Genomic DNA, 144,179 nt, shown 5'->3' with positions numbered 1-144,179 from the left:
TGCATTCTCCATAGAAAAACCCCATGGAAGGAAATGCACACGGCAAACCAAACCCCTAATAGCCTACTCAGAAAATAGATACTCCAAAATATAATTGTTAATGAGAACATTTGATGATCAAATGGGAAAATGGTTTGTCAATTGAAATTAATGAACAAGTTTATTTAGTATGTTCAATTTCTACTTTGTATTATAATCTTAGTAGTAAACTCCAAGTTACTTAAAAGCAGGAAATTTATGCTTTTAATTTTGAAAACTGTGCATATTTAATATATTTTTAGATAAATGAACAGATAAGGTATTTACATACTGGGTGGGGGTCTTAATGCTGTCTTTGCTGTCTTATTTTTTATATATTATTTCATGTTCCCTTCTTTCCTCCATTTTATACCTACCTAGATGCCTGTTCCTCCAAGTTATCCCATCCTAACACCCTTGCACTCTTATAATATGATATGCAATGGCAAGTATACACACCACAGATTTTACAAATATGGGATATCATCCACGCGTCATAAACCCACATTTACACATTGCCCTATGGCTGGACATCCACTTTCCTCTTGCTCTTTGCCATTTCCAGCACATTCATAACAAATACCCCATTCCTATATCATAGGCACCGATCTTTTTATTTCTTTTATTTCTATGAGCTTGATGCACAGGAGTAAAATTGAGGAAATGAAGAGTATGTGTGCTTCTAATTTTAAGAGATCCCTGGCCAGGGAGATTGTCCTTTATGCTGTAATAATTCAGACACCTATCAGCATTTCCTGAGACTACCCATTTCTCTCCATCCCAAGTAGCAGATTTTCCTTTTTCACATTTGTCAGTCTACTGAATGTGAAGTAATATCTCATTGTTAATTTGTATTTTCCTTACTAGCAAACAAGGTGAGCCTTTTGAATACGTATCTTGGTGATGGAATTTACTCACCTAGGAAATTTCTCTTTATATTCCTCGCCTTTTTTTTCTATTAGATAGTATTTTTTTCTAATTGTCAATTTGTTTGGTTATGATATTGTCTTTCCATCCAAGAATATGGTGTTTCTTTCCATTTATTTATTTTACGTCCTTCATAAAGCAATACTATTTAATTGTTTTCATCCATATCTTGTGTTTTCTTGTGAATTTTATTATAAATATTTTAATTTTTCTCAATATTTTAATGGAATTCTTTTTATTATTCCACTTCTAGGTGTTTACTGCTAGAAGAGAACATACTGACTTTTGTATACTTCTATTGCACCCTTGCCCCTTCTCAATTTTTTGTGGAAGTTCTAAAGTTTTTAAATGTAATATCTTGGCTTTTTGATCATCAGCAAATTTTTTATCACTTTCTTCTCTATACTTAAATCACATATTTATATTTTTGTCATCAATGTCTTGACATTAAATTTATTAGGGAAATTTCCAACTTCTTCCATGGCCTGGAGGAGTTTAAGTAACCCTGGAAATAAATGGTTTTTAAATTTAATTTTACAGATAAAATTCAGTGTTAAAACTATCTGATATTGGTAAAATTTTTGATGATATTTAGTCATCTTTCCCATGTCTTCTACGGCAATTGCCTTATTTGATTCTTTTATTATTTTCTTAGATCAATTTTTGATCATTTGTATTTTGATAGAAGTCATCTGTTAAGTCCAGATTTTAAAATTTGTGGTTACAGAGTTGTACATATCCCCTTAGGCTTTTAAATTTTTCTTTTATCTCACAGCAAATGATTTACAGATAAAATAATGTGATGTCTGGAATCAGCTACAAAATAATCCCCAAAGTGGGTAAGGCCTAGATGAAACAAGGTTGGCTTTGTATTCCTAATTGTTGAAGCTAAGTGATGGATTAGTGGAGGTTAATCATTCTGTTCTCTCTAATTTTATATCTTCCTGAAAACTCTCATAATAAAAACTTAAAAACTGGGGGCAATGAGTTCTACTTTTGTGCATAGTAATAAAGTTATTGTCCAGACATGCATATCACTTAATCTCTTTCTTTGCTACTGTCAGGATGAAAATCACAATCAAATGCTTTGGTAATGACCTGTGAAAAAAAATTAATACCATCAACTGAATTTCCCATGCCTCTTACCCCCCCAACCCCCCCTCCCGCCTAGCACTACCAGCGCTAATGTTCTTTAAATATTTAGTCTAAGTGAATCCTCTTTGCTTTCTGTTTCAGATGAAGAGGAGTCTCTCCCTCCTTTCCAAACCAACCCCCCTATTTCCAAGAGCGTACCTAATTATCCTTTTAGCATTTTACATGCATTCCATACTTCTCAGCCCCATGCAAGTAAGCAAAGGCTAACATAGCTGTGAAAATAACTGCACAACGTAGCTGCCTAGCTGGCACGGAAGCACAATTACAAGAGGTAATTTGTATTTCTCTTTTCTGAATCAAAAGACGTATCAGAACAGCAATGTGAGATGACTGAAGGTGGTCTCTATCTCCTAAGAATGTGTGTGTATGTTACACTCACTTAGGGAATCCCTCTCAGGAGGGGAGGAGAAAGCATGTGAAGTTACTGAGAGAACTCTCCTTTAGAAAGTGGGGCAAACGGGCACCTGGATGGCTCAGTTGTTTGAGCGTCCAACCCTCGATTTCCGCTCAGGTCATGATCTCAGGGATCTAGCCCCATGTAGGGCTCTGTGCTCAGCAGGGAGTCCACTTGAGATTCTTTCCCTCTGCCTCTCCCTCTGCCCTTCTCCCTGCTTGCACACGCGCTCTCTCTGTCTCTAAAATGAATAAATAAATCTTTAAAAAAAATAAAGAAAGAAAGTGGGGCGAATAGTCGTCCTGTCCAGGGCAAGTGTGGTATTCTATACGCATTGAGCTGCACCTTCCTTTATTTCAGCACCAGTATGTCTTAGTGGTCTTTCCATGCGGTCAGTTTGCTCATTCTAGCTTTCTTTGCATGTGCAAGCATTTCCTCTGGATGACTGAATCATGATTTATTTAACCATATACTTTGTATTCTGAAGCTTTAAAGTAGAAAACTGTTTTATCTTCAGGAAAAGAGGAAGACAGAGGAACAGAAATGGACCAGCAAAGGACCACCCACCAGCAAGCCTGCTCTGAGAGTCCCACTGTGCAAGACTCAGATTCTCTCCTGCACCCCGTAGGTCAGAGAGAACCCTGGCGGTGGAGAGGGATGCCAGTAGCCGGATGCTGTGCCCTGCACTGTGTACACCTTGAGATTTCTGTATGATTAAAGTGGAAGGCTAAGCCTTGGGAAGGAGAGACCAGTGTCTGCTCCAAAGACAGGTAGATGTTTGAATAACTCATTGGAAAGGCCAAAAGATGCAGCCATATTAAACCTAAGGCTTGAAGAATGTTTTCAAAGCATTACTCCTTCCCCAGCCAAATTTAATAAATAATACGTCTAAATCTGCTGCTTACCTTTTATTGGTGTTATCTCTTTAAGCCTGCTTCATTCTATCTACTGTAAGATAGAACAAAACATCTTTAATAAATACACAACTATCAGATCTAATAATGTTTCATAATCTCTATTTGCCTTCATGTCTCTGTGGTGCCTGACACGTGCCTCTGCTAAAATAGTAGCAGAGAAGTCTGAATTTTCCATTCTGCTTGAAATTCATCTTAGTTTTGCTAATCCCTTGCTGGCCTTATTCTCCTCCTACATGTCTGATCATCCCCCTATTTCCTAGCCCTGCTTGTTCCTCATCCTTAAACTTTGGCTTCCATAATATGACTACGATACATAAAACACATGTCTAAAATATACCAATAAAGGTCCTTCTGAATAAAGATATAGAAAGATTGAAAATAAAGGAATAGATAAAAACTAATGCAAATATAGCAAAAAATAAAATAAAATGATAGAGCCATAATGTTACTAAACAAAGGAGACTATGGGGCGTCTGGGTGGCTCAGTGGGTTAAGCATCCGACTCTCGGTTTCGGCTCAGGTCATGATCTCAGGGCCGTGGGATCAAGCCTTGTGTCAGGCTCTGTGCTCAGTGAGGAGTCCGCTGGGAGGTTCTTTCCCTCTGCCCCTCCGCCCGCTCAAGCACTTTCTCTCTCACTCTCTCTCTCTCTCTGTCTCTCTCACTAGAGTGAATAAATAAATCTGTAAGTAGACTTTAAGACAAGAAATGGTAGTAGAGATAAGGAGATACATTTCAGAGTGATAAAATCTCCTTTTAACAGAAGGATATAACAAGTCTAAATCCATCTGTACCTAATAAGAAAGCTTCAAGATCTATAAAGAAAAAGAGACAGAAGAACAGAACGAATTTATGACAATAATGGGAAAATGTAACATACTTCCCTCAGTAATTGAGAGAACAAGCAGACAAAAAGCATTAAAATGTAGATGACTAACAAACATAACTTAATTGACATTTATAGGACACTGTACTCAACATTTCATAGTACACGTTCTTTTACGTATTCTTTTTTAATGTGATGGAACATTTACGAAAATAGAAAATTTGCTGGACCATAAAGCAAGTCTTAACAAATTTCAAAGGACTGAAATAATACCAAGAATGTTTACTGACTTCAGTGGGATTAAGCTAAAATCAGTAACAGAAAGAAAACTAGCATCTTCCAGATTTGTTAAAATTAAGCAATACATTTCTGAATAGCCCATGGGTCAAATTTACAAAGATACATCTCGCAACTATAATGTTAAGCAAAAGCAGCCAAACACAAGGGTACATACCATATTGTATGGTTTCAATTACTCAGGTTCTAAAATATCCCTATTGATAGAGATCAGAATAACATCCATTTTTTTGGAAGAGGATTATTATGAAAGAGGCTTCTAGGACAGTGCTAATATTCTAGATCATGATCTTTGTGTGTTACATGGGTTCGCCACTTTGCAAAATTTCGGTCAAGTGTACAATTAAAATTTGTACATCTTATTCTTTATACTTCGATACAAGTGTTTATCAAAAAGAAGCAGTTCTTTTGTTTGTTTGAAGGGAGCTTCTCTCAAACATCAATCCTGGTTTCTCCTCATCTACTAGGGTGGTTTCAATTATTTCCTACAAGCCTTTGTTCCCCAACTCTAGTCTATTCCCTACCCCTAACTGTAGTATCAGTTCTAAATGTTTATATTCCTTCCCGCGGAAACATGTCGTTCATGATCTCAATTGTAACAGGCTTAAAACTGAAGTGCACTAAAATCATTATTACCCCGTCTTGCCAAGGGGACCATCATTTGACCGATTACACAGGCCCACAATACAGTTGTTTTTAAATTTGCACTCTTTTTAAGTGCCCTTACCTTATAATGAATACCTGAAGATACCTCCTTTAGATTATCTCTTTCGTACACGTGTCTTCCGTTTCCACTGATCTAACACAGGACCCATATCCATAGCGGGGAACTTGTGTATCTGTCACACCTTGCTAGAGCTTTGGAAGAGTCTTGCCATTGACCTTAACTCTTGGGCTCTCCTTCCCAAACTTCCTTTGCACAGCTATTGTGTGAATTTTCTTAAAGCACTGCTTTGATCTTTGTTTCTCGTATTAAAAAAGTTTTGTAATTTTCCACAGACTGAAAGAAAAGTGAAAAAATCTGAGCGTGATATATAAAGTTTTACAGACTCTGGCCCCAACCTGTTCTTCCAGCTTGCCCGTTAACTACCATAGCTAAATGAGCCTATTCGTTAAGCCCGCATTCTCTCCCTCATGCTTATGTTCCAAGCTGTCATGTCCTTCTGGTTTCTCTCCAGCTCTTTAAATCAGATCCACTGCTGAAGAGCATTATACCACAGCTGACCTCAGCCTTTGCCATCAAATAGAAAAGTCCAAATCCCAGCTTTGCCACTTCGGGGCACTGGGAGTTTGGGCAAATTACTTAACCTTGAATTCTCAGTTTTCTCATCTGTAGTCCACAAATAATTACTGGATACTTTTTCAAGTGCCAGACACTGTACTAAGCCTAAGGATAGGAAGATGAACAAAAGCAGCTAAGTCCATCCCTGTCCTCATGGAGCTTCATATCATACCCATTTGGCACACTTGTTAGGACTAGATGGAGTATATGCAAAGGTGTAACACAGAGGAGGTAGACAATACTAGTGATCAATAGTAATAATCCTTAACAACCCAGTCATATATCCACCTTACGTGATACATTCTTATACTCCTCTAATTCCCTCTGGAAACACAGAGGACCCTCATGTTACCCCTCTCTCTCTCACCTCTTCTTTTCCTGTCTTCATCATACATCTGGAAACTGAGTGTATATTTTTTTGAGTTATGTGTATTATGTTGCCGTTAAACACCGCAAACATTTTATCTCCACAACTGTATCTAAGCTTTTGAAGAGTATTGCCTAAGTTTTTAAAGTTCTATGTTGGCTTAAGCTCCCAGCACATGCTAAGTATTTGTTGATTTAACGAGTCCAGCCCTATTTGTCTGAATCTCTGTGGAGTACTTGAAATGATTCCAGAGTTTTCTCCTCCCACACAGAAAATCAATCTGGCCAAGAATATTAGGAAGTGAAAACATCATTTCTCACCCTCTTTGTGAGCTTCTCCCACCCATTCTCTTCTTTAGCCTGCCAAAATGTTTCAAATCCCTAAGAGCCCAGGAAAAGGCTGGGTTTTGGCAGCTGACAAGAGAGGGAAGAAATGTTGATTAAGATGGGGGAAAAATCAAAAAAGGGTCAGAGCCAGAATTCCTTTAAAAAAATATTTTAAAATTGAATTTCTAAAAGGAGCCTTGATTCTTGAAGTATGTTTATTTCCCCTCCAGCTTGGGAGTTTTCCAAAGGAAGTTAAAACCAAAATACTTCCCACTAGGAATAGCAGAGATTGGCTTGCCAAGTTTAGAATCCACTAACTCACTGGGTATGAGATCTTGAAAAGCAGTCACAGAGAATACCAGTTCATTTTTCCCCTGGGAAATCATTTCCAGTTTCAAAGCCTTAAAGTGTCCTAAGATATTAAGTTATATTCAGTAATATTTTACAAATGTTAATATTTAAGAATTAAAAACACAAGGACTTTGTTTCCTGTCAATACGTTTATGTTTGAAAACTGATGAGAAGTCTATTTGGTAAGAATCTGAAATTTTTTTCAAATCCGTAGCATGTGGAAAAAAAGAGAGCGGGTAATGTTAAATCTTAAAACCATGTGCCTAGGTTATAAGCAGCAATATTCACAGAAGTCTTTCCACTAGACTACGCTCAAAACATCTGAAACCAATATTCTAAAATATCATTAGAAAACAGCCCCCCTTACCTATCCACGTCCCACTGTTTGCCAAATAATGAATGTCTGTTAACATCAATCATCAAATTTCACTGATCAGGCTTAATTTGTTCCTTGTATCTACTAAATTGTAGAGATATTTTCTGAATGATGGTGGCCCAGAAAGCACCATGTTAGGTTCTATGGGAATATAAACATGAATGACAGCCTCAGCCTTTCAGAATCATAACTTGTTCAGGAAAACAGATATCTATAAGCATAATGCAAGCAGAAAAGTGATAAAAAGCAGCATTTCAGAAAACTTGATTAATAGAGATACAAACACTGTGCAATGGGGGAAGAAATTCATGGGTGGGTGGGTAGGTAAATAGAAAGTCTAAAGAGAATCTAAGAAGGCTTCATGGTGGAATGGCCTTTGATCAGTCAATAAGTAGAAGTGTTTAGGGGGTGGGGGCTTCAGAGAAGATTTCCAGACAAAAAGAATATATATTTTTAAATGGGTATAGGTGCATAGTTGGGGGCAGGGCACAAAGGAGACTAGAAAGGTCAGTGGAAGGCTTACACGAAGTGTGAAATAATCAGGAATTCTAACAGCAGGAATATATTGTCAACCCAACAGTCTTACAAGCTCAGGCTGAACCTAGCTGCAATGACAGAATCTAAAGGGGCAAGTACAGATTCTGACACAGGAGAAAATGAGACGCTGTTCTAGAAGAGTAATGGCAGCTGCCGAATTCGAGAGACAAGTCTATGAAAAGGGCGAGAGAGGCCAGGACCACAGACCCAGAGTGCATCCGTGGGGACAGGTAGATGGATTAAGATGTCGATCCTGGGAAATGTCCAGCATCAGCCATGTCCTTGTGTAGGAAGGGACCTACCTTCTTTGACCAGAGGGGTGATGATGCAGCTGGTTTTATGATTCAAGGCCAAGATATAATGACTTTATTGTCACTTATGCCACTCTTTGGAAAAGCAGATGGTTTTCTTGTCTACATAATGCAAAACAACTGGTTGCTTTAATTTTTTGGCTGCGATGGATTCTTTCAGAATTTTATGGAACAGGCCTTCCTTTTATACGGATTCAGGAATGACTTAGATATCAAAGCACATTTTGGTTATAACAGCATACTTTCTTCATAGGAATGGGTCACTATCACATATTTTAGATTCCACAATTGTATCGCAAGGCTTTATGTTTTATGTGTTTTTTGAAAGTTGAAAATACTTGAAAGTTCCACAGTTAATAAGCCATTCAATAATTTTTATGTGCATACTTGAAAAAATAGAAGTCACTACTGTTCTTAAATATAGTAAGAGACTGGAGGTAGGGAAATAAGTTGCAAAACCAACACTTCTATTGTATTCTACCCAATTTCCTTCTTATCTATCTTATAAAAGAATTTTCTCTGGTAGCTCACTTTAGAGAGATGTTGACAGAAAATTTCTGCTAATGCCTAACTCCGAGTACCCCTTTACCACTTCCCAACCCTCTCTCATCCTGCATCCAAACTTCCAGTTCATTTCTACCATTTCTTTTCCTCCAAAAGCTCAACTGTATTTTCTGGCATGATTTCATGACGCAATCAGCAATGTATTCCCGTACACCAAGTGGTCTATCCCCTCTTTGGGAAGATACTCCAACAGAGGACAGGAGCAGGGAGTATTTTATGAAGAGTAGTTTCCTTGTAATAACCACCCCAAACACGCACTTCTTTCTCTGCATGAATTCCCCAATGAAGAAAAAGAAAAAGTTCACAGAAAAGAGTAGGGATGAGAGAGCGAGAGAAGAATCAGGAAGACTAACAATGATGTTACGGAAAGACCAGCCGACAAAACACAGTCAGATAGGAGCGAGGTAGGTCCAAGAAACAGCAACAGATTTGAACCACAGGCCTTAAGACAACAAATAGGAAGAGTAGTGAAAATCGAGACTGTGGTAACTGACTGATTGCTAGGATAAAGTGTTTGGCTTTGCCCAAAGACCACCAGCTGCTTGCTGCTAAAAGATTTCCAGCCTGTTTCCCCCCAGGTTTATGGAGTTAACCTGACACATAATACTGCGTGAGTGTAGGTGGACAACCTCATGATCGGCTCGAAGTCTGTGCCGTGGGATAGCCACGGTGGGGTTAGAAAACAGATAATAAATAAGGGTATATTCACCAACTGTACATCATTGAGTCTTAAAAATCAATTTTATCAAAGAGTTTGTTAACATTCAAATGTGTTAAGAGTATCAAAATAATTGAGTAAAGTGGGTTACAAAATTGAAGGAAAAAACAAAAGATGTTCAGCCAGGCGGTGAGAACTGTGGTGTGTCTAATGTGAACTTTGTGTTCCTGACTGCAGCAACCCCTGAGATAAGGAACTCTGGGAGAGCTCACAATCTGAGGAATAGGAGTGTGGAACGGCAAACATCTGGAGAGGAATCAACGGAAATGTGCGAGGTCATGAAGTTCTAATTCCTCGCCTTGTTAAAATGTCCCTCCTCTATGATTCCCTAATTCTCTACCACAGCATAGATCACACCACATTGGATTTTTGTTTGTTTGCTTGCTTGCTTGATTTTATTTTACTTATAGAAGTTACCTTTTAAATTAAGAACAGAGTAATAACCAGCATTTATGAGCACTTGAAATGTCCCAGTTAAGTTTGTTCCAGATACTTTACATGCATACATTCATCTAAGGGCCAACAGTGAGATAGGTGTCATGTTTACCCTCGTTTTACTCAGAAATAAAAGGCAGAGAAGTTGCCAGAGGCAGCCAAGCTTGGAAGGGATGGAGCCAAGACTTTAACCCAAGCAAGTGTAGTTCCAAAATCCACATATTTAATCTCTTCCCTGGGATAGGCTTCCAGATAGCATTGATTATATATACCCAGAGGCAAACAGTCTTTCTAGTCTCTTGACTTCTTGATTGTCTTTTACTTTACTGAAGGAAAACATTTATTAGAGTACATTCACTAACTCTAGGAAATTGGCCCCAAAGGTGCAACAAACTCTTGTTTCCAAATTGATGCAAAACAATACGGGTGTTTCACATCTTTCTGGTCATCTTTGCCTCCTTTTACAAAATCAACTGTGTAGTTTAGGAGAGATAAGAACTTGAGTTTTATCAAGCAGAGAAAGACAATTATCATACAATTTCTCTCATCTATGGAACATAAGAACTAGGATGATAGGTAGGGGAAGAAAGGGATAAAGAAAGGGGGGGTAATCAGAAGGGGGAATGAAACATGAGAGACTATGGACTCTGAGAAACAAATTGAGGGCCTCAGAGGGTAGGGGGGTGGGGGAATGGGATAGGCTGGTGATGGGTAGTAAGGAGGGCACGTATTTCATGGTGCACTGGGTGTTATATGCAACTAATGAATCATTGAACTTTACATCAAAAACCAGGGATGTACTGTATGGTGACTAACATAATATAATAAAAAAATATTTAAAAAAATAAGATAAAAAAAAAAAAAGATGAAGAACTTGAGTTTCAGCCCCAGCTCTGCTATTTGCAAAATGACCTTGGTATTCTAGGCTTGATGTGGACTGAGGGATTTGTACCAGAATCTCTAACATCCTTCAGCTCTATAATTCTGATATTTTGTCTTGTTCATATTACTTTAATCCTCATAAAATGTCTTTATATTACAGGAAACATTTCATCTAAATTTCTTGGGTGGAAAAACTTAAGAATGCACACATTAAAATGTCACCCTTTCAAAAGGAAAACTAAGTGCTAGCCCATTAAATTCTTATTGTTCCAGGAAAAAAACAAAAAAAACAAAAAATAGACCCAGCTAGCCCCTCTTCCATCCACTAGTTCCTGTTAATTCCAAGTCTATGATTTCAACTGCCTTTATTGGTCATCCAAAAGCCTATGATTCACTACATAGTTTAGCATTTACATTCTAGACTCAAAATAGAACTCTGCCAGACCCCTCTCCACAGCTTTCATGTGCCCTAAATTCAGCCCATCCCCAGGATAGCTATTAGGACGGCCATCTGTTTCTTAAGCACTGATGCTAACCCCTCCCTCCGCCATATCTCCGGAGTGAGACAAATGTTTGTAAAAAGGCAGAAACAACTGCTCACATTTCACTTCTTCTAAGTACTGCCTGCCACACTTTTTTTCTCCCACGTAGTAGCGCTTCCTCAAAATACCTTTCCGTGCCACAGTTGTAAGATCTTTAAGAAGCATATTTTCTAAGTCTTTCTACTTCCTAGAGGAAAACATTCCTTAAATTCAGATTTAGGATGCTCCCGACCCCCATGCCAAGCAGAACACATGGTTAAAATTTAGTTTCTTATGATTTAAAATAAGAAGCATGAGATTTTATAAAAATATTACGGCAAGCATTTTCAATTACGTGGTTAATATTCAATCCCCAAGACTCTAAATGTTTTTATTTTTATGTAAAAGTGTATATGTTTACAACGTAAAAGCTTCCAGTTATTAAAATTTTATAACAAAGCTGAGGGTTTCTGGCCAATTTAATCCCATCATTTTAACTTAGAAACAAGAGTAATGAGAAGCTGGTGACAAGGTTCAAAGAATAAACAGAAATGTCACACTGTAAAAGGAGGTAGAGATGATTCTGTCATCATGTTCTTTTCCTAGATGGGGATCTTAGACCCCCCAGAAGGAATATTAAATAAATAGGTGTAATACTTAAGAAAATAATATGTAAATACAAAAATATAAGCACAACATAAATAAATGTGAAAATTATTTAAAAATCGAGGAACACTCGGGGCGCCTGGGTGGCACAGCGGTTAAGCGCCTGCCTTCGGCTCAGGGCATGATCCCGGCATTACGGGATCGAGCCCCACATCAGGCTCCTCCACTATGAGCCTGCTTCTTCCTCTCCCACTCCCTCTGCTTGTGTTCCCTCTCTCACTGGCTGTCTCTATCTCTGTCGAATAAATAAATTAAATAAATAAATAAATAAATAAATAAAATAAAAATCGAGGAACACTAAAATAAGTTTAAAAATGTTCATTTTTATGTAATTAGAGCAACCATTTTATAGATAAGGCACATGATAAAAATAATTACTTCTAAATAAATTTTAGAGAACATAAAATAATGGGTTACAAACCACGTTATCCCAGAAAGCCTCGAAAACAAGAGTCCAATGGTATAATTTTATAAGAGTTCAAACACAAAGAGACAGACAGACATAAAGTGAGACAAAAGAAATCTATTACCAAATTTAAAATTAAATCAAGGATAAGATTCCCTCTAATACTTAAATTCTAGAGCAGTCAATGAACCAAAATAGTGGACCACATCTACCGAACTGGGTGTGCAAGTGTAACCTCGATAAATCTATGGGTCAAAGTCAAGTGTATTGAATGTTTGAGGGACAAGTCTAAGAAAGAAAGCAGTAGTCACCTCCCAGTGTCCTACTTGAGTCTGATTTGGAATTCAGAAACTGGGCACCTCACATCAGCAGACGAGCGAAGCCTTCATAAGGCCACTTGCAGTGTGCCTAGGAAACTGGGAGGAAACTCAAGTTTTGTCTGCTGTTGGGTTTCAGAGAGACTTGATGCAACAGAAATCTGTTTTCGGGAAAACATATGAAACCTTTTCAGAGTAGCCTTTGCAAAATGAAAAACAGCAGTGAGCTAGGCACCATTTTCATGTGACCAAACCTTAGTGTCAAAAGGGGTGAAGTGATTTTGAGTATCACAGTGATACCTGTTACTTCGACCAATACTTAGCTAAGCCTAGACATGTATTTGGTCCTAATTTAAAAGAAGGTTTTAATAAGGACATGAAAACCAGCTTTATATCCTCCGAGTCCAAGGAGCTCCTGCACCATATAAATCTGACAGAAACAGGCCTTTCTTCCTCATTTCCCCACAGCCTACCAGGACATTTTGGTACCTGTCGAACAAAGGACACCAAAGGAAATTCTGCCCAAAAAAGCAGGAAAAGCCAATGTAGCGCCTCTCTGAGCAGCAAGATAGAGTGGAAAGCTGCTTACAGGCAGACTGCACACATGATTCGGCTGCTTCCAGAAGTACCTAGAGATAATTTTCAGGAAAATGGAGTTTCTGCATGAACAGGTATGAGTATGAAACCAACAAAACTCAGGTCGATGGTCTGTGACCTTGTTTTTACCGATAGGCTAATGAGTCTGGAGAAACTTTAGTTACAGTCGATGCTTTAGTGTAGCGTAACTAATAACTACTGATAAATAATAAAAGGAAAGCTACAATCTATATCCTTCCCATCTCTGCCCACCTCCCTCCTCACAATCCTCCACAAAATAGAAAAAATTGCCAATCAGATTGGTCAGAAATGGAGGTACCAGCTGGCCGTGGTGACTCTGGAGCAGGACCACTATACCTTCCAAGAACATGCGAGCCGTCCCCTCTAAAATAGCCCTTGCCCTCCCTCGCAGAATTAATTACTTGAATTGGAGCAGCCATTTGGAGATGCATTCCCATTCCCATTCTCACTCCCAGATTTCATACAGTCCCATTTAGGGCTGTCCATCCCTCTCTGCACTCAAAAACATACTAGTCCTGAGTTTGAGCAGAAGGTGGGAGAAGGGGCGATGGAGGAGGAAATTTAACTCAGGCTTCTAGTCTAAGTCATCTACTCCAACTTGACCTGCAGCCAGAGCTCTCCTTTCCAACAATGGACTTTTTTGCAACTATTGATAAAGTCATCACTACAGAGCCCGTTTAGCCCACGTGGAAGAAAAGTGATAGGAGGATTCATTTATATTCATCAAACATATCAGGACCTGCCACGCTCATCCCTAACAATGCCATAATAATTCCATTAATTCTGAAGAACGCAAAAATCTACATGAGGGGGGCGCCTGGGTGGCACAGCGGTTAAGCATCTGCCTTCAGCTCAGGGCGTGATGCCGGCGTTATGGGATCGAGCCCCACATCAGGCTCTTCTGCTATGAGCCTGCTTCTTCCTCTCCCACTCCCCCTGCTTGTGTTCCCTCTCTCGCTGGCTGTCTCTATCTCTGTTGAATAAATAAATAAAATCTTTAAAAAAAAAAAAAAAATCTACATGAGGATAAATTTAAATAAGGACCTCAGGACTATGTGATCACAGAGCACTTTTTTATATCATCAATCTGTGTCAAAATCTTTTTCTATTCTTCCCCCATACAATACTGTGAATGCTAATATGACCTCTTGATGCCCTCTGCCAAGAGAAATTCCCCCGTGACAATCTCTTTATATCCACACCTCTGCTGAAAGGAATCCATTAACATCATTTCCTCACACTGCTCAGGGGCCAGGCTCCCACCTGCCACTATGTACCCAGTACACATCTCAAATGCAAGTGCTTTACGTAAATCTACCCACGGTATATATATTTTTTGACCATGTAATATTAAAACAGTCATCCGTTGGATTTGCTGTTTTCCACATGCCAAAAATAGGTCTCTACCCCTGTATTTTATAAACATGAACAGTTAAGCGGTATTTCATGAAATGCTTCAATGTACCTACCCACGAACGCTCAAATTCTAAGTGCTGTCCTGTTTCTCCTCACCATTGAATTAAGCAAAAAGGTATTAAGTACCTGCTGTGCACCTCACAGACACTCTGCTCAATGCTGGAGAGATACAAATGTGCTGCCTACAAAGCTTTTCAACAGCATTTTCAGGACTTGCTTAGAAAAGATGGGGATTCCACCAAGCTGAGTCATGGGGAGCCCTGCTGTGATTGGTTGGCAATTGATATGCATGAGGACACCAGGCTTTGTACTCCTGTCTCCACTGTGGTTTCTGGAGGTTACTCCTTAACCATTCGGATGTTGGAAGTGTGCCTACAGCAGATCCAAGGCCAGGTGCTACTCGGTATGTATGCCACCACAATTTATCACAAAACTTGGGCTCCGTCTGGAAAAGTTGATTCCATTTGGGAATGTTGGCACTTAAATAGGAGTAATGAGAAACACACGAAACTTCCCTTTGTTGTATGTTAGACTCTTCTATCTTGTCACCTTGTGCCACTAAGTCATCCCAACTCTAACCGCCCTGTCATAGGATCCACCATGGGCTTCAGGAGGTCCCCAACTCAACTCTATACAACTCAGACAATTAGCCCAATAATCACCCCCAAAACACATTATGAATATATTCTGTCCTTCCAGAAGAATATGACATAGTAAACCTAAAAAGACGTACAGTGTAGTGTTTAAAATAAATACAGTAATATAAAATATCTATGGTTGAAATGAAATAATGTCTTGGATTTGTTTCCAAATAATCTGACTACATGAGGGGAGACTGGGCAGGGGGATAGATGACACACGATTGCTCATGTATGGATAATTATTGAAGCTCACTGATGGGTAAATCCGGCTCATTATCAAGCTTACTTTCTTTCTACTTTTGTCTGTGTCTAACTTTCTATAATAAAATGTCTTCAAAAAACTCAGGTACTACTGAGATGTCTAATCTCTATCTCTACAGTTGTTCAATCAAATTTACTCAAAGAATCAGTTGTTAATTTATCATAAATAGTCCCCCGGGGCTTGTCTAAATGTTGCTGTGAGAAGCATCTATTAATCAACAAATGTTTGAGTTGCTATTATGTGTAAGCATTGATGGGAATTAAAGATGAATCAGACATAGATCTAGTTCCCTCATAGCTTTTAGCCTAGTAAAGAAGGCAAAGCTTGAATGTGTGCAAGAGTAAAACAATTGAGTGGTAAGTACCACAGACAAATCTTTATGAGAGAGAGTTCCATGATTTTAATAACATGTCCAAGATGGAGGACATGACATGCGCGCACGCACACACACACACACACAGACACACACAGAATAGATAAAGACATCCAAAATCTAAAGTAGAGGATTTGACCCGAAAATATGTGAAACTCCTAGCTGTGGCAAGTTTGTTAGACTGTAGAAACAAAGTGTTCCTTTAGGCTGAAGATGGGTCTAAGACCACCTGCCTCTACCTGCCTCACTCTGGAGAGAGGTGCTGTAACTGTCTCTGACTCATTTCCCTCAACTTATACCCTAACCTAGGCCTACTAGATTGTAGGACTTGGAAAGAAAGAAGAACCCAAAAAAGGTGATTGTAAGCAAAAGGATGTTGAGGAAAAAAAGCATTTTTCCTTCAGGCCATGAACAATAGTCAAAACAATTCAATGCAGGTCTTTCTGCTGGGCTTTCCCTGAGCTCCTCGGCTGTATGGGTGGGGTGGAGGTTAAGGGGGAAACGGGGTAAGTTGTCTCCTCCCAGACAGAAGCAAGGCCCAGAGTCCTCTTTGGCTTCATGAGAAAAAAAACAAAGCAAATCCAAAATAAGAGTTAATCACAAGGAAGAAGCCCGCACTCCAAAAAGACAAAAATCTAATTAACAAGTCATGTATAAACACTTGCACTTTTAACCTTCTCCATTTTTACATTAAAATGCCTATGCCCAGTGCTGTTACCCTATAATGACTCTGAAGAATCCGTTTTGTCCCTGACCCAGGTCACTATCACTCCCCTCCTCTTCCTGACTTAGGAATGAGAGAAAGAACAGATGAAAAGAGTCTTGATTTCCCATTTCAGGAACACACAGAGCATTGAAAGAGATACTTATCCCCTGTTGGAATCCCTCATGACTTACAATTGTTTCCTTTGTGCATTTTTATCCTTCTTACAGGAAATTAAAAAGAAAATTCTTAAAGGCAACCACTATTTCTGACCTGATTCAGAATCTTAACAATTCAGTTTTATACACTTTTCATTTTAACACACACACACATACATACGCACACACATGCAATTATTTTCTGGTAACAATGAACCAATCTCAACATTCAATGATCCATGACTATATCTGAAAGGCTTATAGCCATCCTAGTATATTTACTGTACAGACTCAGTACATTACCGTAAATGTATGAAATGAGATCATATATTTTCAATTACTTCATTCATGAAAATGCCTTTTCAATCACAGCTTCTCATTGTAAGCCCAGCTGTTTGTTTCATATTACAGCTCAAGAGCCAAGTTTCAAGGGCAATGAAAGTTTTGCTATGCATCACTGTCTAAAAGACAATAACAGGTCAACTAAGCAAAAAGCTGGGGTTTTAGAGGCTTCACATAGTGTAAAATCTCCCACATGTCAAGGGTAACATTTTCAACATTGACGAAGACTACTGGAAAAAAAAGGCCCATCCATAAGAAAATTTCCAAATGTTGGCTGAAGGTGTTTTTGTTTTGTTTTGGCTATAAAACCATGCCATCAGGAAGACATAAATACCTGTCTAAAAAGCAGAATGAAGTATAGTGGATCTTGTTTTAGGTGTTGGCCAGTTCAGACATTTGAATCTCATGCTGGTTGAGCCAAAAACTTTAAAAAGAATAATTCATGTCACTGTTGAAGAATATAAAAAGATGAGGAATCCATTTCTGTTTTAAGCTTAATGCATCCAATTTTACCTGTCATTTGTATTTTGGAATGGAAACAATGACAGTGAGTGGCAACCTATTCAGTCATAGGGCTGCTATCATTGCAGAGACCACTCCTACTCCTGCTAGAGAAAATCACCTCAAGTCATGTTTACTGAGCTCAAAGTACGGTGTTCATGAAACCAAAGTAGATGGAGAGAAGCAGGAGATAAACAGAACTTCCATAACCTGAATTGAACGCAGGTTACACAGAGCGAGCAATCGAGTCGGCCATAGGAACTCACAGGTTCTCCCCCACACATGTACTCAATGTGGTGACCCTGAGTATGATGAACGTGCTTAGGGAACGCATTTGGAAGGCTCCCCAGCAGAAAAAGAATTCCTAATTCCTTCCTTCATAACTTCCTGAGAAGCACATATACAACATGCACTGGCACCAAGGTTACAGGTAAAATGTCGAGTGTAACCGACGAGCACTTCATTGAGAAAACAGCTGTTATGTAGCCACAGTCAGTATCTCTGATTTTATACACTAACATTGGAATAGAGTACCATAATGCTGTTCATTTTATCAAGGTAAGTAATACCTAGAAAAATCATTATTCAGTATCAGAAATGAAGTTTTGTAATAATCCCTCCCCATGAACAAACTCTCTTAAGTCAGTAACACTAATTTTGATGTTACATACACAAATGAGCAATTAACCACAGCTATGCTAGTCAGTTTATTATCACTATAGCCTTAGATTTAAAACTTGCTTAAAGTTTAAAAACTACTAAAAGTAGGGGTGCCTGGGTGGCTCAGTCGGTTAAATGTCCGACTCTTGATTTCAGCTCAGGACATGATCTCAGGGTCGTGAGATCAAACCCACAGATCAAGCCCTGCATGGGGCTCCATGCTGAGTGTGGAGCCTGCTTAAGATTCTCTCTCTCCCTCTACCTCTGCCCCTCTCCCCTAAAAAAAGATTGATTAATTAATTAATTAACTAAATACTACAAAAAGTAAAATGACGGTGCTTACCATAGCTAACCAGTCTGGTGAATTTTTCACTGTCTTTATTCCTGCCCCATACAGGCAATCTTTTTATAGTTGTTTGCTTTAGCAGGATGAAAGGGCAGTTTTGTCTTCTCGACTTCTTGTCTCTGGAAATACGTATTCAAATTCTACTCTACACCTGCTGTTTAAAAGGATATTTTTCAGCAATGTAGTTGTTCAGTTTTGATCTCCTTGCACAGTCAAAGAGAAAAACTGAGAAAAATAAAACCACAGGATTTTTCTGGAAAATACACAAAATCCAATGGTGTCTTCTTTTACAATCTAAGACTATAATTCATTAGCAGATCTAACCCTTGTTCCAGCTAAACCTCCTTTGAATCTTCCTGTTTATATACAAATTAATATGTTTAGAATGCTAAGGATTTCACTTTACCTAATCTTAGCTAAGGAACTAAAACTACATAAACAGGAAGACCAGAAAAAAATCCTATTAAGTAGACCCGGGTTAGGGGCGCCTGGCTGGCTCGGTCAGTGGAGCGTGTGACTCTTGATCTCGAGGTTGAAAGTTCGAGCCTCACACTGGGTGTAAAGATCACTTAAAAAAATAAAAATCTTAAAAAAAAAAAAGTAGACCTAGGTTAGATGTGCCAATAAAGTAAGCTTCCGATTTGGAAAAGACAGTGACTAGCTATTGTGTATATATGTATATTCATTTTTTTCTTTATAGACCATTTTAAAACAATATGTGTATAATTGAACCATTTGTAAAGAGTAGTGTAGTGATTTCTCACATGAATATTATAATACACAAAGTCTAAACATCATCCATCCCTTTAAAAAAAATTAACTATAGAATTAAAATGTCTGATCAGACTCTATGATTATGTTTATGCTAAAACTGTATCAAATTCACGCTAAAAATGATGAGAGCTTTTGCAAGGATAAGTTCCTTTAGACATGCCCATGACTTTGTCATTGTTTTCTCTGTTACTCATTTCTTGTAATGCTGATACAGCCTGTAATGCTGGACAAGTTCAAATAATATCTGATATATTTTTGACAGTCGCAATCTACCAAACCATTCCAAAAACTAAATTCCAGGAATCACAGAGTGTGAACATAGCTCACATTTGAATTATGTGAAGGATGACTTGTATTTATAATGCTATTTCATATTTTGATGAGATCATTTAAAATCCACTATGTAATATCTATGATTGTTGGAGTAGACAAAGAGATACATATTCTAAATTCTTTTATAGAATAGTGATCATATCTCAAAGAGTAGGATCTTTTTACATTTTCTTTAACCAAGTTGTTTTGTTTTTTTAACGCACAAATAGCGATGCCGTACCACCAGCATGAAATTCTGGTGGCTCTTGAGAATTTCAGAAAAATAGTGAATTTAAAAAATAAAAGTAAATCATAAATATATTCCTATTATATCCTGTCAATTCCAAATATAGTTGTAGCACAGAAACTTAATTCATTCATGCGAAGTTTATAATTTTTCAGTTTCCAAAAATTATACTGTCTTATTTTAACTGAAATAACTTGATCAGAATTGATAATGGAATAGCATTAGTCTCCTAATACAAATAAATGTGATATCTCTCCACTTATGTAAATCTTTTATTCTCCTCAGTGAAGATTTGTAGCATAAACTTCTTAGGATTATTCATAGTCATTTAATATTTGTTAATTTTTTTAACCCACCATATTTCTCATATATTGCTTGTAAACTGAAGAGATTTCTATTGCTATTTATTGTCTTAAGTAGCAAACTTGTCTCTTTACCTGTTTGTTAGTTTCAGCTGATTTTCTTGGCCTTTCAGAGAAGAAAAATATGGGTGCAAATACTGATACTTTTTCTTCTGGATCCATTTTAGTTATAGTTCTTATCGCACTGATTAGAATTTCTCAAATGACATTAAATGATAGTGATGATAAAAATAATACCTTGTGTGTTTCACTAGAAAGTATGTTGTTTCTCATTTTAAGCTAAATATTCCTTACCATATCCAAAAGCTCTCTTCCTAGTCCTAATTTACTGAGACTTTTCATCCAGATTTGATGTTGAACTTAATTCAATCTTTTTATTATCTACTGAGATGATTACCTTTCTCAGTGTGAATTTTTAATGTGATTGATTTTTGGCATACTCTCCTAATGTTGAATTATCCTTGAGTTAATGGACTTTGCAATATCTGGCTCAGAAAGGAACCAGCTTTTGCATAACTTTCTTAGGTTGGGGGATATTTACACATGATTCAATTTTTGAATCTCAAAGTTAGACAACAGAAACTCTTCTTCAGTCTCCCTTATAAGAAGTCCCAATATATAACTAAGATCAGCCAATCTGATATACACATGAAATTAGCAAATGCCATGGAAAGCAGATATTGTATAAGTTCACGTCTGGCAATGAGGGTTGCTGGAAGACCGGCGGGAAAAGCAGCAGTGGCCAGGCTCCTGCATCATTCCTATCAGTAGCACAGCCATGGAACCCATGTCCAGCAGCAAGACCAGAAAATCTTACCCTGTGGCTGGGCCAAGGTATCAGCTGCAGCTACAGAGCCTCTGTTCCTTATGAAATTCTATAAGCTACATTTAGAAACCATTTCTGCTAAAGTCAGAGTGGATTCTGTCGTTGAAATTAAGATCCGATTGAATTAACTTATTGAGGACTTCAGTTTGCTAACATTTTATTAAGGATTTTTTTTTTAAATACTTATAAGAAGAATTTATCTCTGATTTTCTTTGCTGAGGGGAAATAGAGATTCTTTTTGTTGAAAATTGATATTAAACTTTGGTAAAATTAATTGATATGTGACTGGTAAATTCAAGACAGTTACCATTTTTTTCTGCCCTTGAACAGCTTCAATAGCTTGTGGATTATCTATTCCTTAAATATTTAACAGAAATTCCCTTAAATATATCTTTTATTTTTATACCATAGATAGAGGTCTATTCATGTTTTTAAAATTTCTTCTTGAAACATTTTAGACAATTTAATTTTTTTCTTTTCAAAAGTATTTATTTCATTCACTTTTTATATTAGCAAAAAACCCTCATTTTCTATCTTCTCTATATCTGATTATATCCATTATAGAGCATTTATCAATTTACCTCACTTTTTTTTCAAGTAGTCTTTTCTGGAAATTTTTCTATTTTATTGTCCTTCCCATTTTTAAATTGAGTGTCGAAAAAGTAGTGAAATGGTAGAGCATTGTAATGATAATAGTGTCATCACCTTGCAAAATTGCTTCTCACATATATGATGATACTTGATTATTATTCCAAAAGAACAACCACAACCATGACAGACATATATGAGAGAAGGAAGCTCTCAGAAAGGCTGGAACTTGCCAAGGTGACCTCAATAAACATGTCCATTTCTGATACCAACTCTTCTCACTTCTTATTCTTGCATGAAGATTAAAATAACTATCATCAGAGCTACCACTACTGGTTGATATTTCCATATAATAGGCACTGTTATAATGCCTTCTTATTTGGATCCCATTTAATAAAAAATACCCATTATGGAAGTATAATTATTTTTCTCATAATGGAAACACTGAAAATAGTTAATTTACCTCAGGCAAGGGAAGCCTGGAACAAAGGCCTTATTGTTCCAGATGTAAGGAATGGAATCTTTCATGTCTCCATCAGAAAACAAGCCCAGAATTAAGGTCTCAGAAAATTATCCAGAGGAAGGAAAGAAAAGGAAAGAAAAAGAGACTGCATTGCATATACTCTGCTGGAAGTAACATCCCATTCCTTTGTTAAGGACAAAAATTGCACCTGATGCTTACGAAAATTAGCAATAAAGACTTTATTCAAGGCTTTTGCAATCGGGTTATGACTTGTAATAGGGAAGAAAGATTAAACTCAACTTCACTGTAACAAAAGCCAGAAAATTTCTTAAATTCTGGGGTGAGCTTGAGGAGGGAGGTTAGACACTGATATCGGGTCTTCTGTAGTTGCTTATTGGTGCTTATTGAAGTTAGATTCCTACCATCACATAGAAACTTAGAGATAGGAGCCCCCTATGTTGTTTGATGACCACGTTTCAAAGAGCTGGATCTCAGGTTGGAGAAAGACATTCCTGGATTGTAGAAAATTTACATTTCAAAGGGCCAGAGAGGGGCACCTGGGTGGCTCAGTCAGTTAGCTGTTAAACATCTGCCTTAGGCTCAGATCATGATCTCAGGGTCCTGGACTTGAGCCCCAGATTGGGACTCCCTGCTCAGCCGGGAGTCTGCTGCTCCCTCTGCCTCTGCCCCTCTCCCCTGCTCACACTCTCTCCATACTCTCTCTCTCTCAAATAAATAATCAAATAAAATCTTTTTTAAAAAGGGGGCAGAGAAAAAATTTACAAAGGAAAGTTTTCTAACATAAATATTCTAAGAAAAGGTAAGTCAGAGACTAAGAGTCTAGACTAAAACTATCTAACGTTTAGTCAAACTGAGAGGAACACTGAGATTGTGTGGGTGACCTCCATCTCTCCACATCGGAGAAGTCTGCTCCAAACCTCATCTACCTGGCTCTCAAGAAATTCTAAGTTATATGTGGTTCAGGAGAGAGGCTTCCTCTTATCAGTGTTTTTGAAAGAATCTCAAATATTTAATTAAGCTTTGAACATTTGGGGAGGTTCACCTGGTCACTTACCAGAGAGCTCAGAGCTCCCCAGTGTCCTTGCCAATCTGTCATCTGGGAATTCTTCATTGACCTCCCAAGATCACAGCTCTTGGCAATCTCCAGACTATCTGAGAAGTCTCACTATAGTTCATCATCTTCCCTATGACCCATCAACCCCCACAGGAAAAAAAAAAAAATTCCAAGTATCAACCAAGACTACAAGGAACATTTTTTTCTCTGAAGAGCGGCCTGCTTTTGCTTTTTGGAGCCCAGGTTTTTCTAAGAACAAAAGCATACATGAAAATTATTTTCTAGGGAGCTGGCAACTTTTGCTCCTGGTCAGTCAACACAAAAGTCATAAATAAGAACTCTGGAGTACAACTTTTGGCTACTCTGAGATGCAAAAGTGGTATTTCCTCACATTTTTTTCCGGATTCCTATGGCAGAGAGTAAAACCAAAAATACCAGAGTATCCTGTCATGTATATGTGTATGTTTACTTAGAAATAAATAAAATCTGAGAATTAAGTCAGCAAAAGATTAAAAATATTGCCTTTTTCCATCTAGATAGTAACTGGTGGCTAATATTTTAAATTTTTTTTTATGATCCTTTTTTCTGTCTTTTCTATGACAACCCCAAAAATCTTGAATTTCTTTTGAAGTGAAAAAAATTTTTTAAAGTTAAGTAAATCATTAAAGAAAGAAAGTGGGGAAGCTTTATAACAATAATTTTAACACTTCAGAAAATGTATTTTTTAAGGAGAAAACTTGAAATGATGAGCTAATATGAGATTTAGGCATAGCAGATCCATTTTATCTTCCATAATAAGCTTATTTGCAATTGCCTTAGAGAAAATCCAGTGGTGAAAAGTTATACATATTAATAGAAACTTAAGCATACCCTGGGATATACAAGGAGAAGTCTCTACTAATAATCTTGTGTGTGTGTCTGAGAAGAGAATATGTTACAAAGATGTTTCCATCTACTATTGCCCACACTCTGTGCTGAGCCACCACTGCCCTTTCATCTACTGAAATAGTACAGTCGATGTTAACCTAAGAGCCTATGTCTTTTCTTTAAATTTATGCTTTAGATAGTGAAGAATTTGTCAGATAAAAAAGCTGCTGGGAAGAAAACAAAGCTACTATGTTGTGAAGAGGTTTCTCATTTTTATATTTTCATCTTGTGTACATATTATTTCTTTCTGAGGGATTGTCCCTGAATTCTTGCAACAAAGCTTCCAATTAACTCAAAGGAGGTCCTTTCTAGACCTGATAACATCAGATTTTTCTAATCTAAAGGGTAACAGTTCTTTTTATCTCTTGTTAACATCACAGATATATTTGCTTCAGTTTCAGCTCGGTTGTTGCAATTCTTACAATCTTGTTCCTGAAATGTGATTCAAGAAAACAGCTTTGGAATAACTAGCGATACCATAGATAGCTACTTTTTATTTTTACTAATCAAGAAACTTGAAAATATGATCCCACGCTGCATAGTTAACTGGATAGCATTTACTGAGTCAATCTAGAATTTGAAGTCAGTACATTAAAAAAACAAAAAATAAGATGATTGATAGCTCTGGAGGGTATCAGGGCCATGTCCAAGGTGAGGACAAGAGCTGCGTTTCCTCAGGACCTAGGAGGCACCACTGGGACAACTTGGGGCTGTGTTCACCAGGAAGAAAAACTTCCTGTTCATGTCTCCGACCACTGACGAGGGGGCTTTGTGACCGGTTCTCCAGAACATTTTTCTGAATAGGCAATATTTCAAGATGGGGGTATAGGAAAATCCTGAACTCACTTTTTCCCACAGACACACCAAATCTACGGCTACATTTGGATCAATTCTCTCTGAAAAGACCTGAGAACAGCTAAAGAGCTCCTCCACTCAAAAGGGGCCACAATGAGACTGGTAGGAGAGGCAGAGACTTGCAACCCACGATCAGGAGGGATCTCAGAAACACAGCTTCTCCCTGAGGAGTGAGGGCTTCATACCCCCTTTCGGGACCCAAACCCTTGAGATCTGCCCTGGAGAGAAAAGTCCCCAAAATATCTGGCTCCGAAAACCAACAAGACTTACGTCCAAGACAGCCAAAAGGCTGAGAGGAAAGAAAAGTCCAATCTCAGAGGATTCGTGTGCAGACTCAATCACCTTGGGCCCCAGCACAAAAGCAGTGGTGTGAAAAGCACTCAGACCTCAGGCCAGGGAGGTTCATTAGCTGATCCTTCATTATCTGCCTGAGATGTCGGGGTCTGGTCGGACTTTCTCCAGGGTAGGAGGCACTGGCGGGTGCCATTTTTGCACACTCACTTCAGTCTGCCAGCACCTGCACGGATCATTTTTGCACTCCTCTTACCTTGCTAACACTGGCGGCTTGTCCTGCCCCCAGGGGCTCACAGGGCTCCACTGCAACCTACGGGCTTGGCCTGCCTATGCTTTGTCCTGTAGGCCAGAGGCAGCCAGCAGGCCCGCGTCAGCCCCGAGCTCCTCTGCGGCCCTGCTGAAGTCAGCAGAGACACGCAATCCACACACGGGACACCCCTTGAATGCCTGGCTCTGGTGACAAGGGAGACTTGAGTTGTAGGGCCCCTAGGACTGAAACAATCCAAGAGATAGTTCTTGGCAGGCTATCAACCTGAGTTCTTCTCAAGTGCACATGGAACGCTCTCCAGGACAAATCACAGGTCAGGTTATGAAACAAGTCTCAATAAATTTAAGAAGACTGAGATTATACAAGTCTCTTTTATGACCACAATGGTGTGAAACTAGAAATCAGTTGCAAGAAGAAAACTGGAAAAAAAAAATCACAAATACATGGAGAGGAAACATGTTATTGAACAACCCATAAGTCAATGAAGAAATAGAAGGGGAAATCAAAATAATACCTTGAGGAAAATGAAAATGGAAAAGCAACATTCCAAAATTTATGAGATGAAGCAAAAGCAGTTCTAAGAAGGAAGTTCATAGTGGTAGAGGACTACCTCAAGAAGCAAGAAAAATCTCAAATAAACAATCCAAATTTACATCTAAAGCAACTAGAAAAAGAGGAACAAATGAAGTCCAAAGTTAGTAGAAGGAAGGAAATAATTAAGATCAGAGTAGAAATAAATGAAGTAGAGACTTAAATAAAATAGAAAAGATCAGTGAAACTGAGAGCTGTTTCTTTGAGAAGATGAAAAATTAACAAACCTCTAGCTAAACTTACCAAGAAAAAAAAGAGGGCTGAAACAAATAAAATCAGAAATGAAAGAGGAGACATTACAAATAATACCACAGAAATACGAAGGACTATAAAGAGACTAAGATGAACAGTTATACCTCAACAAATTGGACAACCCCCTTGAAGAAATGGATAAATTTTTAGAAACATACAATCATCCAAGACTAAATCATGAAGAGAGAGAAAAACTGAATAGACTAATTACTAGTAAGGAGACTGAATCAGTAATCCAAAAACTTCCCCAAACAAAAGTGCAGAACCAAACAGCTTCACTGATGAATCCCACCAAATATTCAAGTAAGATTTAATACCTATCCTTCTCAGACTCTTCCAAAAAATTGAAGAGGAAGGAATGCTCCCAAACTCATTTTACAAGGCCAGCATTATTTTGATACCAAAACCAGGCAAGGACATCACAAAAAAGAAAGAAAGAAGAAAGAAAGAAAGAAAGAAAGAAAGAAAGAAAGAAAGAAAGAAAGAAAGAAAGAAAGAAAGAGAGAAAGAAAATTACAGGCAAATATCCTGGATGAACATAGATGCAAAAATACTCAGGAAAATATTAGTAAACCAAAATCATTAATGAATGAGGATCATACATCATAATCAAGTAAGATTTTCTCTTTTTTTAGAGATTTATTTTTCTGAGAGAGAGAGTGGGGGGGAGGCACAGAGGGAGAGAATCTCAAGCAGACTCCCTGCTGAGCTTGGAGCCCAATGCAGGGCTCAATCCCATGACCGATGAGATCATGACCTGAGCTAAAACCAAGAGTTGGAGGCTTAACCAACTGAGCCACCCAGGCACCCTGAGATTTTCTTCCAGGGGTACAAGAATGGTTCAACAACACTAATCAAACAACATGATATCCCACATGAACAGAACGAAAAATAAATGATCATCTCAATAGACGCAAATAAAGCATTTGATAAAATTCAATATTTATTTACAATAAAAACTCTCAACAAAGTGGATATAGAGGAAATGTACCTCAATGTAACAAAGGTCATATATTACAAACCTACAGTCAGCATCATACTCAATGGTAAAAAACTAAAAGTGTTTCCTCCAAGACCAGAAAAAAGACAGGGATGGCACTCTCCCCACTTTTATTCAACATAGTATTGAAAATCCTAGCCACAGTAATTTGGTTAGAAAAACAAATAAAAGGTGTTCCAATTGGAAAGGAAGAAGTAAAACTGTCACTATTTGCAGATGACTTGACATTACATATAGAAAAACCTAATGACTCCACCAAAAAAAACTGTCAGAACTAATAAATGAATTTAGTATAGTGACAGGCTACAAAATCAATATAATTATCTGTTGCATTTCTATACACTAAAAACAAACTATCAGCAAGAGAAATTAAGAAAACAATCCCATTTACAACTGCATCAAAAAAAATAAAATACCTAAAAGCGAAGATGTAGAGAAAAACCCTCATACACTGTCCGTGGGAATGTAAATTGGTGTAGCCACTATAGACAACAGTATGGGAGTCCCTCAAAAGATTAAAGCTAAAAATACCATATAATCCAGCTATTCCACTTCTGGGTATTTATACAAAGAAAACGAAAACACTAATTCAAAAAGATATATTCACCCCAATGTTCACTGCATTGTTTATAATAGCCAGGATACGGAAACAACCTACCTGTTTATCCACAGAAGGATAAAGGAGATGTAACACACACACACACACACACACACACACACACACACACAGAGAGAGAGAAAAATACCGCTCAGCCACTAGAAAGAAGAAAGTCTTGCCATTTGTGACACCATGGATGGACATTGAGGATATTATACTAAGTCAAATAAATCAGAGAAAGACCAATATCATATGATTTCAGTTACATGTAGAATTTAAAAAACAGATGGGGGAAAAAAAAAACCTCATAGATTCAGAGAATTGTTGGTACCAGAGGGGAAGTGGGTTTTAGGTAGGTAAAACTGGTGGAAGGGGTCAATTGCATGGTGACAGATGGCAACCAGACTTCTTGTGGTAGTGTATAAAAACATCATATTATTATGCTGTGTACTTGAAACTCATATGTTATATGCCAATTTTACCTCAGTTTAAAACAATGATAGATGATAGGTGGATGGATGGATAGAAAGATTAAACAGATACATTGGACTATTCCCCAACAATCTCAGAATTGTTCAGTTGTTTCCCCAAATAGCAATACCTCTGCCTAAATGTTACCAGATCCTTCTTTACCATTCTTTCTTTTTCCCATAACAGCCTAATTTAAACTCCCAAATTTCAAATCTATGTTTCATAGGATGTTAGTCCTGTAACATAACTGTACTTAGTGAACTAGGATCGGGAATGCCACATGTTTTGTCTCAGATACTCATGATGCATCTTGGAATTGACTGAGAAATTCTGCAGTAAGGACGTTAGGGTGTTTAGGTAGGTTCAACCAGCATTTCCTTAACTTATTTGACCTCGCAACTCTCTTTTGGGTCACACTTTGAAAAAGATGGCTCTTTCTTATTTAACTTAGTTTTGTAGAGGCCAATAGATTCACAAGCTTGGAGAAGGCAGGAATCAATCCAATCTGTCTTAGTTAAAAGGAAAACAGTAGTAAGTGTATCACTATAGCACACTCAGTACTTGTTATTTCTCTCCTCATTATTATTCATTACTATTTTTATAAATTAATACATGCCACTTTAAAACAGTTCAAGGCCACTCATTTCAACTAATGATTCCTGATTACACTCTCTTCCCCAGATACTTTCAGATAATATCTGATCTAATCGGCTACACTTGGATCCTGGTCCTACCCAGGCATGGCACGTGTGCCTTACTGAAAACAAACAGCATGGGAGGCAGAGCCCAGCACGTGCAAATCACTGTCAGTAACACACCTGCTTCAGGTAAGTGCCAAACATGGTGGTGCAAAAAGGAGATAGAGTTAGCTAATTGGAATCGTTTTCAATACTAATGAAAACAAAATCCTGATCATTTTGATCCAAAGAGATCCCAAGGAGTTTTAATAATCCAGCAAATATATGAGTATCATTAAAGGGGCAAAATTTCTTAAATATATTTTTTTTAAATTTCAAGCAGCATCTTTATTTGAGGATGATAATAAGAACAACTTCTTAGGGGCACCTGGGTAGCTCAGTCGGTTAAGCATCAGCCCTTGGCTCAGGTCCTGATCCCAGGGTCCTAGGATCAGCCCCCAGCCTGCTTCGCCTTCCTGCTCAGCAGGGAGTCTGCTTCTCTCTCTCTCTCTCTCTCTCCCTCTCTCTGTCCCCCCACTCCTGCTTGCACACACTAACGCTGTTTTTCTCTCTCAAATAATTTTTTAAAAGAACTTTTATAAATTTTTAATTTTTTATGCAATATATACATATTTTTTTTAAATCAGGCACAATGGAAGGATTTAAAAATGAAAAGCAATAGTCTCAAGGCCCACCCCTACCCACCCAATCCCACATACCACTTCCTACTTGTGTTTCTGTTATTTCTTGTCATGGTTCCCTCTCCCACTCAAAATAAAATGCTCATAGCACATTTTCTAAGCATTTAAGGCATTATCTATTCCTACTCTAAAAAAGAGTTTTAATTTATTTTATTGTTTCTATTAGTTACATTCGTATCTATATTTTCATCTGTTGTATTTGTTACATCTGCTACATCTGTTATATTTTATATTTATCTTACATTTGAATCTGTTAATAGCGTACTTAAATACTGTGTTATTCTGTTTACCTTAAACATTGATAATACTTACGTTGTGTACGATAGCTATTTTTTTACATCTTTCATATTTTGACTATAGGTTGATTCTAAAAATTGAAAATAAATTAACTTCTATTATCCTTAGTGGAGGATTTTGCTTATTGGTAATCCACACATGCCCCCAGTCTGTTTTAAACTCTGCCTTTTATTGTAGGAGTGAGACACCTCAATCCATCTCTCTATGACACTTCCTCACCAGGAGTGTTCTACACTAAATTTAGAGGGGTCCAGTGAGATGTACTTGGAAAAATGTTGGAAGGTGGAAGCCATTCTTTCTCTGGCAGAGGTGGTGGCTGGCATACCCAGTGTTTACAGCAGCTAAGCGAAATTCCATGTTTCCTGCGACCAGCAGCATGCCTAGTAACTTCTGTGATGATTCTGCAGCTTCCTTCCCTCCGGGACAGTTGCAGCTTCCAGACCTCTAGATCCAATTGGTAGAGGTAGTACCAAGGATTCTACTAGTGGTGCCCTTTCACCCTGCCAACCCTTTCAATGATCATGCAATGTCTTAAACATGTCTTAAACCCCATTCTGCGTAAGACTTTTTCAGTGGTTTTTCTTGCAATGAGACCTGACTGGTGCATGTTTATGTATATTTCTTTCAGAGAAGAGCCAAGTGTTGTGTTAGAGGAGTACATTTCCTTCTCCATAGGTCCAATGTCATTATCTCTATGACACTCAAAAGAAAATATTCCCTTACTCATTATTTATTCAATATCACGCCCATTTGAGCCACAGCTTTGTTCATCATGGAATTGGCCTTTGTCTTTTCTTGCTGTGGAAAACTTAACATAGGACTTTTGTCACCATGTCATTACATCATCCACCATCTTAATGACATCCACTTGAATTTTCTCCTTTAAAACAAGGTGACCCACTCTTCAAAACTGTTGTCTTCCAGGCTCACTAATACAATGGCCGTCCTAGGATTAACTCAAAGCCAACTCCTGAATTGTGCTGCTGTTTACCACATCCTTTGAAATCCCTCCATCCTCCCTTCTTCCCTTCCTTCCTTCTTAGCTTCTTTCTTTGAGTAACTTCTTCTGAATAAGGGTACATGACAACTATAATTTCTAAGTTCCTGTGTTTTTGAGACATTTTCATTGGCTTTCCCACATGACAAATAGTTTGCTTGAGCATAAAATTCTAAGTTCATACCATTTTTCCTTGGGCCTTCTACGTCATTAATCTGTTGTTCTCTGGTGTCCATGATTCCTATGTTGTTCTGATGCTTCCTGATCTATGTCAGCATTTTCCTCCTGACTCTCCAGAAGCTTTGAAGATCTTCTCTTCATCTTTAGTATAGGAAATGATGCAGATGTGAATCCAGGTGTGTCTTCTTTCATTCACTCTGGTCATCAGTAGCCCTTTACTCTGAAGACTGGGCTCTCTCTTGAGCTGTGAGAAATTCTTCTCATTTTTTTGCAAATTTCCACCCCACACTTCTCTTTGTTCCTCATTTCTGGACCTGCTGTATTATAAATCTTAGAGTGATTTTTCTCTGTTTCATCTTTTCTTTCAAGTCTCCTTTATTTTTGTCATTGCTTTATTTTCCAGGCAACTTTCTGTGTTATCTTCAAACTCTTGTATGGAAAATTTTACTTTGGTAGAGGTGTGTTTGATTTCTAAAACTTTGTTCTTATTCTCTCATTTTTCATAGATTCTTGATTTTGTTGTTGTTGTTGTTACATTATCCTCTATTCACTGAATTATCTCTGTTTCTACTGAAATCTATTCTCTTTCTTTTTCTTGGTTTTTCTCCTTCACGCCATTGGTCTTCATATATTTTGAATGTTTTACAAATCTGAGAAGCAGGACTAGTTTGTATTTTCCAACGAGTTGTTAAGTTTCCTCTGCCTGGAATGTATGTGTTGACTTTCTTCACTCGGGCCTATCAAAATATGCATTTATATTTTAACTCCAGCTCTTTTTAATGTATAAAAATATATATATACATGAGCAAGACTTGGGACTAGCTACATTTGCTTGGGTGTTTAGTTAGGAAACCAAGCTATGGGGTAGGAAGCTCCTCCCAATGACAGAATGAGGCAAGTTTTAATGGAGAATAGAAGTACCCATGCTGGGAGCCTTACATTTTAGAAAAGGAACTCCTATTTTTTCCCCCTTCTCTGAACAAAATGACAAGAATGGGGATAAAACAAGGAATGTAGGAAGAAGACCAATTTAGAAAATTAAACTTGAGGGGTGCATGGGTGGCTCAGTCGGTTAAGCATCAGACTCCTAATTTTAGCTCAGGTCATGATCTCAGGGTCCTGGGACCGAGCCTCGCATTGGGCTCTGGGCTCAACTCGGAGTCTGCTTGAGACTCTTTCTCTCTCTCTCTCTCTCTCTCTCTCTGCCCCTTCCCCCTACTCATACTCTAATTAAGTAAATAAATAAAATCTTAAAAAAAAAAAAAAAGAAAAGAAAACTGGAGATTTTACCTAGTGAAGATGTTTCAAGGGAGTTTGGGTTGGAGACAAAAACACAACAAGAGAGCCTGGGGTAACATCGGACATCCTCAGTAGATGTGAATGAGAAAAAACAGAAAAAGGAAAGTCATACCCCAGTGGAATGATATACTGATGTGTTCAACCATTTAAATATTTAGTAAATATAACTGAGCACCCTCTCCAGGCTCAGCTTGCACGGTCATCATCTATTCTTCGACTTGATTGTTTCATTTCTGTAGGTAGTTCTTCTTACTCCTGTCTTCACCTATCTAAAGAGTTTTCTTCCTGCTTCCAGCCTCTTAAAAGAATACAGCACAGGTAAGTGTGACCTACCCATGTCCTTAACTGCTGGCATGACCCTGGCTCCTGGGAATCTTGGCATGGTTCACATTTACGTCACCCCAGCATTTAGAAAGCTTAACTCTATGAGGAAGTTGCAAAAATCAAAGCCAGCCTGGGAACTGCTACTGATTTTGATCACATTATGCATAATTCCAATTACATGCATTATTTACATGGAATTGTTTGGAATTGTTCTAACATCATGTAAATGACTTGATTTTTATAAGGCTTTACATACATAAGAGTTCTCCATAGTCTATCTTCTTATAAATATATCTATCTTTATTGGTTTACTTTTTAGACCCTGGAAAATCTGGTGGTCTTTTTTTTTTTTTTTTAACTTTACCCTTTTTTTTTTCTTCCTTAGTCAGGGTTTCATAAAATGTGGTCTGTGACTTCAACCACTAGGGGTGCCTGGTAATGAGGTAATCTTCTGGAAAGTGACTCCAAATCGAGGCCATTAAAAATGGGCCTCCCAGGCATCTGCATTTTAACATGTTCACCCATAGTGATACATTGGTTCTAGAATCTGTGTGCATAATTAAGCACTGTGGGGGGTGGGGAATGCCAAAGAAGAGCCTTAAGCAACCCAGGTGCTGTTGGGATTGGACCCTGACAGAAGAGTCCACAACCGTTCATTGTCTAGTGCGGAGGGAGTGGCAGTAACAGCTGCACACCCCGGTGGCCAAGTGCCCGTAGGCCTTTTGAGTGGAGTTGCCCGTGTGCAACTGCGAGCTTGAGGAAGCCCAGGGGGATTGAGTAAGTGTTCGGATAAGCCTGAACGGGAATGAAAAAAAGTACCGGTCATCACTAGCACCGGCAATTTTTTAATTAGAAAGCCATTGTTTCCCTATAGAACTGTACCTTAGGACGAACTACACATGCAAAAGGGCAAAATCCATGCCTCCCTGCTTCTCAGGTGCACTAGCGTCTTGTGAACATTCTCGAGGAAGGGCATGGGTAATTCCAGACTGCAAGTGGCCATACTTAAGGAACATTCATTCGCCATATATCAGGGTGGCAAAATACTACAGAAGATAGTACATACTTGCATGTTTTTGTGTTTCTATGGAAATGTTGAGTTTTTTCTTTAAAGAGCAGAAAAGAGGTTTGTTTTAAGCTTTTATGACAATTGAAATGTCAATAAGCATGAACGGTTATCATGCGGCCCTCCTTTTCACAGCCAAATGTGTAGTTTTATCTGCTCCCATGTTACAAAAAAAGCGTCAGCAAACGTGGTACGCTATTTTAAGGTAGACTCTAACGTGAGTGAGTGGGCACTTAAGGATCTCGACAACCACCTTATCAGTACCTTAAAGGTTTGGGGGGTTTTTTGGTTTGTTTGTTTTGTTTGTTTGTTTTGAAAGCAGCAGGCTTCCGAGCTAACACGTGTGGATTCAGATGAAACAAAAAAGGTTTTTCAACTGTCCATAAGATAAGAGTCAGGATGCAGTCACAGCATCATGGACAGGGGAGGGGTAAATTAGGACTAGAAGCCAGAAGCAAAGAGGAAGCTGGCGATCAAAAAGGGAAGCAGCTAGTAAGGAATAGAAAGAGTGCAGGAAGAAGTAGCAGAGCAGAGGGGGTAGCTCGGCCGGACCCCAAGCCCTCAGCCGTTTGCTGAGAGACGATCAGCTTTCCAGCCTAGGTGTGGACGTTCGGAGCTACAGGCCGGAAAAGTGCCGCCAGTTCCATGGCAGATTCCGCAACGTCTCCAACAGCTGCTGTTTACCCTTTGGGTTGAAAACCCAAGAAAAATGGCACCATAAAAATGTGTATTATTTTGACAATGTTTAAAGCTACAAGGAAGAGTCCTTAAGTAAAAGATTCAAGGTCGTCTTTGTTGTTGCTCCTTTTTATTGTTGGCAGGACCAGAGCAAATATACGTAATGCGTTCTCTGGCCATGCAGCTGGGGTACTTATTCCAGTCTCATCGCGGGGGTCCTCGAAGTTGGAATCAAGAGAAAAGCCGCATGGAGACAGAAACGAAGAAATGAAAAGCCCCATGGCTCCTGGTCCCGAGGAGTCATTTCTCATGTGGTCTCCCCGTCCTAAGTTTTAGGGTTGTTTTTTCTTCTTCAAATTTCATTAATATGATTTTACAATATCCTAATCTGCTGACGATTCTATTTATGGTTGTTTTTGTTGTTCTCATAAGGTAGAAGCCACATCTCTGTTCTTTTTTCACTTTTGCTTAAAGAGAAACCAACCCACCCGTCCTTTCTGAGAAACACAAGCCACATTCCTCCTGAAACAAGAATAAATGGATTCTTTATTTTTAGCTCCTGTTTCTAAAATAAATCAGAGCAATAAGGACTATTGGCAGAAAGAGATAAAAAGTTATATCAAGCAAAAATTAACTCAAACCAGATGCGATGCAGCTACCTTTTTCCATCAATCTCGTTAACTGTCCCCCCGGGGAGTCTTCACAAATTACTAACAGTGGTAGAGCTCTGGCCTTCAGGTACTCACCCTACTGTGCCTGGGAGCAACCAAAGAAAGTACCCTCCCACTATTAGGAATTAAGCAGCTGCAAAGAAAGCCGGGAGAAATGCAAAGCTTTCCCTAAAACCCAGTATGCCCAAACTGTTCAAAGCAAGCACTCTACGCTGAGTAGTAATACTTATATAAAAAAAGAACCCATATTCTTCATTTTTGTTCCAAGCATTTATAATCATAACCAACTTATAAACTCAGAAATACCTATCATTCCTGATTTTAAAAAAGTAAACTCAACTAAAAAAGAAAATTAATGCATTTGCCATCTCAACCTACACCTAAAAATTGTTAACTATTATTTTAATTTTAGATATACACATTAGAGAAAATGTTATAAAATATTTTGATGCTTTGTAAAAGATTTTTTGCTCCTGTCCTATCACTGTATAGGCTTTTTAAAATTCTATATCCTGCCCTAGGCAAGCATAAAGCATTTTGCATATAATGTTAAAATCAGAAAATTATGACTATTAAATATTGAGATTCCTAAACGAATTGCAAGTATTTTTGGGAAAAGAAAAATAAACTCCAAAAAACCTTTGTCTCTCTTCCTCATGCATCACTTTCACAAGGGGTTCAATGTAATCTCTCTTAACTGACACAGGGTTAGTGGGAAAATAAACGATGGAATCATTTTCTCATGATGTTTCTTCCCAGTAAGGGCAAATGAGTTATGTTTATTAGATCAAATCTTTTAGGAATAAAGAAAGGATGAGACTCACAATAAAACACTTCCAATTAGGAAGGTAGGAGTAAACTCCTATGTAGGACAACAGAGGACTTGGAAACAAGGTGAGAGAGAGCTGGGGAATAAGAAGTCACTGGAAAGATGTTTCTTTGACATCATCAGTTGTGTTGGACCTAGTGAGAAATGAAGAGGAAAACCCATGCTGCGACAGAAGATTCAGAAAAGCAGATAAGGAATTCATGGATAAGATCTCAAACTAGCCTGGATAATCAAAATGCTACACACACCAAAGTTACTAAAAGCATTAATGCTTTTAAGAATTTCACCGCGGATTAGGAAAGTAATAAGATCTCATTTGTAAAAGAAGTTCTGGAACTTGTGGAACCAGACAGCGAACACGAACAGCAGATGCGGGCATTTCTGTGTGACGTTGGCACCTGCAGTCCATAGACTTGGTGGACTGCATCTTTTTCTGAGCCGTAAAGCACCAACTTTCTCTGGCAATTCTTTAGCCCCGTAAGTGTAATGCTGTACATATTTAACTCTCTTTGGACAGCTGTCTGATATCCCACTAAAAGACTTGGAGATTAGGGGGCCAAGAACATGCTATTTCTGGATCTTCAGCCTTTATGTATGAGATGGAGGGGAAAATAGTCTTTGGTGTTAGTGGTATCCCTTAAAATATGAATGAACAACATTATATTTTCCTTGTAAAGACATCTTTAGATTAAGACAAAAATACTTGATGTTCAGTGGACATCCAGTAACCGACTGGATTCAGATTGAATCCAGTGGAGAGATTTTAAAAACTAAAGAAAAAAATAAGGACATAGGTATGTACGTAGCACCAAGTTCTTGGTAAATTGAACACGATTGCTCATATGTTAAGTTCTGTATGCATAGTGTCGTCCCCTCATCCCAAGTGTGTAAAAAAAGAGACAGGAAATGCCTCTTTGTGTATTCAAATGTGACTGAAAGGGTATGTAAGAAAAGAATATTTAGGTGATATGATTTTTTAAATTGTTACAGCTCTTTATGAAACTGCTTTGACCACGAAACAGTACCAGCACCACTACTAAATGAAACGGTGGTAATCACAGATGTGTTTATCGCTAAGATTTCCCACGTCCGTGATTTTAGCCAAGCCTCAAAATCATGTTTTCACATGTTAAAACTCGTGCCTTTAACAAATATTGACAGAGCCTATTTCGCTAGGAACTGATTCCTGCCAGGTACGTACATGTCAGCAAGGCAGACACGATCCGTGTTTACATTTCAGAGAGGGAGACTGGCGATAAGGGTAAATGATTTCCCAGTTATCCACTCGTGCAACAGATCTTCACTGATAGCCTGATACCTGCCTTACATGGACCCTTGACATAGTGCAGTGAACAGAATGAACTCCTTGCTTTCATGGAGCTAAAATTACCGTGATCGAGGGATAGCATCAATAAAAAGACAAATACAGAAAAAGTTTTAAAAGGCTATGGAGATAAACAAAGCCAGGCAAAGGGACAGGAAACAGTTCTGGGTGGCGGCTGGGGGGAGGCAGGTAAAGAAGGAAGACATCCTGAGCAGGGGAGGAATGTTCCAGCACCCAGAGAGGATGGTTATGACAGCACGAATGACGCTTGACACAAAACCAAAGCCTTGTTATATGCCACGTAGTGTCCTACACATTTTGCACGTATGAATGTATTTTTCCTGACAACCCTATGAGGTAAATGTTATGCTCACTTTATAGATGAGGAAACTGAGCTATAGAGAAGTCACCTGCTCTGCCAGTGTCCATGATTCCTAATAGATAGAGACCCAATTGGAACTCCAGGTAGACAGAGATCAAATCCCTTTAAAAAAGAAGTAAACACCAACAAACGTAATTGCAAGCTTTGGTGAGTGGATAAATGTTAAAATAATAGTAATAGTAATAATAATAAAAGTCTGAAAATAACAGGGAAACTGCTTAAGATAATGTCAAAAGGGAAGGTCTCCAAGGAGACATTGCAGCTGAAACCTGAAGGATGCCGATGAGCAACCTGAAGGGAGAAGCGGGGCTGGGGTGCTCCAGGAAGAGAGAGGGGCAGCGCGCGCACCTGTGTCCCTCACCCAGAAGGAGCTGCGCAAACTGGGGCACTGGAGAAAAACCTGTGAGTTTGGAGCCCAAAAAAATGAAGAGAAACATCCTGAGAAATGACGTAGGAGAAACAGGCAGAAACCGTGTCCTATTGGCCTACTAGGGAGTTTGATTCTTATTATACAGCATTGGGAAGCCATTTATTCGGATAGTATCTGGGTTTGCTTTGAAAGAATATCACTTTGCTTCTGTGTAAAGAAGGAATTCGGGTTTCATAGATATTTGATAAGAAAAAAATAGGTGGCAGGGTGTATTAAGGCTCACATTTTCTTTACACAACATAAAAGCAGGTAAGTCAAGGGAAACAGCCTCGATGGGAATGTACAGATGCGTGCATAATATAGGAATCCTGGCGTCCAGGATCTCCTCATAAACACCTCAAAACTCTTCTTAGAAAAACTGTCCTGGTTGTGCTCATTTTGGTTTTTTAAGCAGACATCACACAAGAGGGATATTCTGTGTCCTTGCCATCACTGAATCTACTGTATGAGGAAGGGAATATGTTCCTTGTTCCTTACGAGCTTCATTCTCCAATTTCTTGACCATTTCTCTAACTACAGCAGGCCGGCAGAATGCTGGGACGTGACATGCTGCAGTACCTTTCGTCCACACATTACATTTACAATTCTGTGAGAAGAGGCTGTTGACCAAACACTATTCTGGAAATGTACAAACGCACTCCACCTCAGTCTGTTTTCACAGGAATGTTCGATGTTTTATAGTGCACTGCGGTTTTGAATTCAGGATCAGATTTGGAACTGAACCACTTTCTGTTCACCAAAGCAGAACTAAAATGTCACAGCTGTGAAGAGGTGGGTCTTTTTGGTTTTTTTTTTTTTTTTCCTGAGGAAAGACTTGCCCTGTCATGAGCGCCACCAAGTGGTCTGTGCAGATCCTACATGTCTCCTAAGAGGTCACTTGATTGCAAAGTTCCATGCAAAGACCTAACTGCTCTTTACGGGGAGAGTGTTGATTTCTTAAGCATACGTTTTGAGAAATGAAGTCAATTACTCAGACCATCCATTTGTTAGAATTCCCCACAATTTAACCTAAGAACAAAAATTGCTGATGCAACTGGAGGTTTCAAATGTGGCACTAGAGAGAGGTATGTGATGTACTCACTACATTATCACTAACAGTTACAATGACAAAAGGGGACAAGAAATGAGCCCAGAATTTTGGGACATCTCTCCCCTACTGATGTGGGCTGGCCCCCTTACAACACAGCTGTAGAAACATATTCCTGGGGCATGACCCCCATTTGTTGAACAACTTTAACCAAGGAACAAGAATGAGATGAAATGCCGTAGTCTCAGTTTCACATCATAACCTTTCCCATCTCATATATGTATGAACACAAAATTTCCTGATTTTTCGTGTTGACATCTTGTCTGATTTTTTTTTTTTTTAACTATAAAAGAATCTAGGTTTGGAAACACTAGAAAGTATGGCTCTGCCCTGAAGAGGAGATCCAAAGAACAAAACAACACCATCCTCCCCAGCTCTGACAAAGGCCAGGAATTGTGTCCCAGGCAGAGGAGGAGGGACACGCCAGGTGGTGTTAGGGAGAGGGTGTTAGGGAGAGAGCGTTGACAGAGAGCAGTGCCTCAGCGACTGCATTCTCGAGCCTCACCCCCAGCCCAGCCCATTCAGTTCAAGCCTCACTTCCATTTTGACAAACAAAATTAAAACAAATTTTGATTTTTTCAATATTTTAGGTGTTTTACATCTTAAGGTCAAAGAAAGTTGCGCGGAAATTGTTTCTATAAGTAATAAACAGAAGATTAAGATTTCATGAAGCAATTAAAACCAAATGTAATTATGGTTGAAGAAAACATGTCATAACACACCTGCATAGTACTTAACAGCCTGAAATATTGGTGTTAAGAAACACACACACACACACACACACACAGAGGGATATTAACCATTTCTATACAAACAGTGATAGAAGTTCCAACAAGGCCCGGTTAGAAAGTAGAGGCCTGAAGGTGCCCCACGTGCCTGAGCACTCAGAGCAAGGAAGGGGCAGAATCCTCTGAGGCCGCCTGGGCACTCATGTAATATTTTTCAGTTTACAGAATGCTTCCAGGTCTTTCTGTCCCCTTCATTTGAGCCTCACAAGAGGAGTGACCTACCACCCCGTTTAGAGTTCAGGAGACCGTGATTCTCTCAGAGACCAGAAATGATTTGTGAGAGCTGAAAGCTGCGGTCTAGAACCATGCCAGGCTTGCTGCGCTCTGCAACGATTTGCCATGACTTCAGACTTCTGAAAACACTGGAGCGTTTCCTTTCTTTCTCCCCGGAATGCTGCACGATGGGTAAAGCAGACAGCAGTCATCATGAACAAGTTAAAAACCTGGCTTGAAAGGCGGGGAGTGATCTGCTCAAGGTCAGGCTGTGCTGGAGCCAAGCGTGGAACCCAATCTCGCGCCTGTGAGCTCAGTTTCCTTCCTGCCCTTTTCTCCTGGCGTCTTCTCAATTCCAGCATCATCTGCGGCAGGAGTCAACGCTGAAGGGGCTGGAAGACCCCGAGGACACACGGAAACATAATTTGATGACATTTTTCCCAAGAAAAAATGGGTCCAGGAAAGGAGATCGCCCACATGACAGCTTTTATTTCTATGTAACCATCAGAAGGCGCAAATAAGGCTTGCTTAAAAGGCACGAAAAGTCATACTTCACAGAAAAACGTCTGTGAGGGGCAGGGAGTTAGGAGGAAATAAAGCAGAGGGAAGTAGGGAGGTCTGAAACCACATCAGTGACTTTAGACTTCAATTGCTACATACTTTTTTTTCACGAATACTGACGTGAGAAAAATATTTGGTCTATAAAGAGGCAGCTTACTTGAACCTTTTATACTTAGTAGCACACAGATTCAAAAGAGATGGAAATTTCAGAATCACGTCTTCCAGTCTGGGGAATAGTCAGGTTTGGAAGTTAGCGTTGCACTTTGCGTCAGGCGGAGTGGGATAACGAATGACAGGCAGCTCTGCATGTAGAAAAGACCCTGTCTGAGGCTCAAGGCTGAGACCCAGGACTGCATAGCTCTTTCAGAAACAGGGTCAGCACACCTGGTTCCAGCTTGATTCTGCCGCTGGGGAGTTAACCAAAACGCTCAACCTCAAAATCCTCTGTTGTAAAACAGTGTGAATAATGAGCAGGATAACGGTGAGCCCATTTATGCCAACCAAACACGTGGCATGCATTCTTGCAATCGTTCCACGCATGACCTCGTTAACGTGGTACTAGACTTATTCCCGTTTCACTAAACTAAGGCCTAGCCAAGTTAATGTGCTTAGAGGCACCACTGGTCTGATTCCAAAGGCCATTCCCTTAACTTGCCTTATTGGAAATAATATTTTTTCCTATGGTAAAGTAATACACGGGGGTTCTGGTTTTACCTATTAGTCTTTCATGAGCTTTGTTTATGGGTCAGTCTCCTCAAGGTCAGTTCCAAGAATGATGTCAAATTTTTGACACTTCAAAGCTGAAGATTAGATCCCAAATGATGGTAACAGTGAATTTTATATAACTATTTGGAAAGCCAGGCGTTAGAGGTATCCTTCTAGGCCTATTTCCAGTAGAAATTTTCGCAACTTCCCTCGTACTGCCATCACCTCTTATAAAACTAGACTGGAATGGGGGAAAGCAGTGTGATTTAAGCTGAGCTCCCATGCCTAGGGTGGGTGTATTAGAACCCACATTTACCATACAGAATCTTTAAGAGTAAAGAAATCTAGCGCCTTAAACCTAAGGATCTATGGGGCCTCAGAAGGGGTAGCAGGAAGGATAGATACTAAAAGACTTATTAACCAGAAATGGAAATTTAAACTCAGCTTTGGCATAGACCGATGCTACCATGCTGTACTTTGTGAAAAACTAGCCAAGACAGGGTTGGGGGGTCAAATGGAGGATGGGTTGATGGTATCTCAGAGGGTGAGTTATGTCAGAGAAATGGATCTTAGCTGAAGAAGCAGGAGAAAAGGCTGACTGCACGACAAGTCATGCTCAGATAACTGGCAGACCAAAGATACCAATTCCCATTTGCCTGCAATAGACAGGAATTTAGAGACCAAAACAATACCCCAACTCTGTTGCCTCCTGGAGCAGAGAGAAAACAAAGTTCTGCAGGCACAGGTTTGGGATTAGGCAGGTCAAAGTGTGGAGAGGACGAATGGGAGCGATCTAAAAGAAATGGATGTGTGTGAGTGTGCTACAAAAACATTTGCATTGGACTAGAAGCCCTGTAGTTTCGGAGAGTGGAGGTGGGGTGATATATAAGCACAAACAAAAATTAGTTTTTCACTAGAGAAACATTTTAAACTTAAAAGCAATTTCAGATAAGACACATATCCTGCCTACTCCTTTGGCAAATGTTTTAAACAAACAAAAAAAGGAGGTGATTTAATCTCCCTTGTATAGGTAACACTCCAGTCCATTTCTCCAAGATAGGCTGACTCTAGAAAAGGTCTAATTAGTTGAACACTTACAGATCTCTGTACTACTTGTATAATTTGACCCCATCTCTTCGTGGCCTGAGGCTTTCCCTATATGCTGGAAAAAAAAAACAAACACAACAACCCAGTCATGTGGGAAATGATTTGCTTGAGAAACTATCCCTTAGTAGAAAGGTAACTTGTGACACCCAGGACCACTGAGCTCTTTCAGAAACATAAGGGGGTCTTCTGTTTGTACTCTCATCTAGAGTAAGACTCTGTGTCTCCTGCAGGATCATTTGCTAAATATTAATGAATCCACAAGCTATAAAGAACCCCTGGAGTGGCCTAATTACTTTTAGAACTGCCTAATTCCTGTAAGTAATCCACCTCATTAATCATGCCAAGCAATACTCTGTGTTTGAACTTTTATGGCTCATTTCCAAAATGTTAACATTATGGCAAGACATTGTTTGCAAACCATGGTCTGGCAAATAAAACACGAAGAGAAACACCAGAAATGTTGAGTTACATTCACTTTCCTGAATTGTTCCACTTTGTGTTTTAAAGATCAAACACCCTTGGTCTGAACTGTCCACTTTTTCTTCACTATGACTCCGTGATAGACTAAATGTAACTCCCTCAAAAGATGTCCACCACCTGATCCCCAAGATCTGTGTATGTTACCTCATGTGCCAGTAGGGACTCTGCAGGTATGATTAAGTCAAGGATCTCATGAAAAGGAGATGTCTTGGGCTTTCCAGGTGAGGACATTACAATCACAAGGGTCCTAGTAAGAGGAAAACAGAACAGTCAGGTCAAGGAAAAGCAAGGTGACAATGGATGCAGAGATTGGAGTGATGTAGCCACAAGCCAACGAATATGAAAGCTCTAGAAGCTGGAAAAGCCAAAGAACGGCTCTGCCCTGAAGCCCCCAGAAGGAATCAGCCCTTCCAAAACCTTGATTTTTACTCTTAAAACTCATGTTAGACTTGTGGTCGCCAGAACAGTAAGACCAGAAATCGGTGCTATTTTAAGCCACTTAAACCACTAACCATGTAGCAATTTGTTACAGAGCAACAAGAAGACTAAAACAGATCCACTTGTAAATGTATGCAAAGTCTGAAATATTACAGTAAACAGTCCACGAAACAACACCCTATGTTTGTCTCATCCTCAGGCACCTTCTGAACAACATTCAGTGAGTTCCCCGGGTATAAACTGTCTGTCAGCCTGGCTACCTCTGATAGGACCACCTATAATTACTCTAATGGGAGCGGAGGCTACGAGGAGGCCTGGTGTGAGTAGTTTGCCTGGCAAATGCTCCATTATGGAATGCAACCAACCAAAGACATCAGATCCTCCCCCCAAGAAGCTTCGAGAGCAAGAGACCAAGAAGGCTGTAATAGTACAGGGGAAAAAAAACCACAGGAGTGTAAAAACAGAGAAAAAGAAGATAAAAAAGCCAGGGATAAAGAGGACAGAGTGAGTAAAGGGGAGCAGGAGACACCCAATTCTGGAGACTAGGCTGCCACACTTCCACAATGGCCCCACCAGTGTCCGTAAGATTGAACAGAGAACCAGCGGTAACCTGCATCCAGTTCTCCACAAGACCTGGATGGCTGCCAAGCTTGGTTCTCCTGCTCATTTCCCCATGTAGTCTTACAATAACCACAACCTACCTGAGGTGACCTGAGGAGGTTCAGTTCTTTGACATTTTCAAGAGTCTAATCATGATTCTCTCTGCCCAAGTCTCATCCTTTTAAAAGATTATTCAGGGCAAAGGACTTGACATTCTTCCAAGAGAAATACACAAAGGGCCAACGAGCACCTGAAAAGATGTTTAATGCCATTAGTCATTGGAGAGATGCAAACCAAAACTGCAATGAGATACCACCTCACCCCCTTTAGGACAGCTATATTCACAAATGTGTTGGTGAAAATGTGAAAATGGAGCCCTTGTCCATTGCTAGTGGAATATAAAATGGTGCTCTCACTACAGAAACCAGTACAGCAGTACAGCGGGTCCTCGGTGAGTTAAGAAGTGTTACCCTAGGACTCAGCCTTTCCACTCCTAGATGTATACATAAAATAATCTCAATAATAGGTAGTATTATTCACAATAGCCAAAAGGTAGAAACAATAAAAAACTGTTGATGAATGGATAAACAAATTTGGATAAATACATACAATGGAGCATTATTCATCCATAAAAATGAATGATACATGACATACCATGGATGAATCTAGAAAACACTATGCTAAGTGAAACATGCCAGGCCTGAAAGGCCAGATATTATATGAGTCCATTTGTATGAAATATCCATAGTAGGCACAACCATAGAGACAGAAAGATTAGTGACTGCCAGGGGTTGTGGAGGGATGGGAGTAACTCTTCGATGGATGTGAGAATTATGTTCTGGAACTCAACAGTGGGGATAGTTGCTTAACACTGTGGATGTACTAAACACTACAGAATTGTACCTTTTAGGGGCGCCTGGGTGGCTCAGTCCTTATGACCTGAGCCGAAGGCAGACGCTGATTCCAGGGTTCTGGAATGGAGTCCCACATCAGGTTCCCTGCTCAGCAGGATGCCTGCTTCTGCCTCTCCCACTCCCCCTGCTTGTGTTTCCTTTCTCTGTCAAATAAATTAAATCTTTTTTAAAAAAATTTAAAAGAATTGTACCTTTGAAAATGGTTAAAATGATAAATTTCATGTTATGTGAATTTGAAAGAGGATTTCAACTACCTTCATTTTGACCTCAAACTTTCTAATCGATTAAGTTCTTCTTTCCAGCTGATCTTTTAACTCAGGCAAAAGACCCTTTGAGAGAAGCAACCCTTGGCAGGAACTAAAAATACTCCCTCAAACAATAAGGACTGTCCTAAGCCAGCAAGACCTGTTGTGACTGACCCCAAGACAATGATCAATTTGACCTTCACTGCCCATATGCACATACCCACCGACCTGCACCTCACACTTCCCTAATATAAACCTACAAGCATTTTCGGCACCTTGGAGTCAGTCTATGAGATGCTAGTCTGCTGTCTTCCTGGTGTTGGCCAAACTCCTTTCTGGTTTCATCATGCTGTTCTCTCTGCCTATGGATTTTGTCAGTGCTATGTGTCTGAACCTGGTTTGTTTGGGACCCCAGAGCCAGGTGCTCTCATACCCCTGTGCCCCAGCTACAAATTTTACCCTAATAAACAAGATTAGAAAGGTATTTCATATGGCATATTCCCTATCAAGTGTCCAGTCTAAGATATATAATACAGACGTCTCTCATGATTTCTCAGTGTCAGATATCAGACTCCTTTCATATTGGCTTCTTTAGTCAGCCTACTTGGTTTTGAATGTATAGCTCATTTTGTAAAAAGGAATGGAACACTAGTCAGTGGCATGAGTCCACATTAATCTGATCCTGGACAAGCCTGAGTGAGCAAGAAAAGCTGGAAATTTAGGTTCATGCAGACCTTTTAGTTCGCCATTTTAATAAGATCAAGACACATTAAAATAAAAGGAAATTGGTCCAAGAAGGGAAGGAAAAATATTTTTCCCTGTACCCTTGATGGTTCTTGGCTGAGACCCTTCCCTCTCAACCCCTGCAACTAAAGACAGATTAATAGGAGGAAAACACATTTTTAATAATATGTATACATCCTTTCTTCAGCTAAAGCCAAAAGAATGATACTGAGGGGTGGGGAGGCCAATTTTAGAAGGTTACCAGGAAAAGCACAGTAAACTAGAGTAAGGTTGTAATGCAGATCTAAGTTCCTGCCTTTTCCATTGATAAGAGTTCCTAGAGATTTATTTATTTATTTATTTTAGATTTTTTTTTTTTATTTGACAGAGATAGAGACAGCCAGCTAGAGAGGGAACACAAGCAGGGGGAGTGGGAGAGGAAGAAGCAGGCTCCATAGCAGAAGAGCCTTGTGGGGCTCGATCCCAGAACGCCGGGATCACGCCCTGAGCTGAAGGCAGACACTTAACCGCTGTGCCACCCAGGCGCCCCCCTAGAGATTTAGAGTCAACCTTGTCTTCTGGTTCAGAGAGGTGGACATGCTTACAAATGGAGGTTGCTCTTATATATGTAAGTGTCTCTTACAAAGGCTAACATCTAGTTTTCATAGCTTCTCCCTTGTCTGCTGTTTCTTAAAAATAACCAGCCTAAATTAATCCTTATGCCAAAAAGGCTTATTTCTGGGTGGCAAATTCTGCTTCTGTTTAATCCCATGACAGCAAGAGTCAGTCGCTAAATGGATTAAGAAGGTAAAGGTAACATCATTAGGGAATCATTTCCTTAAAGACAGTGACAGATACTTGAAAAGAATGTTGTATGTCACCAAGCTCTTCAATAAAATTCAATTTCCCAAGTGAAGAAAATGACAGGTTGGCTTCCCTTGGTGAAAAAAATACAGAAAGAAGACTAAATTGCATTTCTTGCTTCTCAACATAGTCCCAAAGGGTTTCTCCAACCAGCAGATGGCGCTGCCAACAAGCTGAAATCAAAAAGATGACAACCACTTTCTTTAATCTCTTATATAGGAAATTTGCAATAATGTATTAATTTTTGTATTAATGTCATACTTAGAACAAAGCTCACTACTCACGGCATTGGCTGGTCACCACCAAATTTCTGAAATCCTCAGAAATTTAATCAATTTAATAGAGAAAAGACCTTTAGAACATTACCATTAATAATATTAACTAACAGGGGCTGGGTATTACCTATGGAGTAAGTACTTTACTGGGTCTTCACAGAAGGTTCTTACTTAAACCTAATGTAGGGGCCAAGGGCAGGCTGCCCCCAAATGCACCACTTTGGCGTACTGATCATTTTAACTAAAAGTTACTCAAGAGACAGCCTGTGCAAGGACACTCAGACTCTTCTCTGTCCCCCTGAAAGCAGGAAATAAATCTCCCATGAGAAAGGTACCCTCCCTGGATCAGGAAGTAGAGACAGTCTTATCACCAGATATAGGAAATTCAGGGCCAAGAAGCTATATAAACAACCCTTGTTACTTTTTACTAATTTACTACCCTGGTCCAAATTCTGTTGGCCACGCCTTACTGATGGATGCTCCCAAAGTTGTGTCTTGTCAGTTTCTCACAGATTTATTGTCTCTTTGTCTAAAAAGCACAAAACTGCCTGCCTTGGTCATTTTTTTGTTTTTTTGTTTTAAGATTTATTTATTTATTTGAGAGAGAGAGCAGAAGCAGGAAGGGCAGAGAGAGTCCCAAGCAGACTCCAAGCTAAACCCAGAGTCCGATATGGGGCTTGATCTCATGACCCTGAGCTCAGGACCAGAGTAGAAACCAAGAGTGGGAGGCTTAACCAACTATGCCATCCAGGTGCCCTATGGTCATTTCTTGAGGTCTCAATTCATTACTGTACCTCTAAGCCCACATAAAACTTTGGGGTTTTTTCTCCTATTTATCCAATTCATATAAATTTAATTCTTAGCCTAGCTGGAATACCTTGAAGAGTAGAAGAAGAATTTTTCCTTCCCTACACTAACTAACTGAGAGCGTCTTATTTCCATTTTTAAAAGGAGAAAACTGAGGCACAGGTAGATTATATCCTTTGCCCAGGGTATACCTCGGTAAGATAGAGTCTGGTTTCAAAATGACATCTGTCCCCCAAAGCCCATGTTGTTACCCACATTACCCTTATGGTACACATTGTGCTATAGTATTCTCTGGAATTTTGAAAAAGACATTTCAAAGACAGACCAAAAGAATGCAGAGATAGATAATGTTAAATCACCAAACAAGCAGATGACCCTAATTCACATCATTAAAAAAGCTAATTGGATTTCACTCCTAAATGCTGCTTGTTTCCGGAATTCATTCAAAGCTCAAAACAAGTTTGACCTTATTTCTGTTTTGAGAAAATTAAGAATGAAAAGTGATATCCTACTGAATCAAATTGTTGGAACAAAGACCTTGAACTACGTTTAAATAGAAGACAACCTGAAACACAGAAATGAGACAAACTTCACTTAGTCTGTGAATGAGAAGCAGCTAAATTAATGAGATGAGCGTCCAGAAGCAAAGAGAGAGAAGTATGTTGTTGGCACACTAAAAATTTGACCTTTTCAGGATCAGATACTTTCCTGAACTGCTAATGGGAAGAATCAGTGGTTTGTGTGATAGTTGTGACACTACTCTGAGTAAAAAGTTAGGTATTTTAGGGGCGCCTGGGTGGCACAGCGGTTAAGCGTCTGCCTTCAGCTCAGGGCGTGATCCCGGCGTTGTGGGATCGAGCCCCCACATCAGGCTCCTCTGCTGTGGGCCTGCTTCTTCCTCTCCCACTCCCCCTGCTTGTGTTCCCTCTCTCGCTGGCTGTCTCTATCTCTGTCGAATAAATAAATAAAAACCTTAAAAAAAAAGTATATTATGTAAAAAAAAAAAAAAAAAAAGAAACGAAAAAGCAAATAAGCACAGGAGTAAGCATTCCAGGTTTTTCTAATAGACAAATCTGTCTAAAAAAAATTGTCAGTCATCTCTGAGGTAAAGATAAATTGGGGACCTACAGTACGCAGCACTCCATATTTCCATCTGGTCATTTAATACCACATCTTTAGGGAGAAGGGACATTCTAGGGTCACGAAGACAGTTTTAGTAAATTTTTAAAAGTTTTCTTTCCAGGCCCCAAAGATGGATCCTAGTGAGCTAGACTGGACCTTGCTGTTTCTCTGGTATAACACAAAAACCCAATATCTCTTCAGCTGACCATTTACCTTTTCAGGAGCAAATCAGGACTCAGGATGAGAGAAACCTCTCTCAGGCTTTCCCAGGACAGCGAGGCTCCTCTATGCATGACAGATCACACAAATCGAATGGGAGGGACAGGAGGACAAAAGCAACCCCAAGAGGCCCCAGCAGACAAAAGCACAGCTTCTAATTTATTCATTCCTCACACTGCCCTCTCCACCCCAGCTCCTCAGTCGTCAGCTTTCTTCTTCATACTATTTCTGGTATGCTGAGCAAGCAGAACTCCTTTTTTTTTTTTTTTTAATTTTATTTTATTATATTGTGTTAATCACCATACAGTACATCCCCAGATTCCGATGTAAAGTTTGATGCTTCATTAGTTGCGTATAACACCCAGTGCACCATGCAATACGTGCCCTCCCTACTACCCATCACCAGGCTATCCCCTTCCCCCACCCCCTCCCCTCTGAAGTCCTCAGTTTGCCTCTCACAGTCCATAGTCTCTCATGTTTCATTCCCCCCTCTGATTACCCCCCTTTTCTTTATCCCTTTCTTCCCCTACCGATCCTCCTAGTTCTTATGTTCCATAGATGAGAGAAATCATATGATAATTGTCTTTCTCTGCTTGACTTATTTCACTTAGCATTATCTCCTCCAGTGCCGTCCATGTTGCAGCAAATGTTGAGAATTCGTTCTTTCTGATAGCTGAGTAATATTCCATTGTATATATGGACCACAGCTTCTTAATCCAGTCATCTGTTGAAGGGCATCTCGGCTCCTTCCATGATTTGGCTATTGTGGACAATGCAGCTATGAACATTGGGGTGCATATGGCCCTTCTCTTTACTACGTCTGTATCTTTGGGGTAAACACCCAGTAGTGCAATGGCTGGGTCATAGGGTAGTTCAATTTTTAACTTTTTAAGGGACCTCCACACTGTTTTCCAGAGTGGCTGTACCAACTTGCATTCCCACCAACAATGTAGGAGGGATCCCCTTTCTCCACATCCTCTCCAACAATTGTTGTTTCTTGCCTTGTCTATCTTTGCCATTCTAACTGGCGTAAGGTGGTATCTCAGTGTGGTTTTGATTTGAATTTCCCTGATGGCTAATGATTTTGAACATTTTTTCATGTGTCTGTTAGCCATTTGTATGTCTTCATTGGAAAAGTGTCTGTTCATATCTTCTGCCCATTTTATGATTTGTTTATTTGTTTCTCGTGTATTGAGTTTGAGAAGTTCTTTGTAGATCTTGGATACCAGTCCTTTATCTGTGGTGTCCTTTGCAAATATATTCTCCCATTCCGTGGGCTGTCTCTTAGTTTTTTTGACTGTTTCCTTGGCTGTGCAGAAGCTCTTTATCCTGATAAAGTCCCATAAGTTCATTTTATCTTTTATTTCTCTTGCCTTTGGCGATGTGTCGTGAAAAAGGTTGCTCTGGCCGATGTCATAGAACTCCTGTCCTATCTAAAGCACCACTTTATTTTGGCTTCCTGTCACACTGTATGATGTCTTTAGGGGGGACAATCCTTGCTCCTGATCAACAAGTCCAGGGCCTTTTCTCTTCACTCTTAGGTAATACATAGTTCAATATATACCGGAAACTGCCAACTGACTAATTTCAAAAATAAAGCTTTCAGTACAGAAAAATGAATCAGAATTGCTTTGATTAACCACCAAAACCTCTCCGTTCCCCTGGTTGAGTCTAGCTTCTGGCAAAGCCTAAGGCGGGCGGTGGGGGTGGGGAGGAAGCACAGATGAATTCTTTATTCCTCCCCTTCGCCCATCTCTTCCTTTTGGCTTCTTTCATGTTTCCTAGCTACTTTCTTCTCCCTTCTGAGGGTGAGGAGGGGCGAGCATGGGGAGGGGAGGGGCCTGGGAGGGAAGGGGACGACTAGGTACAAGACGAACAAGAGCAAAATACAGAAAATAGATGGGAAACCACTTTCCTAGGATGTTGCTGTTTCCATCCAGGCAGCGTTGCTGGATGTAAGCTGTCCGTGACAGTGGAGTCCACACCTAGACCACAGCAAACACCTCTGCATCTCATGTCCTTTCCAGTGAACCCTGAGGCGAAGCTGAGTCTACTGCCACAGCCACTCTCTTGCTACCACCAGCACAGAGACCTCATCCACATATTCTATATTCATGAGATACTAGGGTTCCAAAGTTGCTGACCAGGTTCTAGACCATCATGGACCCTTAGCGTACAGCATGTGTTACGACACACATTTTTAACACTTTCTGATGATGCTTCTGGAAAAGTCTGAACCAGTTCTACAATTCCTCACAGTAAATAGTCATGACTTTCCTCTCTGAGAAAACAACTTCATTGCCATCTTTCCGAAATTGACATCTGAAATACACTAGCTTTCTTTTCAGGTCAGAATTTGCAATGGTAATATCACTGATCCTTATTCATTTCCCAAATTTCCTTCTCAGTACTTAATAACCACTCCAGATATTTTTACATTTTTCCTCTTTTTTCAGTTACACTTTTACTCTCGCATTTCAACCACTTCCAATTCAGCTAACAGCAGATTCTATTCAGGAAACTAGTGTCAAACTCTTACGAGCAGATTACCCCTCTTTTTAACAGATAGGATTCCAAAAAAGAGAGTTAATAGCCCAGTAGACTCCACACAGTCCCTCTCAAGACTCTTTTGTTATGGGCCATGAAAACCAAATTGTCCTTTATAATATGTTCCCTCTCAAAGATGCACATTTCCTCAACAATTCAATTGTGATTATGAGTACTCACCACTTCACTAAGGGACATAACAACTTTAACGAGCCTCCTGGTCCAACAACAGGAAGGTTGGGCTTTTCTTCTGATAGTCCAGTGTTTCCCTCATGTCTTTAGTTGGTTTTAAAAAATATTATAACTTGCTTCTTGTACTGTGTGTTCAGCCTGCGTATCTTCCTCCTCCTTCCTTTTCTTTTTCCCATAGAACCTCTTTTAATTTTTAACTTTAGGTTTACAATCTGTCAGGTTTTCCTTCTACCTCTACTCTAAGTAATATAAACACGCTTGTTATAAATATTCTCGGTCTTTATCTGTTTACCGATCAGCTTCATGATCCATAAGTAGCTGGCCTACATTCTGAGTCCCTGAAATGACAACTATGAGCAAGTCTTCATAAATGTCCACTAAAGACCCCTGATCAGAACTGGAATCCTTGGATATCACATAGTCAAACCATTCAGATCACCACAACTTGGTTAAATTTCTTCTCTTTGCCTCTATTCATCACAATTACAGAAGTCAGAAATATCTAAGAAATAAATCAGAGCTGCGGTGCCTGGTGGCTCAGTTGGTTGGGCATCCACCTTCAGCTCGGGTCATGATCTCAGGGTCCTGGGACCGAGCCCCGTGTTAGGTCTTCCGCTCAACAAGGAGTTGCTTGTTCTTCTCCCTCTGTGTTTTCTCTCAAAAAATAAATAAAAAATCTTAAAAAAAGAAAGAAAGAAAGAAAGAAAGAAAGAAAGAAAGAAAGAAAGAAATCAGAGTTAATTTGATAGCCCATGGAGGAGGGAGAAATAAGAAAATTATTCTTTCTTTGCCTCTTTGGTCCTAGATGTTGGCGGATGGTATCAGTTGCTTTGATATAAAAGAAACTGAGGCTAAAGCTAAAACAGAACACTCTAGGTTAGCAAATCCTGCACAACCTACCAATCATGGTACCATCAATTCAAAGTCCATCAATTCAAACTACCTGTTTTGAGATGAGCTTTTTCTGTTCGCCTCCCCCAAATATTTAACTAGCACCACTTTTCCACTAACAAGAATCAGGAATCAAAACGGTTGTCCCATATTAAGCTTGTTTTTCAACATGGAACTTTGACCTAAGAGTTCAGAATTATTATTTTCATCCATCCAGATCTCACAAACTGTACCCAGCAATTAAACACTTGTAGGTTATGATATTTATAGCAGAAGCTGCTTCTGATGATGGAGTTCTAACCTCTGTGAGGAACTTTGCTTCTCAAATATGTGAATCTTGCCCATACGAATGGCAATCGGTCAATCTATGTCAAAATTAACGCATGACTCTGTGGTGGAAAAAGCTAAGCTAAAGAGATTTCTGTAATGCTAAAACTTTGACAAACCTGTTACCATCTGCACTGCTTTGTGAAGAGATTCACAAAGCAGACATACCTGACAATGTACTTTTCTATGACTGCAAGGCATTGAAGTCAAAGTCTTCTATAGAAAAGCTAGCCCTGGTGAGGTATGTAAATGCATTGGTGCCTTGGCAGTCAGCCTAGACAAGTCTTAACCAACGGGCTCTTGGCATCCAGACTCGCATTCCTATCTTGGTCCTAAGCATTTTGCCACAGTATTAAAAAGAATTTTAAAAAACTTAAAAACAAAAAAAGATAAACCCAAGGAAAAATGCCAAAAGGGGGAGAAAAGTTAAGCTGGTTACCATGACCTTCCTTGATAAGGCTCTCCCAAGAAAGAAGCACCTTGGGCTGTTTTACCCTGTCTGCTTCATGTGAACAGCAGGAGGGTGGTAAGCCAACAGAGTGTGCCACGAGGAAACAAAAACTTATAACCCATTAAGCTTCACTAAGGAATCCCCACACCTTTAGTACAATAGCCCAGTAATAACTTTGACCTTGATCCATATCAGAAATCTACCTTGCCAAGAATAAAGTGAGTAAAAAAAATTTTTTTAAACATCTAGAAGTTTAGGGAGGCTAAGGAGATTGGAATTTGAAAGTTACAATACTGGCAAGAAGGGTATAATATCCTAGCAACAGAGTAATTCAAGCTAAGTTCTGTTCTCACAACTGCATCCAACCAGACCAAAAAGATTTAGCAAATGCATGATAAAGCACCTACAGTAGTTTCTTTTTTCTTAAATGTCAGCCAGCATTAGATAATCACTTCTAGTAGAAAAAAGAATTGATAAATTCAGAACAATTTTATAAAGTAACCTTTGTAATAACCTGAATAACTCTCATAGGAAAAAATCATGTCAGTATTGCTTAGCAAAAAATGAGTGTACCATGAGCATACCATCATAATGCACCATAGTTTTAATCAACTAAAATATTTCAAATATCTTCTTATATATAATAACAAAGCCACATGCTTACATCTGTGTAGAAACTTATCACTCTCTAATAGTTGTCATCACAATTCTGAATATATACATATATACTAGAAAAATATATGCACAAAACACATAGAATTGCTGAAGAGAAGAAAAACAAACGTGATGGAAAAACATGTAAGAGGTATCTAGTATACAGAGCAAGAAACCTGTGAACCATGTTAGATGTAGAACAAATTAGAATAAGCAAGTAGCACATAATGTGTGCGTTTTGACCAAGACTTATAAGAATGGGAAAAAACAAGAGCATTATTTGTGGGTAAGTAGGAATAGGAAAGCAAAGTAAACATTAAATATGCATCAGACACAGAGATTCCACTTCTTTCCATAAAAGAGTAGCTGTTAAAAGATTCAACAACAACACAAGTAGAAATTATAGCAATGAACTATGTGTTGAAAATGTATGTAGAAATAAAACACATGGCCATGATAAAACAAAAGTTAGAAGAGGCAATGGTAGTAAATGGATGTAAGGCTCTTACATTTTACAGGAAGCTGCATAATATATGAAGGTACACGGTGATAGATTAGATAAACATTGTAAATACTAAACCAAATATTAAAAACTAATCTAAAAACCAGATAGGGTTAATAAACCAACAGCAAAGGTAAATTCTCAACTGAAAAAGCAAAAGGAGAAAAAGAAACCTGTAACAGATGGGTCAAATGGATAACAAACAATGAAATGGTAGATTTAAGTCCAGCCATAGCGATAAACACATTAAATATAAGTTGTCTAAACAATCCAATTAAAATGGAGGTTATCAGACTAGATTAAAAGAGCAAACATAACTATTTCTTATCTCCAAGAAAGCCACTTTAACTATAAATACTGGAGGTTTATAGTATAAAGACAGAAATAACATACACCATACAAACACAAATCCTAAGAAAGAGGTGCTGTATTATTATCAGAAATAGTAGACTGCAGGACAAGGATCTTAACACTGATAAAGAGAGGCAATTCATAAAGATAAAGGGCAGATTTGTCATAAAGTTGTAACTATCCTAAATTCGGTATATAACAAAAATGGTGTTTTGTATCCATGAAGCAAAAACTGACAGATTCAAAAGGCAAAGAAATAAATTCATGATTAGGGGGGTATTTCAACATTTCTCTTGTAATGACTGATAGACAAGTAGGAAGAAAATTAATAAGGATATAGAAAATATCTACGACACTATCAACCACCTTGATCTAATTAGTACTTACAGAACACTCACCTGGGAATAACAAATATATATCTTTTCAAATGCACATGGCATATATACCAAAGTAAAGTCAATTACAGACGTTAACCTAACAGCTAAAACTATATAATTTCTAGAACAAACATAGAAAAGAATTTTTTTTGCAATACTGGAATAAGCAAAGATTTTTTAGAACACATACCCACATGCAAGAGCTTGAAATTAATGGGAATTCATAAAAATTAAAACTTCTGTTCTTAGTAAGACATGGGAAAACTAGAAAGCAAGGTACACATTGGAAGACAATAAAAAAAATGGCACTCAGAATATACAACTACATTTAACAACTCAATAACAACCTGATTTTTTAAAAAGGTACATATATTAATGACTTTTTACCAAAGAAGATACATAAATGACCAGTAAGTACACAAAAAAGTGAGCCATATCATTTGTCATTAGAAAAATAAAAAAATAAAACTACAATGAGATATCGTTAAACGTCCATAAAATGTCTAAAGTTCAAGATTCACAGCAGTAAGTGTTGACAAGTGTGTGGAACAACTGATGGCAATGGAAATTAGTACAATTTTGGAAAACAGGTTGGTAGCTTCTTATGACATTACATACACACTTACCATATGACCCTGAAGCAGGTATTTGTCCAAGAGACCTGAAAACATATCCACACAAAGCCTGGTACTTGGATACTAATCAGTAGCTTATTCATAATAATCCAAAGCTAGAAACAACCCTAATGTTCAACAACAGATGAGTAGGTAAACACACGGAAGGATATCCACACAATGCAATAATATTAAGCAATAACAGGGAATGATTTACAGCTAGAGTCAACAAATGGGATGAATCTCAAAAACATCGTGGTTAGCAAAAGAAGCTAAACACAAAAGACTACATCCTATATACTTTTATTTAGAAAAGACAAAAGTAATCTATAATAACAGAAAGTTGACTAGTGGTCACCCTGGGCCAAGTGTGGGAGATTAACTGCAAAACAGCAGAAGGGAATTTGGGAGGTTGGTGAAAATATTCTACATCTTAATTGTGCAGGTGGTTACATGAGTGTACATCTGACCCTTGAACAACCCTTGCACAGTCAAAAATCTGCACTTAACTTTTAATGCCCCCAAAACTTAATTATTCCAGGCCTACTGTTGACTAGAAGCCTTACTGATAACATAGCTATCCTATATCATGTATCATAACATAGTTAACACATGTGTGTATATACAACACGTATACTATGTTCTTAATAATGAATTTGTAATAAATCGAGCTGGAGAAAATGTTATTTTATAATAAAATTATAAGAAAAAAATATATTTAAGTACTATACTGTATTTATTGAGAAAACCTGCATGTAAGTGGACTCCTGAGTTCAAACCTGTGTTGTTCAAGGGTCAGGTGTATACCTTCCTCAAAAGTCATTGAAGTGTTGGTTGCCTGGGTGGCTGAATCTGTTAAATATCCGATTCTTGATTTCAACTCACCACCTCATGATCTCAGGTTGTGAGATCAAGCCCTGTGTTGGGCTCCCCACTAGGCATGGAGCCTGCTTAAGAGTCTCTCTCTCCTTCTTTCTCTGCCCCTCCTCCACTCAAAAAAGAAGCCATTGAAATGTTAAGATGAATTCACTTAACTGTCGTGATAAAGGTGTAAATTTGCTAGGTTCAAATCATGCTACCTTCATTAATGTCATCCTTAAATCAGTCACCTACTGATGACACTCATACTGGACCCTCACATTTTCTACCCCACACAGATAAAAGCCACGGCTATTCATTGAGAGCTACTGGTCAGATGTTTTATAATATGTCTCTGTGATAAAAACAAGATGACTCTGGGTATCTTTCTTCTCCTGGGCCCCTTGCTCATCTTCAACTTCCATTATCACAAACCCACCATTAACAGAGAAGAGTGATATAGTAGAAAGGGGCAGGAAGTACAGATATTATATAGCAGAGGATTTAGGCAATGTGGTCTTCCTTCCCATTTGCATCCCAGCCAAGTCATATTAATCTATACCATCTTTCCCTTGCTTTTCTCTGTGTGTTGATCCAATAAGCCATGTAATCTGGGAACCTTAGTTTGGTCTGTGAGACTTTGCAGACTCTGACCTCTAAAGTAGTTTGCTGGTAGCATGCTGAGATCTACCATAGAATCAAGGTAATTTCATACCATGACAAGAGTACAACCAACTTATACTGTAAAATCCATAAGTGTATGATGGGATCAACCTTAAGAATTGGAATTGTCAAGACTTTGGAACAAAAAAGTTTACCATATCAATGAAATTGAGAGAAACATACTAAGTAAAAATGGGTTAAGAATGCTAAATGGTGAAATTAAAAGAAAGTAATTTTTCGTACAGTGAAAAATACAGTGAATTAGGACATCGATAGGTTCCTGATGTCTGTAGACAAGGTCCCTAAAATGAAGACAATCATTAATTCTTGGAGTCATAGTGTCCAAGAATATGTTCATAGTTTTAAAATTTTATGACACATCTATCTTTTGGCAATGAGCATAATTGTCGAAACAGCTTGGCAGAGGCAGATTGAGACATATATAGATATTTCACTCTTTCCTGTTATAAAAAATTAGCAATTCTAAAGCATGCTAATATACAGATTAATATAACCTGGATAACTTAGTGGTAAGTTTGGTTGTGACTCATCAAGATAATAATGCAGATATGCGGAAGAATAGCTTCAGTAATTATAGCAGTTTCAAAACAATACTAGAATCACTGGTCTGAGTTATGGCATACACCCATGTCTTTTCAGTGAGGACGACTGACAGAAAACAAACTATCAGTAAAATATCAAATAAGACTTGGACAACTACTATGGGTTCATAATCTAAGCACTGCAAATGATGCCGAAATACCTTGAACATGACAAGTGCCTGCTCTCGAGGCCCATACCATCTAGTCTCCTCTCTCTGACAAATATAAATGCAACCGTTTGCATACGATGCAAGTTGGTTTATTCTTTATCTGGTAGAACAAAGAAATCGGTGTTCAAGTCACCTCAAAATAGTGTTTGTCTATAATACTGAGAACCCCACTTGTATCCTCAATATCATATACTTCCTAGGATCACCAAGTAATGTAGTTATGTCAAATGCTAATCTGGCTTTCTTAATCTTCAGCAATGGATTAACCTCATAATGCCCAAACTAATCTTGAGAGGAGAGGAATCAAGGCCTCCATCACAGCTTGAGGAAGAGAGAGATTATAGAAATGCACAGACCAAGCTTCCCTCTGTATCTCTCATCGTTGTTCCCCACGTGCAAGCTTCCTCTCACTCCCACGCAATAGGGACCATAATCAAGAGGGAAGCAAGACTGAACTTTGGTATTTGTTTTTGGAGTCTAAATCAATGATCTTGTGGGCCCTTGGTGAGTCAAGTTACATACCTGTGAAGCTGATATTCAACCAGATACTGCCAGTCCAGTTGTTAACATGTTCAATTACATCACGAGTTTAATAAACAGGTGCTGCAGGAGCTGCTCACCAGCAGCCCCAGCCCACAGACAAATGGAACATTCTTTTTCTCCCCTAGGTGCCCCAGACACCGTGAGAGTCAGCATCCATTTGATCCATCAGTACCTATGGCATATCCCTTGTTAATACTCTGAATCTCTTCCAACAGTGTTTGCCAATGCATACACACAGGAAAATGAATTTAATACACCTCTTGGGAGTACGGACTTTTCAGTTTACTGCGTTGCCTCACAGTAAAGGGAAACGTTCGATGGGCTCCATTCTCTCCAACTGTTGGTAAATACGTTACTTAAATAAACAAATGTACCTGATAACTGTACACGTAACATATAAATGTCAGTGATGTGGATGAAAAAAAAACACTCCCTTCCAAGTTAGAAATACATTTTTAATTAAGGTCATTGAATCTCTTGGTTCATAATATCTTTATCAAGCTGAAGAACTTTTGAAACATCTGATAAGGTACATAATTAAATATATTTAAAGGAAGATTTGAAGTTTAAGCTTTAAGCTCAAGTTGAAGAACTAGACTCATAGCTGGCCTATGAAATTCTTATTCATAAATTAGCGTTACCCTGCTTTGAAAATCCTGAGGAGCCTTATGAGGGGAAGAAATAGAAAGACATGCAAAGTAGTTAGTGTTTCTAATCAGTTTTAGGAAAATGGATGCTGTTACATATATTAAGATGTTCTCTTTTTTTGCCATTGCAATGTGAACATGTAAATCTTGATGTCATAGGTTCTTCTCCAGATACTTCATAGCACGGTTTCAATGTGTATCTTTCTCCCTCCATGTTCAAGCTGCACTTCACGGCTCAGTCACTTGCTCTGCTTTCCCTTGACTGCAGTGACACCTAATGTCAGAACCAGAGAATATCTTCAGCTCAGCCCCTGTGGAGCTTCCCAACTTACTGGGCGGTTCAGGTTATAACCTCACCTTCTCAGCAAACACAGTTCACTAAGATAACTTGTTGGGCCATGAAAAATATGCTTAAAACACAGTAAAATTTGTTTAAAATAGAAATGGAAGTAGTACTTGAAACCCTTTAAATCTAAATTATTTTTCAAAATGGGCTGTTTCTTGAGAGAAGTCTCCCCTTTAAAAATTATACATTTTTGAAAAAATATCTAGTACCTCACATCCATCTGTCCTGTTGATAAAGAGTTTTCTTAGTTTCTGGATTTAGTGGGCTCAATTGAATAATAGTCATAGTAATAAATAAGGCAACTGAGATTGGGAATTCATCAAACATTATTTTTTGTACATTTATCATCTCTTCCAAAAAAGAGAGCAACTTGACCTTTGTATTCCCTGTCTCACCTCCATTAACTGTAAGAGAGCCTGGTTCAGAGTAGAACATATCTGGGAAGGTAGAGTTCACTTCCTGTCACTTTTCAGGTCTTCACTCATTGAATCCTCACAACAAGTTTGTAAGATGAACATTATCATCATTTCTATTTGTATTAATGACTTGCCTTGGGTTGCAGGGACTACTAATGAGGTATTTGAACCTAGACATTCAGGGCTGAGAGAGGACAATGGGAGGGTGAGTGCAGAGGGCTCCATGATCATTGTTTCTCAAGTGACTTTCTATAAGTGATAAGTTGTCGTAAAAACTGTTAAGGTAATGATGAAAATGTTAGATGAAGCATGATGGAATACATGACTGGTCCCACTGTGAAGAATAATGGTAAAAAAGAAAACCCCCTTTCATGTTTTTGCTTTCCCTCCAATCAGCACTGGAGACTCAGGTCCCCAAACTGGCCCAGAATAGGCCTGCTCTTCCAGATGTTAGAACCTATCTATTCTTCTTCCCCAGGGCCTCTACTCTTACGCACTATGTGTGAGGCCTCCCTTAGTGGAGAAAACACAAAATCTGGGTTCAAAAATCTAAGTTTGAGCCACTTACTGTGAGATTTGCCAAATCACTGAACCCATCTAGGATCAATTTAAGGTGGGGTCAATAGCAACTTTCAAATCAAGATGGCAAGTGAAGTCTACATTCTCCCAAACACTCCTCTGAGTATTATAGGGGGAAAAATTGTACCTTCTTGGCAATTAACAATAGCTGTAGTTAGCCAAACCAAAAAATCAAGTACAGGCAAGACCAGAGTGAGAGAAGGACTGATATGCTCAGAATCTAATACATATCGAGGTGTACCTTCAAGGATGAAAATGAAAGAAATCCCCATCCAGCAGGTTTGTGGTGGGTCCTGAAAATAAGGCTTAGTTATGGAATGGTAGGTGGTAGTAAATTGAAATTCTGTGGGAGTTTCCAGCAAGTGCAGTAAAACTTGGAATCTTTATAGAGTGGGGGACTGCAAAGATACCCACAGTATAAATCTGGCAAAGATCCTGGCTTGAAAACCTGAGGTCACTCTGAAGGTTTAAGATCTGGCTCGATACACCTCTACAAAGGTGTATATATATGAAAACAAGATCTGCAGTCATAAAGGGAACAATTTCAAAACAGTTAAAAGGCTTATAATTGAAAAGTGGGACAGCTAACTTTTTTTACTGTAATGGAAACAGTGAATGATACATTCAATACTACAAAAGTCACATCAGAAGATAAATGAGAAATTCTCTGAGTAAAAGGCTACAGAGATAATAATTATAAAGGACACATAGATAATAGTGTCAGAAATCCAATATATATAAAACAAGTTTTCAAGAAAGAAATAGTTTAACGGAATGAAAATCAATAACCAGCTACATAGTACAAAAAAAAAACCGTCTATAGATAAGAACATAGCCTTGGGTATTTACAATAGACAAATTCTTAACCTTTCAGACAAAATTATACTTGATAATATCTTAATTAAGTATTTTTTTATCATGAGAGTCAGATTTGGGGCGCCGGGGTGACTGAGTCAGTTAAGTGCCTGCCTTCCACTCAGGTCATGATCCCGGGGTCCTGGGATCAAGCCCCCGTATCAGGATCCCTGCTCAGTGGGGAGTATGCTTCTCCCTCTCCCCCTGCTCTTGTGCTCTTGTCACTCTCTGTCTCTCCCTCCTTCCCTCTCAAATAAATAAAATCTTTAAAAAATAAAATAAAAAACAGAGCCAGATTCATCTCAAGTCTTCCTTCCACACTAAACAGATGATACTGTACACGAACAAGTACAACTGGAAATCACGGAACCAGGAATAATTCAACATCCAAGCAAGCTCTCATTTTCATGAAAGGACCAGAAAGACATTTTAGACTTAAACAGATCAAGAAATATAACACAAGTACTTTTGCTCTAAAATTTCACAAAACAAAACAAAATTCCAATGGAAAGAATATGACATAGTGAAATAACAATGAGAAATGAAACCAATGAAACTAAATGTCAAAAAATGTTGAAAAATTTATTATGAAACAAGCAAACACTAAATTTTTTTTAGATTTATTTATTTATTTACATGACACAGAGAGAGAGAGCACAAGCAGGGAGAGCTGCAGGGGTAGAGGGAGAAGCGGGCTCCCTGCTCAGCTGGGAGCCTAAAGCGGCGTTCGATCCCAGGACCCTGAGATTATGACCTGAGCCGAAGACAGACGGCTTAACCAACTGAGCCACCCAGGCATCCTGCAAATAGTACATTTTATCAATTAGAACGTTATTGACTGAAAGTGACAGAAAACTGACCCTATTGGTTTAAACAAATGGTTTTGGTTTTTGTTTTTTTTTAATAGAGCAATCCCTAAGTCATGATGGTTCTAAGACTGGTCAAAGCAATGACTCTGATATTTAAACACACACAGACACACACATATACATACACACACAGATTCTTTTCATCTTTCTACCAAGCTCTTTAAAGTACATCAACTTTGTGTTTCTTAACCATCCTCATGCTGTCAAGGTGGCCATCATAGTTAGATGCATTACATCTAAACATGATCACAAATGATGGCAAAGAGGGACATTTTTTTCGTATTTACTGATTTTTATTAATAAGGAAAAAAAACCAACTTTACTTAGATTCCGTCTCCTATTCATTGGCCAGAATCAATCACATGTGCATACTTACACCAGTGTTGACTGGTTTGGAGTGGCATCACCATGACCGGGTTAAAACAGACCAGGGGTTCTCAGCCTCAGCACCACCGACATTTGGGGCTGGATAATTCTTTGCTGAGGGAGATGTCCTGTACATGGTAGGACATTTAAAATCAACTCTGGCCTCTACATCTGGGCACCAGTCGCACCCTCTCCAGTTGTGACAGTTTCGAGTGTCTCTAGATATCGCCAAATGTCTCTGGTTGAAAGGCACGGCAACAGACTAATCAAGATTTCCCTCCAGGACTAGCTATGTGGCCGACCTCCCCTAAACACAGAACACCACAGAAAAAGAGTATCTGAACTAAATCAGTGTCTTTCAAAAAAGAGGCCTGTATGAAAGAAATCATACGTGAGCAACCCACAGTATTTAGTAGAGTAATTCTCTAAAGAGTATATACAGCAAATGTAAAATATGAAGTTAAAATCTTGTATTATCTTCAACTAAACGGACAGAAGATGAATGAAGATCTTTAGCAGGACTTAGGACTGTTAGGGTATTGTTCACTGATGAAGTACACAAGATATCAGTGCATACACAGAAGAATTATAACTCACAATTTAATGGACTTGGAGAAGTAGCTCTTTGAACATTAATTTTCATTGTGAATTTGTATGTATAGTATTTCCCCCCTAAGAATCTGACCGAGTATTGCATTTAGCTGTGTGAAGTGGACGACCAGCTGGAGGAGCTGTATTCTCTTTCAGGGGACACTCCTCTTTCAGTTTTTTCTAAAGTTATCAAAATAAAATGATTGCCTACACAAAGATGTATAATTCCCCTAAAAACATAATGTATTCTGCATCGTGGTACTTTCACATTAGCGAATGAATATAATTTAGTTTTGGCAGATACAATCATAAGTTTTAAAACTCAGATTTATCTCATTATAAACATCATATTTGCCATCTTAAGATTCTTCATCCTCTAAGCTCATGATAAGGCCATATCCACACTCCCTCCAGCTCTTAAATGGAGCCAACTGTCCCACACATCACCCAAGAGCCCTGCCTCTGCTTACTCCCCAGACCCACTGCTTACTTCTCTCCTCCCCCTGGTTCTGTGACTAGTTGGTTTTGCTTTCTCTTTCCCACTTGATCCATCTGAAAACTAGTTTGGGACCTATCTGCAGACCTGTCAGGTCTCCCTCCCCAAACTGGATCTGAGTGACCAGTCTCTGTCCCTGATCTCTATGGGAGGGAAAATGCTCTTCCCGTTCAAGGCATCGGAACATTTTTATGGATAAAAGTAAAATCCAACAGCTATATTCACAATTATATTTAATTTTAATAGCCCAGAGGGCAAGTACCAAAGAATAAATCTCATTTATATCCATATTGTGAAAAAACCAATTGTTTACCACGTGTTTAGCTGCAGTGTCCTAAAGGTTTAGGAACCTGAGATACTTCAAGGAAATGAAAGGGATATTATTTTGCATTGGGAAGTGTCATCGTTCTTGACAGATGACAAGAATCTCTAGTTTTCAGATGCTGAAGATGAGCAGCTTATAAAAATACTATGCTTTTAAGATGTTCGGTAAAAAATAACACTGCCCCATAACAAATGCTGGGGATATCTATTCCTTCAAACCAAAGAATCTTTTTTTTTTCCAGAAAACACTATTTTTAAAGTAAGCATTTATTTAGAAAATAAAGACAGATAAACATTCTCTATAGGGTATTCTTTCTCTTTCATTTTGTGAATAGCTGCATAAGTCCTTATCTGATATAGTACAATATTCAATATTACTAAATGAAAAAGGGAAGTTCAGAAGTATTGATAGAATGGCATTATTTGTGTTAATATAAAATTTTAATAGGTAGTTTTATATAGGAAACCTTAAAGGCTGCACCAAAAAACTAGTAGAACTGATGAATGAATTAAGGCTGCAGAACACAAAATCAATATACAGAAATCCGTTGCATTTCTATACACTAATAGTGAGGCAGCAGAGAGAGAAATTAAGAAAAATATCCCATTTATAATTATACCAAAAAGAATACTTGGAATAAACTAAGGAGGTGAAAGACCTATATGCTAAAAACTATAAAACACTGATGAAAGAAATTAAAGATGACACAAGCAAATGGAAGGGTATTCCATGCTCATGGATTGGAAGAACCAATATTGATAAAATGTCCATACTTCCCAAAGCAATCTACAGACTTAATGCAATCCTTATCAAAACACGAACAGCGCTTCTCACAGAACTAGAACAAACAATCCTAAAATGTGTATCTAACCACAAAAAACCCCAAATAGCCAAAGCAATCTTGAAAAAAGAACAAAACTGGAGCCATCACAATCCCAGATTTCGAAGCTGTAGTAATCTAAACAGTATATTACCGGCACAAAAATAGATGCATAGATCAAAGGAAGAGAATAGAGAGTTCAGAAATAAACCTACAATTATGTCATCTATTAATCTTCGACAAAGAAGGAAAGAATATGCAATGCTAAAAAACAGTCTCTTCAATAAATGGTGCTGGAAAATTGGACCAGCAACATGCAAAAGAATAAAGCTGGACCATTTTCTTACACCATACACAAAAATAAACTAAAAATGGATTAAGGAGCTAAATGCGAGACCTGAAACCATAAAAACCCCACAAGAGAGCACAGCAATAATTTTTCTGACATTGGCCATGGCAACATATTTCTAGATATGTCTCCTGAGGCAAGGGAAACAAAAGCACAACTACTGGGACTATATAAAAATAAAAAGCTTCTTCACAGCAAAGGAAACAATCAACAAACTAAAAGGCAACCTATGGAATGGGAGAAAATATTTGCAATGACATACCTGACAAAGGATTAGTATTTAAAATATATAAGGAACTTATACAACTCAACACCAGAAAAAGAAATAATCCAATTAAAAATGGGCAGAACACATGAACAGACATTTGTCCAAAGAAGACCTACAGATGACCAACAGACATGATGAGATGGTCAATGTCACTCATCACAGGGAAATGCAAATCAAAACCACAATGGGATCTTGATAGATGAATGGATGAAGATGTGGTGTGTATACACACACACACACACACACACACAGACAAGACACACATACATATGCATATACATATGTATGTATATATATACATATATACACACAAACACACAAACATACATACACATACACAATGGAATGTTACTCAACCATAAGAAAAAAGAAATCTTGTCATTTGCAACAACATGGATAAATCTAGAGGGTTACATGCTAAGTGAGATAAGTTAGAGAAAAACAAATACTATAAGATTTCACTCATATGTGGAATTTAAGAAACAAAATAAATGAACAAAGAAAATAAAGACAAACTAAAAAATAGACTGTAGAGAACAGACTGATGGTTACCAGAGGGGAGGTGGGGGGGGGGTGAAATAGGTGATGGGGATTAAAGAGTACATTTATCATGATGAGCACTGTGTAACATATAGAATTATACAATCACTATATTGTATATCTGAAACTAATTTAACACGGTATGTTAACTATATTGGAATTAAAATTTTAAAAATAAAAAAACAACAAACAAATATAATAGGTAGGTATATAGAGAGATGATTAATGGATGGATAGGGACATGCTTCAATATAGAGAAAATATTTCTGGAAGAAGGCTCACAAAGTTGTTAATAACTACTGCCCCCAGGAAAGAGACCCATACACTGGAAGATAGGTAGGAGGCAGACCTATGTTCCACTGCTGACCTTTCAAAATATTTATTTTTTTCCTCAGTGAGAGACTGACAAATTGAAACAGACAGTCAGACGGGTACATGCATACAAATATATACACGTACTCTAAATGGATAGGTAATCCTGTCCCTAAACTCAATTTATGATTTATGTGACCAAATAATCTTATAAAAAATGGTCAGTGTCCTTGAAAGAATGAACCCTAAATGGGACTATCTTGATTTATTAAAAACCTTTCTTTAATTGGATAAATTTATATTTTGTTCTCAAATAGAATGAAGTAGAAAGAACCTACAATTTTGTAGCTTGGAAATTTAATGAAACATTTTAAATAAATATGAAAAGAAACATGTTATTTTGCATGTTTCATTATACAAATCTGGTGAAGAAGTGACTCTAAACAAAGACAAAAATAAAGTATAAGATAATTTCTCAATAAGATTAAAAATGACTTTAAGATTAAAAAAGATTATCCTCCACTGAAACAAAATTTCTTGAATTTTCCAGATAACCAAGCACCTACAGAAAGAGTATTTTCTTAATTAAAAACAGTAGAGTCCATAGAGAAATGCTAATTAAAGCTGAGGAAAATTCCAAGGAATTGGAATTTCACCACAAGGAAAAATGTAAAGATATTTGCAGGCATTTTTATGACAAAAAAAATAAGATCATATTGAAAAATAAATTGATAATACCAGAAAAATCTTCAGAAAAATACCAGACACCTGGTAGAAAGACAAGTACTATTAAGAAACTGATGAATGTTGGGGCACCTGGCTAGATCAATCAGTAGAGCGTGCGACTTGATCTCAGGGTTGTGAGTTCAAGCCCCACACTGGGTATGGAGTCTAAAAATAAAATAATAATAATAATAATGTTAGTATATACCAAGAATAATTTATAAAATTTTGGTATAACGTATATGAATATTTTTAAAAGAATTTTAATTTTGAGAATAGTCATTAATTGAATGATTTCTGATGTGTTATACAATAAAACCAATTTGGGCTGACAAACATATTTTAAATTATGCAATTCCAATGGCTTTTATTACTTCCTTTAACTCTCAAAGTTGTCCTTGTTTAGAGAACATGTTGTATATTGTATGGTCACACTAGTTGGTGAGAACCAATGACGTTAATCAGCTCAGATAACATGGGACCTGACCTCACTACCCCTTAGGATACTTGACTGCCTCTTTTTTATCATCATCTCAGTGTGTCTTAAGATAGAGAATACATGAGGAGTTTAACAGGGATGTCAGAATATTTTGAGGTTTTTTCGTAAACCACCAGCTGTCAAATACAAGGTGAAAAGCTTTCCCAATCTCTGTAAGAAGAAAATGTAGGGATCACAGCCCAGCTGTTTCTTTGCTTTGTAAATGCTGGATTTAAAATTAAAATTGTAAATCAAGTTTCTTCACCTTCAGCACGAAGGATTTTGTTTGAATAGCATGTTCCAAGAAAGATTCCCTTGAGAATCCCATATAAGAAAGAAAACACTTTTGAAGAAACACATAAACCAGTGGAATCGTAAAAGGATCATACAACCCGGATACATGGGGTTTCTCTTAGGACCACAAGGAAGGTTCAATTAGGCAAACAGTAAATTTACTATATAAAATGAGAAAACTCACATCCATCTTTATAAGGACAAAACCTACATTCTTTCCTTTAAGAGACGCAGTATAAGAAAAATATTTACCTTAACATGGTAAATCAAACCAGCCCTATGTCTAAAGCTAAAATACTAGAAGCACACTCTAATATTAAAAGCAAAACAAACATCAGCCCCACTCTTTAGCAGTGCTTTTGTTAACATATTGAGCAATTAGACAAAAAAAGAGAAACAAGAAGGGAGGGAGGGAGATAAACTCATGAAAAATACCCTAGATTAGGGATCACCACAATTTTCCTGTAAAAAACCATATAGTAAATACTTCGTGTTTTGCGGGCTGTACAGACTCTGTCATAGTACCCAGCTTTGCTGTTAGAATGCAGAAGTAGCGGCGCCTGGGTGGCACAGCAGTTAAGCATCTGCCTTCCGCTCAGGACGTGATCGAGCCGCACATCCGGTTCCTCCACTAGGAGCCTGCTTCTTCCTCTCCCACTCCCCCTGCTTGTGTTCCCTCTCTCGCTGGCTGTCTCTATCTCTGTCGAATAAATAAATAAAATCTTAAAAAAAAAAAAAAAAAGAATGCAGAAGTAGCCACACACAATGTGTAAGGAAACGAACATGGCCGCACTCCATCCAGGAATCTCTCTTTGTGGACATGGAAATTTAAAATTCACGTAAGTTTTACGTGTCGCAAAATATAATTTTTCCCTAACCATTTAAAAATGTAAAAATCTTAGTTCCTGGGCTGTCCAAAAAAAAAAAAAGGTGAGTCAGATTTGGTAAGCCTGCCATGCACTTTAACAGTAATTAACTCAAGAAAGTAGAACTTGGTTAGGGCTCCGTTTTGGGGGTGGGACGGGCAAAGGCAGTACTGGTGAATGAGGAAGAGCATTTTACTTTTTGACCCAATGCTGTACTTTAAAAATGTTTTACCATGATCATAAAATGTAAAAATTTTAAAAATCTAACTATTAGGTAAATAGCAACAAACTTAACCCAGCTACCTGTTTTCCTCTTTTTTTGCATAGTAAGGTAAAGGGTTCTACCAGAAGACTGTCAACAGTAATCAACTTATAAAATGATCAAAGTATTAAATTTTAAAACAACATTTTTATTTCTTTACCTTTCTTAGAAAAAGACCCGTTCTCTTTAGCTGTTAATTGTACTCCTGTAAACAGAATAACCCTGAGGAATTTCTATGTGCTTTCTATCTAATCTGCAAGCCTCACTGAACTTCCTTCTTCTCTTCTCCTTCTTCTCCTCCTCCTCCTCCTCCCCCTCCCCCTCCTTCTTTTTTTTNCCCCCCCCCCCCCCCTTTTTTTTTTTTTTTTTTTTTTTTTTTTAACTGTTGAACTCTAGCCAAACATTAAATTACCTTGGGAAGGAAAAAACGTAGGAGAGAAAAAAGTGCAAGATTGCATTTGGCTTCATTTTATGAGGACATTCAATCTTAATTTAGAGAAAGAGAAAACAGTTTCTTAGTGTGAGAATTCTGAGAACTGGAAATGAATACGGGTTTTTCGGACAAACATATTTTTGTAAATTTGCAGGTGACTGTGCCCTTGTTTCGATGCAGGTGGGGCTGTTAGTCAGGTGTGTGTGTGTCTATAAATCCACACCCATTTTTAACCAGAAATATCCAGAATACACTTCCAGCAAGAACACTTGCCAGTTCAGGTAAGCAAGCAAAATTTCCAGATTATTTAATCTCTGGTCAAGCTCAGTTACATTTAAATGATCAGTTTGTTACTATTCCGAAGTGAGGTCTTCAGTAAGGGGTGGGAATGTTAAATGAAATTGTATTGTTCTTCTTTTAATGAACTGGATTTCCTCCGCTAGCTTCATACTCTATTTATATTACTGACATTGACCAAAAATAACCCTTTAAAAATTATGCTACAAGTAACAACTGTTCCTGGGGGAGTTTTTTGTTTGTTTTATTTTAAAATAGAAGTTTTTTAAATATAATATCTAAGTAAATGAGTTATGTCAAAATACTTCCGAGAAGTAAAATTCTAGTGGCAGAAAATGCTAACTAGCCAATGTCTAGAACACCTAATTGTAGACTTTAGTTAATGTGCTTCCTGAGTACTTTCCAAGCTGATCCAGGGCCATAATCCTGTCATATTCATCTGTTTCCCCCAAGTAGCTTAACTCATGCATTTGTATTTAAGGACCGTCAGCGGTTACCATTCTACTTTACCAACAAAAGTATTGTTCATCCAAAAATAGTAACATATAAATTGCTTTGCTTGGTCATAGAATATATTTGATACATTTTTAAAAATTTATCAGTGTAAAATGGAAAATCAATACTGTGATTTCTTTTACGTTGAACTGTCTTTGACAATAATATATCATAACTTCAAATTTGAAAAAAAAAAAGATTGGTTCCCACTCATCTCTAAATTTGGCAGTTTTAAAATACGAAAATAGCGAAGTTATACTTTCTCTCTTTTGATATAGATTTCACGTACTTAGCTCTGACACTACCGTAGAGAACCTTTTCTAATGCTTCCTCCAAACTAACTTTTTTAATTTAAATTCAATAATTAACATATATTATTAGTTTCAGAGGTAGAGTTTAGTGATTCATCAGTTGCATATAACACCCAGTGCTCATTCCATCAAGTGCCCTCCTTTAATGCCCATCACCTAGTTACCCCATCCTCCCTCCCACCTGCCCTCCAGCAAACTTCAGTTTATTTCCTATCGTTAAGAGTCTCTTATGGTTTGTCTCCCTCTCTGATTTCATCTTATTTTTCTCTCCCTTCCCCTATGATTCTCTGTTTTGTTTCTTAAATTTCACATATGAGCGAAATCATATGATAATTTCCTTTCTCAGATTGACTTATTTCACTTAGTATAGTACCTTCTAGTTCTATCCACACTGTTGCAAATGTAAGATTTCACTTTTTTTGGTAGCTGAGTGATACTTCATTTTATACACACACACACACACACACACACACACACATCTTCTTTATCCATTCATCTGTGATGGACATCTGGGCTCTTTCCATACTTTGGCTATTGTGGACATTGCTGCTATAAACATTGGGGTGCAGGTACCCCTTCAGATCACTACACTTGTATCCTTTGGGTACAGACCTAGTTGTGTAATTGCTGGGTTATAGGGTAGCTCTATTTTTAACTTTTTGAGGAACCTCCATACTGTTCTCCAGAGTGCCTGCACCAGCTTGGATTCCCACCAGCAGTGTAAGAGGAAAACTAAACTTTTTTGTTTTTTAACTCTTCTTTGCATACAAAACTGCTGGAAAAATCTTAAGGCAATTAGGAGCTTTCTTCCCCAAGGGAATGAACAGAGGCACATAAAATTTTGCATGCAATTTCAGGGCTTTTGGGACTTCCTATAGGCTTGTCATAGACCTTCTAGAAGCCCACTGGATGCAGGTGAAGACCCTGTCTTAGATGGTTGCTTCCCTTTCTCCACTGCAACTTTAAACTGACAAAGAGCCTGTCCTCTCCCCACATTGGGCTTTGTGCTCCAGATTCAGTTGTCCCTACCTCTTACTAAAATCTACCCTTTCTTTGTTTCAGTCTTTAAGGTACAGGATGACCAATCCATAAAGTAAAGATGGCCTGCTGAAATGCTTTATGGTATTGGCTATAGAAACTTAAATTGAGATCCTTATCAATCACCACGGTTAATGTTGAACAGGGTTTTCCAATGCTGGGAGACAAAGAAATTTTTTAAAATGGGTCCACTGCAGGGGCACCCGACTAGCTCAGTCAGAGGAATGTGTGACTCTTGATCTCAGGCTCTTGAGTTTGATTCCAACGTTGGGTGTAGAGATTACTTAAATAAATAAAACTTTAAAAAAAATTTTTTTTAATGTGTCCGCTGCAGATTAAGGAGGGAAGTAATTTAAATAGAGCCAATCCAGAGTGGCAACCATGTTTAACTTGGAGGGGTTCTAAAGGGATACACTGCTGGCAGGGGGAACATACTAGAATGAGAGGCATGATTTTAAAGAAGGGCACGGTTTTAAGTTGAAGAGCAAAAGGCTGAGTAACTGATGGAAGGATGAGAAAGGTAAGTGACTAGAGAGCAACTCAACAACAAGAATCCTCCATTTTGTTTTCCCTCTGAATTCTTTTAAGCATGTTTGTTCATGCCTAATTTTATTATCTTGGTAGAGATTTAAAATGTGGTTTTAATCTATTAGATCAAGAAGAATCAAAAGGCAAAGAGTATTTTTGCATGCCAAAAGTCACCTTTGCATTGCACTTAATGGTTTGCAAGGCCTTTAATAATCACAATCTTACTTGAGTTTCACTGCCTTGCCCTGACATGCAGCCAGAAGTAAACTTTTTGGTACCTGGTCCAGTTCTTTTTCAACTTCATTGTACTACTCCCAGGAAGCCCAGAATGTGGCTTTTCACCAAGTCAACTTTGAGTTGTTTGTGTTTTTTAAATACTTTTTTTTTTAAGATTATTTATTTATTTATTTGACAGAGACAGCCAGCGAGAGAGGGAACACAAGCAGGGGAAGTGGGAGAGGAAAAAGCAGGTTCCTAGCGGAGGAGCCTGATGTGGGGCTCAATCCCAGAATGCTGGGATCACGCCCTGAGCTGAAGGCAGACGCTTAACGACTGCGCCCACCCAGGCGCCCCTGTTTTTTAAATACTTTTGAAATAAAATGTGAATGAAAGTTCTAGGTGGTTGTACCGTGTGAGCTCACATACTCAGATTAATCTGTGGGCATAGGTTTGGTCTGACTTATAATCAGTGTCTTTTACTAACAGCCTAAGTCACCTACTAGGCTCTGAAAATTATTTTCTACCATCTAGCTTCTTGTGAGGAATTCTCGAGAAGCCATGACATTACAGTCAGCTGTGGTCCTCTGTCTGTCACTCATCACAGTTCCTTCCAACTTTGCCATTGAGAACAACAAAAAAATAGAACACCCCAGGCACTCTCAAGAGGTACTGGAATCTCATTTTCTTTCTAAATTATGTCATTTGGATTGTTTTAAAATACCTTGTCTCTTACCCATAGTCTGGTTAAAAAGAAAACTCAACTGGAATAATTTGTTATGTACCACCTTCAAATGAGGTAGGGGGAGTCAGAAAGATCAGATGTTGTTAAAATGTGCACCTAAAAAACTGAAAAACAGCAACAATTTGTACACTCTTTTATAGAAATAGTGAAGAATTTATTTGGTTGCCTATAACTTTGGTAACCAGAGTCCTGGAAAATAATTGTTTGATAGGTCGTAATGATATTCTAAAAACAACTAAGATCCATGAAAATCTGCTCCAATCTCCTGACCTGTATTTATTAAGAACAGAAAATACTGTGGAACAACTTGACAGAAGGATCTGCAGAAAATTACACTTTATCCAACTTGCTAAGAATTTCAGCTAAACAAATATTTGCTATACTGACTCCAGTAAACAGCTGCAGTGATTTTCTAATCTAAATTTGTCATCAGCTACATGTTTAGAAAACATTTCTATTTTTTACTTACTGTTTTACTTGACCTAAGAAACAAATACATGTATCTTAATCTATAAAGAAATATTTTACCAAGAAAATTCTCAAAATTGACTCCTACGTCTCCACGTAACAGAAATGGGAACAGAATCATTTGTCTCCACATAACCGATTAAAAACTAGCAATATGACCACAAAACACTTGACCACTACTTGGAATGGTAACATCAGTGGACCAAAGAGACACCAACAAGAGCATAATTTCAAATTCTGAAATACTGACTTTCTTTCCAAGTTCATTCATTCCTTACCAGATGCATCAATTATCCATCAATGTTCAGCCAAGCTAATTCTTCCATTTAACAATCACAGAAACCGTATATCTAAAACAGCAATACACTTTTGCAAAATAAATTCAAAGAGAGAAATATTTTCCTAACTATCATTTATCAGGCATCTCTCTATATAAACACAATAGTAAGGCAGACGCTTAACCGCTGTGCCACCCAGGCGCCCCGCAAACTCTAGTTTTAAATTTAAAAGGAAACACTTTTATATTAATTTATTTTCATTTATCCTAACAAGGAAATATCCACCCCAGCATTAAAGCCAACATCATACTTACTGAAAAAAATTTAAAATATTCCACTGAGGGGTGCCTGAGTGGCTAGTTGGTTAAGCATCTGCCTTTGGCTCAGGTCATGATCTCAGGGTCCTGGGATTGAGCCCCACCCTGCTCAGTGGGGAGCCTGCTTCTCCCTCTGTCCCTCTCCCCACTTGTGCTCTCTCTCTCTCAAAGAAATAAAATCTTTAAAAAATAAAAAAAAGTAAAGTAACTCACTGAAGTCTGGATAAGACAAGGATGTCTACAATCACCACAACCATTAACGTTGTTATGGAGATACTGACAAATACAATAAGAAAAGAAAATTTAGAAGTGCAAAACTTGGAAAGGAGAAGGTGAAAGCATCTTCACTTGCAGATGATAAATGTATATCTGTAAAACTTCAGATTCAACTCCAAGTATTCAGAATAAAGATTCAGTTAAATCAGTTAAGACCAAATTAATACATAGAAATCAAAAGCATTTTTTTAAAAAAGAAATCAATAGCATTGATATAGAGAAAAAAAATTGAAGAAACTTATACAATACTCCATTTAAAATAGCAATAAAAAAGATAAAATATCCCGGGCTTAACTGTACAGGAAATCACAAAATCTATATGAACCTAAATGTACTACTGAAGAAAAAATTTAAGCCTGTGAGAAAATATACCATGTTCTTGAATGGGAAGACTCAGCATCATAAAAATGTCAATTCTCTGTACATTTAAAAAATTTTAAGACAATCACCATAAATTGATATAGGAATTAAGAAAAATAATAATTTCAAAATTGAAATGGAAAAACAGTCATAGTTAGGAACACTGAAAAGAAATCAGTGGGGACTATCCCTTTATCAATATGAAACATTTTACATAACTCTATCAAAACAATATAGTACTGATAAATGACTTGAACAAAATGGTACATATGGAAACAAAACGGGTACTACAGAAATTTTTTTACACAATAAAGTGGCATTCAAAATTAGGAGTAGTGGAGATATAGTATATAAAGTAATTAGAAGTTGGTAGCCTTCTGGGAAAAATAAATTTGTTTAGATCTACACCTCACATTTTACATCAAAATAAGTTATAAAGATAAATTATAAAAATTAAACCAGTAAGATTTTAGAGGATACTGCCACAAAAAGTTTTTTTAAATTCTTGGAGTAGAAAGGGGCTGATATTAGGGTTAGACATAGGGAGCACCTCTGATGCAAAAATAAAGCACTTGCCTCACCCTACTCCTACTCTGGGCTTGAGTGTGGTCAAAGGAAGAAAAAAAAAAAAAGCCTAAAGAAGTGACTAATATTTTTGATTATATGACTTTCTATATAATCAGAACTATAAAGAAAAAGACAAAAACACAAACAAAACTATAGCACATATCATGATCATTAATTTCTCCAATATACAAAGTATTCATATAAATTAATAAGAAAAAGGTCAACAAGTCAATAGAAAAAAAAAAGTGACCAAAAGATACAAAAGGATGAGCGCCTGGGTGGCTCAGGTGGTTGAGCGTCGACTCTTGGTTTTGGCTCAGATCATGATCTCAGGGTCCTGAGATAGAGCCCCGTGTTGTACTCCATGCTCAGCACTGGAGTCTGCTTGAGATCTCTCTCTCTCTCTCTCCTCTCTTTCCTTCCCTCCTCATTGCCCCCCTCTTGTGCTCTCTCTCTCTCTAAAAAAAAAAAGATGCAAAAGTAAAAAGAAAGAGGGAGGTTAAGATGGCGGAGGAGTAGGGGACCCCTTTTCCAGCCGTCCCCTGAGTTGAGCTGGATAGGTACCAGACCAGCAGGAATATCCACGGAATCAGCCTGAGACGCAGGAAGATACATCTGGATCTCTACAAATGAACATCTCCAGCGCTGAGTATCGAGGTACGAAGCGGGGAGCCGTGAAACCGCGCACAGATATCGGAAGCTAAACAGAAGGGGGAGGGAGCCGCCGTGTCAGGGCGCCGGGAAGCGGTAGCCACCTGCAAGGGGGAGCGGACAGACCGCGGACCCGCACGCTTGAGACAGCAGGCTGAGAAGGGAGCTCCGGGAGCAAACGCGGGACGGCTGGCGGTTGGCGGGCCACCTGCACGGGGGAGCAGGTGGACTGGCGGACGGCACCCACGAGACAGCAGACTTAGAACGCGAGCTCCAGGAGCGCGCGCGCAAGGTGGCTGGCGGGCCACCTGCACCGGGGAGCGGGCGGACCGCGGACCCGCACTCTGGAAACAGCAGACTGAGTCCGTGAGCTGGGAGCATGCGCCACCAAGCATCTCGCGGAGCTCCGGAGCTCCGGTGTGCTCACTGGATCGAGGCTGAGACCAGGAGCTCCGGGAGCGTCCTCGGGGCGGCTGGCGGCTGGAGGGCCACCTGCACGGGGGAGCAGGCGGACTTGCGGTCAGCACCCGTGAGACACCAGACTGAGACGGGGAGCTCCGGGAGCCCGCGCGGGGCGGCTGGCGGCTGGCGGGGTTGGAAACACAAAGGACAGAGACGTGCCGGCCCTGGAAGTGAGGGCTGGGACGCCGGGTGTGGGGCGCACAGCCCGGGATGCTGCAGGGTTGAGCAGCACCAACAGAAACAGAGTTAAAGTGGCCAGAACATCAGTGGAGAACGATCCGCGATCCCTCTGTTCTGAGACAGAGGCTGAATTTCAGCCGCTGCTGCTCTCTCAGAAGAGGCATAGCAAACCGCCAGGGAAAGCCGCCAGAGAACAAAAGCCCGGAAATACCGGCTCACAGGGTGCCCATCCCCATCCCCCCTCGCAAGGGACACAGAGACTCTACCCAAACAGGGTTTTCTGAGTACCGGCAGGCAGGCCCCTCCCCCAGAAGGCAGGCTGAAAAATCAAGAAGCCCACAACCCGGAGCGCCTGAGTGGCGCAGTCACCAAGCACCTGTCTTCGGATTAGGGTGTGATCACAACGCTCCGTAAGGAGTCCTTCATCGGGCTTCTCCACCGGGAACCTGCTTCTTCCTCTCCCACTCCTCTGCTTGGGTTCCCTTTCTTGCTGACTGTCTCTCTCTCTCTCAAATAAATAAATAAACTCTTTAAGGAAGAAGCCCACATCCCTAAGATCTCTATAAAACAAGGGCGCACGGCCTGGGTCCCAGTCAACACTTGGGCTCTGGACAACCCTGCAATCTCTCTTCATCAGAATGACGAGAAGGAGAAGTCCCCCCCAGCAAAGAAAAGATAATGAGTCTGTGGCCTCTGCCACAGAATTGGCCTCGGCCACAGAATTAATACATATGGATGTATCCCAATTATCAGAAATGGAATTCAGAGCAACAATGGTCAAGATGATGAGTAAACTTGAAAAAAGCATCAGAGAAAGCGTTGCTGAGAATATAGAATCCCTAAGGGCAGAAATGAGAGCGAATCTGACAGAAATTAAAAACTCAGTGGGCCAAATACAGTCAAAACTAGAGGCTCTGACGGCCAGGGTCACCGAGGCAGAGGAACGCGTTAGCGAATTGGAGGATGGGTTAGTAGAAGAAAAAACGAAAATAGAAGCTGGTCTTAAAAAAATCCACGCCCACGAATGTAGATTACGGGAGATTACTGACTCTATGAAACGATCCAATGTCAGAATCATCGGCATCCCTGAAGGGGTGGAGAAAAACAGAGGTCTAGAAGAGATATTTGAACAAATTGTAGCTGAAAACTTCCCTAATCTAGCAAGGGAAACAAGCATTCGTGTCCAAGAGGCAGAGAGGACCCCATCCAAGCTCAACCAGGACAAACCTACGCCACGGCATGTCATAGTGCAATTCGCAAATATTAGATCCAAGGATACAGTATTGAAAGCGGCCAGGGCAAAGAAATTTCTCACGTACCAAGGCAAAGGTATCAGGATTACGTCAGACCTGTCTACAGAGACCTGGAATGAGAGAAAGGCTTGGGGGGGCATTTTTAAAGCTCTTTCAGAGAAAAACATGCAGCCAAGGATCCTTTATCCAGCAAAGCTGTCATTCAGAATTGATGGAGAAATAAAGACGTTCCAAAATCGCCAATCATTAACCAATTTCGTAACCACGAAACCAGCCCTACAGGAGATATTAAGGGGGGCTCTATAAAGGTAAAAAGGCCCCAAGAGTGATACAGAGCAGCAAGTCACAACCGATACAAAGACTTTAAAGAGAAATGGCATCATTAAAATCATATCTGTCAATAATCTCTATCAATCTAAATGGCTTAAACTCTCCCATAAAACGCCACAGGGTTGCAGATTGGATAAAAAGACATGACCCATCCATTTGCTGTCTACAAGAGACTCATTTTGAACCCAAAGATGCATTCAGACTTAGAGTAAGGGGATGGAGTACCATCTTCCACGCAAATGGACCTCAAAAGAAAGCTGGAGTAGCAATTCTCATATCAGATAGACTGGATTTTAAACTAGAGGCCATAGAGAGAGATACAGAAGGGCACTATATTATTCTTAAAGGAAGTATTCAACAAGTGGATATGACAATTATTAATATATATGCCCCCAACAGGGGAGCAGCAAGATACACAAGCCAACTCTTAACCAAAATAAAGAGACATATAGATAAGAACACAGTAATAGTAGGGGACCTCAACACCCCACTATCAGAAATAGACAGAACACCCTGGCAAAAACTAAGCAAAGAATCAAAGGCTTTGAATGCCATACTCGACGAGTTGGACCTCATAGATATATATAGAACACTACACCCCAGAACCAAAGAATACTCATTCTATTCAAATGCCCATGGAACATTCTCAAGAATAGATCATGCTCTGGGACACAAAACAGGTCTCAGCCAATACCAAAAGATTGAAATTATCCCCTGCATATTCTCAGACCACAACGCTCTGAAATTGGAACTCAACCACAAGGAAAAACCTGGAAGAAACTCAAACACTTGGAGGCTAAGAACCATCCTGCTCAAGAATGACTCGATAAACCAGGAAATCAAAAAACAAATTAAACAATTTATGGAGACCAACGAGAATGAATACACAACGGTCCAAAACCTATGGGATACTGCAAAGGCAGTCCTAAGGGGGAAATACATAGCCATCCAAGCCTCACTCAAAAGAATAGAAAAATCTAAAATGCAGTTTCTATATTCTCACCTCAAGAAACTGGAACAGCAACAGAGGGACAGGCCTAACCCACTGACAAGGAAGGAGTTGACCAAGATTAGAGCAGAAATCAATGAATTAGAGACCAGAACCACAGTAGAGCAGATCAACAGGACTAGAAGCTGGTTCTTTGAGAGAATCCATAAAATTGATAGACCACTGGCAAAACTTGTCCAAAAACAAAGAGAAAGGACTGAGATTATTAAAATTATGACTGAAAAGGGAGAGGTCACGACCAGCACCATTGAAATTGCAAGGATTATTAGAAACTTTTATCAACAGCTATATGCCAAAAAACTAAACAATCTGGAAGAGATGGAGGCCTTCCTGGAAACCTATAAACTACCAAGACTGAAACAGGAAGAAATAGATTTCTTAAATAGGCCAATTAACTATGAAGAAATTGAGTCAGTGATAAACAACCTTCCAAATAATAAAACTCCAGGCCCAGACGGTTTTCCTGGGGAATTCTACCAAACATTCAAAGAAGAAATAATACCTATTCTCCTAAAGCTATTTCAAAAAATAGAAACAGAAGGAAAGCTACCAAACTCATTCTATGAGGCTAATATTACCTTGATCCCCAAACCAGGCAAAGACCCCCTCAAAAAGGAGAATTACAGACCGATTTCTCTAATGAATATGGATGCCAAAATCCTCAACAAGATCCTTGCTAATAGAATCCAACAGTACATTAAAAGGATTATCCATCATGACCAAGTGGGATTCATACCTGGGATGCAAGCATGGTTCAACACTCGCAAATCAATCAATGTGATACATCATATCAACAAGAAAAGACTCAAGAACCATATGATCCTCTCAATTGATGCAGAAAAAGCATTTGACAAAATACAGCATCCTTTCCTGATTAAAACCCTTCAGAGTGTAGGAATAGAGGGTACATTTCTCAATCTCATAAAAGCCATCTATGAAAAGCCTACTGCAAGCATTATTCTCAATGGGGAAAAGCTGGAAGCCTTTCCCTTAAGATCAGGAACACGACAAGGATGCCCACTCTCGCCACTATTATTCAACATAGTACTAGAAGTCCTTGCAACAGCAATCAGAAGACAAAAAGGGATCAAAGGTATCCAAATCGGCAAAGAAGAAGTCAAACTGTCTCTCTTTGCAGATGACATGATACTCTATATGGAAAACCCAAAGGAATCCACTCCCAAACTATTAGAAGTTATAGAACAATTCAGTAAGGTGGCAGGATACAAAATCAATGCCCAGAAATCAGTTGCATTTCTATACACGAATAACGAGACTGAAGAAAGAGAAATTAGGGAATCCATCCCATTTACAATAACACCAAAAACCATGCGTTACCTTGGAATTAACTTAACCAGAGACGTAAAGGACCTATATGCTAGAAACTATAGATCACTTTTGAAAGATATTGAGGAAGACATAAAAAGATGGAAAAATATTCCATGCTCATGGATTGGAAGAATTAACATAGTTAAAATGTCCATACTACCCAGAGCAATCTACACTTTCAATGCTATCCCGATCAAAATACCGAGGACATTTTTCAAAGAACTGGAACAAATAGTCCTTAAATTTGTATGGAACCAGAAAAGGCCCCGAATCTCCAAGGAACTGTTGAAAAGGAAAAACAAAGCTGGGGGCATCACAATGCCGGATTTCGAGCTGTACTACAAAGCTGTGATCACAAAGACAGCATGGTACTGGCACAAAAACAGACACATCGACCAATGGAACAGAATAGAGAACCCAGAAATGGACCCTCGGCTCTTTGGGCAACTAATCTTTGATAAAGCAGGAAAAAACATCCGGTGGAAAAAAGACAGTCTCTTCAATAAATGGTGCTGGGAAAATTGGACAGCTACATGCAAAAGAATGAAACTTGACCACTCTCTCACACCATACACAAAAATAAACTCCAAATGGATGAAAGACCTCAATGTGAGACAGGAATCCATCAAAATTCTAGAGGAGAACATAGGCAACAACTTCTATGACATCGGCCAGAGCAACCTTTTTCACGACACATCTCCAAAGGCAAGAGAAATAAAAGATAAAATGAACTTATGGGACTTTATCAGGATAAAGAGCTTCTGCACAGCCAAGGAAACAGTCAAAAAAACTAAGAGACAGCCCACGGAATGGGAGAATATATTTGCAAAGGACACCACAGATAAAGGACTGGTATCCAAGATCTACAAAGAACTTCTCAAACTCAATACACGAGAAACAAATAAACAAATCATAAAATGGGCAGAAGATATGAACAGACACTTTTCCAATGAAGACATACAAATGGCTAACAGACACATGAAAAAATGTTCAAAATCATTAGCCATCAGGGAAATTCAAATCAAAACCACACTGAGATACCACCTTACGCCAGTTAGAATGGCAAAGATAGACAAGGCAAGAAACAACAATTGTTGGAGAGGATGTGGAGAAAGGGGATCCCTCCTACATTGTTGGTGGGAATGCAAGTTGGTACAGCCACTCTGGAAAACAGTGTGGAGGTCCCTTAAAAAGTTAAAAATTGAACTACCCTATGACCCAGCCATTGCACTACTGGGTGTTTACCCCAAAGATACAGACGTAGTAAAGAGAAGGGCCATATGCACCCCAATGTTCATAGCTGCATTGTCCACAATAGCCAAATCATGGAAGGAGCCGAGATGCCCTTCAACAGATGACTGGATTAAGAAGCTGTGGTCCATATATACAATGGAATATTACTCAGCTATCAGAAAGAACGAATTCTCAACATTTGCTGCAACATGGACGGCACTGGAGGAGATAATGCTAAGTGAAATAAGTCAAGCAGAGAAAGACAATTATCATATGATTTCTCTCATCTATGGAACATAAGAACTAGGATGATCGGTAGGGGAAGAAAGGGATAAAGAAAAGGGGGGTAATCAGAAGGGGGAATGAAACATGAGAGACTATGGACTATGAGAAACAAACTGAAGACTTCAGAGGGGAGGGGGTGGGGGAATGGGATAGACTGGTGATGGGTAGTAAGGAGGGCACGTATTGCATGGTGCACTGGGTGTTATACGCAACTAATGAAGCATCAATTTACATCGGAATCTGGGGATGTACTGTATGGTGATTAACATAATATAATAAAATTAAATTTAAAAAAATTTATTAAAAAAAGTAAAAAGAAAAATAAGTAGCTTAACCATGAGTAAGACTATTTTTATAGCTTTATTGAGATATAATTGACACATAACATTAAGCAAGTTTAAGGTGTACAATGTGATTTGATATATGTATATATTGTGAATCGATTACCACAATAAGGTTAATTAACACATCCATCACTCAATATAGTTATCTTTTGTGTGTGTGTATGTGATGAGAACTTTTAAGACGTACTCTTTTGGTAACTTTCAAGTATATAATACAGTATTATTAACTATTGTAACCATGCTGTATGTTAAATCCCCAGAACATACTCATTTTAAAACTGAAGTGTGCACCCTTTGCCCACCTTCACCCTTCAGCCACTTCCCCTACTCTCTGGAAACAACCAATCTACTGTTTCTATGAGTTCATTTTTTGTGGTTTTTTTTTTAGATTTCACATATAGGTGACATCATATAGTATTTGGGGTTTTTTGTTTTTGTTTTTTGTTAAGATTTTATTTGTTTATTTGACAGAGCGAGAGAGCAAAAGCAGGGGGAACAGTAGAGGAAGAGGGAGAAGCAGGCTCCTCGCTGAGCAGGGAGCCCGATGCAGGGCTCAATCCCAGAACGCTGGGATCATGCCTGAGCCGAAGGCAGCCGCTTAACGACTGAGCCACCCAGGCGCCCCTATAATATTTGTTTTTCTCTGACTTCCTTCACTTAGTGTAATATACTCAAGGTTCATCCATTCTGTCACAAGTGTATCAACAGAAACAGTTTGTTTCCACATCTTGGCTATTGTAAATAATGCTGCACTGAACGTGGGAGTGCAGATAACTCTCTGAGAAGTAGAATTGCTGGATCATAGAGTTGCTATTTTTCGTAAGAAAGTAAAACTACATTAACTTCATTCTTTTCACCTATTGGACGAAAGAGTTAACAGTTTGATGAGCAGTTTTAGGGAGGGTAGAGAAAATAGTTAGCTCTCACATTACCAGAGAGACAGAATATAAATTGCTTCTATGGAAAGCATATATATCAAAGCATATATATTTATAATTATAAATGCACATGCACCTTGACTCAGAAATTCCATTTCTGGAAATTTTTCTCCAAATATACTCACCCATGTTCAAAATCATATATAAATAACATCATGTTCTCTGAAGCCATGTTTGTAAATGTTTGGAAACAATCTAAGCACAAAAGATTGGAACTAATTTAAATCTCTCTTTCTTCAAAGGACTAATTAAATAAAATAAAGCACACACATATAATGCAATATTGTGTGGAAACACAAAATAATTACAACCAAGATGTATCATTGTTAAAAAAGCAAAATGCAGGGGCGCCTGGGTGGCTCAATCATTAAGTGTCTGCCTTCGGCTCAGGTCATGATCCCAGGGTTCTGGGATCGAGCCCTGTATCAGGCTCCCTGCTCGGCAGGAAGCCTGTTTCTCCCTCTCCCACTCTGCCTGCTGCTGTTACCTCTCTTGCTGTATCTCTCTCTGTCAAATAAATAAAATCTTTAAAAAAAAAAAAAAGCGAAATCCAAATACCTGTCTATAGTATGCTAGTGTTTATATTTTTAAGAAAGGAATATATATACATACACATGCATATGGATTAAACATATACAATTCCTATTCATAACTTACATATTTACATACATATGTAAACACACATATCCATTCTCTTATATACATATCCAAATACATATTCAGTTATGTGACCTGACAACCTCTAGAAGGAAATGAAGAAATGTTAATTAATACTTCTTACCTCTGGAAGGAAGGAATAGGAAAAAGAATTTTTACCTTTTTAAGTTTTGGATTTTAAGCTATCTGAATTTGTAACCTGTTCTTTAATGTAGAATTTTCAAAGATAACTCACTAAATGGTGCTGATAAGCAGCTAGACTTGGCCGGCTCTAGTTTTAGAGACTCTCCGAAGTTCAGCCACCAAAATTTTTTTACTGTTTCTCATAATCTGATGGGCTAGTTCATGAGATTTTAGATGAGAAACCACCTGTTTTGATTTAGTCTGTGAGTGCAGAATGATTTTTTACATTTAAAAACATTTTTTAAATCAAGAGTACAGTCAACGATATTGCAATAGCAATGTAATAGGACAGATGGTAGCTAGGCTTGTGGTGAAAGTAGCATAATGTATAAACTTGTCAAATCACTAAGTTGTACACCCGAAACGAATGTAACATTGTATGTCAGCTATACTCAGATTTTTTAAAATGGACGATTTTATTTTATTTTATTTTTTGAGATTCTATTTGAGAGAGAGTAAGCTAGAGAAAGAGACAGAGAGAGAGCGCAAGCAGAGGAGGGGCAGAGGGAGAAGCAGACTCCCTGCTGAGCAGGGAGACTGATGTGGGGTTCCATCCCAGGACCACAGGATCAAGACCCAAGCCGAAGGCAGACAGACGCTTAACTGACTGAGCCACCCAGGTGCCCCTAAAATCCAAGATTTTAAATAAAGAATATTATGTGACACATAAAAGTTACATGAAATTCAAATTTCAGTGTCCATAAATTGTTTTACTACAACAAAGCCATATTCATGTTGTTACATATTGTCCATGGCTGCTTTTGTGCCATAATGACAAAGGTGAGTAGTTGCAAATGGGACCATATGGCCTGCAAAACCTCAAATATTTATATCTGCTTCTTCGCTTAAAACCTTTTCAAGGGTGGGGCGCCTGGATGACTCAGTTGGTTAAGTGTCCCTTGATTTCGGATCAGGTCATCATCTCAGGGTCATGAGATTGACCTCTGCCTTAGGGTTCCTCGCTCGGCAGGAAGTCAGCCTGAGGTCTCTCTCTTCCTCTGCCCTCCCAAGCCCCCTCAGCACACACACTCTCCCTCTCTAAAATAAATCTTAAAAAAAGTTTTTAATATCTTTTTTGGACCTCCCCACTTCAGCGTCTACCAGAAATAGAAGCACATCTTGCTTTTCCTGAAATGGAAATAGTGTCTTGGTTTAAACATCCGAACAACCCATTCATAGCTGAACTGTTAAGACTGACTATTCTGTGGTCTTGATAAATGTTTTCTTAGACTCCAATCGCCCAGAAATTTGATGCTGAAATTAGTTTTCTAAGAGTTACATCAATGCCTTTCTTTATACACAGCTGTCCTTGTTCCCAGCTGTTGGGCAGGTGTTGGGAAGAAATGGTTGCTGAAGTTCAGGACTCATTCTAGTAAACTGCTCTGTGTCTCAAGACACCATTACCTACCACAGCTTAACTTGAAGAAGAATCATCTAGTAGAAAGATTACTGACTTCATGTTTGGGAGGTCTGAGTTTTCTATTTGTCTCTAAAAAAAATGCCAATATATATTCTACACTTAGTTTTCTTTAAAAAAAAAAAAAAAGGAGGTGGAGGAGGAGGAGAAGGGAGAGGGAAGGAGGGGGAGGGAGGGAGGGGAGGAGGAAGAAGAAATTACATTCTTCAGAATTCCAGGCTTTTTACCAATAAGTTTGAAACTGTTGGCAAATGCTAGCTTTCTATGTACATCATAAATCTGAAAAGCTAAGTTGTAGGATTCATTCCTACCTAAAATTTATTTATATTCCAAGTTTGAGAATTATTAACAATTCAAAGTTTGTTATTTAACACTTTTGAGACTAAAGTAAAAAAAATGGGTTTATTAAATGACAAGTAGTTTATGATTACATCTGTTGTCCTTTAAAAGATTTACACTTAAAATACATGTAACCTAGAGTCCCTTTCTATACCCAGAATCCCCTTAAAATTAAACATTTTTAAAAACAGCCTATATATCCAAATCATTATTTTTTAATCATTTACTGTAGTTAATCTTCTAATATTTCTTTTACTCTAAAGAGCAGGGTGGTCAATTAGCTACCATAAAAACTTCTCACAAGGTTAAAAATCAAAATGACACTGAAAAATGCATAGAGAAGGAAATTTACTGAGATTGTTTCTATGGTTGTGCATTGTCACAAGAATGAAAAGATATGAAAATAGTAAGATATTAAATAGCCTTTTCGTAAAAACTTTTAAAAAACCTAAATAAAAACTTTGACTCTTCTGAAATCTTATACCAGACGTTCATTGGAACATATCCTTTCATCTCTGGAGAGAGATTTGATTTTTATTTTTCTAACAGTGCCACAGTGTACTTAAGAATGACCTGGTGACTCTGTTAAGCCAGAGACCCCTGGACCCCACGCCCAGAGATCCTTCCTGATGGAGTGAGCCAGGAATGGAGCCTGAGAATTTACATTTTTAATGAGCTCTCTGGTGATACTCCCAGTTTTAAGGCCATGCTTTGAATGCCACTACTACAGATTAGATGCCTATGGTGTGTCAATCAGATTTTTACTTTAATATTTTTTTAAAGTACAAAAACTTTAAACCTAATTTCACTGTACATTTTGACTCAAAGTTAATCACTTGACTTAATCCCACTTTCTGTTTAGTAACAAGCCACTGATGGTTTGCCATCCCTTGGAGAGTAGTCAATACTACTAAGCTAATTTTATCTCCTGAGATTTTATGGGATTTCCAGTATGAAAAAATGACCTCTGCAACAACTGTTAAGAAGGCACTCAGCAAACCCTCCCCCCAAAAAAGACAAATGCTGAAATACCACCATTATACTAAGCTGCTTAAAGTCTACAGTGATTCTCAGCAATCTATTGAATATATTTATATGTCCTTAGAATTTTATATCCAAGTTATAAATGAAAACAAATGCAAACCTATAAGCTTTATTTTGCTGTCATATTGAAGGCATCTTTATCCTTAAAAATAACTGGCATTTTATTTCCCCCCACAGCACTAAAAAAAAAATGTTTGCCCAAAATAAAGAAGTACAAGAAATGGCTAGGAATAATTTCATCATGATGAATCTCAGGGACATGGCCTCTATAATCTTTTCTTAATATCACAATTCAATGGAAATTTTGAAAATTTTTTTGCTATCATTAAAACGAGAAACAGTATAAAGTGTTGGTGAATACAGAATATTATATACAATTGTAAATGGTGAAATATACAATTTACTGAAAATATTGTTCACATAAAATGTTTTCAAAATAAGATGCTGAAGACAATCCAATTTAATAACATTTTTTCCTTCCCCCACTAGCATGAGACCACTGATAAGAACTTATCACCTAATGGACAATATGTAGCTAGAATCATGTTTGTGGGTACACATGTGATCTCATTCCATCAGTTTTACAAACCCAGTAGCATTTTGCTTTTATTTATTTTTAAATGCTGGTTCAAGTACTATTCTTTTTAAAGAGAAGTCATTACCAGCCCAGTCAATAACAGCTTTTGTAGCTTCTATAATCAAAATTCATTATATCTGTAATGTGTAAATTTTAAATACTTGTTAACTGATGATATTAAATCAATATTCCAGTGTACTTTCAGCAGAATCCCCAAACTGTACTGACAGAGTTACGACACACTAAAATGAGAATGTAGGTTACCTCAACATGAATTCACATATATGAAAACTGATTTTGCTTATATGTTGGCCTAACATTTGTTTAGAATAAGAGGCAAGAATGATTTTAGAACAATTTTATTTATTTATTTATTAAAAGATTTTATTTATTTATTTGACACAGAGAGAGCACAAGCAGGGGGAGCAGCAGAGGGAGAGGGAGAAGCAGGCTCCCCACTGAGCAGGGAGCCCCTGATGTGGGGCTCAATCCTACGAATGGGGATCATGACCTTAGCCAAAGGCAGATGCTTAACCAACTGAGCCACCCAGGCGCCCCTAGAAATATTTTCACTACTTTATCAGTTACTTATTTTTTCTTGGCAGATCCTTCTTTAAGGGTCAGAGCTGATATAACTGGAAGATACTCTAACAGACTGTATACGTACAAACCTCAGGATTTACCAGCACTAAGTATTCACAAATTGCCTTGAACAGTGAGTGGTGTGAGTTGTGCCTGGCTGTGACAAGGGTCGGTGCTGGGGCACCTGGGTGGCTCAGTCCATTAAGCCTCTGCCGTCAGCTCAGGTCATGATCCCAGAGTCCTGGGATGAAGCCCCACATGGGGCTCCTTGCTCAGCAGGGAGCCTGCTTCTCCCTCTGCCTCTGCCATTACTCCATGCTTGTAGTCTCTCTCTCTCTGTCATATAATTTTTTTTTTAAAAGGGTCCGTGCTGCACCCCCCACAGCACTATTCACAAATGAGAATCATCAGAGTTGGTGGTAATGGTAATGTTTAAAAATCAAATGCATAACTTCTGTCAAAATGAGAATTTGTGGGGGACCTCAGAATCTTTTTTGTCGTTTTTTACAGAGATGTTGAATAATTTTTATGATCACTAAATCTGGGACCACCAAGAAGCACAGATTGTATGTTAGAATTAAACCTTAAGAGGACCAGTCCATTCTTGTGGTATCAAAGATCCTAAAAGTGAATGTTCCTTTGTATTTTAATAGACACATGATTATTAATATACTAATATTCATTATACATATATATATAATCACTTGGTAATTAGTCTTATTAGTGTGGCCTATAACCAATTTAGTTTCCTTCTCTACCCTGTCATAATTAAACTCCATATCCTAGTTGATATTTCTGTCTAATTTCTTCATCTTTATAAAATTAGTGGATTAGATTCTATTCACTTCTAATGTTATCCCTAGCTTTGAAATGTAGGACTGGGCTTAGAATACATATATGTATGCATAACTTTATTTTCATTACTTTTAGCCTTGTAAACTTTTAGCCTAATTACTTTTAGCCTAATATTCTTGATTCCTTTTTTAACACATTAAATGTTTTTGTTTGTTTGTTTGTTTGTTTTTAAAGATTTAATTTCTTTGACAGTGAGAAAGCCAGAGCACAAGCAGGAGAAGCAGGAGAGGGAGAAGCAGGCTCCCCGCTGACCAGGGAGCTTGACAGGGGGCTTGATCCCAGGATGCCCCCCCCATCATGACCTAAGCTGAAGGCAGACGCTTAAGCGACTGAGCCACCCAGGTGCCCCACATTAAATGTTAAGAATTACTAACATCAACTACCTGAAATAGTGTGCACAATTCTATACGTATAGGCGTTTTTATAAATGAGCTGAGCTCTGATTCGCATTTCAGAGACAAAACAGTAAAAAAAATTACATATTCAAAAAGAGGTTAGAATAGGGTTGTGAAGGATATCCAGTTAAATTTAAATTAGAAATAAACAATCTTCAGTATGTCTATGCAATATTTGGGATATATGTATCCTAAAAATTTATTCATTGTATATGTGAAATTCTCATTCAATTGGGTGACCTATACTTTCATTCACTAACACTGACAACCTTCATTTAGAACTGCTGTACCAGATGCTTCTCTTCCTCTGTTTCTCCTTAATTTTTGCCTAAAATGGTGACATTTCTTTTATATTTCAAATCAATTTCACAATTTCTGAGTTCAAAATAAAAAAACTAAAAAAAAACACATTTAAGCTTTTTCAAATATTCAAACATTTCATTTCTATTTTGTATCAGTCACCGTGTTTGGTATTATGGCTTGAAAGATGGTCTAGGTAAAAATAAGGCAATTTTGTTTCCCTGGGGAACTCATAGTCTAGTGGTGAGAGAACTGACGGGCAATAATTCATGAAACGTAATGGGATGATGGGTGAAGAGCGAAGCGATAGCCCCCTCTCTAAGTAGAGCTGTCCGTCTTCCCACCAGATACAGCACTCATGACCCTAGAATGGTACGAGGATGTGTTCCCCCATTATGGAAACCAGTCTGATTTGCTTGAGATTTTATAGTACTATTTCTTAGAACTTACTGCACTTAAAATGATGTAAACTACACAATATGTACATCATAAACATCCTAATAGAGACAGATAAGCATTTTTTTTTGCTATTTTTAAAAATTTTTCTTATGCAAGGTCTTTGTTTCTAAATGGAAACCCTTTGGGAGCAGAAAGTCAAAGTCTGTCTGTCTCTCGGTCGCGCGCGCACACACACACACACTCCAACACCCACTCACAAAATCTCAATGTTAGGCAAGCGTCTGCTACAGGATGCCGTTAAGTGTGTAACCCTCTGGTGTTTGCCATGATTCACTTTATGAACACCAGCTTATGAACATCTTTTAATAAGAGATGAAACAAATATACTGCCCATGGCTTTGTAATCATGTAGTCGGATTTTTGTTGAGTACTGACTACTGTAAATTCTGTAAGTATTTCCAGGTATTTCCAGGTATTCCATAGTATTTCCAGGATAGGATGTTGTTACATGTCGAATTCTATCCCCAAAACTCATAGGTTGAAGTCCTAAAACCTCATTTTGTCAGAATCTGACCTTATTTAGAAATAGTCGCTGAATAATACTTGAAGATGAGGTCGTAGTGGAATAGGGTGGGTCTCTAAATCAGCCTGACTGCTGTCCTTACAAAAAGGAGGTATCTGGACACAGAGACATGCACACAGAGAGAACATCATGGAGACCTGAAGGCCAGGCAGCGGAAGCCAAGAGACACCGAAAGTTGCCAGGGAACCAGCAGAAGCTAGGAGAGAGGCATGGAGCGGATTCTCCTTCACAGCTCTCAAGAGCAGTCAGCCTTGCCAACACCTTCATCCCTGATTTCTAGCCTCCAAAGCTGGAGACAATACATTTTCACTATTTCAGCCACCCCATGTGTGGTATTTCATTGCAACAGCACTGGCAAACCAGATCAGGGGCTATCCCTCCCCTGCCCAAGTTGCAGGATTTCCAGGATCGCTAAGAAAACATCACAACTTCTCATCATGCACTTACAAAGCCTTGTTAGAATGGAGGGATCATTTTTTACAGTAAGTTTAATAGGTTCCAATTCTACCCTCCAAACACATTTCTAAGCCCAGGTAATGTTATTTCAGTACTCAAGATGGTTTATAAAATTGATTAAGCTAGTGAGGGGGAAATACCCAAAACCAATGCTGTGGTTTCCATTCAGAAGCAAAAGTCACACCCCAAGAAAGAGGTATCATTTTGGGATGTTCAGTTATGACGAAAGCAGACATACACAGAACCCTTCCTGTGCTCTGGGGCCGTGAAGTCTGTTCATGCACCATCTTCTCAATTCCTCACCACAAATGTGAGATACTGTTAGCCTCACTTTACTTATGGTTTAGCCAGGGCCTAAAGACATTCAATAACTTGGTTTTAAAAAAAGAAAAAAAGTCGCACGGCTCATTAAAGGAGCCAGTAGTCGAATCCAGCAAATTTAGCTCCAGGTCAACACCCCGATCTGCCACACTATTCTGCTTCGGATTTGTAGCTTGAGAAAAACATCCTATTTAGTCGAAGCCAACACTGTTCCACAACCAAAAGCATTCAGAGTATGTCCTTTATAAAAGAAGGGCAGTTCACATTACATTCAATTTACCTTTTATAGAAAAATTGTAGGCAGTCTCGCCATGCCCATAATTGCAGGCCTCCCCCCCCCAACAAACTAAAGGACAAGTCTCTTTCAGCTTTTGGTGACCCAGTGATGCGCAACCTGAGAATCTTGGGGGCCAACAGAGGAAGAACAGGATAGTGTGACTCCAAAACTCCCAGCACACCCCTCATAAAAATCCCGATCTAAATGACCTGGTATTCTTAGTTCATGCACTGTACCCACTGGAAAACTTTACAGAGGACAGTTTACCTTTGGCAGCATTCTCGACTTTCTTGGAGACCTCTTCTCGAGTTATGCATCGTCCTCGACATTCCCCACTGCCCAGAGTCCCTCCCTACTGGATAGGCCCTGGGCAAAGCCTTATCTCACCAACTTCTGCTCTCCTCAAGGTATTTGTGATTAGTACTTGCACCTGAGCGTCTGCGTTTAACAATGGAAAGCTGGAGATTTCAAGGTCTAAAGGTTCCAGGTACTAGTAATAAGTGGGCTTTCAACTACTTCTTAAAATCACCTGCTCCGTCTACCTAAAAACCTGCATCTGTTGTCATACTGAAGTCACTTTCTTCCCATTGCATTAATCCTAAGGGGCACTTGAGAATTTTATTTACATTAATCATGCGTCCTTGGTATCCTAAGAAAAGTAAAGCAGTGTGTCCCAAAAGAGCAGGTTTAGCTGAATTTGCTTTCATACCTGTATTTGGCAAATAACCTGTATAAATAACCCGGTAGTCATAGACAATTGTGTCTCTTGGTTCAGGCCTGTTAATACCAATCTAAAATCTTCATAAAAATTCCTTGGTAATTTGTTTGAAAACTTTCAAACTCTAAAATGTAATTACTAGTCATCTTTCTATCTTTGTTTTGTGTTAAAGTTTTCCCAAAGAAGGACAACCTCAGAGGCAAGGCCTTCAGGGGAACGCTTTATGTGATGTGAAATTCTGAAATCCTGAAATGTTTGTCTTCTGGAAGCCTTCTTCAAAAAGCAATGGCAGCTCCTTCAAGAACAATGTTCCACTACAAATTCGTTTTCCAGACTCTATAAGTTTATTGCTAAGTAGCAAGAGCAAGCGTTTCAGGGAGAACTCTAAGGTCAAGTATCAGCTAAATGTCTCTGTCAGTTAAAATGAGGACTTACGGTAATTTTAAAAGACAAACCACTGTGACTAGAGTGTCCTTTTTCGCTGTCCTCCTTTCTACCAATGAAGATCCCCTCAGCTAATGTGGACAGTCAGATCTCTTGTCATAACTGCAAAACTTGAGGTGACTTATTCTTTAATTTCATTCTTTGTATGAGATCATTGACATGAAGAATTCACAAATGCACCCGCATACCCAAAGATGCCGGTATTTATTACCCTCCTTTTGATCCAATTATCGTAAAAAAGATTTCTCTGAGAGAACCTGAAAGTAATCTTTACAGGTTGCGAAAATGTACACACCCTTTTGTAATTTTATCAGGGAATCTTAGCATGGGGCCGCCCACACAGAGCAGGGCTCCAGCGTCAGCCGCCTTCACCTCGGAGCGGGAGGAACAGGATACCAGCCTGTATCCGTCTCCGTCCAGTGGGTGTTGGCTCACTTTAAGCAGATGGTGGGTTTATGACTCTAATGTATTATATATTTCTCAATAGACAAATATTTGCACTGGACCAGGATAAATAAGAAAAAACATTTGTCAGCTTCGTTTCTAAAGAATATCTGCAGTTTTAGGACACCTCAGCATTTAAACTGCGGTAGGAGGTGGCGGAATGTGCCAGAAGTCCTTTCTTTGCTTTTTCTTCTCGTTAAATCCTGCCCCAACCAATAAAGGAAAGTGGTCAGGAGGCAGAAGTGTCGTGAGGTGTATCGGGATTTCTCCCATTTGCAGAGCCCCTTGAAGCATACGGTGTAAACACACTTTAGCTCGAATAAAAGATACCAGTCAAGTTCCCAACCTGAGCCACACAGTGTGGCCAATATAGTTTTCTTTCTCTAATAATCTGTGTTGTTCTTTTCCACAGCATGACATGGTCATATTTTATCCAAATGTGAATTCACTGACGAAGGAACATGAGTAAGTGTTTAGCAGGTTTGACAGAATATTAGTCTCACATTACACCCTTGCAACACAAGAATGCACACCAGACACTTCCATGTGGACCTAGCTTGCTTGCTTTTATTTTTTATCACTTATTGAAAAGGTGGGGATTCGTATTTAATGTGGCTTCCCTGCTGAACTTGAAAGAGCTGTCCCACTGCAGGGGGAATGAGACAGATGGATGTCAATAGGATGATGACATGATGGAAAACAGATCATCTCCAAAGCGGGAACAGAAGAAAAAGCAAGAGTCAGCCATTGGAATGAAAATTATTTTCGCGAATGTAGTAAATTTGAAGTCCTCTAAAATGTGGTATTTTGACTTTTGAAAATTAGTAACAGTGGGAAAATTTATTTAAATGAATACTCCTCCAAAAAGCAGAATAATGTGACCCATAAACCCCATCCAGCATGACTAGAAAACTAGATTTAAGAGGGAAGATAATTGGATTCATCTTAATTTCTCTACAAGGAAAAAGCAATCACAGTGAGATACAATTTCCAAGAGACCTCTTGCATTTCCCTTCAGAAAGAAGGTCCAGAGAAATACAGTAACTGGATCTTCCATCATTCAAGAGTGGCTCAATGTTTACTACTAGGACCAAAACTCTCAGCCCCCATGAGGAGAAGGCAATGTGATGAGACATGGAGGAAGGTGGAAGAAAAGAGAAAGTCAAAGATGAGTATCTGGGAAAGGCTCTGAAAATACCAGGAAAGAGATAGACACACACATTCCTCCCCACCTCTCTTTCTCTCTCTCCTTCTGCTACAATTTTGAGAAAAGTAAGGAGCAAAGAAAAGAGAATTAAAATTTGAGGCTATGAGTTTTTACATGTATCTCCATTAATGTTTTTTAAGAAGTGCAAGTAAAAATGGGAATCATTTTTAATTATTTTTGTTGGATAAAGCCTTTTAGGACCTGGGAGTTATTTGAGTTAGAATCATTACTTTGATCAAATATTCTGCTTAATTATGACTCATAATCCATGAACTATTATGGTAAAGCATAGATATTAGGGGTGCCTGGGTGGTGCAGTTGGTTAAACAACTGACTCTTGGTTTCAGCTCAGGTCATGATCTCAGGGTCCTGGAATCCAGCCTCGAGTTTGACCCTGCGCTCAGTGTGGAGTCTGCTTTAGATTCTCTCTCTCCCTCTCGCTTGGGTGCTCTCTCTCTCACTGTCTCCCACTTTGCTAAAATAAATAAATCTTTTAAAAAATTAAGCATAGATATTAGAATGTATCTCTCTTAAATAAATAAAAAGTATATATTCTTTGATTATTGAGAGCTTTCTAGTATCTCAGATTTGCATCATGCCCAAATAAACGGCAGTTCTCTCCCTACTACTCAGACTCTCAGGAGAATTCCATAAAATGGATGGCTCTCTTGAAATATTTTCCTTTTTCTTTGTTACTTAAACTCTTTATACTGCAAATTTTCCACTTGCCTTTCTGGCCAGTCATCCCTGATACCCTCCTGTGTGCTTTAATCATCCCCCAAACTTTGAAAGGGCTTTTTACCAAGCTCTCTTATATTTTTTATCTACAATTTCTCTATAACTTACCTCATCTAATTCTATTTTTAAAAAATCCACCAATAAGCTGATGACTTGCAAATTTCATTTCCAGCCCTGATCTCGCCGCTGAATGCCAGACTCATATACACAACTGTATGCTCAACAGATCCTTATTAAGAAAACAAACAAGACAAAACAAAACTGAACAAAACCACAGTTATCCCAAACTTTAACATATCTCAAACTAAAACCCTTGTTTTCCATCCCACACCCCAACTCAGCTGCTTCTTCATTTCAGTAAATGGCACGATCTTAATTGTTACCACCAAAACCTTCCCAGGGATTTGGGGAAGTCATCCATAATTATTTTATCCCTCACCCCCCACAGCCAACCCAGCAACAAGTCCTATCGATTGTACTACCAAGATATATTTCTTTCTATATGACCTTTCCTCTATGCTAATGTCACCCCCGGGCTTATATTATAACCTTTCACATAAACTACTACGATTGCCTCTTACTATTCTTCTTGATCCAGTTTTTCCTTTTGTAAGTTAATAAATCCCCTTTATTGTTTAACCTATAATAACCTTTTTGAAAAATGAAACAAGGGTAACTTACTCCCTGACATAAAACCACTTAATGGCTTCCCAGTGGACTGTGACTATGTATGCTGAAATAAGAAAACCCAAATCAAATGGGCTTAAACAACAAAGGAAATTTGATTCGAGTTTTAAAAAACTAGACGTAAAGCAGCTCAAAAAGCTCATCAAATTTCCATTCTCCTGCTGTCCCCAGTGGTCACTATGTCCCAGTAATAGCTCCTAAGAAATCTGTAAGACACAACCAGGAAAGAAGATTTTGTTGTTCTTGTCCAAAAAGAGGAAGCAAGAGTCCAGTGGTACGCCCTAGTTTGGTCTCCTGGGTCACAGGCCCATCCCTGAAACAACGACTATGACCAGAGGACTGGAAGAAGCTGGTTGGCTTAAGCCAGCCAGGGCCTATTCATGGAGCTAGAGATGGGGTTAGCTTCCTGCTGAGGTACAAGGTTAATGCATGAAGATGGATGAGCCAGAAAAGCAAGCTGACTTAGTTCAGACCCTGTAACAGAACACGACAGATGGGTGATTCACGCAACAGTCCTTCCTTTCTCACAGCTCTGGAGGCTGGAAATCTGAGGTGAGTGGCAGCATGGTTAGACTCTTGATGAAGCCCTCTCCCAGGTTTACAGGCAGTGGTCTTCTTGTATCCTCACAAGATACTGAAGGAGGGAGGGAGGGAGAGAAGGAGAGACTAAAAGAGAGAGACAGGGAGGGAAGGAGAGGGCACTCCTGAGTCTCTTCTGAGGGCACTAATTCCACTCCTGCCAGCTCCATCCTCATGACCACATTACCTCCCCAAAGCCCCTCCTCCTAACAGCATCACACTTGGAAGTTAAGATTTTAACATATGGATTTTTTTTTAAAAGATTTTATTTATTTGACAGAGACACAGCAAGAGAGGGAACACAAGCAGAGGGAGAGGGGAAAGCAGGCTTCCCGCCAAGCAGGGAGCCCAATGCGGGGCTCGATCCAGGACCCTGGGATCATGACCTGAGCTGAAGGTAGACGCTTAACGACTGAGCCACCCAGGCGCCCCTTAACGTACGGATTTTAAGGGGACACAAACATTTAGTCCAGAACGAGGGGAAAACGGGGTTAGGTAAGCAGCCAACAACATCCATGATTCATGACCTATAAGGTACTAATGAACCCCTTCCCTTCTGCTGGCCTTCTGTCCAGCAGTCGCATACCAGTGTCCCTCTCTCTCACCACATCCAGGTACACTGGCCCTTTTGTCACCCTCTCATGCCAAGAAGCACGTTGACCTGTCAGATTATTTGCACTCACTGCTCTGGCCTACATCACTCTTCTTCCAGTAGCTCTTCACACTGCCGATTCCTTCTGTTCCTCTGATCTTACTTCAGAGCACTGTCTTTTTTTGCTGTGATGTGTTTAACAAACTGTGACAGTTGTATATGCCAGCTCTCAAATCATGGGATTTTAGAAATCACTACATTTCTGAGAGATTTCATCACACACAGTAGAATGACTTAAAGGTTCAGTCTACCTTTAATGACTATAATTTATATATTATTAATTGAAATAGAGGTTTCATTTAATTTTAAGATAATTAGTTATTTGCCATTTTCCCCTTTGAAAGAAAAGGAAACTCTCAGAGGAGCATAAAAAGAACCATCTTGAAACCTTGCTTCTTCAGCAGACAAGAAATCCTGTTATTTCAGCAACAACCCCACTGAAAGAAGAAATATAAATGAACACCTTTGGAGCTACTGAGCCAGAGACATGTTTGCAATGGCCGGAGCAGATGCAGCAACCCTGCCTATGGGCGGCCATGTTGCCACCTAATCAGAAGCATGTTGGAAAGCATCCCAACTCTCACCATATTGTGATCATTCCTCTTATGAATACCGAGAATGTAGACTGATCCATCGTAGCATCTAAAATCACTAAATTAAACCTTTAGGAACATGATTGAACTTTGAAAATTAGATACTGTGGATGAAAACAATAATCTGCAATACTTAGCACATTTACCACTAAAATGATCACAAAACTATAAATTGGTATAAAAGCTTGCAAACATGCTGTGATATTTTGAAAAAAAAAAGCTGAAGTTATGATAATTGATATAGAGGAAAGTAAATTTTACAAGAGTAATGTCAGGATAAAACGAGGTACCAGAAACCTTTGATGCAGGAGATGCCTTGAATTGTGAAGAGGGAACTAATGGGCAACACCAGCTGTTTTCCCATTTCGCTGGGCTTGGGCTTTGTCCCTGTGAGACCTCATTCCAGCAGAGACCCAATTAATATTGAGTGTCTATATGATGACATTTCTTTGAGCAAAAAATATACATATTTGCAAGGCAACAGTGGGATGCTAATGCTGGACTTATTTTAAAGCCTGAGATCTTGGACAGTCTTTGACTATTGAGTTTAGCATTGTTTCAACCATTTAAAATGGTTCTTGAGTTATTTGTCATTTCCGTGTGTACATCTCTCATTGTTGCAATAATAGCATATGCCAGATTCCAGAAAATTATAGGTTGAAAATATAAACGAAAATATAACATGTGCATTTTACCAAAGTAAGACACAATCTCCCTCTCTCTTTCTCTCTCTCTCTCTATATATATATATAACATTAAAAACAATGAAAAATTTTGCTAATCCAACTATAACCACGATCAATTGTAAAAAGCATTTCCCTTTCAGAACTGGTAAGACATTTAAAAATGTGCATCCTAGAATAGAAGAGATATGTTTGTCCAAGAGAATGTAGTGCTAATCTTGATTTCCTCTTTTCAAAAGATTTATTTATCCATTTCAGAAAGAGAGAGTGAGTTGGGGGAGGAGCAGAGGGAGAGAATCCTTCAAGCAGATCCACCTACACACACACACACACACACACACACACACACACACACACACCCCACGCTGAGCACAGCGCTCAATCGTTGTGCTCAATCCCACGACCCACGAGATCGCTCGTGATCACAACTTGTGAGATCACGACTCGAGATCACAACCTGAGCTGAAACCGAGAGTCTGATGCTCAACCAACTGAGCCACCCCAGAACCCCTACTAACCTTGATTTCTAAGCTTAGTATTACTAACTCCCAAGAGAGCCTGGTCCCTTAGTTGGTTAAGCACCTGCCTGCAACTCAGGTTATGACCCCAGAGTCCTGGGATCGAGGCCCCACTGTCAGGCTGCTTCTCCCTTTCCCTCTGCCTCCACTCCCCTTGCTTGTGCACTCTCTCCCTCTCTCTCTCTCTCTGTCGAATAAGTAAATAAAGTCTTTAAAAAAAAAAAGAATTAGTAACTTATAGTTCCCTGGATCTCAGCAACTAGTTAAGTTACTGAAAGGTAGCTTCTTGTATTTTGCTTGAAGTTCAAAAGACATAGTTTTAAATGAATAAAATATTTTTAGGTATATTTGGAATTGAACATTTTCAATCCTAAGCCAAAAAAAAAGTAAATCAAGCTCTCTCTGACCTTACATTCACTTGTGTCTGCACTTTTCAAATTTTTGGAGATAATACTGAATAGATGTTTGACCTTGAACAAACTCCATCACCTCTGGGCTTTTTTCATTTGTAAATGAAAATACCAATGATAGTGGCTCTTTTATAGTGTTATAGTCAGACTTAAGTAAGGTGTGTAAAGTGGTCCCAATACATGGTGCCTCGCCCATAGAAGCACTGAGAAAGTGGAAGCTCTTATTATTTCACATCCATTCAAAATACACATGTAAGTAATATAGAATTAAGTTCTATTGACGAGCCCATTGGAAGGGGGAGTAGGAAAGGAAAGCATTCTAGATACTATTGCTAATTTAGGAATACTTCAAAACTTGGGATCTTAAAAGAGCTATTTTGTTATGTACCCTGATTCTGGGGTTCAGGACTTCACACAGAACACAGCTCTATGATGTTGGGGGCCTCAGCTGGGAAGACTTGAAGGTGGGGGAGGGTAACTCATCAGTGGAAGGCTATAACCATCTTTTTTTTTTTTTTTTTTTTTTTAGAGAGGGCATGGGGAGGGCCAGAAGGAGAGGGAGAGAGAATCTAAAGCAGGCTCCATGTCCAGTGCACTGAGATCATGACCTGAGCTGAAATCAAGAATCGGATGCTTAACCAAGTGAGCCGTCCAGGTGTCCCAAGGGCCATAACCAACCATTTTAAGGTATCTTTACTCCTATGTCTGGCAACTGATGCTGGTTGTCACCTGGGACCTCAGCTGGTCTGTCAGCCAGAAAATGCACATGTATATTCTTGTGGTCTTCCAGGGTTCACTAGCTGGGCTGTGCTCACAGTATGGTGGCTGGGTTCCCAGAGCAAGCATCCCTAGAGAGTCAGGCAGCAATCGTGTTGCTTTCACAGCCTCGCTGTGGAAATCACGTAAAGTCACAGAGCCCCACCAGATTTACAAAGAGCATTTTAATGGGAGGAACGGCAACATCACATTGGAAGAAGAGCAAGTGAAATGGGAGCTGTTGTCACAAGCTGTTTGGAAAATACCATCTGCCAGAGAGACCGGGACAAAGTGAGAGGGACAGAGACAAACATTAAGACAACCTGAAAGGCGAACACCGCTATGGCATAGCCGTGAACCAAAACATCTGGGAGAGACACTTAAAGACATTTTGAAACGTCAAGTGACCACCGCCCCAGTGCAAAAACTCACTCAGAACTGTCAAAAGATTACTAGGTTCATATACTCGGAAAGAGAGCAGGTGCTAACAAAATTCTCAAAGTTGCTTTTCAAACTAAGCCAAGAAAAGCTAAGAAGAAATAAAGTTGTTTTTAGATACAGGACCTATCACAGAGCTAGCAGGTGCCTAGAAAAGCAATCTAAAACAACTCTGGTCATAAGGGTTCTGGGTTTTTTTCAAGATTAAATTAAAGAGTTCATACGATTCAAAAAGTGACTTTTCTTGTGCATTTCCATGCTGTGTGCTCTAGCAGAATATTTACTTTCTCATATCTTATCTTTGAAACACTATGAGATTAGTATAATTGTTCCCATTTTATAGGTAAGAAAGCTGAGCCTTGAGAGGCTAAATAATTTGCCTTTCTACCTGATCCCTAATTCTTGGCACTTTGCATTGCTACACAATGCTTTCGATTTGATTTATCTTGTAGAGAACATTTAAAAGTACCAAACAGACACTTCTGGCCAGAGTTTGAAACAGGGAAATAGAATTCAAAGCACCATAGAAAGCTCTAAATTTTTAACTACCAAAAACATTCTAAAGAAGAGGGCACTGAATGTCCCAGTCAACAAGACCAATGAGTCTTTGGAGCAACATGCTTTGAGAGGAAGGAGCCCATCACATAAGGCCTGACTTGACTGAAAGGATTTTTGTGAGGAGCGTGAACCAAGAAAGAAACGTGATGAACTTCAAACAGAGAACGGACATCTTCGGGGAGACTTCTTAAGGAGACAATGCATTAATTTTTGAACAAAAAAGTATAAATATTCATAGGTAGTTTCAGAAATCATTAGGGACAAATGAGTAAAAGAAATATAAATCTGAAGTTGACTGTGCTAATTAGCTAGAAAAATAAATATAGATGTTAAATCGATGCTTCTGAAGTTCACAGTGCCGTTAAAAAATCGACATGGACAGCAAAACATTTCAAAAGCTCTAACCTGGCAGACTCTTTTTCAATAGGCCCACTTTTTTCTTTAATCTTTAATTTCTTGGGCTGTAACCTGAACTCTCCTTAGAGACATAGTTACATTTGCATTTTTCTCTGCCTAATTTAACATGCCCTTCCAGATTTGTCAGATAATAAATTATTTTATTGAGCTAGTGAAACTTTTTTTATGCAGAAAGCTTTCTTTACAGACAGCACAGTAAAGGTATTTTATTGTGGTTTGCTACTTACACCAAAAGGAATCTTGGGTTTTTTTTTTTTTTTTTAATATGTGTCACAACACAAAACAAATGATAGAACTGAAATTTTAAAAAATAATCTAATCCCGATATTTTCATCTAAGTCGTGCAAAAGCAAATTTAGAGTATTAAACTACATTCTTCCCACAAATAAGCCAGTTCTGTAAGGGGGGAAAAGCCTTTTGTTGAAGCCTCTCGCAGTAACGGTTCACATAATACCATTCTATAGCAAAATGCCAGATTCGCCCAAGCTATTAATCGCACAGATTTGGAAATCTCCACATGAGAGTAATTTTAAATGCTTCATGTGCATGCATGAGTGTGTGTGTGTGTGTGTGTGTGTGTGTGTGTGTGTGCACATATACAGCAGAGTAAGTGAAGAAACAAGAGGTTCTCTCTCTTTCTCTCTTTTTAAAGATTTTACTTATTTATTTGAGAGAGAAAGAAAGAGAGGGAGTGAGGGCATGAGGCAGGAAGGGGCAGAGGGAGAGGGAGAAGCACGCTCCTGGCTGAGCAGGGAGCCAACTTGGCGGGGTGGGGTGGGGGGGATCCTAGATCCCAAGACCCTGGGATCATGTCCTGGGTCAAAGGCAGATGCCTAACCAACCCAGGTGTCCCTCTCTTTCTCTCTTTTAAGTGTCTTTATATATTACCTAAAGCTAGTTACTGGTGGTTTAACTCCTATTCAAAAGCTTCTATATCTGAGATATGATTTTTTAAGCTTTAGGTTCAAAATCTAGAATAACCAATTAAGAATGTGTTCATTTGTTTGTTTTACCATTTTACCATAACACTATCATTTAGGGGGAGGGGAGAATATAGCAGTTAAAATATTCCTGAAGCTAGCAATGGATTACCAGGAGATCTGTCTTTGCCATTTCCCTCTGGTTCTTCTGACCCAGGATGGATGAACTTGGACAAAACCATCAGAGGACAATCCATGCTTCCTGGTTTGTGCACGTGTTCTCCCTACAAAGAGAGATACTTTCAGATCCTGACACCTGATGAAGGTTCACCCTCCTATAAATGATGGCTACTCAAAGGGCCATGTTTTGCCATCTTCAATGCACCTTCAAAAATAAGGAAAATGTTCTCTTTGGGAAGTGAACATCATTATTCATTTGCACCCAAGGATTTAAATTCAAATCCATTATGGAGAAGGACATACTTCACATTTTTTTTTCAAGCTTTGATTTGCAACTACAAGTGGGATCCACGGGGAAGGTAACAGGTTACTTAGCAGAAGCCCATCCTCATACACTGCGCAAAGCTTCAGAGAAGCCCAAGAATTATTAGAAGAGGTTTTTTTAGAAGGAACTATATATACTAGAGGATATGGAAAATCCCCTTGGATTAGAAACAGTGCCAGGTTTCCAATCCATTCCCTACAAATAGCTTTTCTGTTGTTTTTGTTGTTTTGTTTCAGAGCTCTCAGAGCTTCACAGACACCCACCAACACCATCAGCTGGTAGACTGACAAAGACTGTTAACTTAGTTAACAGATCTGGAACTCCCCCCAGATCCTCTGTGAATGCCTCATTCATACTGTAGGACGCAACATAAAATAGACTCGTTAAAAAAGAAAGCAGTTTATTTTCAGGTTGGGATCATTGGATCTGGCTATTAAATAGAGAATGGATAAAAATAGTCTGTTTTTAATATATGAGATAAACTGTACAAGAAGTGTTTATCTCAACCTATTGATGCTGTTCTGTGTTAAACTGCTCAAGTTTTTAATTAGTTTATTGTCTTAAATAAGTTAATGTTCCCACTTGAAATATTATTTACACCATTTGTTGGCGTAGACTTGCTTTTCCAAAGGCATATCTAAGTTTAACGTCAACTTAGCCAGATGTTCATTATCATAAAGTCCGAGTTAATGATAATTGACAGTGTGACTTCATGGCAACACCAAGGTACTGTTCCAAAGTGGTACTTACCATTTAAACTGTTGCATTATGAAAAGTGTTTAAGCCAAAGTTAACTTTCTTTTCCTTCTACTGTACCTAAAAATTAAGATTCATCAATGGCCAAGATTTGGATTAAAAGAACAGAAAGGGACCAGAGAGAAACAATGCTCTGTAAAAATGATGTCCTCTCCTTGGGAGTCATGAAGCTACTCTAGGGCTTTCCTGAAATAACTCACAGACTAAAATAAACTTGGCACAAACGTCTTTGGGTCTTAGCATCAAGGCAAACCACAATCCTCCCTAAAAGGTCAAATTTATAGTGCCTTCCTAAGTGTTCCACTGATGGATGTTAATTAACATCATAATCTGATTCTTGGCTTGGGGCACCTGGGTGACTCAGTCAGTTAAGTGTCTGACTCTTGATTTTGGCTCAGGTCATGATTTTGGGGTCCTGGGATCGAGCCCCACATCGGGCTCCATACTCAAGGCAGAATCTGCTTGAGAATCTCTTTCCTACTCCCTCTGTCCCTCCCCCTGCTTGCGTGCTCTCACTCTCTCAAATAAATAAATAAAATATTTTTTAAAAATCTGATTCTTGGCTTAAATAAAGGACAATTTAGAGGAATGCTCAGCTGACCATTTGACTTATGGTCACACTGCTGGCTTCTCTCAACACTCTTCAGCAGTGTGTGTTGTGGCCAACCACCCACATTATGAATGATGCTGGACTCAAATACTGGTTCAACCATTTTTTAACCTATGTTAGTTTAGATAAGTCATCTAATTTGTCTCAGTCTCTGCTTCTTTACATAAGAAATAGTAATAATACTCACTTGACATATTGTTGCAAGGGAGAGAAACAGTGTAGCAAAGCACCTAGCTCAGAGCCTAACAAGTGTTTGATTAGGATGATTATTTATTCAATAAATGTTTATCCAATATTACCAATATTACCATTTATAAGTCACAAAGAATCATGAGTCATACAAATGGAACTGAATCCTATCCTAATATTCATATATTTAGACCTCTTTACTGCAAGAATCCAAGTGTAAAAAGAGGGAATATTGTACTCACCTGCCACTAGTAGGAATATTTTCTGCCAACCTGTTCATGCTCTCCAGCACACACTGTCTATATGTGAGGGCTTTGGAGAATATTTACACTTTCACATTTATATTTTTAACAATTATTAGAAACTTGGGGCCCTCATTTTCTTTTCTATCTGCAGGTCCAGCCTCCATGCCCACCTCATCTGTATATTTTGGTATACAAACAAAAACTTAGACTTTAGAATCAGATAGACAAAGTTTTGATTCCTGGCTCCAACATTTACTAGTGTGAAATCTTAGGCTAATTACTGACTTTTATGAACCTATTTACTTCACCTATAAAATTGGAACAACAATTGTCTTATAATGGCATTGTAAGGATTAGAAACAAAGAAATGTATGTTCCTGGCACAGAGTTGACTCTCAATGGATGGGAACAATATTGTTGCAGTTCTTTGTGTTATTTCTACCTAATGCTAAGCTTTAGCCTTAAGCTGAGCTATTTCAGTCTATGCAAGGATAAAGATCTCATTCTGAACTTCCATTTTGGGACAGGATAATGTATCTGTGCTTCTCTTATTTCTCTTGCTAAGTACAGCTAAAAACCATGGATGTTATATTTTAAAAAGAGAAAGGGACAGAGAGAGAGAGGGAGGGACCAAGAAAGACAGAGACTCTAAAGACAGAAAGAAGAAAACAAACAAGATAGAGACCTTGGGACCCAAGGAATAGCACTGTGTTGGATTCCCTGGGTTTTCTTGTTGCCTCAAGCACCCTAAATGTGGGAATGAAGAAGTTGGCAACCTGAAACAACTAACAAATGCATGCGAAATAAGCTCCAAGAAAAACCTGCTCTTCTAGTCAAAAGACCAGGAAAAGCACAACCCAGCAAGACAGAAAACTTTTAGACAATAACCACTCTCCTCTAACCAAACACTATGGGAAAATTTGTAGATTCCCTATCACCATTGTCAGCAAAGGCTAAGCAGAAAGCCAAGACTTCCACCACCATTTGGTAATAATGTGGCACCTCTTCCATGTGCATTGGTGTCAAGAAGACTAAGCGGGAAGTGAGGACTTTGACCTATCTTCCCATCTCTCCACCCTTGGGTTGCTGTAAAGAAGAGTAATGAGGTACCCCTTCCTTTCCCAGGCAGGATGTTATCATTGGAGGCCTGGTGGGAAGTCAGAAGTCCCACCCCTACACAGCAGTAACAAGATAGTCAACCCCAAAGATTGTGTTAAAAGAGGTTGAGTAGAAAACTTGGATTTCCATCACTACTGAGCAGTGAGAAGATGGCTCCCCACTTCCCTCATCTGTATGGTATCAGATGTGTCACTAATAAAACAGATTTAAATAAGACCCAGAATCTCATAGCATAATATCAAAAATATCCAAGATTCATTAGAAAAATAAAAACAATACCAAGAACTAAGAAAATCTCAACTTGAATGAGAAAAAAAAAAAACAATCAATAGATGTCAATAGTGCAATGACACTAATGTTGGAATTATTAGACAAGGAGTTTAAAACACGCATCATAAAGATACCTCAATGAACAATTGTAAACATACTTGAAATAAATGAAGAACATAGAAAGAAACAGCAAAGAAACAGAAGATGTAAAGAAATTTTTAAATGGAAAAACACAACTGAATTTTAAAAAATGGTGGACTCACTAGCAGAGTAGAGAAAAACAGAAAAATCAATAAACTTGAAGAGACAAGGGGGAAGTTCACTCAGTCTGAACAACAGAGAATAAATATGCTGAAAAAAAAATAAATGAACACAATCTCAGGGACCTGTGGGTTTATAACAAAAGATTTAACATTCATGTCACCGATATCTTCAAAGGAAAGGAGAAAGACCTTTGGGATTGAAAGTCTTTGAAAAAATAATAGTTAACAAATTCCAAGTTTGGCAATAGACATAAACCTATGAATTCAAACAGGATAAACCCAGAGATATCCACACTGAGACATATGATAACTAAACTTCTGAAAACTGAAGGCAAAGTCTTGACAACAGAGAAATGGCACATTATCATATTTATAGGGATAAAACAATTGAAATGACAACAGATTTCTCATCAGAAACCCTGGAAGCTAGAAGAAAGAGACATTTTTCAAATGTTGAAAGAAAAAAAAAAACCTGTGAACACAGTATCCTGTATCCCATGAGATATTCATCAGGAATTAAATGGAAATCAAGACATTCTCCAGTAAAGGAAACTTGAGAATTTTTTTGCCAGTACCTACTCTAAAAGAATGGCTAAAGAAAACCCTAAAAACAATGCAAATGTTCAAAGAGTGAACCTAGGGGAGCACCTGGGTGGCTCAGCCATTAACCGTCTGTCTTCAGCTCAGGTCATGATCCCAGGGTCCTGGGATCGAGCCCCACATCAGGCTCCCTGCTCCGCGGGAAGCCTGCCTCTCCCTCTCATACTCCCCTTGCTTGTGCTCCCTCTCTCACTGTCTCTCTCTGTCAAATAAATAAATAAAATCTTAAAAAAAAAAAAAAAAGATTGAACCTAGGAACTTCAAGAAGGAAGGAAGAACATAAAAAGTAAGAATATGGATAAATGCAATGAATGTGCTTTCTTCTCAAGTTTTCCCAATTATGTTTGATGCGTGAAGCATCATGTGGTGCTCAAGATATGTAGAGGAAATATGTTAATACTACTATATTAAAAACATCATGTGGTGCTCAAGATATGTAGAGGAAATATGTTAATACTATTATATTAAAAGAAGATAAAAGGACTCAAAGGGAAGTAAAGTGTGTCCCCTTTACTCAAATTGGTAAATTTCTAATGGCAGTCAACTGTTATGTATATAAAACTTAATAGCTAGAGCTACAACTAGAAAATGTAAATAGATACACTCAGAAATACTATAGATAACTCAAAATGGAATTCTAAAAATGTTTAAGTAGTTAAAAATAGAACTACGATCTAACAGTTGTACTACTAGGATACCCAAAGGATGCAAAAATACTGATTCAAAGGGGCATATGCACCCCAATGTTTATAGCAGCATTATCAACAATAGCCAAATTATGAAAAAAGTCCAAATATCCATCAACTGATGAATAGATAAAGAAGTTGTGGTCTATATGGAATATTACTCAGCCATCAAAAAGAATGAAATCTTGCCATTTGCATCGATGTGGGTGGAGCTAGAGTGTATGATACTAACTGAAATAAATCAGTCAAAGAAAGACCAATGTATGATTTCACTCATATGTGGAATTTAATAAACAAAACAGATGAACATAGGTAAAGTGAGAGAGAGAGAGAGATTGAGAGAGAGAAAAGCAACCATAAAGGACTCTTAATTATAGAGAACAAACTGAGGGTTGATGGAGGGAGATGGGTGGGGGGTGGACTGCATAGGAGATGGGCATTAAGGAGGGCACTTTTGTGATGAGCACTGAGTATTATATGTAAGTGATGAATCACTCAATTCTACACCTAAAACCAATTTTGCCATATATGTAACTAACTAGAATTGGAATAAAAAAATAAAAATGTTTAAGTAACCTATAGGAAGACGAGGGGACAATTCTTATTCTGTTTAGAGTTGGGTAAAAATTGCTAGTGGCTTGGTCATGTTCTTCATCAATATAAAGCTATCCCCCTGCTCAACCTCTGTCTACTGTGAGTATTGATTATAACACAGGGGTCTATACTCTGTGGGCTTTACTAATAGCCACTACAGTCTTGGAGTGTTGAGAAAAATAACACATAGGGCTGTTTATTTGAAGAACAAGAGGCCTGTTTTCCAATATAGCCTTGGATCAAGCAAGATCACGAGATCAGGGCACTTGGACTGCACTGGATTGTACCCCTAGCCCTCTTCCTCGTACACATACAGAATAGCTTTTCTTATATTGCATTTTGGTACAAGCTGTCAGCTACATTGATGTGAAGGCTTTTCAAAGAGGCAGTCCGGCATCTAATATTAGTAATATTACCGGTATCTTCCATTTATGGGGCACCTCTTACATACCTACATTACCAGATACCTTGTAAAATTATTATTAATCTTTACAACAAGTCCTGGAAGTATATTATCTCATTTACGAGTGTCTGACCGAGAAGCCTAACTTGTACCTGTCTCCACTCAGACTGTGACTGTATAGAGAATTTTTTTATTCAAAAAATGTTCTTTCACTTCTTCACACTGATTGCATTAGGAGAAGATACCAGGGGAAATCCTGAGGTTAGGATAGAAAAAAATTGCTAACAGGAATTATAATCATGGGCTAAAAGGCAACCCAAGTGCTGTATAGCCAGAATAGACGGACTACATGGACACCCAATGAAGAGAGAACAAAAGAGAAATCTTTATGGCCACCATGAAGTAAGAGAGGGAGTCATCAAACTACCCTGATAGGTTCTCACACAAAGAGGTGCTTCCTAAGTGCTGTTTATGCAGGAATCAACCATGTATGGGAATTCTATAAATCGTAGGATAGCGGGTATTCAAATGCTACTGGACATAGGGGGACAATTGAAGGGATAAGTCTTTTTTTTTTTTTTTTATTAAATAGGCTCCACACCCAATGTGGGGCTTGAACTCATGACCCTGAGATCAAGAGTTATGTATCCTGCCAACAAAGACAATCAGGCACCCTGAGATGAGTCTTATAGACAGATTCTGATGCAGTGACTAGGTTTCTACTCTCTTTCTTGAGGGTTTTTAATACACTTGCATGTCAAAAGCAATCTAAATCTGGCCCTGAAAATTCCCCCTTACTGTCTTTCATTGTAACAGGCAGGCTTTTCTTGAAGAGTGAGACAATTGAGATCTTGCCCAGTGTTGTGTTAAAGCAGTAAGCGTTTGGCAGACCCCCTAACTCCTCTGAGCCTATTTCCCCATTTGTACAGTAAAGAATCTGGAGTAACTGATCTCTAAAATTATTTCCAAATGTAAAATTTCATGACCTTATTAAAAATATTTTAGAGATAAATCTCTAGCCCTGATTGTTTGAAGAATATAATATTTATAATTCCTGTTGGCTCTGGGTTATTACTTGATGTCTAGTATTTTTTTCTGAAAGGTAACACAACTTCACAATGACCAATCTTCATAAAATTTTTAGTGCGTTAGTGGTGTCGAGCTATTTCAACTGTATAGAACACACATTAATACCATTGTTCTCTCATAGAACATTTATTTTTCTGTCTTCAGTTTCATGGCCATAAACTTCTCTTTCCACATCAGTCAGAAGCTGTAGACGTCTCCCATTGACTATTAACGGGAAGCATCACAAAGGATGTTGACAGATCAATCACCGTGATGAAAAATACAACTCAGATCACAAGTACCCCCAGCAGTGATTCAACACATTTGTGAAACAAAGTGACAGCCATCAGGATAGCTCTGGATGTGTGAGGCGTTAGAGTGACCCCACCCTTTTGAGCCATAATTTTCCTGATGTCAAGTGAGGTAAAGATAGCTGCCCTACTTTCTCAAACAACAGTTTAAAGAGTCAAATGGCAGGATGTACCTGAAAGAACTTTGCGCACACAGAAGCAGATTGACATGGAAATGTATGAGTAGCGCTATCTTTCTAGGAATAGGGTGCACATTATCCTATCGAGTAAGCGGTAGTCTGAGTCTATAGAACACCTATTTTGATAAAACATGTTTTTACACTAGGGCACGATTTCCTAAAGTTTGTTCCATGGAATGTTAATAGATATTATGCAACTAACAGCAACAACAATAAAACCCCTTGCAAATTTTATTTGATCAGATAGTTTGGAAAAATGCTTGGTTAAGGGAAGTTCAACAGACCTCTTTCCCAGGGAACTTCCTAACGCCTTTAATATGCTAATGTGCAACATGCCAAGGGCACCGTGTAATGCAGTCATTTCTAAGCTTATTTGACTATAAACCATTTTCCTAGGGAACATCTCTTGGCAGTAATGTCCACTGAGTGTCATTAGGGAACAGCGCACTAATGAAAATGTGGGGGTTTGGTGCACCTTGCTGACTGAAGCCAAACCTATTCACGTGTGCCTCAGAGCTGGAATCCCAGACAGACACGGGTGGGGGGCGGGGGGAAGCCGGGGCAGCTGATGCCGATTCCAGGTTAATCACTTTGCTAATAACATGAAGCTAAATAGGGCTTCTGGGCAGCAGAGACAAGGCTTTGTTTTGTTTTGTTTCATCTTTGTTTTTTGTTTTTGGTTTTTCGCTTCCCAGGTTTTAAAGTAAAAGCATAGGTAAACTGATGTCATTTGGCCAAAATTCACCCACCCACATCATAGAGCTGCTCTCCCTTCTCACTCCCCACCCTGAACCCATATTCTATAATCTCATGTTCTGCTTTTTTTGCTTTTCTATTCAACACTTCAGATCCTAAATTTTCTGGGACCCCCAACTGGGCATCCTAGTGAAAGAGAGCGTATCAAAGTAAATAAGAACTCTCATGACTCTGGATTCAAGTCCTAGGTTCAGCACCCACAATTTACTAGCTGGGTGGCCTTAGGCAAGTTATTTCACTTTTCCTGGCCTCAATTTCCCCCGGAGTAAATAGAATAAGATAGGCATCCTTACTATTTAAATTTAGGAACTGAATAAATTTGAATAAATCCCTTCCTATCCAAACTCCCACTACTTGCTGTCTGAAAATCAGGAACCAAATTGATTCCATTAGTATGATATCCCTTGTTATCCAATTTTGCTACCCAAACACAAAATAAATTTGATAGCAAGGAATATTTGTGGTACGCACTTCCTAGAGTCTTTGTGATGATTAAACTAGTGAATATTTGTAAAGCACCTTGAGACTGGTACATAGAGAATATTTCCTATTTTATTGTTCCTACCAATATGACATAAAAATTTCATAAGTGTTAATGATAGACCTCTTCTAGGCAATTTACTTTTACTTAACAGAGGCTCTTGATACTATAATCCTTTTATTAAAGGACCGACCCTCAAATTCTATTTATGTGTTCATTTGTTTGTTTTTAACTGAGGATCTTTTTTAGGAAGGAAAAAGAACATGGGGGGTATGAATCTGGAGACTTCCTTTCTAGTAAAACTAATTTCGCACAAAGTACTAGTCATAACCCATTAGGCAAGGATGTATCCTGTTTCAGTTCCCTCCTCAGAAAAAAATGGAACAAATACCTATCCTTCTTACCTCATGAGGTTGACCAAGAAAATGAATGTGAATGTGTTCTGCACATGGTAACATATAATCCTGAGGAAAGAGACTGCTTTTCACTCCACTCAGGCCACTGTTTATGCTATGTGTGGACTATGACCTGAGGATCAGGGCACTAGAACACATATGAAACCCACAGTCATGAACCAGTCCATTCATGAGCATTTTCACACTGTTTAACACGCCGCTGGTCGTAGCGTAGGATGTGCTGGAAACAATATCCACTCAAGCCATACCACTTTACTGAATACCAACTAGGTACCAGGAGCTGTTCTTGGGGCAACCGTGGTTGAATCATGGAGTAAGTGACTCATTACCCACAGAAACAGATGTTCATGTGAATTTTCCCTCTCACCTACCATATTGCTGATCCTTATCAAGTCACTGATATTCTTTGCTCCAGCCACTTTCTCTGTAAAAATGGCCTCCTGTTTCATGAGACTAGGACTATTCATAAGATCATGTTACTAAAGTGTGTGCATTTCCTCAAAAGGAAAAGTATAACTGGAAACCAGTGTACTTATCAGGAAAGTACCAGGGAACTGATTTCCAACTGCAAATGCCTGCTTTGTTGTTCATTCATTTTTTTTCCCTCAGAAACTTAATAAACTTTATCTAAAGGTCATGAGTTCTTCCTGAATAGCAGCACCAAAGGTATTTGTATAGTATTTAATATTTAGCCAACCCTTTACAATCTTACTGTTTATTTTCCTCCTAGCAACCCAAATTAGTTCATTACTATCCTATTCTTCTTAGACATGAAGAAGCTGAGGCCCCAAGCCGTACACGGTTGATCAAGTATAACCATCAACATCACCCCTACTCTTATCAGTCAAGTGACAAGTAAATCATCAAGTTGGACATTTTTAGATTTTTAAAAATTTTATCCCCAAAGTATGATTGACTGTGCAAAGAAGATTTTTTTTTTAAGCAGGTTTTTTTTTTTTTAAAGATTTATTTATTTGACAGAGATAGAGACAGCCAGCGAGAGAGGGAACACAAGCAGAGGGAGTGGGAGAGGAAGAAGCAGGCTCATAGCAGAGGAGCCTGATGTGGGGCTCGATCCCATAACGCCGGGACCACGCCCTGAGCTGAAGGCAGACGCTTAACCACTGTGCCACCCAGGCGCCCCAGTGTGCAAGGAAGATTTAATCCTAGCAGGGAAAAAAAGGCTCAGATAGAATATGAATCTAATGCATACAATAGAAAATATTATTGTGTTAATATAAAAGAAATTCTTCTTTCCCTCTCTATTTTCAATATCTTTTCCCCCTTACCCCAATTACCTGCTAAATTATCCATGAAATATGCTCTCAGCTTATCTCATACTAATGTGAAATTGTGAAAGAAAAAAGAGAATAAAACCCCAGGAAACTAAAAACCTTAGGTTCAAAACACACAAGCGAAGTCATTAAGAGTGATTGACAACAGCACAGCCTCTGCTGCGTGATTCGTCTAATTCAAAAGCGATGTGTTCTTCTGAAGAAAGACTATAAATGCGAACTGTCTGAGAACACTTCTAAGTCATGCTCTGCCCTCAGCTGGGCGCTTACCGGCCCTTGTTTTCTATGTTCTTTTTTGGGTCTCACCCATTCACACCGTGTGCTTCATCCCCCACACGTAGTCTGTGTGAGTTACCTCAATTCTGGTAGGTGGATTTTGACCATTTAGGGTGAATGAAAGGATCTTTGCCTTCTTCAATTCCCAACTTCATGTAAGCAGACAAAACCATCTCTCATTGGCAAAGGAAACGAAAACATCAAATTTCATTGGCTACTCCCTCCTTCCCCACATTTATTCCTGCTGCTGAAGAAAAGATACCCCACCTTCTTGTCAAGGAAAACCCTTTCACCAAAGTCCCTCCACCACTTCCCTATGGCTATTTTCAGTCTTTATTTCCCACCACCCCTCAGACACATTACGTGGTACATCCATATTAGTTAAGTTCTAGGGACGCCTGGGTGACTCAGTCAGTTAAGCGACTGACTCTTGATCTCAGCTCAGGTCTTGATTTCAGGGTTGTGAGTTCAAGCCCATGATGGGCTCCACACTGGGCATAGAGCCTACTTAAAAAAAAAAAATTCTAGAAGCTAAGGTTTCCAGATATTTCCGTCATGCTTAACAATTGGGGGAATTAAGAACTTTTTTCCCAAGGCTTATAGGATCTCTCCATATATTTATCTCTCAAAAGCCTCCAGATTATTTTTAATAGAGCAAGACTTGTGTTATTTGTCTATGCAATAAATGTTGTCAATGAAGATAGTGTAACTAGAGAAAAGAAATGATTAGAAAAGGGGAAGGAGGAGGGAAACTGTTGCTTGGGATAATATGAAACATTGGCATAGGCCTTGTTGTGTTCCAGGTGCTATTCTTAGTACATTAGAGATGGGATCTCATTTTTTTCTGCTAAAACACTCTGTACAGTAGGTACTATCTTATAGCTAGTTTACCATGAGGAAACTGAATTACAGAAAGATTAGTAAGTTACCTAAGATCCCTCAGTTAGTAACAAAAATTCAAACCCAAGAGCTGTCTTCGTGCCCATTGCTCTTAACACGGCATCCCACTGTCCTACAGGACCCCACCCCCCAGGCTGATGTGGGGCACTGATGGCCACATTTCCACATAGACCAATTTTTACACTTGCTTATGTTTTTATGTTTTAAAAATTACCAGTATGTTTTCCCTCCCAAAATAGATCTCGCATAGTGTGGGTAACCATCCCTGAATTCTGTCATTAGACTCTGCTGCTGTTGTGCAAGTCTCTTTCCTCCCCATTCCTGTCTTATATAGTAAATTCCCTGCAAGCAGGTTTCGTGTCTCCTTCTTCTTTGTACCTCCCCGAGGGACCTAGCACAATGCCATACATGCAATGAAATACAAAAGTAAATTTCTAGGTGCAAGAACTCAAATTAAATTCTCTTGGAGTCTGAAAGGAAGTTGAACCTCAAGCATCCTAAAGAGGCGAAGTGGGTAACAACCTGAGACTAATATCAGCCAGGACCAGGCAGGGACAGGCTTATCAGATGACTCAGGTCACTGCAGAGCAAGGACCCCATAGCAGTGCTGCAGGGATACAAGACAGGCCGGGCCTGCTGAAACAGGAAGTGACATGGCTTTCAGCGAGAAGCTTCCCCGGCTCTGCCATTCCTAGGGCTAACCCTGGGAACAAAGTGTGCCCTCACCAACACCCACTCAGAATTCTGCTCCACCCTTTAATCTAAAGAATTCGTTCACACAAACATTACAGGGCTGTTGCCCAGTGTTCTCACTTCATGGAGGCTGGACGTGGTGCCTTCTGATGCATCGGGAAATTTCCACAGCCCCTCAGGGTCTCTCTGGTTTTGGATCCCACTCCCCTCTTCTCGTGCACTCAGCTTCAGCCAGCTGGCCCCCTCCACTCCACGGACAGTCCTTCCTCAGTGCTTTTGCCATTGCTCTTGCCTCTGTCTGGCTGGCACCCCTACCTTTTATTCTGTGAGGTCTTCCCAAAATGACAGATGCCCACTACCAACGCTCCACATCCCTTCACTTGCCCCATTTTCCTCTATTCTACTTACCTCCATCTAACACACTATATGTTTGGCTAACTTATTTATTGTCTGCCTTTCTGCACTAGAACATAACTTTCATAAGGCCAATAATTTTGCTGCTTTAATCACTACTGAATCCCTATGCTTATAAAAGTACCTGGAAATGGCAGCACATCACAATTACTTTTTGATTGAATAAAGTTTCCTTCACTTTTATTAATGATTCATTACCACCAAAAATACTTATGCACTTGATATGTACATAGATATAGGAATAAAGTCATACACACATATAAATATGCATATATATGTATATATATATATATACACACATACACACACACACGTATACTCCTGGATAGTGTATTAGATATATTAAGAACATGATTAATATTAAACACTGAGTGTTCTTGGAATAAAGACACACATCCTAAGACATATTCTAACTCACCCTCTATTCCATTAGCTTGCTTTCTTAGATGTTTACACTGGGGCACACATATCCTGAATGTTATCACTTCTCATTCAGAGAATAAATATATAAAAGCAGGAAATAGAGGCCTTCTTCTACCCCTCCAGAAAGAATTAGATAGTATCGTCATTCTACCCACCCCAAATCAGGCCTCTATCTGGGTACCCATCTGCTGCGCAGTACATTTGTAATTACCACCTGGCTCATCCCAGGCTTGCTGCCAGCTCCCCTCCTCACCTGCTTCCCTTCCTTAGTCTCCCTCTCATCAATCAATGAATAAAGCCTGGCTCCACCAGGACCTTAAATAAAGACACTCCCTCATTACCACAGCAATAATCACCCCTTAGACAACACTCTCTATGCTGTCCCACTGGATCCCCTTGAAGTATCAAGCAAATACTGAGTAAAAAATAATCACAAGAGCTTCCATGAACACAAATCAATTCAGACCTGGATATAGCAGGTTGCTTTTATACCCTTCTCATCTCCAAATGACAGTTCCAGACAGTGCCAAATGGTTTAGGAAAAGTGATTTTGGTTCAAGGTAGAGAGCTAAAACTGAGAGCTCTGCTGAAACTAGGGCCCTGGGAAAAGGGGTTAGAAAATTCCATCCTGTGGCCAGGAAACATAGGAAAACAACTTGTCTTTGCAGAGACCTGGTAAAGGAAGTCAAAATAAAGTAAACATGGTCTTGTGAAAAAGCAAAACTCTTCATGTATCTTATGCGTGGGTACGGAAATGAAGTTTACATTATCCCCATTATTCTGGAATCTTCTAGAGGACAATAACATAAAAATTGCCCTCACCAAGGATACTACTCAGGCACTTGCCACACACAAACTCAAAACTCCTCTATAGAAACTTAGCTACAACTCAGCAATTGGATTCCTGCCGAAAAATCATCCCAAGGGAAGATGAGTTCACAAGTAAAGTGTATAGACTTCTTGGCCGGGGGGGGGNCCACTCCCCCTGCTTGTGTTCCCTCTCTCACTGGCTGTCTCTATCTCTGTCAAATAAATAAATAAAATCTTTAAAAAAAAAAATTTTTGTTTAGCACTGCCAATTCAAATAAGTAGGTTTGAAATTGTTGAAGAAATATTTAAGAGGAAAGAAACAATAACGGTATAATGCTCTAAGGAGGTGGACCAATAAAGAACTCAACTGAACTTCTAGAAACAAAAAATAACATCATTTACAAATAATCAGAGCATACCATATCCATGAACTGGGGTGGTAAAAGTGGGACATCACCCTGGTGCTCTCCAGGAAAACATCAAGTGAGTCCATTTGCATTCTATAAGAAGGAACTTTTCCAAGATGTCAAAGGGCAGCACTCTGCCCCAATTCTAGCAATGAGAAAGCACAAGAATTCTCTTCAGAGCCCCAGTGGCATGATACTGACAGAGGAACAGTGTAGGAGGATCCCGACTCAGTTCTGGTTTATACAACTTCTTGTCGTAGCATAGTGCTCTGTCTAGTGAATACACAGGCATCTTTGGAAGAGGAGCTTTGAGGACAGCAAGTTGAGCTGCTGAGACAGATGCTGAGGGTACAAAGAGGGCCCAGGGCTCTTCTGGGTCTTACTGGTAGGTGGAAGAAGCACTGTCTCATTTTTTCTCCTCTGGCAATAAGCCCTGAGTAAAGATATATGAACCTGGAATTACTTTTTTCTCAGACTTTACTTAACAAAACAGACTACACAATGCATTTTTGTAGCCATATCTTTGATGCTGACCTGTGATTGGAAAGAAAATATTAAACTCTTTATACTTACCCAGCACCTGGCAATAAACTAGCATCAAATGACCCCCTGGGCACCACTTCTGCATCAGTAATGTCCTTCTTCTGAGCATAATACATCTTTGTTGCATTACCCCCTAACCTGAAATGTTCCTCCAGAGTGCCTTGCAAAGGCAAAATGGCCACAGAATCAGAACCTCAGAATGGTGTGCAAAGCTCCCTCTGAAAGCTGTCGTTTTTTTTTTTTTTAATTGTGAGCTACCTCGATCTGTTGTTCCACTGAACCCTGAAGTACTTCCTAGTGACAGGATGTCAGAGGATGTACCATTGTTTCTAGTACAATACGCTTTGGGGATTCATTTTTTTAATTTTAGTCTTTCTTGCATCACGTGCCAGAATAAATATTATATTACTTCATACTAGATCTCTGATTTAATCTAGCTCAGAACATGTAGTTAGTCAACAAAGGGAGGCAGTTTTGCCAAAATTCAGTAAGGTATACTATTTGAAATGGTTACAAAAGTAACACCCAAAGCCAATAGAAATAAAAATTTTATTTTTACTTATGACAGAAAAAAATTTTGCAGAAAAAATTTTTCGTTAAAATTCATGGGTTAGTTTAATAATCCCAAAGTGATCATTTTAAGTCCTTTTATCCACTTTTCCATAGTCCAGTAGTACTAAACTATCTAAATGACTCTAATAGGCAAAATTATGCAGGAAAAGCTTGTGTTAAACATTCACAACTGGGGCTGAGAGGGGAAAACGGTCTAACCACGGCACCCAATTTACTACCAAGAATCAAGAGAATATTCAACACAGGATGAGTGGCCAATTACATTTTGAGAAAATTGTGCTATTGTTAGCACCTTAATAAAATTTCAGAAATCACAGCTGTAGTTATTAATAACAACTTAAGACATACATTAAAATGTATGATTTCAGATATTTTAATTATTTTCACAGATTTTTTTGCTTTATTTCCTTTCCCCATCTTTAGAAAGCCATTAGCCCCAGTTTTCTACACCAATCTGAGCTGTAGAAGATACAAATTCTGGACATGTCACATAAAAATCTTTTGCAACCACTTTGAGGAAATGAAGATTTTCATTGAAGAGCAGTATAAAATGAGCCTGAGTAGGACTAGTGAAATGAATCAGATAAGACTAGACTTTAAGTCATTTATAAAATGTCCATGTAACCATTTGAATTTTTAAAAAATTTCCCATCCATAGTTTGATGCTTAAAAAACAAAAACTATCCTAATATTAATTCTAGCATTTTAAGTAAAATGACCTGAATGATTCCATATGAAAACCTCCTTATAGTATATCTGCATTTCCTGCCCTGGAGATACTCAAAATCCTTTAAACTATCTTTACAGCCTCAGGAAATTGACCAGATTCATCTATTGGCTTAACATTTACAGTAATTAGTTGGTATGAAGATTTTCATTTGGCAATCGAATATAAAATAAGAAAAATAGAAAACTGGTTTAAGTGTAATTAAGACACACTTCTAAAATTACATCCTAAATATTCACTTAATTAGAACACATTTTTTCCCATTGTGCAGAGTCTAAAAGGTTATAAGTAGTGAACAAATGTGATTTTGTCCTATAAGGACAGATTAGAAAAAATGCAATGTGGTGAACACCACAAAACTTAGTCTTGAAATGATGACGAGGTCTTAAAGAAGTCTGGAAGAAAGTAAATGTTCTCTGTTTGCTTTCAGGGTTGACTTATTGCTGAGGACTACGAGAATAAAGTTATTACAGAATGAGTCACCTGGAAAACACAGGTAAATAGAAGAATGCTGAGAACACGAGTACGTGTTACTCTTTCATTGGTACTTAACTTTAAGGATAAAACATAAAAATTGGATACTGCTAAGTGTCCCAAAAAGATTAATTTGTGAAAGCAATAAGTGATTGCTTTTTTTTTTTAAGGTTTTATTTATTTATTTGACAGAGAGAGAGCACAAGCAGCAGGGAGCAACAGGCCTAGGGAGAGGGAGAAGCACACTTCCCACTGAGCAGGGAGCCTGATGAGCGACTCAATCCCAGGACCCTGGGATCATTACCTGAGCCAAGGGCAGACACTAAACTAACCGAGCCACCCAGGCATCCCTGCATTTCTTTAAATAACCATTAGAGAAGGTTTTCTTTTTTCTTTTCTTTTCTTTTCTTTTCTTTTCTTTTCTTTTCTTTTTTCTTTTCTTTTCTTTTCTTTCTTTTGTTTTCTTTTTGAAAACTTCAAAATTATCCAAACTCAGATTTTGAAACCAATTCTTCCATTTGGAGAAACAATATAACAGAATTAATTGGTATGTAAAAGACACACACAAACGCACTCAAGGCAAATTTGGAATCACAGATCACAAAAGGATTATTTTGATCGTCCAAGAAAGATCAAATATATTCACAATTATATATTCAATTATACGCACAAAAAATGTTGAGGGTTTCGAAAGTTATATATTACTATTTGACAGATGAGAAAATTATAAGCATAATAGTACTTTCTTTTTGAACCCAATTGTTTAATAGTAATGAGTGTTTTCTGCTGTAGGTTAAAATATTAAAATTCACAAGTTTTTTGCTTGTTAGAGAAACTTCGCCAACTTTGAAGTGTTATATGATAGAGTATATCGTGTTTTATTTACCAAACTACTATCAATATGTAATATTTTTGTTGTTTCCATATTACGTTGGGGTTCATTTACCACTGTCCCTTACAAAACACCTGCCATATCGATGCACAGACAGCCAGAAAATAAGAGAATAAACTCTAGTCATGACTACACAACAATGTGCTTATTCACTTTGGATAGGAACATAGTGGTATAATAGTTTTTGAAGGAGGAAACTTAAAAATTCCCAGAAGGAATTTTCTAGAACTGAAGTCAAAGTAAAGCTATCTCAGAAGGCAGAATTAGGCTTTTAAAAAGTCACTTGCCTAAGGAAGAATGACAGCTTCGGACAACATCTCTGCTTGTTCAGGGCCCCACCCTCGGAAGTGTATTTGTCATGTAACAATATTGACTCTAGGGTCAGACTCCAACTGCTAAGGACACGTCTCCTTAATGTATTTGAACTCCTTTCATACATGGCTAAAGAAGTTACTAGATCCAAATACATATATTTTTAAATTACCCCTGTTTCCTGCCTATGCAGACTCATCAGTAGTGTGTCACTTCAACAGGTCTGGGTATTGATGAGATTATTGTCTTCAAATTCCACTGAATTTTGATTCAACTTAACAGGATGATATTAATGTTTCCTTTATAAATATTCGTCTTCAAAAAGATTAGAATTCATAGGGAAAGCACTTACCCACACTGGATACATTTGATCTTACTTTTTATGTCTTCTTTCCTATAAGGCACATCTCCACCATGATCTAAAAGGATTTCTGAATGTGGACCTTTATTCAGGTAAAACAAGAGACTTCAATGCCTATGAGACTAGGATTCCTTCCAATTGAGTACAAGGTATAAAATTGCTGGTAACAGGAAGAAATGTTGGACTGTGCTATAAAACAAGTACGGAGAGCTAACTGCAAAATTCTCAGGCTGTGGGCTCCTTGAGACGGCTAACAGACACATGAACAGTCGAGCAAGAGTGCTTAAGCTGGGGTGCACGGATTCCTCAAAGGAGAAGCGTGTGTGAGCATTTTTCCTTTGATAACATTGATAGATTTCATCCTCTAGGCCATATGATTTACTGTCCAATTCATACTACTTTTATGAGTAAAAGAGGCTATTTTTAATTACTATACTCAGCAACAGGCCTAAAATGAGACTTTTCTGGATAAACTGGGACATAGAATCACTGTATTCATGACCCAAGAAGAGAATACACTACCACAGCAGAGAATCTGGCCTTTCAGTATTTCGACCCTTGTCGTTCATGAATTTTGATTTAACGCAATTAATTTTATGCAATCAGATGTCTTCTCCAAGTGTCTGGCTACAAGTCAGGCTGCTCTGGAAACCATTCGAATGCTGAAAGGCTGTGGATGCCCTTCTCCAACCCCCCTAAACTGTCTCACTTGCGTTTCATGCCTGTTGTTGACTCGCGCTTGTGGGTCCTGCTACCCTTGGGTTCAGGGCATGGCACTATCCTGGCTGTCCTCAGACCTTTTGGTCTGCTTCTTTTTGTGCTTACAAGCACTTTTTTCTCACCCTCCTAAATGGAGGAGTATTACCGAGGCTCGGGGCTGAGCTGTCTGTTTTACACTTTCCCTTGAGAAACACATCCCCACTTAAATATAACATATCAATGACTGCTTTGCAGCCTTTGATGCATCTCATAGTCCCATAATCTAAAGTTTAGACTATGGAACCTTTGCCCATGTGAGAGGCAAATCTGCTCTCTCTTTGCTGGCCCCTGGGAGGAGTGAAACTGACTAAAACTGATGAAGTTCCTCAGGTATTATTCTTCAGATCAGGATTAAGACTTCTATGTGTGGAGTTGAAGAAAAAGTTTTGAAAGTACTGGGATAACCTTCATGTGTTCTTTATTGAAGTATTTGTAAGATATAAGAAAATCTGATATTTTAAAGAATCTAGTAGTCTGTGACTCATAAAAAATAAACTAGAATTAGAATCTTAATTTGGAAGATATATTTGACCATTTGTGAGCAATTTTTAAATGGCTCATAAAACTGAAATTAATATCCAGTCATTTTTATCTATGATATTTACAAGAATTGCTAAAGTGCTTAGAAACGTTTTGCTAATTATGTCTGCAAATGTGCCCTGTTGGGGCATTTTAAAAGTTTAAGAGAATTAGATGTACTGGTATTAAATTTGTAAATTGTAGTTAACAATATTTGGGAAAGTCCCATTGGCAAAGTTTGTAAAAGAGGTTATTGATCCACTGAATTTAAATCTATTGACACAAAAAAATCAATTTGTGATTGTTTAATCAAATCTATCAAAGTCCATAGGTCAAATTTAATCTGGTAAATTTAATCTACTGAAATTGATTCTTAAACCTGTAGACTTAGGAAAATCTAGGCTTTAAATTTTTACCTTTAATACACTGAATAGGAATTAAACCCCACAAAGTGGGGTTATTTTTGTCCACAAGAGCCCCCAATCAAACATTGAGATAAATTAAAATGGCAATCAACTCATCCTATGTGTCAAAACACTAATGCTCTGTGTCTATTTCTCCAACCTAGAGTTTAGGGAAAGCATATTTATTCAGCACCCTGGTCTGCAGTTAGATAATTATTTTTGAAAAGCCTCCGTTAGAGGCAAAGTCCTTGAGGACAAGAAGCTATTCTTCTTTCCCTGTACATAAAGCTTATCATTGTTCCGTTTGGGGGGGAGAGGGTTAACATTTGCTTACAGGTTTATCTCTTTACTTCCTGACAGCAGAAGGCAGTTTGGTAGACAGAAAGGAATATTAGATTAATTATCAGCAATTACGGGGGCTTTCAGTCATCTGTCCACTCATCAGTTTTGTGTTGTTGAGTCAATAACATCCACACATCTGAATTTATTTTTCTTATTTTTAAAAGAATCATGTCTAGTGTGGTTGTTATGATGACAAATCCATTTTTCCAACAATGTGTGTTGAAAGTCTAAGCCTCATGATAGGTATAATCAAAGAGGAATCAAAGATTCTGCTGTCAGGGAGTTCACCAACTTAATAGTACGTAATGGAGTTAACAGACTGAGACCTAAATGATTGTAACGCAGAGAAGCAAGTGATACATTTTGTAAGAGTAACTAATATTTCTGAGCACTTACTATGTGCTATGTACCATTCAAAGCATTTTACCTCAGTTATTTTATATAATCTTCCGTGGATAATAGAAAGCAGGTCGTGCTATCTATCCCCACTTTACAAGTGAGACGACTGAAGTACGGAAAGTTTAAGTTATCTGCAGGGGTTAGTAGAGAATGCAATCATAAAGCTGGATTTGAACTCAAACCAATCTGAATCTACAGCTGGCCCTCTTTACCACCACAGGACAGTTCCTCTTAAGGGTGAAATCTAAACTCCTTACAATGACATCCAAGGATATAGGCACATAGCCTGAAAACACCTTTCTGAACCTATTGTCTATGAGTTACCCAGATAGATCCTAGTGGACTCTAGCGGACTAGTTCCATGAAATATCCAACAAATAAACAAACACACAAAAAATATCCCACAAGCATATTTTGCAAATTATCATTTTTTTCTATCTGGAAATCTTACTTTCCACTGTCATTGTAAACATTCGAGTGGAAAGCAATCTCTACCTTCTCTATAAAATAACAACAGCTAATGTCTGTATCAATTACTTGTCCCTTATTGCATGATACTCCCACATAGATGGTTAATTTTTAGTGAGTTTCTATCTTCATTTTTCAATCAGATCATAAGTAACCTTAGGACAGGGACAATGTCTTCAACTTTGGTTTTCCCCTGACATGGATTAACACCCTGAATGATAATTGTCTATGTACAAGCCTGGCTACCTCAATAACTAACCATTTCTTTTTCACCTTTATATCTTCAGTGCCTGGCATACTATTTGCTGCACAAATAGGTTCAATAACTACTTGGTGAAGAAACAAAAAAAAATGTGTGAATAAATGAAATAATGTAGTCAAGTACCCAGTGCATACTGGATATTCAGTAATTGCTAGTTATTGGTATAAGTCTCCAAATTCTGCTGAAAAATAGGAAGTAATCTACTTTAAAATCTGCTAAAATAAAAGCCCCTAAAAGTATGATGACATAAATGTATAAAACACAATGGTATAGCATGCACTTAACTAACCTATTATTAGTGTCATTGGTACTATGTGTAGTTTCACTTGCCAAACATTACCTTAAATATCACATTATCAAATCCTACTTGGGAAATCAAAATGTTTATGTATTGGGGTGCCTGAGTGGCTCAGTCAGTTAAGTGTCTGCCTCTTGATCTCAGCTCAGGTCTTGATCTCAGAGTCATGAGTTCAAGCCACAAGCTGGGCTTCACACTATGGAGCCCATTTAAAATATATATATTAACAATGAATTTTTACAATATTTGGCAAATCTGACTAATTACATGACATCACTGTTAAAAGTAATGACATTTAATAACATATAAGAAAAACTTGTACCATCTACAAAAACCTCGTTGCTTCACACCAAGACAGCTACGTATGCCAAAGATACCACAATCATCATGATGTGTGTAAGATATATTCTAATACTTACTCCCTCCCTGTCATATCTTAGTCACTACAACAAATATCAGGTATTTAATGACACAAGATCAGGCACAGGAGTACAGTTGAATAGTTATGATACCATTATAATTAATTAATTATAACAAACGCAAGACATTTTTAATTACCAAGTGTATGGGCTGAGTCGTCCCCTCAAAATTCACATGTTGAAAGCATAACCCCCAGCACCTCAGAATATGACCATATTTGGAGATAAAGTCTTTAGAGATGTAATTAAGGTAAAATAAGTCATAAGGATGGGCCCAAATCCAAGACAACTGGTGTCCTTATAAGAGGAAATTAGGACATAGGTATGGAAGGAAGGTCATGTGAATATGTAGGAAGAAGATGGCATCGAGGAGCCAAGGAGAGGCCTCAGAAGAAATCAAATTTGCCAGTATCTTGATCTCAGCCTTCCAATCTCCAGAACTGTGAGAAAATGAATTTCTGTTGTCTAGGCCACCCGCTCTGTGGTTCTTTGTTCCAGCACATCCAGCAAACTCAGATACCAGGTACCTTCTCATTTCTTAATTCATTAAACCTCATTTAGTACTCAAAACAGTCATGTATGGTAACAGTATCCCCGTTTTCTAGAAAAGGAAACTGAAGTTTCAGAGAAGTTAAATGGCATCTCTGCTTGTCTGGTGAGCACACACCAGGATACAGGATTCAGACTGAAATCTTGTGACCCCAAATCCTGCCCACTTTCCACTCTGAGCAGGTGATGGACTAGGGAACCTCTGGGCTTTGGTCCCAGCAACACCCTAAAGGAGTTGTGGGGAAATTCAGAGTCATTAACTTTTTAACATGTTTGTTTTTTCATCTGCACAGTTGAGGGGGTTGACTATTCTAAGGGCTGCATAGATTAAGGGTTTATATAAAAGCTTTTCCAGTTTTAAAGTTTAGCTCAAATCATTGTCTTCAAACTTTTATTTTTTAAGATTTATTTATTTGAGAGGGAGAGAGCATGCAGGGCACGTGCAAGCAGGGGAGGGACAGAGGGAGAGGGAGAGAGAGAATTTCAAGTAGACTCCCAGCTGAGTATAGAGCCCCACACGGGGCTCATCCCATAATCCTGAGATCATGACCTGAGCAGAAATCAAGAGTCAGAAGCTCAACCAACTAAGCCAACTAGTCTTCAGTCAAACTTCTAAAGAAATTACCTCTGTAGACTTATTTAGAAGTGAAAGAAAATTCAGTATTTGGGGAGTCACTATGTTGCCCATGGGAATTTTGGCTTTATCAAAAAATATATATACTTGAAAATGTTTTGAAGTACTATGACCTTAACTCATTTAAAAAAGTTATTTTTATAGGGTTTGTATCCCATTAGTTAATTTTATTTTGCTAAAGATTTATCCATTCCGAGCTTTAAGGATTGCATATAGCTTCATGAACAAAACTCAGGACTGAAATTTTTTATAGAAAATCTGAGTTCAGTCTTAAAATCTTTAGTAGATAATTGCATAATCTTGAGTGAAAAAAACTAGTTGCAGATCTTAGTTTCTAGGTCTGAAAAATGAGGTAAATGACTTTCTGCATGCCTAGCAGGAAAGTTTGCCATTAAATAAGAGAGTACCTGTGACTTACTTTTGCACTTTTTTGTGGGAAGTTGCTGCATATATTTATTCAACTACAGTGTAATTAATAAAAACTCATAGTATTAGGTATCTTTTTTCAATAACTTCCTCAGCTTTGAAATACTTTGTGACTGCTTGATTTGTAATTTCTTCATAGCCATTGGGAATGTACATTTTGTTTGCCAGGAAGAGGAAGTGCATGGTGGAAAATAATTTGTACTACAATGGAGGGTAGCAGGTCAAATGACTGGAGGAGTTAGAATTGTGAATCATCTCTTGTGTGTTCTCAACTAAAGGCAATCTGCCCAAGGGGGAGGGAAAAAAATCTACAAACTGCACACTCCATCCAATCCTGTAAAGACAAATCAGCCTTCGGGCAAATCAAATGTCTTCATTTAAAGTTTACCTGGATTTGGCACTCTGCCCATGTTTTCCAAATCTCTTAACAATATACTTTCACAAACAGTTAAAAACATGCATACTGAAAAGCAGATCCTTTGCAATGTTATTTTTAAAAACAAGGAACTCTTTAGCCCTGGGAAGATCCTTGCTGGGGAAAAGGAAAGCTACTTTCTGAGTTGGCAACATGCAAATATGGGATTAGTGGGTGGGATTGAGGTGTGCTCCCTGCATAAATAGAGGCTCGGGCTGAGGCAGCACACTAGGAGGCTTGGACCGCGCTGAGGCCAGCTGGCGCACACGGACAGGTGGGTAGGGAAATCAGGTAAGGCTCCTGACCAGGCTGTTCCACAGGGCACTCACTCTGATTACTTTGTAAAGTTGTAGGAATCAACAGAGAGACAAGTGCAAGGTATCTCCCAGGGATCTGGAGGGGGAATAATGGAATTTCCATCAAAGGCTTACTGGGGCCTTTCTGTGGCCAGAGCTGGTAGAGGGCTGCATTCCTGAGCTGTTTCAAGGTAATGCTTTCTCCCTCTAGAAACAAGAGGTGTAAGAGTGGGTGAGCTCTAACTGGGTTCAGGCCTGGGACAGGGCCTAACGTCTTCTGTCATCGCGCACTGCTCACCATCTAATGCTCTGCTTCTCACAGGCCCCAGGCCTGGCAAATCTCAGCTCGGACTGCCCGCTAGGAACTGCAATTCACAATATTACTGCGCATCAGAAAAAACAGTTCTCTCTCTCCGTCTGCTGTAAAGAGGTTCTTATTGCATCTTCAGCCTTGAAATTCATGGGAGGGGCTCTAAGTGGAGGGATCTGACCATTCCTGAAGCATTTATGAACAGGGGATACTGACACCTCCTGCAAGTCCATTCCCTGCTAAGGATAAGAAGACAGACATACAGTGACCCGTAAAAAGGGCAGATTCCATAGAGTGCGTGTGTGCATGCATCCAAATTCTGTCTCCCATGCTTAGTGTTCTGGTTTGAGGCGGTTTACGCAGGACCCTTGCAGAGCAGAGTCTACTTCTGAAAATTCAATAGAATGAATCCCAGAAAGTGAACCTGAAGCAGTGTATTTATACAGCGGAGTGACATTAGGCTTCAGTGAGTCATCCTGCCATAAAACCCATGCATTATGTCAATAGTTCCACCTGGTGAGCTGCGGAGCTATGACGAGGGGGCTATGACGGGGGGGTATGACGAGGGGGCTATGATGAGGGGAGCATGACGAGGGGCTATGATGAGGGGAGCATGACAAGGGGAGCATGCAGCAAGAACCCTCAATGAGCTGAGTAGATAAAATGCTTCACCGCCTGAGTCATGATTTTTTCTGATATAAAGAGATGTTGTTGCTCTAAATGAAATACAAAAATCAAATGTTTGTTGATAAATTCCAAGCAGTTGTCATATGTTTCTCAATCAACTTTCATATTTTAAAGGTACAATTATTCTCACATCAAATTCCTGTTGTTGTTTTTTTCTCTTCTATGTTAAAAAGAAGTCTTTGTACTAAGAAGGCTGGGAATTGTTGACCTATAGTACACATCTTTATCCGAGTAGAAAATGAGGAAAGTGTATCCTTGCTTTTTCGTTGTCTTTTTGAGTAAGACATTTTGTGGCCACGTACTATGATTTGGATAGATGATAACTGGTCAGTTGGAACCAATGCATCATCCGAATTTGGTAACTTCATATGCTTTTTTAAAAAACAGCTAACGCCTAGCAAAGATTCCCACTCGAGCTATCAGAATGTGAGAAACTTCCCCCCTTAAAAATACTAAGCATTGATAGGCCATCCAGCTTCCTTTGCAGAGTTTACTGAGACCTACACCAATATTAGTGAGCCTTTGTCAAGAGATTTCATCCTTTGTCAAGCGATTCCAGTCTTTGTCTTTCCTGGAATCCCATCTCCAATTCTGCACGTGACAGATAATCACAGTGATTTGCTGGTTCAACTCTCTTTACTCGTCAGCCGCACTCTCTCACTTACTCATCGATCTTACCTAACCGTTCACTTTCCTGTCTATAGGCATCTGCTTTGTAGGTTGCATAACTTTCCTGAAGAAATAACTGAACTACTAGAAGGGGAAAAAAATTAACAGACACACACGGGGTTGGTTTCTCTGTGTTACAAGACCCATAGAATATTTTTGGGCATGAAAATACATGCCCACAATCACCTATGGATACAGGCCCATAGAGAGGGTCCAAGAATTGTTTTGGTAGAACAAACTTGCGTGGACATATTTCAGTCAACTCAGAACTAGTAAATGGAATTTGAGTCTATGTTACACTGGAGAGAGTTATCTGGGCTTAAGCTTTCAGTTAAGTGACGAAGTTGGCAGGTTTGAATTTAAATAAGATTCGTTTTGCTTAGATCTTACTATTTAATGTCCACGTCCCCATTTTAACAGAAGGCTAAAGAAGGTGTGTTTAGTGTAACTGTTTCAGGATGGGAGGATGGGAGCCAGCACGAAAAAATGGCAAGATCCAGAGTACTTGGCTCTGTACCCTTCTCCTGAGCCTTCATCTCCCTGAATTGGGGAGTGCAAATGGAGGGGGTAACCCCTAAGGTGCCTTCCAGGAGTAAAATTTTTGAAATACAAAATTTGAATGTAAATTAAGAGTATATACATCTTAGCAGTAAGAGTATATACATCTATTTTCTTAAAATACATCTATATACCCATTTGTATACTGTAGGTGTCTGTGAAGAACTCGGTCGGTACATTTATATCTACGTGGGTCTGTATCTCTTGATAGATAGAAAAGTCGATAGAGAGTCGCACTAGCATCCTTCGGGAAATTCTGCGGAAGGGAGATTTTTCCTACCAGCTGGGGGTGTTCAGTCTCAGCTAAACGTCAATTCCTTTGTATCCCAGGGCCCTGATGCAGACTGAAGGCTGAGAAGGCTGCTAATTCCCTTTTGTTTTACTGACATTTTCCTTGTTTGTTTTCCCCATCAGATTTGCCATGGAGAAGATCTCGGTGTCAGCATTCTTGCTCCTTGTCGCCCTCTCTTACACTCTGGCCAAAGATATCACAGCAAAATCAGGAGCTAAGAAAGACACCAAGGACTCTGGACCCAAACTGCCCCAGACCCTCTCCAGAGGTAGGAGTCAGCTTCCAGTGGGCTTTCAGTGCCACCTCGTTAAGCAACTGAGGCTTGTGTGCCAAAAATATTTTTGAACGTGTTTCTTCTAAATTTATTGAAGCTTATCATTGTTTCTACTTTCTGTAGAGGGTTTTGCATTTGATTAGTATCTAGTCTATATTTATGCCAGTCTTTACCATTGCTTTTCAACAGCTTTAGTCGGAAATTGTAATAGCTTTAACTATCCCGGTTCCTTCTGTTCTAGGTTGGGGTGATCAACTCATCTGGACTCAGACCTACGAAGAAGCTTTGTACAAATCCAAGACAAGGTAAAGACGGGGGTTAGAGCTCTCTCAAAGCTCACAAGAGCACCATCTAGTGATATGTAGCTATACATGAAATCTTACTCATTAAAAATTACCCAATCTCTCTTTGTCTCTGACAGCAACAAGCCCTTAATGATTATTCATCACTTGGATGAATGCCCACACAGTCAAGGTAATTTATTCTTCTATCATTTCCTTTATAGACTTTTAGCTTTAGGGACACGGTTCAGGTCACTCATCTTTTTACCCTTAGCACCTAGTACAGTTAGTAAAACAGAACACCTTATGTAATAAAACCCTATTATAAAGTAACTTGAAATATTTCCGTACTTTGTGTTCACCAGCAGTGTGCATTTTGAAGAAAACGAACTCTAGGATTCATCCCTGGCTTCTTGCTTTCCCTTATATCTCATATCTACTACCTCAGCAAACACCACTGCCCTACCCTCCAGAGAGATCCAGAAGCCAGCCCCAGCTTGATGGGTGTGCAAGTGGTGTGGGCACACAAGGCCCGGTGCCTGGAAGTGTCTTCTGCTGCATTTAAAACTCTGGTTGTTGCTGTCTTAAAATTTGTAGTAATTTTTGAATAAGGGGCTCCATAATATTGTTTTGTCCTGGGCTCCGTATATCCTGTAGGTCCTGCCCGAAGCCAACACTTCCTATTGACTCATTTCTACGGCCCCAATCCAAGCCAAGATCACATCTTGTCTAATAAACTGTTTACAGCCACCTCACTGATCACCCCGCACTTAGCTCTCCATACCGACTCCAGAGTGAGGCTGTTAAACAGAAATCAGACCCTTTCGCTCACGTGCTCAAGTGGCTTCTTATCGCAAGTAAATAAAATCTAAATTCCTGATCATGGCCTACAAGGCTGGACATAATCTGTCCCCTGGCTATCTCTGCTTTCTTCCCGTGTGCCCTTGTTTTTTCTTTCCACCATCTAGCCTGGCCTTCATGCTTTTCCTCCAAGACCTAAGCTCATTCCTGCCTCAGGGCTTTTTTGCTCTTGCAGCCTCTGCCTAGCATGACAGACCCCCAAAGTCTTCGAATGGATCTTTCTCTCTTTCAACGTCCCTCCTCCGAGAGCTCTACCTTGAACATTCTATAGCTCTTAAATCTCTTGCCCTGCTTTATTTTTCTTCAAAGTACATATCTCCACCTGAAGTTATTAGATAATGTATTTGTTTGCTTGTTTATGGTCTGTTCCCCGCATAAGCATTTGAGCTGTAGGAAGACAGTGCATTACTTTTCTTTCTTCTTCTTTTCTTTCATAAAACAGGTTGTACCACATGATAATCACTCAATAAATATGGGCTAAAAAAATGGATGAATGAATGAATGAATGAGGGAATGGCAAGCAGCAAGGTAGTCAATGGCCTAGACAGTACTTCCCTAATCATTTGCTAAAAAGGCAAAGTTGGATCTTATATTAAAAATATAGCTCGGCTTAAAATATGCTAGAGAGCAATGGTTTCGGCCAGCGATGAGATGGATACTTAATGATTCTTTTGTCTATTCTAGCTTTAAAGAAAGTGTTTGCTGAAAATAAAGAAATCCAGAAATTGGCAGAGCAGTTTGTCCTCCTCAATCTGGTTGTAAGTTCACTTGTCATCATCACTGACATTTCTCCGTGGCTCATTACTCAAAACGGATGATTTGTTTCTCTTATATATGTTAGTCACACTGCCACTGACTGGGGTCTGTTCCAGAGATCTCATCTCACAGATTACGGAGAAAAAAAGATATTTTACTAATAATCTATCTGGCATGGCTGTACTTTTATTTAGTAATTAACAATTTTAGGATGTCTGAAAAATAGGCTCTTGTGGTCAGGATTTTCTCTGTTGCTGTAAAAACTAGAAGGCTTTTGTCTTTGCAGATCTCTTCCTGTGCCCTTTTCCCTTCAGTCCTGCCTCTCTACACTCTCCGTAGTCCTAGGCTCCTCTCTCCCCAGGAGTGACAGTTTACCGGCTATGTAAAGTGAGTCAGTGCACAAGCTTTAGCCTCACGCAGTCCCACCTTACTTCACCATCAACATCCTTCCTGAGGTCAAGCTTTCTGTCTCCCAAGTTCTTTTTACTCAGATACAAACAGGTTCCACTTTCCTTCCAAAAGGAAACAAGCAAACAACAAACAACTCACAAAACTGCTCCACCAAACTCTATGTCCTCTCCCTCGCTCCTCCCCCACCTCCCTCCTCCTTCTCTCCTTTCCCCCCCCTTCACAAGCTGACAAAGGTTGGTTCTTCAAAGAGCATTCATAACAGTACTTCGTCCTCACCTCCCTTCCGCAGGCTCCTCTTCCTCTTTCTACCTTTTATCATTAGTGACTTGGTGAATCTCTGCTTGACTTACTCCTCTTCTTACTATTTTATATTCTCTTTTTAATATTCTATATTCTCTATGGACAACTTTATCCACATCTGCCTTGAATCAATGCCCACACCCTGGTAATTCCCAAATCTTACCCAAACACGCAACAATTTCCAACTCTGTGTGCAACCGTGGTCCAGCTTCCGCATTATTAGCTGAAACTCAACATGTTCAACACTGAATTTATCAGCTAGGTGCAGGATTTTCTGACAGCTCTTCTTCCCTTATTCCGTGTTTTACTAAAAGTTTTATTCAAGATTGTGTTCTCCTACTCACCTCCAGCAGTGAAGAAACTTTGTGGTTCTAACTTCTAAATACTCTTGCTATCAGTTACTTCCCTATAAAGTGATGACCACTGTTTAGTGTAAGAATTTCTCTCTTTGCCTAGTTTACTACTGTATTACAAAGTGGCTCCCTGCCTACAAAATAAATCCCAGCTAACCCCACATGGCCATCAGGGTAATGACTCTAAAACCCAAACTGGGATTATGGTACTTCTAAATCCCTCCAGGGGTTCTGATCTATTTATGAACACATGCAAATCACTGGCACAGGGTGCAAGACCTCTCACGAGCCAGCCCCAGAAGCAATTCTCCAGCATCTCTCGCCACTGCCCCATGCGTCCTCTGTACTTCAGTCCTCCCAAAACCCATGGTTCTACAAGAAAGTGCTGCGCATTGCCTCTACTTTTGGGCAATCTCTACCTACTGCCCGGAGTAAACTTGTTTTCCACATACCTGACTCCTCTTCATTTTTTGAAGACTCCTCCCTACCCACTTCAGAGAGCTTTAGTCGAACTTGCACACAGGGTTAAACGCCCTGCTCTGGTCACCCACTGCACCTGCACGTCATCCTTCCTAACACCGCACCAACGGGATCCCCAATACTCAATTTCCTACCTGTGTCTCTCAACTGACGTGCATTCCTTAAAGATGAGTGTTGTAAGATAAGCCTGTTTGTTTCTGCAATTTCTCCAAAAATGACTTTTTTCACTATTTCCTCCAATCTCATCCAAGATGTCTTCCCCGAACAACTCCTTCCATATCCTCCCTTCTTGGACATTTTTGCTCCTTATCATACTCATTCAGCTACCTCAGTTCTGCATTATGGTTGACTCCTGTTTATTATTTCAGGTGTGTAACTTGCCTTGTGTAAACTCTGTCTTATAAACTCTCTGTGGAAGAGATGTGCCTATGGCATCTCAAGACACCTAGCCCAGGAATGGACCCATTTCTGTATTAACGAGTTTGATACACCTGGAAAAGAGACAAACTAACAGCTGTCTTTTCTTTTAATCTTAGTATGAAACAACTGACAAACACCTTTCTCCTGATGGCCAATATGTCCCCAGGATCATGTTTGTTGGTGAGTAAAAATGACAATGGGATTAAGCAAACCGATAATTGCCCAAGTGCTGCCATACCTCTTCCTCTGATGCCCCCTCCCTCATCTGCCACTCCATCATGGCCAATGCCACTGCCACACCCTAGTAAGGGTTGTAACATTCCTTTACATTTCTCCACATTTCTTCATTAGCAAACTCAAGCTTCTACCTATTTCCACATTTGTTTCTCATCTGCTAACATGAACTCCTGTCCTGTCACAAATACGTCGGAGAAGGAAGCACCCTGTTAGCTGTTTAAATGTAGAGTGCCCATTTTCCTGAATACATCAGGCAGATAAATTCTTATTTTTCATCAGGCAACCTTCCAATCTGTATGTTGGATTTTTCTTTCCGACATTTTTTGGTAATTACTTGTGAGCAAGTTAGGAATATGGCCTGGCAGAAAAGAAATCAGAGGAGCCATGCTCCTTTCAGCCACTGGCACTTTTCATATGCTGTTCCCTCTACTGGAAAGCTTTTCCTGCTTCCCTCATGTGCCTCCTCGTCACCTAGTCACCACTGTCATTCACTGACTTGGCACAATCGCCACTATGTGCTCTTGTGGCACCATGGTCTTCTCAGTAGTCACTCTTCCCTCAGTTATAATTTTGTCCTTACCGGGTGGTTGTTCAGTATCTATTTTCCCCCGTACGACTACAGCTCCTTGTGGTTGGGACAGTGTCTGTTTCTACTGACCATCACACTTTCAGCGCCTGTGGTAGGCTGGCATAAATATCTGTTAAATGATTGGACACATGAATTGAGATTGGCTTTGAGCCAAGTCATACTGATTGAAGAACAACGCATAAATAAACCCATCACATGGCAGAGCCCACACTAATCAAGCCCTGCTCTTATGCGACCCTTCCAAGTTCACATTAAATGCACAGAACAGGGGAGAGGAACGAGTGAAGGATAAAAGGAGGAAGGCTGAACTCGAGCTAATTTTATAGATTCAGTTATGCTAGGATTTAGAAAATCTAGAGCGTTTATATTGGGACTTTATAGGTCATCTGGTGACACTTTGTGCAGGAGTTCTTTTCATAGAATTTATTTCTGTCTAAGGGCATTTTAACCCACATTCACTTCCTTCCATAAAAAACCAACTCCAGCTCAAGAGTGTAGACACTGGCTACATATTAGAATCACCTAGAAGATCTAAAAAACCAAGCTGCTTGGGCCACACCTCTAACCAATTAAATCAGAAGCTTGCAGGGATGGGAGGCAGGAGGTATTTCCAGAAGCTCGGGAGGTGGCGGTACCGGGAGCAGCCGGCTGCCGGCACCCTGTGAGCCCGTGGTTGGGTGTTTCAAAAGCTTTTCTTATGTTAATTTATTACAAAGAGTTAACCCTGTGTTTGTATCCTCTGCACATAGCAGAAGCATAATAGGTTTTAAGTCTTTGTTGAACAAATAAATGTCTGCTTTTTGTAATTAACATCGGTGGGGCCCATTCCAACATTCTGAAATGACAGATTGTCCACTTAAGTACCAGGGACAGACTGCATACAAGCCACTGGTTCTCACGTGCCTCCTTCATTCGATTTTCAGGACAAGTAACTTAGGCCCCTTCAATCCTCCCTGACAAGGAAAGGTTTCTAGGCCTGTGCAGATCCTCGTACCTCCCTTGTCAATACACCTTATTTTTAAAATGCCTTCTTTTCTCATTAGTTGATAGCTTCAAATTCAATATGAAACATGGAAAAATGGATTTAAACCTCTAGAGACATAGGTAAGCATAAGGGAAGACTCCTAAATCTCCATTTTTTAATGCAGCTAGATAACAATGAAGTGAAAAATAGGGGCCCTGCATGCTTTTTTGACCTCTGCTGCTCTTAAGGGTTTGCATTCTTTTACTCATTAAAAACAACCTTTGGTTTTGAAAACTAGCATTGGATGTGGGTTTCTAATTATCTAAGTTGCTGTTGGTAACACACTGCGGTTACAGCATGAACATTTCAAAAGTTTAAAGTAACTCTTTAGTGGAGAATGCCCGTGTTTTCACCAAAGCACCCAACACCCTCCCTGCCAGTATATCTTCTTCTGTTTTCAGGTTGCTATAGATAGGACAGCAGGGTTCATAACCCTTCCCACAAATAGCACTGCACAGCTGTCAAGGGCTCCAGACCCTGCTTTGGGGACTGGCAGCCGCAGGACAGGCCAGGTTGCAGAGTAGATGGACTAGAACTCCAAGAGGCAGATCACACGCTGTGTTCCCTTCCTTGGCCGTGGACAAGTGCATGGGCTTCCTCAGAGCTTACTTGGAAACTTCGACTCCATTCCCGTTTGTTTTTCTTTGTAGACCCATCCCTGACAGTTAGAGCTGACATCACTGGAAGATACTCGAATCGTCTCTATGCTTATGAACCTTCAGATGCACTTCTACGTAAGTGTCACCGTCTGTGAACATGTCTATTGCTGTTGCACTAAGAGTAGCGTCCATGAGGAGGAGGGAGAAAACTGGGCTCAGACACACAGAGAATCAGTTTGACCCTAACTAGCCTTGTGCCCTCAGGCAAATCATATTCACCTGTGTCTCATTTATTTAAATCTCAATGAAAGATTCTTTAGATCCACTATCCTTTTCTCTAGGAGGATTCTATGACCATATTACCTGCTTTCCAGTGTTTCCTTAGGCACCCTATCATACAAAGTCCTACCACAGAATCAAGTGCACTAGTAACTGTACTATTACAACAGTAATAGGAAACTGCGTACCTTAAATGCTTTTTCCAAATAATGAAAGTGAAATAAGGTAGTCCAGTTTGTTGATGTTGAGTTTAAGCTCAATTTTAAAGATCAGTAGGGAAGGATGTTTCCCAGGAGTTGGCAAGCTACTCATTTTCCCTGGAGTTGCCATGAAATGGAAAGAAAAAAAAAAAAGTTAAGAAACTCAGGGCAGACAAAGCACCTCAACAGGAGAATGTACCTAGTTGTGACATCTAATTAGTCCTTCTGGGAAGACAATTGGGTTTTGTGCTAAGAACCAATTCTGCTCAATGACTCAGGGCCGCCTAGAACTGCACTGCCCAATATGAGAGCCGTGGGCTCCATGTAGCTCTTTAACATTACATTAATTAAAATTTAAAATTCAATTTCTCGGGCACACTAACCACAATTTAAGCACTCAATGCACCGGCACTGAGTATTTCCATCATCACAGAAATACCTATTGAGTGGCGCTGACCTAGAACATTATGCGGGGGAAGGCCTGAGGCTGCATCTGGGCAACAGCAAGGATTATCGTGGTCCACTAGCGAGTGATGCCTCCAGTGGGTGTGGGGAGGACTGGGGAAGCCCATTCCACATCCTGGCCATTCTTGAGATAACGGCATATTTCTTAATAGGACTTTGGACTTCTTAATGGCATGTATCCTGCACAGGTTATATCACAGTGCTTTGTAGAACAGGCAGGTGATCAATATTGGAAGAGAACTGGATTGTAGGAAAAGCCATGTCACATACCTTCAGAAAAAAATGTATAACAAAATTACCAACTATTCACTCTATCATGAAATAGCACCCCATTCAACAATGATAAAGTACCCAAGTTTAGGGGGTTTTATAATTTTTATATTTTTATAATTATTTATAATTTCTGGTGGCATCTTGACTGTGGCAACTTTTTCCCCATTAGTGCTCGACAACATGAAGAAAGCTCTCAAGTTGCTGAAGACTGAATTGTAGAGAAAAAACATCTGCAAGCTTTTCCCTCTGTGCCCAGCCCTGAGACTTGGAACCAGAGGAGATCCTAGAAGACTTTGGAGAACACCAGCACACTGATGGACATGCTGATTAGATTATGGTTATTGTTAGTACAACAGCTATTTTTTAAAAATCTGGTTTAAATATACATGTATGAGAACAATATTGCATACCAAGTAAGCCATGCTTTTTTTTAAAAAAAATAATAAATCCTTTTGGGGGTGTTCAGACTGTTATTTTTCCCCCAACTTAGTCCTTCAGAGAAAAGCTATTTAGTTCATTCACCACATAGAATTTCTGGACACACTAAATGTTCAAAGAGGAGACAAAACAGACTTAACAGGAGCAATGAAGGTCAAAGACAAAGATCACCTCACTAGATAGTTTCTCACTGGGTGACGAGAAGTAGACATGAGCTAGTCAACAGAAGTATCAAAACAGAACGTGTGTTAGCGTAAAAGAGTATGTAGAAAGCCATCCCAAGATCAGGTGCTTTTTTGAAGACAACCCCTCCCCACCCTGGCTGGAAATTCCTATGTACACACTTTACTTCAAGAATTCAACTTTAGTTAGATTTTGCGCAATTGAACCCTCTCAGAAAAATTCTCTGACAGGTAGCTTTCTCCATCAGAGCCCTAATTTTGTGAAAAGGTCATTCGAAGAACATCTGTACCCATGAACATACCCTAAAGAAATCCTAAGAATTCGCCTTATAATACTTTTGGTCTCTCAAGATTTTAGAGCAACTACCCTGGAATAAACTTAGTTGAGTGGTTCCCATCTTCACCAAAATGTGACAAGCTGGGAGAAGAGCAAAGGGCAATGACATCATGTCTATGGAGCAGAGATCAGAGGTCACTACTCACCCTCGGAGAAGCTGAGAGAGGTAGTGGCATCAAATAGGAGAGCAGCTTTTGCCACTTGCAACTCTTGATTCTGAATGACAAAATTTAGAACTGTGTATTAATTTCTTCATTACATGTTTAATCTCACATTCATTGTCACATGGAATTTCTTTATCACCCAGCCCCCACTGACTTCTTTGGCCCATGAATGGCTGTGGTAGTCTGTACAATGCTTTGAATATTGATATATTGATTATCTATTGCTTGTCTTGACAAATTTTCTTTGGCATTATCTTTTCCAGGGCAGAATATACATCTTAAATTTTTTTCTTTCACAGTACTACCAAAGAGCTATATACTAACTAATAGGTTCTGTGTACATAAGATTGATTGAATGACATACAAATCTTCAGTAAAAATATTGGCAGAGGGATTGGACTCTCTTCTTACAAGTAGATACATATGTTTAAAAAGATTAAATATTATATTTAGAAAGTGCTCTGAGAGTCAATGAAGGGGGAAAAAAGTTTTCACTTATATAAACAAATATTTTGAATGACAACCTCTAAGACATTCAGGTTTCCTCTATAGTATAGCAAAATAAAAATAAAAAATTTGGGTTTTTTATTGGGCTGATATAAGACTAACTCCTTAAAATTTATTGAATGACAAAACATTTAACAACACATATAATTTTTAAGATGTAATAAATCTCTGGGAAGTCAAATGTCAAGATTGCAAAGACAATGAATCTCCCCTACAAAAGTGTCACACAAAGCCATGGTATCCTCTCCTTCTGAGAATTTGTCCTAATGCAAATCAGGAAATCATTTAAGAGAAACAAGAGAAACAAGATGCCAATGGCAACATTATTTAAACATACTTTAAAAAAATGGCAACCACCAAATCTAGTGGTTACATAGTGTATTAACACAAGGTGCACCATGGTGTCATCTATAAATATAAACACTGTGAAGAAACATAAAGAATCAGTGAAGAAGAATTTAGGTATCTCCAGATAACTGTAACTCTAGGAAATGTGTGCACACACCAGTTAGAATGAGAAATAAAGATGCAAAGGGAAGAACTTCTGCATGAAGCTTACGGAATTATTGGTAAAGCCTGTTCTTTCTTGTCATCTCACAATTTTTCCTTTGTGTTCAAATAAACTGAGATGAAAGCATATCTTGACTATTTGACTACAGAGAACAGGAAGAAAGCTGTAAGTTTAGAGAGCATTATTTCAAACTGAAGAAAAATGTCGGTAACACAATAGGAGTACAAAATGGTGCAGCCCTGTGAAAAACTGTACTTGTCCTCAGAAACTGAAGCATAGAATTACCATAGGATCCAGTAATCCCACTTCCAAGTATGTACCCCAAATGCCCGAAAGCAGGAAAAATCTCTCTGTGCATTCATGTTCGTAGCAGCATGATTCACGACAGCCGGGAGGTGGAGGCAACCCAAACGTCCATGGGTGGCTGAACGGACTGACAAAATATGGCGCATGCCTACAACGGAGCACTTTTCAGCCCTTGGAAGGAAGGAGCGTCTGCCACCTGCTACAACATGGATGAACCTTGAAAACATGATGCTAAGTGAATAAAGAAATCAGTCACATAAGGACGAACACTTTGTTTCCACTTACATGAGGGATCTAGAAGAGTCAGATTCCCTGACACAGAGAGAATGGTAATTGTCAGGGGCTAAGGAAGAGCAGAAGGGGGTGGGGGTGGGGGTGGGATAGTTTGCCAGGTGCACCGTCAGCTTGGGAAGATGAAAAAGCTCGTGGAAATGATGGTTGGGCCACAATGTGAAAGTACTTAATGACACTGAATTACGCACTTAAAGATAGTTAAAATGATACATTGTATGCTATGTGTATTTTACCACACTAAAAAAAAAAAAAAGGATGTTTTATCAGGTCTATCGGAGACCCACAGCATGGGGGGGGAAGGGGAAGTAATTTAGAAAAACCTTGGTAACATAAATCATCTGTGAGTCATTTACACGGATGATCAACGTGCCTGGTTAAACCATCTCCACCTGCTCGAGAACCGCAGTCTTCAGACGATCATCTGCGGCTGTTCAGCTCTGCTTTGGGTTTTTGTGTGTTTCAGGCATTTGGTAATCCTAAGTAGCTTCTAAGGTCCTTAAATTTAGTAGTCAGTCACTGGTGAGCACAGTAGCTGGGCGAGAGTTTAAAAAAAATAGCTCTAAGGCAAGAACAGAACTTCCTTCAGTTACTCACCAAGGAGGCTGAATTCAAAATCCAAGTAAAGTGAGCCTAACTTTTTAAAAAGCCACTTGTCAAGTTGTGGCCTCATAAACTGTAAAAACCAGAAACTGAAAGTAAGCAATGGTGGTTTCACCCTCCAAGTGATACCACAGCCCACTGTGCGCCGTCTAACCTAACTCAGGCAACTCCCTCCTGCCGTCATTTGAAAATGAAGTCCAAAAGCTGATTTTCCAGAGGCAAGTGGATGAAACGTAGCCTGGCATAGGGTAGAAGAGTCTGATTCTCCCCCTTGCCCACTGTCTCAGGATGTATGGCGATGATTACAATTACCCAGTTGTGATCGTGACGAGAACACCTCTGTTCCCTTTTCTCTCTTTCTGGGGGTTCAGTGGAGAAATGGGGTAAAGGGCATTATTGGGTTGTTTCCTTAAAATTGTTTAGAAAACACTGACCAACATCACATACCTTAACTGCATTTGGCATAGCCAGGTGTAAAAATTAACTGCCAGCCCCAAACATAACGAGTGCTTAGCAACTTTATACAAATCCCCTCACATTTCCAGAAACCTGAAAAACTCGCTCGTTAGCTTTATTGTCAATTCAAATAAAACAATTGACGTGTGAATGATATTTGTACAATTGGGATGCCTAAAAGTATTTTTTCTATGAAATACTAATAAAAAAATGGTTCTAATTTGTTTAGTACCAGCAATACAGTGAAATTGTTTCATATATTTACTTGGTGCATTTTCAGAAGGATGAATAAACTTAAACAGGGTTAAACAAATATTTAGAAAAATTGTAGGAGGAGGTTCTTGGCTTCAGGAAACTAGGAACTCAAAGCCCTACTTCTGGATTCTTTTCCCTCTCTGAAAGGTAGTACTCTGAAAGCAGCATATTACTTTAGGTTGAACATGCAGGACTGGTTCTCAGACCAAACTCGTTGTTCCAATCACAGAGTGTCTGAGATGAATTTATGCCACATGAACTCTGATTTTAGAAATTGTAGCCTAATAGTTTTCCTTTGTATTAGCATTTTATTAACTAAAGTTTCACCCTTCACATCAAGACAGACCGGGCAAATGTTCTAAGAAAGATTCCTTTAAATGGAACATGTAAATAAGGAATAAGAGAAATTTAAAAAATGAGTTAGAGCTTCTTTTTTAAGTAAATGCTAAGTGGAGAGAGAGAGAGGAGCCCTTGAGTATACATATGGACCTTTGTTGTAATTCAAGGACAGACCCTGATCTGAACACCTCCTCTGATCCCGTGTATTTATGGGCAACGTTTCTATGCTCGTGGGCAGCGGCCCTTCTGTAATCCTGGGAACAGCCAGACGTCTCTGCCTCATTAGCAGCCACTTGGGATTCAGGAGAGACCCTATTCAGAGGCCTTTCCAGCGGGTTTATAACAAACTGTGCAACGTGAGCTGTACCCCTGCACGCAGACACAAACCGAGATCGCAAGAGGGCTCCCAGGACAATCCGTCACCTTCAGATCTGCCTGAGGGAACAGAAAGCCCAAATTAATCTAACAGGGCTGCTTTTGGTCCTTGAAAATGTATTATTTCTTGAGGAGTGGTTAGTCTTTAGTTACAACCTACTCTTATAATCCTATAGTTAAGTAGCCCTAAAGATTCATGCTTCCCAGGCCCTGATTTATCACTGGGCCGGCCCAAACAAGGCCAATGCAATTAGAGCACAAACCACGGCTATGGAAGAGCTCTTTCCAATACAGTCATTTGGACCAAGGAAAGTATTACATTAAGAGACACCAGAATCTCAAGGGAACTTCAAAATGTAACAAAGCAAACAAGGAAAATACAGAATGCCTTAAAGACAGTATTCAAAAATCTCACTTGCTCCATGTGTCACTTATAATCTCATCTTATGGTGTAAGTAGGAACATTGTTAGTGTTGCCCAGAGCTCAATATGGCATTGAAGGATGGCAGACTATGCCACTCTTTGGCATCAAGATTATTTTGAGCTCATGATTTCTGAAAAAAAGAAAAAGGCAGACACAGGAGTAGCTCTGTAAACAGAGAAGTTAACCCTTCATTAAGGGGAATTTACACTTAGAAAGGAGATCTCTGCATGTAAGAGTGTCTCCTTCTCTGTACCAGGAAGAGAAGGATGACTCTTACTCACAAGAAACTTAGCACTGCAGAAGTCACTGACTTAAATCTGCTAACAAGCCTTCCCTCTGTTTACAGTGCCCTTCCTGGTAACCCTCATAATTGTCCTTTCCTCCATTTCCCACACCCCCAACACACACACCTTTATTCAGTCTTTAGCTTAAGATAGTATCTAATATGGTGTCTTGGGCCATCTTGGGGAATTACTCAGTTTTGGGTAATATCTTACGTATACATAGATAGGCATACATGTTAACAGATATATATGCACGTTAATAAATCTGTTTTTCTCTTATTAATCTGACTTGAATTAGACAGGGTCTAAGACAAGAACTCAGAGGAGTAAAGGGAAAATTACTTTTCCTCCTTTATTGTATCACGGGAATTACACAATTGGGTCTTCCAGAGTTGTGGAGGTGACACAGCCACAGAATGCTCTAAAATTCTACTGATCGTCCATTTGCCCTCTTTCTTGGCCTAAAACCCATCATCACAATTACCAATAAAACACTA

General features: G+C 39.0%; 1 protein-coding gene across 7 annotated transcripts; it reads left to right on the top strand.

Annotated features, from left to right (window-relative positions):
* The first annotated feature begins 69,172 nt into the window (after nucleotides 1-69,172).
* On the top strand, nucleotides 69,173-138,780 carry AGR2 (anterior gradient 2, protein disulphide isomerase family member). Of its 7 annotated transcripts, XM_034668722.1 has the most exons (12): nucleotides 69,178-69,372; nucleotides 70,275-70,375; nucleotides 73,514-73,648; nucleotides 120,094-120,159; nucleotides 121,743-121,794; nucleotides 130,531-130,676; nucleotides 130,924-130,987; nucleotides 131,104-131,156; nucleotides 132,509-132,582; nucleotides 134,661-134,724; nucleotides 137,045-137,128; nucleotides 138,380-138,778. In XM_034668722.1, exons 6-12 carry the CDS (start codon nucleotides 130,538-130,540, stop codon nucleotides 138,427-138,429), a joined length of 528 nt encoding a protein of 175 aa, XP_034524613.1. In that variant the 5' UTR covers nucleotides 69,178-69,372; nucleotides 70,275-70,375; nucleotides 73,514-73,648; nucleotides 120,094-120,159; nucleotides 121,743-121,794; nucleotides 130,531-130,537; the 3' UTR covers nucleotides 138,430-138,778. The 7 variants fall into 7 exon arrangements, with proteins under 7 accessions (XP_034524598.1, XP_034524613.1, XP_011220901.1 ...); XM_011222599.3 differs by lacking the exon at nucleotides 70,275-70,375; XM_019797694.2 differs by lacking the exon at nucleotides 73,514-73,648.
* Nucleotides 138,781-144,179: the final 5,399 nt, after the last annotated feature.

This window comes from Ailuropoda melanoleuca, chromosome 1 (assembly GCF_002007445.2).
Source record: "Ailuropoda melanoleuca isolate Jingjing chromosome 1, ASM200744v2, whole genome shotgun sequence".
Taxonomy (NCBI): Eukaryota; Metazoa; Chordata; class Mammalia; order Carnivora; family Ursidae; genus Ailuropoda; species Ailuropoda melanoleuca.
The sequence above is the reverse complement of the archived record's forward strand: the minus strand, read 5'-3'. Positions and strand labels throughout refer to the sequence as shown.

What these genes read in the sequence shown, in the direction of transcription:
- AGR2 (XM_034668707.1), top strand. Translation starts at nt 70,269, where the DNA reads ATGCAGGTGGGGCTGTTAGTCAGGTGTGTGTGTGTCTATAAATCCACA. An exon ending in TGAATGCCCACACAGTCAAG is followed by an intron (nt 131,157 to 132,508) that starts GTAATTTATTCT and finishes TGTCTATTCTAG; the next exon opens with CTTTAAAGAAAGTGTTTGCT. An exon ending in TTGTCCTCCTCAATCTGGTT is followed by an intron (nt 132,583 to 134,660) that starts GTAAGTTCACTT and finishes TTTTAATCTTAG; the next exon opens with TATGAAACAACTGACAAACA.